Source organism: Castor canadensis, chromosome 5 (genome assembly GCF_047511655.1).
Source record: "Castor canadensis chromosome 5, mCasCan1.hap1v2, whole genome shotgun sequence".
Classification (NCBI taxonomy): Eukaryota; Metazoa; Chordata; class Mammalia; order Rodentia; family Castoridae; genus Castor; species Castor canadensis.
The window spans coordinates 78,942,624-79,064,519 of NC_133390.1; the positions used below are offsets into that span (position 1 = coordinate 78,942,624).

General features: G+C 36.1%; 1 protein-coding gene across 4 annotated transcripts; it reads right to left on the minus strand.

The window, feature by feature from the left end:
• Positions 1-57,964: 57,964 nt before the first annotated feature.
• Ccdc50 (coiled-coil domain containing 50) lies at positions 57,965-121,650 on the minus strand. 4 transcript variants are annotated; one of them, XM_074073520.1, is made up of 13 exons: positions 121,191-121,650; positions 112,750-112,907; positions 93,044-93,106; positions 92,081-92,207; positions 89,240-89,330; positions 81,286-81,403; positions 76,308-76,832; positions 70,954-71,069; positions 70,204-70,248; positions 69,995-70,099; positions 68,298-68,377; positions 63,999-64,105; positions 57,965-62,539 (listed from the first exon to the last, which is right to left on the minus strand). In XM_074073520.1, exons 2-13 carry the CDS (start codon positions 112,751-112,753, stop codon positions 62,520-62,522), a joined length of 1,401 nt encoding a protein of 466 aa, XP_073929621.1. In that variant the 5' UTR covers positions 112,754-112,907; positions 121,191-121,650; the 3' UTR covers positions 57,965-62,519. The 4 variants fall into 4 exon arrangements, with proteins under 4 accessions (XP_073929621.1, XP_073929622.1, XP_020029634.1 ...); XM_074073521.1 differs by lacking the exon at positions 112,750-112,907 and adding an exon at positions 120,300-120,433; XM_020174045.2 differs by lacking the exon at positions 112,750-112,907.
• Between the last annotated feature and the right edge of the window lie 246 nt (positions 121,651-121,896).

Sequence of the window (121,896 nt, forward strand, 5' to 3'; positions counted from 1 at the left end):
AAGAAAGCTAGTAGTATTGACTCAAATTTGATGAGAGGAGCAATATACAAACTATAATAGATATTTTGTAGAGAGTTAAGTAACCATAAGAGTGCAGCTCTTAAAATATTTATATCCTGGTAACTACTCTAAACATGATACACATCTATAAAGGTAATTATAAGAAAAGTAATGTCAACTGCCTTAAATATCAGAACCACAAATAAATACAGAAAATAAAGAAGACCTTAAAAACATGCAAAAGCTGAAAACATAATGTAAATTTATTTCAGAACAAATATATCTGCAATGCCAATAAATGGAAATGAGCCTAGTTCAGTTGTTTAGAAAAAAAGATACCACACGGAAGCACCATGCAGAATGTGAGCACTTTCATATAAATAGTCACTGCTAAAGAAGGTGATCCATAAAAGCTTAGCATAAAGAATGGGAAAGGGAATATTAAGCAGATACAGGACTGGACAGCATGGTTCATGATCCAAATACCAGGCTATGATGGAGATGATGAATATGACATGACATCAGAGTCCAAACCACTATGAATGAATATCCATATGCCATATATATTATACTTGCTTTCAGATGAGGCAGGAGTAGACCAAAACACACTAAAAGTGGAAGATTTTATTTCTTTCAACCCAAGAGAGATCAATATTGGAAATGTAAACGACATAGTCAAAACAGTATTGGATTGATATATCTTAAATTTTATGACTTGAAAATAAAAAATAAATTTTGACCTAAATGTATTGGGTTATAGTCAAAGAAACTGGTAAGGCAAATAGAAAACCTCCACAAATCCCCAAAGTTGGAATAATATAGTACACATTTTCAAATGTTAATATAATAATTCTAGACAATAACAAGAAGTGAACAAAATAATTTTTTTTTAAAAATCTATTTTAAAAACACATCATTATTATTAAATAGGGTTCACTATAGAAATGCAAGGTTGCTTGCTTCTCAAATTATAACATGTTAATAGATCTAAGGTGAAACATAATTTGATGATATCCAGTTGCATATTTGGACAAGTTTAACATCTGTTCATTAAAAAAAGACTAAATAAAAATGACTTCATGGATTCTAATATAATGTAAATACATACATAAATGATAATTATAAGGATATATATTTCACAATAAAACATATGCTTTAAAGAGATACACTAAAGGAATTTGCACCAAACTCAGGATAAAACAAACATTCCAAATAGAGCCATTTTTGCTTAACATGCTAGTGACATAAAGAAGAAAAATTAAATATGTCTAAAAAACAGGAAATGAAGGTATAGATGATACTTGTGAATGATTTTTTTTATTATATTTCTTTAAAACAGCAGCAACTAACTAAAAATACAGTATAGTAAGATAATTCCATAATATAGTAGGCTACCATATCATATCAGAAATCAAAAATCAAAAGAATCCATGTATATAGAAAATGCTGGAGGAAAAATGGAAAAAATACATTTGTAATAACTTAATAAAAACTTAGTAAATTTTTATACCTTAAATAAGAAAACTTTTTGAAATTTTTCTTAAGATCTATTCATGATACAGGGGGGTGGGATTCATTGTGACAATTTCAAATAGACTTACATTGCACATTGGTTAGACTACCCCCACCACCCCCCGGCCCCCTCCCCACCCCACTTAAAGCAATTGCAAGAGGTTTAATTGTTCTATTATATATGTATATATATATATATGAAGTCCATCAACCATATTCATCTCTCTCCTTCATTCACCCTCCCCCTCTCACAAGTGCCCCCCCACACACACTGTACCAATTTTAACAGTCCTGTCTTCCATTATTACTTCTTAAGTCAATGTTCAAAGGGGTTTCTTAGTATATTTCCACTGTGAAGATACTCTACATTGGTCAGTTCAACCCTTTCCATTGATCTCCATACTCCTTCCCCCACCCACCATTATTCAACAGATTTCGGTACTTATTGTTTTATCCTATACCTACACAGATGTCATGCATTCCCATAGTGTTAACACTATCATTCTTTTACCGTTCCTCCTCCCCCAAGTTCCATAGAGTATTCCACTATTACGTACATGTTCTACATGTTTGTATATGATCAGGTTTTCTTTTGTGTATATGTTTATCTTTTGAATCTATATTCTACATATGAGAGAAAACATGTGATCTTTGTCATCCTGAACTGGCTTAATTCGCTTAACATGATGTCTTCCACTTGCATCCATTTACCTTCAAATCACATGATTTCATTCTTCCTTAAGGCTGAATAAAACTCCATTCCATGTATACACACACACACACATACATATATATATGATACATATATATATATATATATATCACATTTTCTCAATTCATTCATCAGTTCTAGGGCATCTTGGTTGTTTCCATAGATTGGCAATGTGAACAGTGCTACAATAAACATCTGTGTGCAAATGTCTCTATTGTATCCAGGCTTGCATTCTTTTGAGTATATGCCCAAGAGTGGTATCACTGGATACAGTGACAGTTCTATTTTTAGTTTACTAAGGAATCTCCATACTGATTGCACTAATTTTCATTCCCACTAACACTGAATAAGAGTTCCTGTTTTACCTCTTCCTCACCAGCATTTGTTATTATTTTGCTCTTGAGGATGACCATTCTAACTGGGATAAGATGAAATCTTAGTGTCATTTTGACTTGCATTTCTTTTATAGCCAGGGAAGTTGAACACTTCTTTGTGCTTTTATTCACCATTTATACCTCTTCCTTTGAAAATTCCCTATTCAATTCATGTGCCCATTTCTTCCTTGGGATATTGATTCTTTGGAGGTTGAGTTTTGTGAGCTCCCTGTAGATTCTGGATACTGTTTTGTTTGTTTGTTTGTTTGGTGCAGAGGCTTTTTAGTTTAATGCAGTCCCATTTGTTCATTCTTTCTTAGTTGCTGAGCCATTGGAGACATATTGAGGAAGTTGTTTCCTATGTCTATATGCTCCAGTGTATTTCCTACTACTTCTTGTAGTTGTTTCAAAGACCTTTTATTGAGGTCTTTGATCCACTTTGAGTTAATATTGGTACAGAGTGAAAGACAGGGATCTAGTTTCAGTCTTTTCCATACAGTTTTCCCAGTTAAAATTCATATGGAAATACAAAGACTTCAAATAGCCAATGCAATTCTGAGCAAAAGGTCCAATGTTGGAGCTATCACAATTTCTGACTTCAAACTTTACTACAGAGCCATAACAATAAAAACAGCACGGTACTGGCACAAAAACAGACATGAAGACTAATGGAATAGAATGAAGACCCAAACATAAACTCACACAGATACAGCCAAGTGATTTCAGCAAAGAAGCCCAAAGCACATAATGAAAAAAACTTTAAAACACTGCTCAAGCTCTCAAAATAGTACTAAATAGATTAAGACATTTCTTTTTCCTTGGATATAATGAATCAACATCAAAAGTTTGTCAATTCCCAGTAAACTTATTTATATTGTAAGATGAGGCTTAAAAAATAACTAACAAGTTTTTGTCATTTGTGTTTTTGCAATGATGATATCCTATTTTTGTTGTTTGTTTGAGTGTTAGAACCAGGAAGTTAATTTTAAAGTTCACAAATAAGACTAACCAAGCAAGAATAGGCAGTAAAAGGTCTTTAAAAAGAAAACCAATGAAGTGTGTCTGTAGTGACAGATATTCAAACATAGTACAGTATATAGCTTCTATATTTAAATGGGCTTGACACTGGTGCATGAACAGAAAGACAGACCAGTGGTACTGGATAGAAAGTCAAGAAATGAGGTCAAATATATCCAGAAAACTTTTATCTGATGAAGATATTTCAAATCTATGGAAAAGTGACAAGATTATAATAAAAGGTTCTGGTGCTATTGATTGGCTACCAGAAAAGAATGCAGGATATACATTCAGACTTTTTTCAGGGAAAATTCTAAATAGATTAAAGATTGAAAGGCATACATTTAAATGTAACCATAAATGAATCAGAAGTAAGCACAGGAGAACGATATTATTACCCTGAAGTGGGAAAGGTGTTTCTATGACTCTAGTAGAGAGGCCATAATTTTGTGACTGATTAATACACATATATAAAATTACAGGCTTCCACGTAGGGGTTAAAAAATCATAAACAAAGTTGAGATGCAAAAAAATATACATTCACACACAAGCAAATTTTTTCAATGAAGATTCAGATAGGACTAATTCCCCAAGCATAATAGAAACTATTAGAACTAATAAGAAAAGACCCAAAAACAGAGGCAATAAAAAAGGAAAACGGTCACGAATAGGAATACTATTAGATTTTATGAAATACTAATAGATTTTAATTAATCAATTAAATATATTTTAAATATCTTAAAAAATGCTGGAACCCCAATGCTCTTGCCTCAGCTTCTGGAGTGCTGGAGTCAAAGAGGCACACCACGATGCTCAGCTTTTTTTTGTTTTTGCAATTTTAAACAGATTTGCGAACTAATTCACACACCACACAACCCAATGACTATGAATTCAATGGTTTTAAGAATATTTACAGAGAACAACCATCATCATAGTTAATCTGGGAATATTTTCATCAACTTGAAAAGCAGCCCTGTATCCTTTTAGTTATCATTCCCTAATCCCCTATCCCTACCAATAATCTGTTTTCTGACTGTATAGATTTAGCTATTATGAATTTTCATGTGAGTGGAATTGCATAGTATGTAATGTGACCATAAAATATTGGTGACTGACTTCTTTCACTAAGCACAATCTTTTCAAAGTTCATCACTATTTGAAGCATGCTATCAACACATCAGTGTTTTGGCAAATAATATTCTGTTGTATGGATATTCCACACTTTGCTTATCCATTTGTGCACTGATGGATACTGGACTGTGTCCATCTTTTGTCTGCTGTATACAATAGTATGTTATAAATACTCATGTTTTTTGTTTTCATTTCTCTTGGTTACATATGTGGAAATGGAACACTGAATCATACAATAGTACTGTTTTCCAAAGTGCCTGCACAATTTTGATTTCTCCATTTCAGTGTATATATGTTTTTCAATTGCTCAACATCCATGTCAATGCCGGTTATTGGGTAATTTTGATTCTAGACAGAATAGTGGTTGTGAAGCAGTATTTTATTGTGGCTCTAGGTTTCACTTCCTTGATGATTAATGTGGCTGGGATTCCATCATGTGCTAAAAAAAAATACATATTTGTATATCGTTGGATAAACATGTATTTAGATCCTTTGCTCATCTTCAATTAGGTTACTTATCTTTTCATTCTTGAGTGGTAAGCATTTTATATATATATTAGATTTATTGTTTGCAAATATTTTATCCCATCATGTATATTACCTTTTCACTTTATTGATGGTGTCCTTTGAAGCACAAAAGTTTTTAATTTTGATAAAATCCAATTAATCTTTTTTGCTTATTGCTAATGTTTTTGGAGTCATGTCAAAGGCCAGGAAGATTTACTCATATTTTTATAATATGTTTATAGTTTTAACTTTTATATTTAGGTTTTTACTCTCTTTTGGTTAATTTTTATATGATGTAAGATAGGGGGTTCAAACTCATTCTTTTGCATGTGAAAATCTACTTGTCTTGACATTTATTAAAAAGACTGCTCATTCCCCTGTTATATGGTCTTGACACCAACATTAAAAATCAGTTCACTCCCGAGTATGGAGTATTCCAGGACTCTAATCTATTCTGTTAATATATATGTCTGTCCTGGCAAGGATAATCAAGGTAGTGAGGTACTAGTGCCAGGATAGACATATCAATATTCTATCCTGAAAATTATCCAAACTCTTTTATTAGTTCTAATAGTTATTCAAAGGATTCTCTAAGGTTTCCTGTACACAAGATCATTTAATCTGCTAATATGTAATTTTACTTCAGTTTTAATATGGATACTTGTTTGTCTTTTTTGTCTTAACTAATTGCCCTGGCTGGAGCTTCCAGTATACCACTAACTGGACACGCTAAGATTTTACGGCATTGTGATGGTCCTGATTTTAGGGGAAAAGCATATAATATGTTGCCATTAAATATGATCATGTTAACTGATGATTTTGGGGGATAACTTTTGTTATCTATTCATAGATTATTGAATTTTTTTATCACAAAAGGATGTTTATCAAGCACTTTTTCTGTGTTTATTGAGGTGATTAGGTAGTTCTGTTTTTTATTCTATTGATGTGAATTATATTAATTGATTTGCAGATGTTAAACTAGACTTGCACTCATGAGATAAATATTGTTTGATTATAATATGTAATTCTTTTAAATTTACTGTATTCACTTTGCTTATATTTTTGTAGAATTTTTATTAAATTTATTTTGGTGATATACAAACAACAATACATGTAATTTTAATGGGGCAAAATGTGGTGTTTCAATACGTATACACACTGTGTAATGTTTAAATCAGGTTGACCATAACTATGTTCTCAAGTATTTACCATTTCCTCATCAAAATCCTTTCTGCTAGCTTTTGAGATATACAGCACATTATCATTATCTACAATCATCCTTCCATACAATAGCACCCCAGAATTTCTTGCTTCTCTCTAACCATAACTTAATACCCATGGATCAAGCTCTCCCCAGATCTCCTTCCTCTCAGCTATTCAGCATCCAGCAACGACCATTCTACTCTCAATGTAGTTTAAAAGGTCTTTTTGTCTTGCTAGATTCCATCTATGAGTAAGATCCTGAGGTGCTTGTCTTTCTGTGCCCAACTTATTTTATTTAACATAATAATGATCTCTAGTTCCCGCCATGTGGCTGCAAATGACAGGATTACACTATATTTATGGCTTAATTGCATCCCGTGGTGTATATGTAACACATTTTTCCATCAGTCAATTAACCCTTAAGTAGTGTGAATTTCTTGACCATTGTGAATAGTGCTGAAGTGAGCATGGCAAAGCAGTTATCTCTCTGATACGCTGATCTCATTTTCTTTGGTTGTAATTCCCAGTAGTGCAATTGCTGGGTCATGTGGTAGCACTATTGCTAATTTTGGAGGAACTTCTGTTCTACTTTTCTGTAATGTCTATACTAATTTACATTCCAACCCACAATGTACAAAGGTTTCCTTTCCCCACATCCTCACCAGCCCTTGTTAATCTGTAGTCATTTTGGCAATAGGCATTCTTACTCTGGTGAAGTAGGGTCTCATAATGGTTTTGATTTGCATTTCCCTGATGATTAGTGAGCATTTTTTCATGTACCTCTTGACCATTTGTAAATTTCCTTTTAAAAGACATTCAGTTCAAGTCTATTTGCTTTTTTTTTTACTATGCAGTCAAGCTAGTTTTGGACTTGTGATGCACCCAGGCTGGCATCAAATTTAATATCCTCCTGTCTCAGCCTCCTGATTTTTGGTATTACAGGCATGCACTACCACACCTGGCCTATTACCCATTTTTAAGTGAAATTATTTTTTTGCTATTGAGTTCCATATATATTGAGTTACTTATGTATTCCTGATATCAATCCCTTGACAGATATATGGTTTGTAAATATTTTGTCCCATTCTATAAGTTTTTCTTCACTCTGCTGATTGTTTCCTTTGCTGTAGCAAAGTGTTTTAGTTTGATGTGATTATATATATCTATTTTTGCTTTTGTGGTTTTCTCCAAAAAATATTTTATCAGTTACAATGATCTGAAGCAGTCTCCCCATGTTTTCTTCTAATAGTTTCATAGTTTCAAGTTGCTAATCTAGTTCAAAGTTCAATCTTGTAACTGGTAAGAGATTGGTATCTACTTTCGTTCTTCCATATGTGACTATCCAGTTTCCTCAGAACTATGCATGGCCTTGATGGCCACCTCCAAATCACTCCTAATGAGGACATGAAAGCTCTATGTGCCAAGAGCACTTCATTAAAAGACCACAAAACAGATGCCAAATGTTCATATTATGCAGTATTTTCTTCTTACAGTCACTTTGTTTTTCTTCTTTTAGCCCTTAGAAATAACTTTCTATGCTTCTGCGTACCTTGGTAATAACACAAGCACTCTAATTTCATTTATATCCTCAATAACTTTGCAAAGTAGTCTTTGCTGTAGATATAATGAGTGTCATATCTAGGTTATTGATTACTAAATCAGAGATTAAAATCTAGAGAGAACAAGACTTTACTGAGGTATGTTTAAATATTTCCTACAGATACTTAATAACTCATTTGTAACTACTTCTCACAATGTATGAAATAAATAGCATTTGTCTCTGCCTAAACCCTCTTTGTGGGTCTCCCCACCACCCACTCTCAATACAAGTTTCAAAGATCACTTGTCAACCTTACCAGCTATGGATTTGGATATATGACCAGATGTGGTAGAACAGAACTTCCCATCCTCCTAACCACAGTGATTACATCAGCAATTGGCCCATACCTCAGGTTGAACCAATTTGAATGCATGGAACATTGCAGCCACTATTTTTCTGTTGTGGCTGCTAACCTGAAAGAATACAAGTCCAGAGCTTCAACTAGTCAGCTTTGCTACCATATCAAGAGAATCTGAATGGGAAACCAACACAGAGAATTCAATCCAGGAGAAAGACTTCCGAACACAGTATTTAAACACTTGAATCCAGGTACTCTCAAAATTTCCACACTTGAACTTCCTGGTTCCATCAAAAAAAAAATAATCATGTTCCCTTTTCAGTGGTTGCTTAAGCTATATTTAGGCATTTATGTCTTACAGCTTAAAGAATCCTAGCAGAAAATTTTTATTCTTTATTACAAAATCTTGATACATTGTCTTAGCTCTAATGCCCCCAATATATGATATACTGTGTATTCTGTCCAGTACAATCTCCATAAAAATAGAAAGACTATATTAAGGAGGCAGATATCCAACATGGAATATTTCCTACTTAATCTCAGATTTTCTAGAACATTTAGAATTTTTTCAGCAGAACAGTACTCTAAAGAGAAAGAATACTAAGTAATAACAATCTTTTTACTCCTTCTTATAGTTATAAAGCACTATGCTAGTGCTAGCTTTGCCTTCCTATACCCCTGACAAGCTTTTTAGGTGGACAATATGTATAGTTTCATACTGAAAATGAACAAGCAAAATTCCAAAACCCATAATTTACCCAAAATCACAGAGCTAAGGAAGGGAGAAGGAATTAACACAAGCATCCCAACTTATTCCTTATTTCCATTATGGCAAGTTGATTTTGATCAGGATAAACAAAATCTGGCAGTTAAATTGAAACTTTAAATTGTAACTTTTAATTTTTCTTGGGTTTTGGAAATTATATGAATTCCCTCTTACATTTGCAACCCAATGTCTTTCTATTCTTTCCTTCTACAATTGAAGTCCACAAAAACCTGTGCTCACATAATAGAGACATTGATTTTGCTCATCAATTTAAAAGACATAATTTTCAAAAAAATATTATTTATGAAGGTTGTACAAGAAAGCATACCTTTTGATCATTAAAAGAAAGTTAACAATCCCTCCAGACCTGCCCAGGAACTGCTTTGAGATACTTAATAATGTGACTCAGAAAAAATCTGCATTGTTGATATTCTTGTAAATCCTGTGAAATTGTAGGTGGATAAAGAAGAGGTAAGTAATCAAGAAGATTAAGAGGCTGGGTGTGGTGGTTCACACCTACAATTCCAGTTAGGCAGAAAGCAGAGGTAGGAAGATCTCAGTCCAAAGCTGACTCCAGGCAAAAACATAAGACTCTCTCTGCAAAATAAACTAGAGCAAAAGGCCTGGAGTAGGGGAATATGACACAAGTGGCAGATTGCTTACCTAGCAAGCAAAAGGCCCTGAGTTCAAACGCCAGTACTACTTAAAAAAAAAAAAGATAAGGAATAAGGCAGAGCCCTATACACACAGGAAAGACAAGAGGGATGATAAAATGGATTAGGACACAAGGTGCATTTTAGAATTGAACACAAGGATTCAGAATTGAAACCACAAAATCCCATCCATTTTAGGGAATTAAGGAGTCTGCTTTGCTCATTAGATGGCCCAAAATATATCTGTGGTAGACATAGATTCAGGGTTTGAAGGTGTGAGACCAAGAACAAAATCCAGACCTCACTATTGCCTCCCATGGGGACTTCACTACATGTGCACTACCTGCTGGATGCCCCAACCTTTGACATTGCTGTCCCCAAATCCAAATATTTAAAATGCCTCCAGACTTGCCTGAAAATGACTTCCATGGGGATGAGCACTTCTTCACATAGCTTTCTTGTGAATCAAAATTTTATAAGGATACTTCTGTTGGGAGTGTCTAGGTCACATGCCTCTATCTCTGAAACAAGGAATATGGTAAGACAGCCTCCTGGATTCTGTATTGAGAAGAGGACATACAATAAAATTAAGGGAAGTCCCTCGAGTGTAGGAAGTATGTTAAAAAACTATGGACATTTTCTATGTTTACACATTGCTACAAGATATAAAGAGAAATACAAAGAGATATGAAGGCTTTTATTAGGAAATATTAGAGTTTTTTTTAAAAAAATACAAAATATTATTTTGATGGAAGAGGCAGCAAAGAGATTTGGAGGTAATGACTTTTGAGAAAAGCTCTATTTTAAACAGAGATTAGGCAGAAATTATATACTCCAAGTTTCCCATTATCTTATTCCCTTTACAACAGGCTCACAACATCCTCTACCTCTCTCTCTATCCCTTGGGTAGTTCAGATAAACTAATTGGCCATTTCAGATCATTTTAGAAGCTCTCAAGGTTGATTTTTGGTTTTGTTTGGTTGGCTGGTTTGGGGGTTTGAAATTTTGGATATTTTGTTTGTTTGTTTTAGGGGCTTAGGGACCAAAACCAGGGCCTTGCAGAAACTAGGTAAGCACACTACCACTAAGCTGCATACCCTGAAGGTAGTTTTATATAGACAATGATACTAAAATGTTAGATTGCCCCATCCTGGACTCAAACATCACACTCATATGGATGTCAAACACAAAACTAAATCCAAATACACTGATAAAAATTAAATGCATTTTAAACTCCCCCAATTTAAGATAAACCTAATAATAAGGCAAGTAAAGTCAGTTCATGTTTGCCTTTTTGAAAGGAGTGGTTTTACAATAGCCCTGAGTTGTCATAAACCTGGTTCTAAAGAAATATTACAATATGACAAGCAGAGTATAAGAGAAGGACCAAGGAATGAAAAGGAAAGTCAGCATTCATGATAAGGATGTCCTCCAAGGAGATATGTGTCATAGAACACTGTCCCTGACTGGCATTCTCACCCTCCAGCCTGTGCCTCCCATAGAAATGACAGATTTCCTCATGTACTTCCAACACAGTGGAAGTACACGTGCACATTAAACATTTTCTATTTAGGTTGAAAAGACACCATAAGAAAATAGTCCACATTCCTACTTTTTGAGTGTCAAACATACATCATTTATATGATTTTATATTTTATGAAATTCATTCAGTTAAAAACATGATATTATGGTTTATAATGGAATATTATGTAGTAATTGCAATTAGTCTGTGGAGAAATGCAGGATACTATTTTTAGTATGATTATCAGTTAAATTTGGGGGTACATGAAAAAATCTGGAAGGATATGCCAAATTTTAATAGTGGTTGTTTTTCAGTATTTGGATTTGGTTTTAGTTTGTTATTTACTTATAATTCTCCAGTATTTTACAGCTTCTTGGATATTGCAAATCATCTTTACCAAATAACACAGATTTTGTTTGGTATGTCAAAATCACAATTATTAGAAGATAATGTAAAAATATGTGATAATTTAAATATCACAAATATATAAAATATAAAGAAAACCATTTTCTAAGTAACAATTTTTATTTAACCAGATAGGAAGTTGAACTTTCTAAACTAAATTTCTTTTTATTGAAAAAGAAATAGCAAGAATAATTACTAGTGACCTTTTTCCCAACATGAAAATTCACAATAGTCAGAAACTTAACATTAGAATTCATGTGTGATATATTTGATACATTATAAAAAACCTCTGTAAATGCTATAATATGTCCCCACTCAGCACAACAATAATAATAAAAAAAAGAAACAACATTACTTACTGAAACAGTCACTAAACTGCTCTATTTTTTTCTTTTTGGTAAAACTGGAGTTTGAACTTATACCTTTGTGCTGCTGTGCTTCCAACCCTTTTTCTTCTGGTTATTTTTGAGCTAGAGTATCACTTTATACCCAGACAGCCTGGACTGCAATCCTCCTATGACAGGTACATGCACCCTCACCCAACTTTATACTGTTCTATTTTGGAGGCTCTTTATCTACCTATTGTCAGTTGGTCTGCTTTTCTGTGAAGTATTGTAGTTTTGATCACTATTCCCTAATGCAAGCAATGTTTTCTCTTGCCCTTACTCCTCCTCACTGGTAGAAAAGTAAGTGGAAAAAAGCAGACATTTTGGTATCATGAAGCTTTCATTTTAATTCAGAGTCAATTATATGCTAATGTTCATGATGCAATCGTATACTGTATGAGAACTTCAATTTCCTCATCCGTAAAGTGGGCATGGAAATAGTAAGTACCTAATTAAGTTGCTGGAATTAAATTAGTTAAGACATGTGAAAGTAGTTTTCAAATTGTAAAGCAATGTGCCATTGATTTTATTCTTTCAATTATAAAGTTGTTCCTTTAATCAGCTATGGCTTTAAAAACCAGATAAACTAAGTATAATTAACAGCAAAAATAAAACATGTAAAACGAGCCTTCGTTGTTGCCAGGGATCTGAACTGAACCAAAAATAGAAAGTTTCCACTATTCAAGGACACTAGTATTTCCACACTTTTAACATATCTAAAATTGGGATGTGTCTTAAATTAATAGTGTTTTATAATTGCCGTGGCCTGGAGACAGAGGTAATATTGTTAATGCTCTCTCATGTGTGAATATCAGCAGCACTATCCTCAAAACTTGCAAAATGGATAGTTAAAACTTAGAAGAAAATTTTGAAGTAAAGAGTAAAGCACACTGAAAAAAACCACTCCAACATCAATTCTCCTAGTGGTCCAGAGGATGTTGTTGAGAGAAATGGCAAGGATATGGATTGCTGTGAGTCCAATCATGATCAGAAGAGTCAGACTGACAGGGAGGAGCTTCCAGAAAATTTACAAATGGATAAAAAATGTTTAAAACTGTCAATAATGACTCTAAAAGTCCTGCCAATAAATGTAAAATAAGATGAAAACTGATATGAAAGCATTATTAATTTTATTGGCAGTATTTGTCTCCCTTAGTTATATAAACAGTGATGATCATTTTATAATCAGTCAGGTCTTACATATAATGAAATAGGGTAAATGTCCACTCTTCCTTATGTGGAGGGGGTTGGGGAGATTTTCTTTACCTTGTTACCTGAATACTTCAGCAGCCATTCTCTCAGGATTAAGGTCATTCTCTTACAAAGTGGCAGTATCACTGTCACATCTCAGAAGATAAACAATACTTCCATAATGACATCCAATATCCACTCCAGAACCAATTTCTCCAATTTTTAAAAAGCCTTTTACATTTTAACAAGCATCCAATTGTTTCATGCATTGCATTTGATGAAAATTGTCACTATTAGAGCTGTGTACTGCATACTTAGTAATACAAATTTATATTCTCCCATCCAAGTTCTAACCAGGCCCGACCCTGCTTAGCTTCTGAGATCAGATGAGATCAGGCACATTCAGGGTAGTATGGCCATAGACCAAATTTATTTTCTATTACCCCACCCCCTTCAAGACACTGGTATTCATTTTGTTTCACCTGTTTTTATCTTATGAAATTCATTTAAGGTAAAGAATATTTAGTTGTCTTATCAAAGAAACTCTGCCAATCTGAGCTCTATTACTTTTTTTTTTTTTGCTGTTTCCTAATATTTCAGAGGAAAGAATAAATGAAAGACCATTTCCACATTTACCTTTTGGTTGTAACAAGGCTAGGTTACTGTTAGTGCACTGACTAGGGCTGTGCACATGTGTAGTAGAGGTCCTAGGTGTCTCAAAAGAGATCCCTTTTGAAGGTTCAGTGAGCTGTTCTCTAAGTGTTTGGGGTTTGCCTAATTTTGAGTAACCTCCTTATCTTGATAAAATAGTTATATCTTCCTGTTGTCACTTTGAAAACAGCTCCCTCCAAATTTCCTTTACAGGGGAATTGATACTTGGAAAGAACAGCATCTCACAATGAATAAAAATATTCCTTTCAACAAAGAACTCGCTGTTCCATTATTGTATAAAATTGCTCAGTGCTGGTGTCAAAAAATGTATAGATTTAAGCAGAGTGAATGGACTAAAAAACAAAATAAATTAAATGTTCCAAATAGCAGACAGTGAACACTGCATTTTCTTATGCTTTTCATTTATGTTGATAGGAAAATGGACATTAAGAGATGCTCTATCTCATACCCAATATGCAGTACAACAGACAAGATCAAAATTGCTTATTTTGGTTGAATAATTTTCTATCAAGTGGCCCAGAATATTTAATAGAAAATTTTTGACAATCCTAGCTAAAAGTGGGTTATATATTTCTATTTTAAGTTGTTGTTCAGAATACATATCTTTTTCGCTACTAGCTTTCAATAGGGCTTTCTATAAGTGTGACATGTATGGAATAGAATTTCATATGAAATTTTTTATTGCTTATAAAAATTGTTCCTTTACCAAAAAATTAAGTGTGTGAGGTGATTGACTTTTTAATTAACATGATTTAATCATTCCACATTGTAAATATGTTTCAAAGCATTACACTTCACCCCATTAAATGTACAATTATTATTCTTCTGTTAAAAAAACTAAGCTAGCCCATAGATGTGCAATCATTGGTTTATCATCATACTTCTATTAGATTATTATACAAATTTACTTATGCTAACTAGCTTCACAATGAATTAGACTTAATTTCCACTCAATTGATATGTTATTAAATAAATAGACAAACTCTAGGAATAAACATTCCTTTTTCTTCTGTTTCTATTATACTCCCAAAATGGTACAAAGTAATCCAAATATGTGATCTTAATATATTTCTAGATTTTTCTTCTAAGAGTTATTGTCACTACCTAACCATTAAGGATACCAACTATGCAAGACAGATTAAGGTCATTTTTATTTTTTAAGACTTCTTATTGTAGAATTTTAAATGCCAAAATATGGCTATGTGATTAATATGCTTTAAAAGTTTGCATTTAACAAATTATCTTTAAGCTGTAGAATATTCAAACATCGTATAAGTTACCTATTTTGGAAAATATATATATTTTTTGAGCACAACATTATGAGAGACCTTGGACTCTCAAATCACTTTTCAACTTCCAATCTATTATCAGCCCTGTCAATATCGCATTCTTTTCACTAAATGCAAAGCTATGATGGTGAATCTTGGCTGTGAATTTGAGTAAATTGAAAGACACCTTTTAGGTGTCTAACTAACTGTGTTAGAATCTCACTCCACACAAGTTTTGGTAGGACAAATAATTTTACATTTTAAGCATGCCATTTCAATTTCATAGAGACCATTGGAAATTGTGAGTGAATAAACTGGAGTTTGAAGATTCTCAGAAATACTGACTTTTCATCATTTTTTAATTCAGAAGGAAATTTCTCTTCTTTAACAAAAGATAATCACTCCATTTTCTGATTTTACCCTGCCACTTGCCATCAATAATCATGGCTATACTTCAACTTGCTCTTATCATCTCCCTCCACTCTCATAAGGAAGTTTAGTATCAAGTCTAAACATAATCCTTCAACTATGCTCTAAATCTTACTTTCTTCTTTAGAAACTTCATATTATTCTCTTTCATTACTTCTAACAGCTCCTTCTATTGCTGTTTCTCTTCACATGTAAGGAGACACAAATCTCCTACTATTTTTTTAATGCTCCAATTTTCAGGATCTTTTAGCCATTGCCTAATTTCCTGGATTTCCTATGTAACTAAATTCTCTATAGGTAACCTACCACTTTTTCCTTCCCATTCTGCCCTTTCCCCACTACTATATGATTTTTAGTCCTATTTCTCCATGACAAATTTTCTCACAAAGGGGTAAGCAGTTACTCTATTATTTCTGATAAAATAAACACATATCAGCCCTCATCTTGCTTTATTTTCTATAATACAGAGAAGACTGGTCCAAATTTTCTTGAAATCATCTCTTGAAAGGTTTTTACAATATAGTTTGTGGCCACTTAACTTCCTTTGGGGATGTGATTTCTTTCAGCTATAGCTCTAAAAATTGTGTTTCTCAGAATCCCACTCTTGTCCTTCTTTCCTCTCACTGTATTTGATCTCTCTAGGTGACATCATTCACTCTTATGATTCCAGTTAAGATAATGCTGATAAATTACACATCTATTTTTTAATGTCATTATCTCTCTCTCTCTCTCTCTCTCACTCACTCGCTCTCCCCCACTTAGGTTTGAATTCAAAGAATATTAAAAGGCTTCAAAGAATATTAAAAAATAACAGCTCAATCTCTTCATATTATAGAGAGGAAATTGAGACTCAGGAATAAAACAGCATGCATAAAATTGTATAGCTTATAAATAAAAAAATCAAAATATGTTGGAACTTTGACAATCAAATGTATCACATTCCTATATTGAAAATGATAAGCTTAATTTGCAACTTTATGGCTGCCAGTGTCTTTTTTATAATTTTAAAGCCTCATTAGGGCTTTAAGACAAAAATTGAAAGAGTAGTAATTCTATGTGATACTCACTTAGGCCATGGGTACAACAGGGGTGGCTTTGCACATCATCTGCTTTCAGCATTCAGTTCCTGCAAGTGGAATTCCAGTGAAAGAAGCTTATGTGCCATTAAATGGTCAGGGCCCTTAATAAGGTAGAAGCATAAAGTTAGTTAATGCCAACTATGGCCTAACTATTCTGAGGAAAACTAAAATATGTGGTCATGAGAAAAAGTACCCAGAAAATCAAAGATTTTTCCAATCCTACCATTATTGGGCTCCTTATCCCTCCCAGTAACCTAGTAATGCCACATCTGATGTACAGAGTCTGAACTAAATGATGTTGAGAAGATGACACAGATGTGTCTGTAATAAAATTATTTCCTCTTCTACTACATTATGGTTCTTTTCACTATGCCAATTCAGTGAATATGATGCTAACTGATTTCAGTTTCTATTATTTAAAAAGTGAGATAATATACAATGAGCAAAAATAAGACAAGTTAGGTAAATTTTCCTAACCCAGGCCTTCAATAATTGCCCTTATTTTTTTCTCTGAAATGTCTTTGCATATTCAAAAAAAATTTGCTCACATTTATATATTACCTTACATTCTAAGGATTCTTGTTCATCATAAGAATAAAAATAACTTCTACTATTTCATTAATGCAATGTATAGTTTTCATATACTTTTATATATGTATATATATATATATATATATATCTCATATGACCTCTACAATAATATAAGTATTTTTTATTGCAGCAGGCTAATGGGTGTTACATTAAAGTGGTCTACATACATATTAGCTGGTAAATCCTGAAACTGATCCCAGGTCATTGGACACCAAAGCTAATAGTGTTCTTACCACTACTTAGTTCTACAATATTGTGAAAGATATAACATTAGAAAGGAGCAATAAATTTGTCTCCCACAATTTATTTGAAGTAATATCAATTTAGGTTTTCAATTATACTCACTTTATGAAGCTATACTTCCATGCTAAGCAAAGAGTAGCCAAATTTTGATATTCTAAAAAAATTAGAAACCATCATTGGTAAAGGAAAAAATAAGCTGAAAAGATGAAAAAAGAAAAGGGAGGAAGGAAAGAGAGAATAAAACAGAAAAAAGGAGAAAAAAGAGGGACACAGAGAGGAAGGGAGACAGGGGAAAAACAAGAAAAAGAAAATATAGTTAATTAAATATCTAAAATATTGTATCTTTTAAAATCTTTAGTTCCTCTTATCAAATCCTGTGCAAAAATCTTCACATATAAATATGTACCATTTTCTGGGGCAAAGAGTATAAGGTTTTCTTCCACAGTAGTCCATTATAGATCTTTAAAGAAGTATATCACCTAACGTAAGTAATTATTTATGTAGGAGACATAATACATAAATATTATGTATAGACAGTAAATAAGCAAATTATTCTAGGAGTAAAGAAGAAGCATCTAATTAACTCTAACAGAAACTAGGACAGGGTTGTGGAATTCATGAATTTGAACTGAGTCTTGACAGAGAGTTTGAATTTTAATAGGAAGGGAAAAAGAAGAAAGGGCATTTGGCTTTGGGAGAAGTAGCTTTATTAAAAACAGTAACAGCAGAGTCTCTGAGTTATGAAGGATCACCTGGGTTCCCCCTTTTTTTACACAGGAGAAAATTAAACCCCCAGCATAGTTTCCAACTCAGTGCTTTCACCTACTTCTTATATTGAAAGGATATATCACCATCATATTCCATTATACACAGCCTTCAATAACTGCTTGTTAAACTAATCTCTGTGTACTTTCTGTTTTACTGTCATAAACTATTCAGTAATAAATACTTTATAATAAAATATTTTCCTCCGATTGCATAGCAGAGCATACTTTGAAGAATATTATACAGAAAAAAGATAATGTGTATCTTTTGGTTAGTGTGGATTCTAATTATAACTTTTTTTAATAAGCTGAGTGAGCTTCCCAATCTTGTTCATTTTCATTTCTCTTCATGTGCCTTTTATTCACTCATAGCACTGAATTTTTTCCAATTCATATAACTCAAGAAAACTAGATTAAGGAAGTCACATGTATAAGAGTAGATCTCTTTTTTTCTTCTTCATTACTGTCTCAATCTAACACTAATATCTCTAAGGAAAGAACTGACTATTGTGTGGAAATAACGCTAAAATCCTGAAGTTCATTAATTTGGTAAGGTCTAAAATCTTCTAAAACTTCTATTATTATATGTTTTCAGATTATTTTTATGTAGAGGAAAATAATTTACTACATGTTTTGCTCCTTTTTAAATTGGTTATTATATTTAGTTTCTGTCCTAGATTTTTAGATAGTCTACAATTACATTTTATGTAGAATGTCATTAAGTTCTAAAATAAGCACAGAGGGTGAAATCCCATATTTCAAATTACCAAATGTTAACATAAAATATTCTCTACCAAAGATACAGATAGACAATAACTCATAAATTATAAACAAAAACACATAGTTTCGATTAAAGTGCCATTTGATGAAACTTCCTAGTATATTTAATAAGAGACCTGTAAGGATGGTAATATATAAATAGAGGAAAAAATATAGTAAAAAATCGCTAACTTTGTATTAAAATTATTATGACCATGAAAACAAATTATCATTTTACTCTGTGATTTGGGGCTCAAAGCATGAATTATATTTCCAAGACTCCCTTGCCAGATGACTAATTGTGAAATTTCGCCCATAGGCAGCATTATGGGGTAATATTGGAAAGTAGGAAAACAGGGGAAAGACTCCCTGCCTTCACCCCTTCCTCTAGTTACTCTGGCAGTGGTACTTAACCAAGCCTGCAGCTTCTATCTGTGTTCCCCCAAACCAGACATATTAGGTGCCTTATTACCACTTCTTCCTCTCTATCCTAGGCTGTTCTGTTATTTTAGCACATCAGTGTTCAATTTTTCATCTAATAAACATCTGTGTAACAATATCCCAAAGCAAATCTACTCTATTTTAAATAATTTAACGTTTTAAATAGTTTAATGAGGTGTCCATTTTCTCATAATGATTCCGACTGATATTACAAAGATTTTCCAAATGAATACCAATCTACATATGCTTTACCATCTCCTCTAATGACCATAAATCACTATGGTCATTGGGTATGATGAGAAGATTCAGAAAAAGTGAATAACAGTGTCCTGTCCTTGGAGCTAGAAAATAGTAGAGTCACAAATATGTGCTGAAATCATTGAGCAAATGATATATTCTCAGAAGTTACCCAAACCAAAACAAAATTCCCTAGGCACCAATCACTCAGAAAAAGAGGAAGTGAAAGGAAAGCAAAAATATAAAAGAGCTTTCCACTAAAAAACTAGGTCAAAAGAGTGGGGTGGGGCATGAGGAGGTGAAGAACAATTTTATCTTCTTCACTTTTAAAGCTTCAACACTATTTCATGCTTTTCAGCTTCAAAAATTGCTTTGTTCATAAAAGTTTTATGGGTAATTTAGGTATTTTCTGCAAAAAATGACAGAATATATAATGAGTTTCTGAGTTCAGAGGTTTTCTCCATTAACAACCAATTTCTGATTCTTCTCAAAAAGACATCTCAGAAATTTTGTTCCCTTTAGCTGTTTACACTCTCATTTAGTACACAATTAAATGAACACAGAGCACCATAATGTTAATGTACCCTTGGGGATAAAAAGGATGATATTTCAAATGTTAAATATTTTAACTTCAGAAAACAGTGTGATGCTTAATTTTTTTTTTTAGAATGAAGGAAATAAGTAGAACTAATAAGCCACCCAGTAGGTTTTACTTGAGGCATAATTTTATGACTTCACCAAACTGTGGGTAAGTGAATCATAACAGAATTGTTCTAAGGATTCTAATGAGCACAGTTCCATTGAAACCCCACTGAATGTTACCAGCACAAGTAACACAACCAAGCAGAAGTAGTCAAGGAACAAGTTCTCTGGAATAGATGCATACATAGCCCACAGAAGTTAGAAACAACTTGAGATTTCCTAATCATCTATAAGAATTCAGGCAGACCAATTAGTTATTTATAATCATATATCTACAGACTACCCACGAAAAATCATTCGGCCCATACTGATGTTATTTTTTTTTAAATACAGTAAAAGAATCTCATATATTTGGAAGAATGCATATATCTTTTTTACATCTGTTATCTAATATGATCCACACAGCATTTCTGTGATTTAACAGATAAAAAAAAATGCTCATAGAGGTGGGGGGGGTCTTAGATAGGATGACACATCAAACAGATATTGGACAGGAAGTCAGGACTAAGTAGTCAGAGTCATCAGAAAGCTCAGATATGTGATCATTCATCTTCTCAAGCAGAAAAGGCACATTTAGGGATTAGGTTTCAATTTTTCAAATAAAAAATAGGTTTTACTAAAGACATGTTTCAGAGATATAGAATCAGATTCAAGCAACATTGTGTCACATGTTCACAGAGAAATAAAACCAAATTATTGACTTACATACTTACCAAAAGCATTAAAGTCTTTTTTTCTAAGAAGATAGCCCAGAGAGTGAAATCTGTAATGTAATATGACCTAGAACTATCCTTGAATTATTTATATATTATATTGTCTGCAGCAATTTAAAAGGCATTGGTGGCACACTACTACAAACTAAAAAGCACTATGAACTTTTAAAGCATAAATATAATAAATGAGCATTTCTAAGATCTCAGCAAAATCTAGGTCACTAGCTCTCAAAATATATTTCCTTGACCAAAATGTTGCTGTCTTAGTCCATTCATGTTTCTATAACAAAATACTACAAACCAAGTGGTTTATTTCTCACAGTTCAGGAAACCAGAAAGTCTAAGATTAAGGTGCAAGCAAATTTCATGCCTGGTGATGATCTCCTGTTTGTTCCTAGATGGCTTCTCATTATGATGGAAGGAAGGTCTTTGGATCCTCCATTATAAGGACAATACTCCCATTCACAAGGGCTCTACCTTCATGACCTCATCAACTTAAAAATACTAAAACATCAAGGGTGAGAGGTGTGGCTCAAGCAGTAGAGTGCCTGCCCTGCAAATTCAAACCCCAGTACCACCAATCTATTACATCAGGCATTAGGCTTTCGCATATGAATTTGGGGAACTCAAACTCAATCTATACCAATCAGACTCATTTGAGAACTTGTTAGAAAAGCAAATTCTTGGGTGTATTGAATCATAAACTCTGGAAAACTCCAAATTATTCTGGTGCATGCTAAAGTTTCAGAACCACTTTAAGAGGGAAGAATTCAACTTAAGGTCAAACTTGGATTTTGTAAATAGACTCAACCACTTACTATCTAATCCTGGGTTAGTGTTTAACTTATTATAGCCAAAATTTCTTCTCCACCAAATGAGTATTGTTAATACATCCTCTTTGCATTATTTTAGAATTTGACATAATTAGACTAGCCAATGCTCTCATGCTGAAAACTCAACTCAGATGTACTTTAATGAGAAAACAGAATCAAACAACCATTCCACAAGGAAGTTACTACTAAAATAAAATTTCATGAACACCTGATTCACCTTTAGCAATGCCTGCATCATAAAAGTTTAAAAAAAAAAACAGATTGCAAAAAGACTCCACATGGAGAAGACCGTTCTGAAAGAATGCTGATCATGGTTTATGCATTGAAGCAGAACTCAGGCTTCATCCATATTGCATTACTGCTTTGGAGAGTGAATGTACAAGATTTCAGGCCATAAATAATTTACTTAAACACCCATATTTAAGTAAAACCTTTTACTTTAAATAAGCCAAAACCTCTGAAAATTTGCCAAAGACAAATGCCTACAAAAAAATTTGTTCTTTAATGAATTCCCAGGCCAACAATAAACTTGCAATGGCATTCCAAGACAAATGTCATCCTCCAAACTCGTGATTTTCTCAAGCTCTTCCCACTGAGCCTGGAATACCTTCAAACCTACCCTTGTGCCTTTCCAATGGCTTCTACAACAGATCTAATACAGCTAGTGTGTAGCTTCAGAAATCTCACTTTCCAGAACTTCATGTACGTAATTCCAGCTAGTATCCTTGACCACCTCAGAGTTGGGTTTAACTGCCTCATCTTACCACAGTGGAAGGACAGGACAGAGATTCTTGTCTTGGTGGTCAAAGTTCCAGACCTGATAGTTCCCAGGAGGTCCAATAGCTGAGAAAAGGACTTTCTGCCTTGTCTAAGAAAACTCCAGTATGTTTCCCAATTGTAAACAACACCCCCTTCACTTGAATCACCCAAACCTTAAGATAATTCCTGGTATCAAGAGGATCTAGGGGTATTCAATCTCTCTGTGGTGACCTCAAAGTCTGCAGAATCTGTTCATCTGTGTAGCAGTTCAACAGGCTATTTCTGAAAGGCTCCTTTGTCCAGCAATTCCAGATTATTTGTGAATTCTGATGGAGGCCATAATTGTTTCTGGGACTCACAGTAGATATGAGAACACCAACAATTATCGTATATCTTTTTGTTAAGGTCAGGTTATCTTGAAACCCTGTGAAGTCCCTCCACTATCTCATAGGTGTGTGTACCTTAAGGACCAGTGAAGATGAGCAGTTTGCTTGTGAGATGACTTATTGTGCCTTATTTACCATCCAAAAATATTTTACCTCATCATCTCATGGGAACCCCCAACCAAGGGAGATCATGACCCCAAAGACCATTAGAATATAAAATAAAGATACCAAACTTCCACACACACACAGACACACACATCACTAACATCTCTTCTGGAGGAAGTAGGGGCTGGCAGCTGGTTTCTCTGTTTAGAGTAAAAGTCAGCAGTCATTAGACAGCATACCTATTGAGTTTACTGATGACTATGAAGATATCAAAGTTGCCGAAGAATCTACAAATCAGTCCTGGTGAGGGGTTGATTCTGTCAAGAACTGGACCTAAACCTGCAATTACACATGGTGTTCTGACCATATCCAGAAGGTCTCAATTTTGTGATCTCTAGAAACTTATCCTACTAATAAATTCTATAGTACAGAGAAAAAAAGATCTGTGTATACCAGTTTAGATTACTGAAATATGGGAAGCTTTTTAGGTAGACTTAAATCAGATTCTTGGGGAATGTTGACTTTATATAAAGAAACATGATATAACTGAATATCTATCTCAGTCTTGGGATCATGGTATGTTAGTGTTTTTTGCTTTTGTTTTTTACTATGAAAACAAAAACAACAACAACTAAACAAATCCAAGAATCCAGGGCTAATTGCATGGGGAAGTCAGCTCGGAAAGACTCCTTTCTCCCTGCAATGGGACATTCATAGAAGTTACTCCTCAAGATGCATGAAAGGAGTATTTGTGTCCTTCCAAATTTATGTGCTGAAATCTTCACTCCAGTGTGATATATTAAAAGGTGGGGCCTCTGAAAGTAATTAGGTCATGAGGATAGAGATAAGTGGAAGCATAAACGGAATCAGTGCCCTTACAAGAGGGGCACCAGCGAGCTCTCTCATCCTCTTTGTGCCATGCAAGAATATAATAAGTTAGCTTTATGAAACCCAAAGAGGGCCTTCACCAGAACTTGGCAATGCCAGCACCTTGATCTTGGACTTCCCCTTCCAGAACTGTGGAAGAGAAATAAATTTCTGTCATTTGCAAGCCACACTTTCTATGATATTTTATTATAGCAGCCCAAAGTTATTAAGAAATCACAGAAACTCCCTCACAGTACAGAGGGCCTTCATTTAGTAAGGCCCAGATGTATTCCAGGGACCTGAGAATCTTCAAAGTCATACTGTTGTCCTGTAGGTTATTGCCTTTGGGTCAGACTTGCAAGAGCAAACACTGTTACTTCCTTAATAGAGGGCCTGGAGAGCAACTAGTTTTTTTCTTACTGTTTTATGAAGCTAAGAACTGATATATCTTTACCACAACAATTCAAAAGAAAATATAATAGTTATAAAGCTGTTTCTTCCTTCTCAACTTTCTCTAGAGAAATCTGATATTCATTCATATTATATATAGACATACATGTCAATGTATATATATATATATATATATATTCACACACATATATATGACTCATAGGATTTTTTGGTTTTTATGTAAATTATGTTGTATAACACACATACTCAAATGTTCTCAGGTTTATTTGTTTTTATTCACTCTTAAAATCAGTGGTTTAGTAATCATTTGGAGGCACATCTTTCCCACCTTCTCTTTCTCCACACTCACTTTTAGTTAATAACTTTGTTTCCTCTTCATTTAGAAGTAATCATAAAGGAACTTTGACAATCCTTCTGCCAGCACCTATGTCCATTCTGTCCTATGGCTGCCAGGATGTTACATTCAAAGGGTTTTCTTCCAGTATAACAGGGTCACTTATTTTCAGTCTTGCTTCTTGTTCCTCCTCATATCTTCAAACTCTTAACTTTGGCATTCTTGAGGGTTTATTCTTGGACCTCCTTCTCCTCTATAGACAGTAACATTCTGGTACTCTCATGCAGTTTTGTAGCTTTAATGCCATAACTATATTGATCTTAGGATCAGATGTCTTTCCTAAACTTAACAACCTGGTGTGTTAGTTGCCCACTTCAAGTCTTCCACTTGGAGATCTAATAGGTCTCTCAAACTCACCATGTCTGATTTCTACTCCCTTCCTTCCCCAGTTGTTGTTTTCATCATAGCAGCGTTATAATAAGTTTTATAATGTGATATGCAAATACTCCTTTATTGTTTTATTGCTAGTTGTCAAAATATTCTTCCCATTCTAATGAATAATGGGATCAGTGCTCACATTAGGTTTACAAAAATGTAATTTTGAGCAAGTCACTTTCCCTCTCTAGAACTCATTTGGAAAATTAGATCAACAGTTCTCAATGTGTTCCAGGGCAGTTTAAGAACTTACATTATAGTGTAAGTGAACTCCCACTCTAGTTTTCCATTGCCTCTTTAGTGTTCTTGGAGACTTCTATTCCATTAGTTGAACTTAAGCTCAGTTGTGCTTTTGTAGGATATCCATCACATTTCATCAAGAATCTCACATACATAGGGGTGTGTGTGTGTTTGTGTGGGTGTGTATTGTGGGGTCCAGATTTGTGGTCATGAAGCCTGCCATACATGTAGACACATGAGTCCTCATTTGTATGACTCTCAAGTAGTTTATCTATAAAATAATGTTGTTAAACTAGGCTTCACCCTTTACTGTATTCCCTAGAACAGTGGCACAGGCTTCATGAGGTAGACAATTAGAAATGCATAACCAAGGCCCTCACTCCAGACTTGCCTTTTCAACTATACCCTGGGTGATTCATTTGCCCACTCTTGCTTCAGACATACCAAAACAGGCAATGTTCTTTCATATTCCTCCATTTCTGCCATTATAGGAGAAGTTATCGTAGTCCTGGTTTTCTTAATTTTCCTTTGTGACAGACTGATTTAAATCTGGGATCAGAATTCTAGTTGGTTTTGTTTTTTTTTTTTTAAGACTTCCCTATAAAGTTAATCAAAGGAAGAGAGAAAGGCAGGGAACAGATTTTCTTTTCATTTTCCTGGTCCATGGTAAATAAATGTCTTTGTTTTTCTACATCAAAGCTTCTCCTCTTGATCCAACAATACTCAGGCTTCTTTGAGCTATTTTTTCAACTAGGCTTGATTTTTGGTCTTCTGTGCTCATCTCCGCATTGTCCAAGTTTAACAAGAAATCCTGCTAGGTCAGTCAGCAACTCTTACAAATATGTGATCAAATTCTTCACAGGAATATCTGATTAAATTTCTAATTTCCCAAAGAATGATATCTTGTTATCCTAACCTGAATCCTATCAACTTAGTTTTGCCAGAATTTCCTTTATCCTTGATATTTCCTCTTAGTAATTTTTCTATCCATTTCACACTGCTATTTGGCTACAAACTCTCAATTTTCCTTGTTATATTTAGTGTCAACCTCAATCTCTCCCCTGTCTTCTTTACCATTTCTAAAAAGTTTCAGAATAATTTTCCTTTAACATAATTATGATTGCTTTCTACCTGGTCTTTTTGCCTCAATTCTTTTCTCTCTTCAGTTTTATTCTGCAAGTTTTGATCTTCTGCTCAAAAGTTCTAACTAACTCTTGTTCTACTGCTCCTATAGGGCAGCATCAACCTGTGCAGCTGTACTTTATTCATTTTACAAGCAGGGTTTCCTTCTAAGACTTTATCTGAAAATGGGCTCCTTGATTTAAAAAGCAGAAAAAGCAAACTAGAATTGGCTTTAGCATTTTGGTATTTCAGTCTAAGTTAGAAAGTGAAAGGTAATTTACATAAGAAGAAATATAAATAACCAATAAGCATATGAAAAAGGTTACTCTCTAGTAATCAGGAAGATGTATCTTAGAACAAGATGGTATTTTTGCAGTTCTAAGGATTAAACCCAGGGCCTAGCACATGCTATACATGTACTCTTCCTCTTGAGCCACATCCCAGCTTTTCTGTTTCTATTTTATTTCTAAGATAGGGCCTCCCTAACTTAGCCATGGCTGGACTGGAACTCATGAGCCTACTGCCTTTGCCTCCTGAGTATCTGAGATTACAAGCATGTACCACCACACCTGAATGAAAACGGTATGTTTAAGCTAGCATGTTGACAAGGATTGAAAACAATGTCCAGGGTTATGCAAGGTAAATGTGTCTTCCAGTGTAGGAACATACAATATTATCTCCACTCTATTTATCAAAATCCTTTTTAACATGAATAATCTTTAGTAATCATATTTTCAGGAGTTTTTCTTAAGAAAATATTTAAGAATGTGCATGGTTATTTAGCTAGAGGGATAGACAGCAAAGCATTGTCTTAGTAGCAGAGAGGGGAAAAAAAACCTTGAAAGGATATGAATATCTGGTAAATGTCAATGAGGTTCAGTTGTTTATGACAAAGAACACTTAGGTGGAAAAGCATTCACAATATATCAATTTTAAATGATGCGTTCCAAAATAATATGAATCCCATTTTAGAAAATATTTAAATATGTCTGTGTGTGTGTATGATATTTTGCTCTGGAATTATAATGTGTTTTCCCCTTCTTCTATTTCTTTATCCTCCAACTTATCTTCAACATTGATAATTTTTAACTTTAAAAAAATGAACGTTAAAAAGTACTGTTAACTTTCAAAAAGTTTGATCATTCTTCCAAGGCTGGTGATAGAAGAGAGGGTATAACAGTCAAGTAAAAGTTCAGCTTGTCTTTTTCAATTCTCTATTTTTCAGTATTTTTAGATTTAAACTCTTAATTATCTACTCACATTTTGATGCTTAGTGACTATCCTACTGTGCCCCAACCACAATTATTTGGGAGACTGGTTATTAAAGAAATATACAACTACTTTTCCTCTTAATTAGGAGTATATAGGGCATTTGGATTTTTAGATTTTTCTCTGTGCATGGGGTTTGAACTCAGTGTCTTGTGCTTGCTACTAATTTGCTCTACAAATTGAGCCACACCCCCACACATTTTTGCTTTAGTTTGTTTTTCAGACAGGGTTTAGCACTTCTGCCTGGGTCTTCCTTGGATGGTAATCCTCCTAACTTCCTCTCCAGAGTAGCTGGAATCACAGCCAAACCATACATGGCTTATTTTTAAGATAAGGTCTTAGTAACTATTTTTTCCAGGCTAGTCTCAAATCATAATCCTTCTATCTTTGCCTCCCAAGGAGCTGGGATTACCGATGGTACCACCATGCCCGTCCCTGACTTCTGCTCTTTTGTGTACTTTTTAATATCTTCACCAGTGGGCTGAAAGAAAATGCATATATATTTATATAAACCAGTTAGACTGCTCATTTCTAGCAGTTATCATGAAAAGTCAAGTGTTAAATTAGGTAAGAATTATTGATTAAAGTTTGAAAAAGGAGAGAGAGAGAGAGATCCAAGATGGTGCCTGGGACACAGCTGCAGACCCCATGAGCTCCATGAACCAGGGATTTTGCTGAGACACTGGAGACACCCTTGGCTGAGGTAAAGCATAGGGAGAGCTGAAACATCAGCACTCTGAACCCCTAGTTCGTGGAAGGCTTCTCAATGCCAGGATTTACTAAAAGAACAGCCAGCGCTGCACACCAAGCCCCTCCCCATAGGCCCAGGGAGCCGTGGGATCTCTGATCCTGCCGCCTGCTCCTCAGCCCAGCCAGGGCAATGCTCCATAGGTCCCATGATCTCTGCTCAGCTGGGCCCATACCCCTAAGGCCTGCCAAGCCAGCAATCCACAGACATTCACAATCTCCGCCAGGCTGTGCTCCTCAGACCTGCACAGGCCCACACAATCTCCACTCCTCCAGGTTGCTCCCCTAAGGCCTGCCAAGCTGGCAATCCACAGGCATGCACCATCTCTACTGAGCTGCACCCCTCAGGCCTCCCAGGCTGGTGTTCCACAGACCCCCACAATCTCCACTTTGCTGGGCTGTTCCCCTCAGGCCTGCACAGGCCTGCATGATCTCTGCTGGGCCAGCAATCCACAGGCATACACAATCTCTGCCAGGACCGTGCGCTTAAGGTCTGCTAAGCCAGCAATCCACAGGCATGCATGTCTCTGCTGGGCTGTGCCCCTCAGGCCTGCCAGGCCAGTGATCCACAGGCACACACAATCCCCACTCCGCTGGCTTATGCCCTTCAAGCATGCCAGGCCCACATTCCAAAGGCCCAGTAGATCTCCTCAACTACAGGCCTCCACCCACAGGCACGTGGGACTCCACCCACCTGCCACCCAACACAAGAGGGCTCCAAACCTGCCTAGGAGACAGACAGGTCTAGATGCTAAAGGAGTAACAACAGAACTACTAAGACTGAAATTCCACTTTTCCTGAACTGATGATTTTTTTTTAATTATTATTTTTGTTTGTTTGTTTGTTTGCCTTCCTTTAAAGGTTTGGCTGTCTAGTTTGCTCTTTGATCATCCACCATCTCTCCCTGCTGTTTTCCTTGGTACTCTCTTATTATATATATATTTTTTTTCCTTCTATTTCTCTTTCTTTCTCTATATTCTCCTTCTTCCTTGGTTATGTTAGTTTCACTATTGTAACTCAGCTAACACCAAATTACACATAGTCCAGGGAAAGAAATGGTACCAAGTAGAAATATGGGAAGACAAAAAAGGGATGGAAACGATTCTCCCCCCAAAAATAAATTAGAACAGGATTCAGAGGGAAATGAAGAAAACAGACACCCAGATCCAGACTCCAACAAGACAAAGATAAACTATGCCAAAGGACTCAAGGAAGCCCACAAGAACTCCCAGAAAGAAGAAATTCTGCAAGTAATCACTGAGAATTTCATGGAGATGTTACTAGACATGCTCAACTGAAATGTAGAAGAGGTACTCAAAAAATTCCAAGAGGACAAAAACAAAGAATATGAGAAAATACACACAAAAAAATTGAAATCATAGGAGCCCTAAATAAAAAACAAAATGAAACAGAAAATACCAAAAATAGAGAGATAAATGAATTAAGGACAAAAATTGACAACATTAAAGAGGAAGTGACCCATGATATGGAAAACCTCAGAAAAAAGAATGAAACAGAAATACCAAACAAAATGGAAGGCCATTCCAGCAGAATAAACCAAACAGAAGACAGAACCTCAGAACTTGAACATGAAATGGTAATTAAAGGAAAAATCCAAAGAACTATTAGTCAAACAACTCAAGACCTGTGAAAGGAATATGCAAGAACTCACTGACTCCATTAAAAGACCAAACCTGATAAATGGATGGAAATGGAGAACATCATTCATGTCAGCCAGGCTCAGAAGAACAAAAATCATACATTCTCCCTCATATGTGGACTTTAGATCTAGGGCAAATGCAGCACTGTGTGGACTTGGATCACAAGAAAAGGGGAGAGCACATATGGGAGATATAGGAATAGGTAGAAAATCCAAAATATGAAAGTGTATGATGTCCCCACTCCAGAGGAACTAATACAGAAACTTTAAAATGACAGGTTATCATGAACAGGGGATCAGGAACCAAGGTAAAGATCAGTTAGAGTTGAATCAACATGGGTTGTAACACATGGGTACACGAAAGCAATAGTAGGAATTTTTCTGTATAGCTATCTTTAACTCAACTAGCAAAAACGCTCTGCCTTTCTTATTATGCATATGTCCTTTCTTCAACAAAATCAGTGACAAGGGCAGAACGGGACCTGCCTGAAACTGAGGAGGGGAGGGGGGGAAGAATGGGGAGGGGGGCAGGATGGAGAAATGACCCAAACAATGTATACACATGTGAATAAATGAACAAAAAATAAAAATAAATAAAATTTTAAAAAGAAGGTAATTATGAGAGAGCCCTACAATAAAAGGCTTTGGAAAGGCTCTAACAGAAGGAGATTTCTTCTCTTCTGAGAGGTAACTGTGGAAGGAAGAGGAGGAGGAGGAGAAAAAAGTATATAAATAAAAATAAAAGACCAAACCTGAGAATCATGGGCAATGAAGAAGGAGAAGAGGTACAAGCAAAAGGAATGTGTAATATATTCAACAAAATAATGACAGAAAATTTCACAAATCTAGAGAAAACTATGCCCATCCAGATTCAGGAAACCTCCAGAAGACCAAACAGACTTGACCAAAATAGAACTACCCAACAACATATTATCATTAAAACAACAAGGACAGAGACTAGAGAAAGAATATTGAAGGCTGTAAGAGAGAAAAAACAAATAACATACAAAGGTAAACCCATCAAAATCACAGCAGATTTATCCATGGAAATCGTCAAAGCAAGAAGAGCATGGAGTGAGGTCTTCTGAGCACTAAATTAAAATAACTTCAACCCTAGAATACTTTACCCAGCAAAACTATCATTCAAAATGGATGGAGCAATAAAAGTCTTCCATGATAAGCAGAAACTAAAACAATATGTGACCACAAAGTCACCACTACAAAAGATTCTCCAAGAAATTCTGCACACAGAAAATGAAAGCAAACAAAACCATGAAAAGGCAGGCAATACCAAACTACAAAGAAGAAAAGGCAAGAAAGTAAAGAGTAACATTGATTCAGCTACACACAATCAAACCCCTAATAAACAAAGACAACTACATGACAGGGATCACCACATACCTATCATACTAACACTAAATATTAATGGAATTAATTCCCTCATCTAAAGACACTGACTGGCAAACTGGATTAAAAAGGAAGATCTAACAATCTGCTGCCTACAGGAGACCTACCTCATTGACAGAAACAAGCACTGGCTGAGAGTGAAAGGCTGGAAGAAGATCTACCAAGCCAATGGCTCCCATAAACAGTGTTAGAAATACTTACCTTGGATAAAGTAGACTTCAAATTTACTTTGATCAAGTGAGGTAGAAGGACACTCTATACTAATAAAAGGAGAAATACACCAAAAGGAAGTAATAATTAAAAACCTATATGCACCCAATGTCAATGCACCCAGTTTCATCAAACATACTCTGAAGGACCTAAAAACATATATAAACTCTAGCACAGTGATAGTGGGAGAAATTAATACCACCTTATAATAGGTAGGTCATCCAAACAAAAAAATCAATAAAAAATTTCTAGAACTAAATCACATCACAGACCACATGGACCTAGCTGACAACTACAGAATATTTCACCCAACTGCTGCACAATATGCACTCTTCTCAGCAGCTCATGGAACCTTCTGCAAAAATTGATCACATCTTAGGGCATAAAGCAAGCCTCAGCAAATATAAGAAAAAATAAATAATCCCATATCTGACCACAATGCATTAAAACTAGAAATCAACAACAAAAACAGCAGTAAAAAACATGCAAATAATTGGAAGCTGAACAACACATTGCTTAATGATCAATGGGTCATTGATGAAATAAAAGAGGAAAATAAAAGGATCCTGGAAGTTAATGAAAATGAAAACATGACCTCCTAGAACCTATGGGACACAGCAAAGGCTGTCCTAAGAGGAAAGTTTATAGCCATGAGTGCATATGTTAAAAGGTCAGAAAGATCTCAAATCAATGATCTAATACTATAACTCAAACTCCTAGAAAAACAAGAAAAAGCAAAACCCAAAACAAGCAGAAGAAGAGAAATAATTAAAATAAGGGCTGAAATCAACAAAATAGAAACAAAAAACCATACAAAGATTTAATGAAACAAAAAGAAGTTGGTTCTCTGAAAAAATAAATAAGATTGACAGATCCCTGGCAAACCTGATTAAAATGAGGAAAGAAAAAACTCAAATCAGTAAAATCAGAAATGCAAAAGGGGCGATAACAACAAACACCACGGAAATCCAGGAAAACATCAGAGACTACTTTGAAAGCCTACACTCTAAAAAATTTGAAAATTTTGAAGAAATGGATAGATTTGTAGATAATTATGACCATTGAAAACTGAACCACTTGAATAGATCTGTAACACAAAATGAAATTGAAGCAGCAATTAAGAGTCTCCCAAAAAAGAAAAGTCCAGGACCTGATGGATTGACTGCTGAATTCTATCAGATGTTTAAAGAACTAATATCAAACCTCCTTAAACTGTTCCATGAAATAGAAAGGGAAAGAACACTGCCTAACTCATTCTATGAAGCCAACATTACTCTCATCACAAATCTAGACAAAAACACCTCCAAAAAAGAGAACTATAGGCCAACTTCCTTAATGAATATTAATGCTAAAATCCTCAATAAAATAATGGCAAACCGAATCTACAACACGTCAAAAAGATTATACACCACGACCAAGTTGGCTTCATCCCAGAGATGCAAGGGTGGTTTAACATATGCAAATCCATAAATGTAATACAGCACATTAATAGAAGCAAAGACAAAAACCACTTCATCATCTCAATAGGTACAGAAAAAGCCTTTGACAAGATCCAACACCACTTCATGACAAAAGCTCTAAGAAAACTAGGAACAGAAGGAATGTACCTCATCATTGTAAAGGCTATATGTGACAAACCCACAGCCAACACCATAATTAATGGTGAAAAATTGAAGCCATTTACCCTAAAATCAGGAATTAGACACTCCTTTTCAACATAGTACTGGAATTTCTAGCCAGAGCAACTAGGCAAGAAGAAGAAATAAAAGGAATACAAATAGGTAAAGAAACTGTCAAAACATCCCCTTTGCAGATGACATGATCCTATACCTTAAAGACCCAAAAGCTCTACCCAAAAACTCTTAGGCACCATAAACGGGTATAGCAAGGTGGCAGGATACAAAATCAACTTTAAAAAATCATTAGCTTTTCTATACACCAACAATGAACAAACTGAGAAGGAATCCATGGAAACAATTCCATTTACAACAGCCTCAAAAAAAAATCAAATACCTAGGTGTAAACCTAACAAAAGATATGAATGACCTCTACAAGGAGATTACAAACTCCTGAAGAAAGAGATGGAGGAAGACTACAGAAGATGGAAAGATCTCCCGTGCTCATGTATCGGTAGAATCAACATAGTAAAAATGGCTATATTACCTAAAGCAATCTACATGTTTAATGCAATTCCCCTCAAAATCCCAATGACTTTCATCACAGAGATTGAAAAATCTTCCTTAAAGTTCATTTAGAAACACAAGAGACCATGAATAACCAAGGCAATACTCAGCAAAAAGAGCAATGCTGGCAGTATCACAATACCTGACTTCAAACTATGTTACAAAGCAATAGCAATAAGAACAGCATGGTATTGGCACAAAAACAGACATGAAGACCAGTAGAACAGAATAGAGAACCCGGATATGAATCCACACAACTATACTCAGCTTACTTTTGACAAAGGCACCAAAAATATACAATGGAGAAAAGACAGTCTCTTTAACAAATGCTGCTGGGAAAAGTGGTTATACATCTGCAAGAAACTAAAACTAGATCTGTGTTTATCACCCTGTACTAGTATCAACTCAAAATGGATCAAGGACCTTCATATCAGACATGAAACTCTGAAGTTAGTACAGGAAGGAGTAGGAAACACTCTGGAACTAATAGGTATAGGCAAGGACTTCCTCAACAGAACCCCTACAGCCCAGCAACTAAGAGAAAGAATGGACAAATGGGATTCATAAAATTTAAAAGTTTCTACACAACAAAAGAAATAGTCTCTAAACTAAAGAGACCATCTACAGAGTGGGAGAAAATATTTGCTAGCTATACATCAGACTAACGACTGATAACCAGAATATACAGGGAACTTAAGAAACTAAACTCTTCCAAAATCAATGAACTAATTAAGAAATGGGTAACTGAACTAAATAGAACTTTCTCAAAAGAAGAAATTCAAATGGCCAAAAAACACATGAAAAACTGCTCACCATCTCTAGCCATAAAGGAAATGCAAATCAAAACCACACTAAGATTTCACCTCACACCTGTTAGAATAGCCATCATCAAAAACATCAGTAACAACAGGTGTTGGCAAGGATGTGGGGAAAAAGGAACACTCCTACACTGCTGGTAGGAATGGAAGCTGGTGCAGTCACTCTGGAAAAACATGTGGAGGGTTCTTAAAAATCTAAACATAGATCTGCCATATGATCCAGGAATCCCACTCCTGGGGATATACCCAAAGGAATGTGACACAGGTTACTCCAAAGGCACCTGCACACCCATGTTTCTTGCAGCACTATTCACAGTAGCCAAGTTATGCAAACAACCAAGATGCCCCACTTCTGATGAATGGATCAAGAATATGTGGTATTTATACACAATGGAATTTTACTCAGTCATGAAGAGAAGTGAAATCTTATCATTTGCAGGTAAATGGATGGAACTGGAGAAGATCATTCTGAGTGAGATGGATCAGACTCAGAAGACCAAAAATCATATGTTCTCCCTCATATGAGGTCTTTATATCTAGGGCAAATACAGCAATGTTATAGGACTTGGGTTACATGACAAGGGGAGAACATACATGGAAGGTATGAGGTTAGATAGAAATCCAAAACATGAAAGCATTTGACATCCTCACTCCAGAGGAATTAATACAGAAACCTTAAAGCAACAGAGGTCAATACGAGAAGGGGATCATGAACCAGTGTAAAGATCAGTTAGAGATGAATCAACCTGGGTTGTAACATATTTGTACATGAAAGCAATGCTAAGAATCTCTCTGTATATCTGCCCTTATCTCAACTAGCAAAAATGCTATGTCTTTCTTATGATTGCTTATTTCTGCTCTTCAATGGAACTGGAGAAAAGCACAAAACAGGTTCTGCCTGGAAGTGAGGTGGAAGGAGAGGGTGGAGGCGGGGGACAGGGTAGAGAAATGACTCAAACAATGTATGCACATGTGACTAAATGAACAATAAAAAGTAAATTAAAAAAATAAAGTTTGAAAAAGAGTTTTATTTTTCAATTTTTTTCTGTCAAAAAACAACTAAGCAAAAAACAAATATAAAAAAAAGCCATTGACCTGTTGATATCAGTAAGGTTAAAATAGGCATTAACTTTTTGCAAATTAATATGTAAAATAAATTCCTTACTTGTAGTCTTAATTTTCAAGCAAGGTAGAATAAAACAAAGAATTTGCAAGTATAATATTTTATTGCTTTTTCCATTTTAACAAACAATACATTCATTTGCATAAATTAAGAAAAATAGATAAGCAAAAGGAAAAATATGTTAAAATCATCCACATGTACCACTGTCAAGAGATAACTGTAACATGTATATGCTTACTGTTCCAGTCTATTTTCTACTCTAAAATAGGTATGTGCACATAGTTTACATCACTTGCATCATAGGATGCCTATTATTTCATAAGCTTTATTCCAATGAAAAATAAGTCATTCAAGTACCATATGTTCTCTCATAGGTGAAAGCTAAAAAATGTGAACCTGCAAGTAGAATAGTATATCAGAGATTGGGAAGGATGTGGGGGTGTAGGTAGAAGGTAGAAGAAAGTGGTTGGATTTGATCAGTGTACGCTACATGTGTGTTTGGAATTATCACACAGAGCCTCATTAGTATGTACCATTAGTGTATGCTATAAAAACATCATGAAGATATTTCGCATATTACTGTCTTCTAATGAAAATGGAATGACAGCAGTATGACCCACATGATAATTGGATGAAATTTACATGATTTTCCAAGTCTTATTTTGAAAATCAAACTCACAGAATAGTGGTAGAAATAGTACAAAAAATTCTAAAATTCTTTCATGAATTCATCAAATGTTACCATTTTGTGGCATGTATTTATCATTCTCGTGCATGCTTTCTGTCTTAACCCCTTTTGTGTTGTTAAAATAGCCAAACTGAAACTGGGCAATTTGTAATGAACAGATGTGGGGCTTTAGGGTTTTTTTCCTCACAGTTCTGGAGACTGAAAAGTTTAAAATTGAGGCATTATCATCTGGCAAAGAACTTCCTCCTACATTATCACATGGTCGAAGGAGGAAGAGACAAAATCAGGATGGCCTTTAGCATCGTATTAATTGCACCTGTATTCATGTGTTTTCTGTTGCTATAACAGAATACCTAAGACAGTAATTTATAAAGGAAAGAAGTTTATTCTGCTTACAGTTCTGGATACTAGAAAGTCCAACCTCAAGCCTGTCTTTGGAGAACATTTTGCCCTCAGCACTGTAATATTTTAGCCTTTGATGGGTATGGCAGATCTCCTGTCTTTAAAGTCATTCTAAAATTGTCTTCGTGATAGCACCTGCCTTCCTCCTGTTCATACTATCTCTTCTGTAAAAGACTGTGTAGCCAAAATCTTGTTTATCTCTCCTAAACATGCTTGTTCATTCTTTACATAGCCTAGCTGGAAATTTTCTAAATCTTTATGGTCTGCTTCACTTTACATTATAAATTCTATCTTTAAATCACTTCTCTCTTCTTATATTTTACCATATACAATTATGAGAAGTCATGCTGCACCCCAAATGCTTTGCTTAGATATTTCTTCCACCAGATGTCCTTGTTTATTGATCTTAAGTTCTGCTTTCCATAAATTCCCAGGACATGGACACATCTCAGCAGAATCCTTTACCACTTTACAAGAAGAGAGGTTTATCCATGAATTTCCAATACCTTATTCATAATTTTCCATTTGAGATTTCATCAGAATCTTCTTTACTGTCCATATGGCCATGACCACTTAAGAATTCCAAGAAGATTCAGTCTTTCCCACTTCTATTCTCTTCTTCTGAGCTTTCATCAGAATCACCCCTGCTGGGTGCCTGTGGCTCATGCCTGTAATTCTTGCTACTCAGGAGGCAAAGATCAGGAGGATCACAGTTCTAAGCCAGCCCAGGCAAATAGTTCATGAGACCCTATCACAAAAAAAAATTCATCACAAAAAAAGGGCTGGTGGAGTGGCTCAAGGTGTAGACACTGAGTTCAAATCCAAGTACCTAAAAGAAAAAAAAGAGAGACACCCTAAGTGCTCTGCTCATAGAACACAGGCTTTATCCCACTTTTATTTCAAAACTCTTCCAGCCTGTACTCATTTCCCACTTCCAAAGCTGCTTGCATTTTCTTAAGAATTTGTTATAGCAACAATCCCTCTCCTCTACTACCAATTTCTGTCTTAGTCCATTTTGTGCTCCTATACCTGAAATTTATAATAAATAGACATTTATTTTTGCACAGTTCTGGAGACTGGGAAGTTCAGTATCAAAGCACAGGCATTTGATGAGAGTCCTGTTCCTGCATAATCTTTTGGTAGAATGTAAAGCAGCAAAGAGGAAAAGCAAGGTCAAATTCATCCTTTAATGACAACACTAGTTCCATCCATAAGAGTGAAGGTCTCATGGCTCAATCACTTCCCAAACATAGTCCCACCCCCAACACTACTAATGGTAGACAAATTTCAACGTGCATTTTTCAGGGGACAAATATTCAATCCAATCACTCTCTCTCCCTCACACACACACACACACACACACACACACATATACACATACACATGTTTTTTATCTATATCTTTATCCATATAAGTGTATATTACACTTTTTCTAAATAATTTAAGAATAAACTTCAGACAGGATGATGTACCTTTCTATAAACATTGAAGAGAATTTTCTAAAAAAATGTTCATTTACATTAATACAATTAGTAAAACTAGGAAATTAACATTGATTTGATATTTCTTGTCATAGATGGACTCTTTTCATATTTCTACCACTGTCCTATTAATGTCTTCTATAAACCAGGAGTGTTCTTTTCTTATCCAGGACCAAATCAAGAATCATACAATGCATTGGTGAATTAGGTAAGAGCCAAATCCTGGTGGACATAAAGATATTGGTCTGTTAAGAAGTTTTCACTTACTTTTTAAGAATGGAAGACACTGGAGCTTTTAAGCAGGAGGTAAGAGTCTCATATTTAATTCTGTCTTGTTTTTTAAAATCATATTAATCTTTGCACTGCAGAAAAAGTTTTGGAAGAAAAAAGGCTCTTAGTGAATTTATGGAGTAGTGAAAATCAAGAAGTACATACCATATGGATGGAGAGGAAGGGAAAATAAGAGATGAATCAAAATACCAAGCAAGGGTAATCCCTGTCCCTCTGTTCAGCAGTGGGAATAAAATAGTTTTAAGTTTGTGATGTCAGACAATCTTTTACTACTGGGAAAATTCACTTACATGAAAAGGGACAAGAAATTTTTCTGCTTCCAACTTATGTTTGCACAGGAGGTTTTAAAAATAAGACTACAATGAGTTGCATATTTCTCAGAGGAAGAGATTAGTTCTGTTTCATATCTTTCCATTCCATTTCTATAATTTTTTATACTATTATAATCCCTATCATTGTGCATCAGATTAATACAGTATTTGAGTGTCAACCCAAAAAGGCTCACTGTAGCCAGTACTTGGCATCATTTTTAGTTTTGTATGTTGATTTCAGGTGATGATTTGTCAACTAGTCACCTGTTCATTTATCTATAGTCCTAAACTTTTGCCATACAACAAACTAAATTACAGAATAATCAATAGCTTTAGGAGTAAAAATGAAAATGTATGTATAATGTATTATTTTATAATCCTGTAAAGTCTAAAGAATCCATCCTAATGAAATACATCTATGAGTTAGACTTAAAAGCCTCATTTGAGTGCATATAGCACTTCAGTTTGCATATGAGACTTCTGAAAGCTGAGTTAAAATTCAAATCCTGACTCTGTGGGTCCTAGACAGGATCTGACATTCTGATTTTAACATGCTTCCTGGGGCATTCATGATGCTAATTCCAGACCACACTGAAAAACAAGAACAAAGAAATCTCTGATTGGTTGTTATTGGGTAACAGATTTTGACAGCAGGTGAAGAGTACAACAGTGGAAATCAAGAACAAGGAATCCAAGATCTGTCATTGCCATTAGTGAGCTGAGTGACATGCAGTGGTCTCAGTTTCTTCAATGTGTCCTTCTGCAATAGAATAGTGAATTGGTTTTCTAGGATATAGGGTATGTTTTGAGTAAGCATTTAGGGAAATTCCAGTCTTAATGAATAAATATGGTATAGTTGGTTTAATTGCAGTAAATGTACTTATTTTAAAATGTTCAATATTTTCCCACTGAGAATGCATCCAAAACAGTCACCATCTGGTTATAAAGAAAATGGAAATCTAAATTACCCCTATGAGAAAGTGACCTCTTCTCTCTATAAAGTCACAGGCTGAATGAAATAGCCAAAGAACCATGAATCAAGGTGGTTAAACATTCCTCGTCATATGTAGAAATGAATAATCTATTTTTCTGCCTCAGGCATGACTTTTAGCAAAATATAGTCTTTTTGAATTTGGAATGAAGCAGTTGTTCATTTCATTTCAACATCTGGCTCTCAACTGATAGGAGGCAAAGAAACACCACGTGTAGTCTCCTGTGTTCAAGTTGGTAGCAGAGTTCCCCAAGAAATAAATGGAATTCAGTTAGAACATGTCAAACTCAAAATTAAGCACTTTATACAAAATATTATTTCTTAATAATCAAACCAGAAAGGTTGAACTTTTAGAAAGAGAAGAGAGAGAAAAGAGAGAGAAGTCATGGGGAAGCAGAAAGTGATGCCATTTAACTTGATGGAGTCATCCTGAGCATTCAAGGGTCACCTTTAGCCAACTGCCTAAGATCTGCTGCTTTTGATCACTTTCTCTGGCAGATGTGATGTGATTCTTTCTGCCAGCTCACTCCTTTGAGTCTGCTAACTTGGTGCACATCTCTCTCATCTCACTAGCAGGGCTGCCTCTGGGTGAAAGAACTTACTCCTGCCAAAGGCAGTCTCCCCTAGGAAGGGCAGGCCCCTGACAGCTCCTGACAGCCTGGACTCCCACAGCAGATGCAGCTCTCCCTTCTGTCCCAGTGTCAGATTCAAAAGCCTGACCAGCTTCCGTCAGCAGAAGCTCCCTCTTAATTGCTGTAAATCAAAAGTGCTGAGCATGCCAATTAAAATACAGTAGAAAAGGACAGAGCAAAAGAGGAAAGAGCTGTCACTTACCAAGATCACCCATTTCCTGCTGGGTTGGTGGCTTTCTGTATGCCTCAAGGCACTATGTGATTAACGGGCTGGTCTTTCCCTGCAAACATCAGGAACACAGTGACAAATTTTAGTGTCTCTCCTATGTACTCCTACTCTAACTGGCTTTCCTCTTTCCTATAATTTGTTCTTTTCTTTAGCAAAAGGATTTGTCTACTTCATACTTCCCAGAGCTACTTCATATTTCCAAGAGAAAAACCCCTCCAAGTGCACACACTGCACACACTGCACACACACACCAGAGCATGTAAACATATTTCCTTTCATTCACGCATAGCTTTGTTCTTTCCTATTCCATTCCATTCACATGGCTAAAAATCTTAATTTTTAGAGCTGGAAAATAGGGTTTGACTAAAGTCTAACGTGAGGAAATTGAGGCCACAAAAAATTAATGACACAAAGAGCTATTCAGAAGTGTAAATTGAAACCCCAGTCTCTTTTTGAGGTATACTTCTATTTCACAGTTACATTTCAATGGTAACCATATTTTCAAGTACCTGACATAGGACCTAGAGAGTTATCACATGTTCTAGTTAAAAACCAACCCCACTCTGCCACATTGGCCCTGCCACTCCATGCTTCCTCCTCTGTAGAATAGGAATTTGTAGCAATCATACCTCATGGAGTAGTTGTGAGCATTCAGACTATTAAGATTTGAGTTAAAATTTGTTAAATATTTCTTAAGTACAAATTAATATTCATGGGAAATAAAGCATCAATAGTTCACTCAACTTATTTAACACATCTACCAAATAAGTTAGAGACCAGTGATCTCTAAAATTGGAGGATCTTATGGCATTTTTTCTTCCATTTGGCAAATCAACAGATTGTCAAATTTCATTTTTCTATGTAAGGAGATAAAAATACTTTCCATTTACTAACACAGAGATCTTATCAACTCAAGAATAATTAATTTTAAAGTACTAGAATGACATAATTTGAAAACTAAAAATAATACTTCCCCTCAAAAAATGAATAATTCTTTTGCTCCAGAGTTGTCACAGGCCAGAGTCAGCACAAGCACTGTAGTTTGTGAACCCTTTGTCACCATCTTATCCCCTCCAGCAACAAAGCATGTTATCAGAGGCTGCATTATCTCTCTTTTCTCCTACCTTCCCACATATGCCAGAGAGAGGCCAGGGTCAGTAGCTTTAAATGAACAAGCATTTTTCCTAAGCCAGTGTTCATCAAATCTGCACATAAATCCAATTTGTCAGAATCAGGATCCAAGAAAATTCATCAAATGTGAACCATAAACAAATCTAACACAATTAACCTAAGAAAAGGATAAGCCCTGTCCCTTATTGCAAAACTTGACTGAACTTCTGGGAAGTCAGTAATAGTGTATGAGAAAATAGATTGAAAGCTGAATAGAAAGTCAATGTGGGTTGTAAACGCATGAACTATGTCCAAGCTTACAATAGTGATGGCCCTACCAGTTTTGTGGAACCCAGGCCATGCCTGGAGATAGAGTTCCAACAGGGACAGACATAGCCTAAAACAGGTTAAAGGAGAAAATCAAAAGTGTGTAGCCCTGAGCTGTAGCACAAAAGGATACCAATGACCTGAAGGTCAGAGAAGTAGAACATCAGGGTAGACCCAGTCACAGTCTTCAAATGTCTGAAGAGCTGTCATGTAGAAGAGAAAATAGAACTGCCAGAGGACATAAGAAGGACAAATGATTGGAGATAAAGAAAACGGAGTTTTGCTGCAGAGAGAAAAAGACTCTTAAATCTTTCAGCTATGCCCACTCCAATCTCCTCTTCTCCCAAAAAAGAAGAGTGGTTTTTTTGAGCAGCAGTGAACTCACTACATATTGAAAGAAACACTGGATAAAGTTTCCTTAGTAAGGGATACCCACATTAAGGAGTTAGGCCAGAAAATTTATCAATGAGAAGGAAGCTGGTGCTATAGGTCTCGCTAGGAGCTAGAGATCCCATAGTCCCATGTGGTCTTGGTCATCATCTAGCTACTCTCTCAGTCTTGCTTTGCCCACATTGAAGCTGCTGTATATAATGAACTAAGTACATCCTTCCAGGATGAATATGCTCTAACTTCTATAAATAAACATATCTAGTTTTTTCCTACCTTTGATTATGGTAACAATTATTTGTTGAATATTTTCTTTGAAAATGGCACTGTAAATTTTTGAAATAGGTTATATTATTAACCTATATTCCATATAGGAAAACTAAGTTTCAGAGTTTACATGTAATTTGCCCAACTCCTAATTTTAAGCCAAATCTGTGGGATGCTATAAACCACCTGGTGTGTGACCTGACATTAGTTAAAATTCACTGTCTTGAAAGTATTCTCATCTTGCTCTAATAACTCTGTTTTACTGTTAAGACTAACAGTAAAATTTCTAAGCCTAGAAATTTATACAAATCATCCCCAGAATTATGCTGGAGATCAGCATCCTAGAATTGTTATCATCTTCAAATCTGTTTTCCTTATTATCAGTACAAACCTCCACAACAATGCCTCTTTCCATGTTCTAGAATCAATGCCTATGAAACTGGCACATGTCTTTGACACCTCAACTGTAGTCCAGTTTCTTTGCACTCTTCTTCAGTTATTTACTCTTTGGGCCCAAAGTCTATTCCACATCTAAAATATCTTCTTCTGACCATAACATTTTATCATTTAGAGTAACTCCCTTGTTTCATGATACCTGCACACTGATCTTATTGTAATGTCTCAGGGAACTTCTTCTATTCTCCAAAAATGTTCCTTCCCTATCCCTCGATCTCTTCCCAAGATCTCATGGTATTTCACCTTAATCTCCCTCTCTCCCTTCTTTCCTCCCTTTCCTCCTTCCTTTCTCTACAACTCCCTGCCACACACACCCATCTTAACCTCAAGAATGGATTATTTTCATCCATTTTTAACTTCTGTGTCTACATATCAGTTGCTGATGTAGCTGCTGAAAACCTATGAGCCATGAAGACTGATGCCACTATAAATGCATAGAATCCAGTCATAGCTTCTCCCCATCCACAATGCTCAATAATTCCTAGTCAGTGCCTTACATCATTCCCATCGTCATTTTTTTAAACTGTCACCATTCTCCAGCAGCTTCTCAATCCTGCTATCCTACTTTAGAATATAACTTGAGTTCTTATGTCACCTTCTTCAAACTTCCAACTTTACCCCCTCAGTCTCAGCACAGGAAATTCATCTACTTTGCCAAAGATTTATATGCATCTCTCCCCCTCTTCTTCTGCCTTCAAATTGCATACAAACTATCCTATGATATGTTATATAAGGTCAGACCAAACTTTGTATGCATACACATGTGTGCCTATGTTATACATGTATGAAATATATTACTGTATATATCTGGATTCTCTTTATCAAGAATTTTTTCTATTGATAATGCATTTTCTCCACATGTACTCCAAACTCTTTTTTCTCTTGTTGGTCATTCCCATTGTCATTTAAACATACTTGGCCCCCTCAAGCCCAAATTCTCCTCAGTATAACTACAATTAACTATATTTAATTAAATCCTATGTACAGAACAGAGCCTGGGACACAATTTGGTAAAATATTCATTGTGTAAATCAATCAATGTGATGCATTAATTGACTTAAATTCTACATATCAATATTCTTAAATTTTCTGTCACGAACAACTGATACTTTTGTAGATAAAGTATCGCTTTTATAAAAGTATGTTTTTCTAACTCATCCAGCCAGTCAGTCCAGTTGATTGGCTCTGAATGATTCAAAGTTAATGCTGGCTTGCCAGCTCTGAGTGCCCTCTGCTGGTAAAACTAGGGAACAACATACAAAGAAAGTTTACTGTCTGGCTGAAGGTTACAAATAATCCTTTTGGTCAAGTTTGGTGGTGAACACCTGTAATCCTAGCACTCATCAGGGTGAGGTAGTAGGGATTGCAAGTTTGAGTCAATTCTAGGGCTATGTAGCAAGTTCAAAGCTGGCCAAGGCAATATAACAAGCTCCTGTCTCAAAACAAAACAACTGTGCATTTATCAATCATTTTTCAGTTTATGAAATGCTGTGCTGAATGCTACAACATTAGCTAACAGGTTTAAATTTTTCACTCCCTAATTTTGTTCAATATGGTGTAGATAACATGCCTGAGCTGCCATTAGGCAGTAGCCACTAGGCCCATGTGACTCCTGAGCACTTCAGAAATACCTAGTTCCAACTAACAAGGCTGTGTATGTGAAATGCACACCACATTTTAAGAGTCATGCAGAGAAGATAAGATATGCCATGCGCTCCTAATAACCATCTAATTAATAATTTTATATTCATTACATGTTGAAAAATCTTGGATGGATTGTGTTAAATATTAATATTATGCCTTCATTTTCTGCCTTTTTACATATGGTTACCAGAAATTTTTAAATTACATATATTTGTATTTTTGCTTAAGGTTGTTATATTCTACATTGACAACTATGAATAAATGTCAACGAAAATGGCTAAAAAACCAAATCCTATGTATATTGAGGGCATAAAGATACTAGGAAATTGGGCTGGGGGAATGGCTCAAGTGGTAAGATGCCTGCCTAGCAAGTGTAAGGCCCTGAGCTGTTCAAACCCTAGTACCAACCACCCCCCCAACAAAAAAGTTACAAGACACTATGAAAATAAAGATGAGAGAAATTGATTCTGGAGAGTCCTTGATGTGGTAAGTACCAAGAATCACCACCTCCCTATCCTCAGAAAGGGGAGTGGGAAGTGTCCATGTGTCTCTTCAAACCTATTGAGTGGGGGCCCAGTGGGACCAATAAGAGAGCTAGCCAAGAGGCCAGCCCAATGGTCTGTAGAGGCAAAAGAGGGCTATGATTAGGGGAGTAACTGCACTTCTAGGCTTTGACAGGGTAAAGAATGTCTATTCTTCAGGTCACAGTGTGGACTGCCTATGTTACAGCCAGGTGTGTGATTTAAGAATGACTCAAACAGGACTGCCTAGAGGGATTATAAGAGAGTAGATAGAAATTGGACATGGACTAATGAATGCTGAGGAGTGCAAAAGATTCCAGCAATTCAAGATAAAAGATTTTCAGTGATAGGGTGGCAGGTAGAGGAGACAATGCCATGTGACCCTCAGAGACTTGCAAATCTGTCAGCTCTCCTCCAGCCCCTGCCTTAGCAAAAATTGCAAAGAAGAGAACTTTTTTACAAATCTCTGAGCCTGAGGTACATGGCACTCATTTTAAATGTTCATTTCTGCAAACCTAACCTGTAAACAAAACGATAGGTTTTGCAGGAGGCTTCCCCTGATCCTTTTGTTACTCTCTTGCCATTCCTCAGATCTTGAGACTTTGCTGAAGACTTTGTGTATGTGCATCCTAAGAATGTCCAAGTTGGAGAGAAGTCTTCGTTTCTTTCCATCCATAGATTTATTCAAGATAGAAACTTCTCCACTGAGTTCCCATCATGTGCCAGACACTATGTTTAGACAATAGAGATAAGACGCAGTTCTAGCCAAGGTTCCGTTTGGTAATAAATCACATCTCCCAGTACACTCTTCTCTACTCTGAGAAAATTCTATTAGATTTTGTTTATCTCTACTCACAGACTTACAAAGGAACTAGAGGGGTTGGAGAAAGTGAGTTCAGAAAGTTTGGAGCACAGAATGGTGTATAACTTGCTACCTCCTGAACAATCCAGTCCAAACAGCTTTCACTGTAAGAAAAGTTCACTTGTCTATGCCGTCAAAAGCTTCCTAGTGAGATTAAGTTTTTATCTGTACAGAAGGTTCCTCTTCTTCTCTGCTAATACTTTTTTCCGATAATACTTTTTGTTTAATTAAAGATTGCTTTTTCTGATATTTGTCACAGCTTTTTTTTTTTTTTTTTGGTTAGTTTCCCATGGAACTTTTTTTTTGTCCTTGACTTTCAATATTTTAAGTATTTCTTACAAAGCAGCCTATAGTTGGGAGTTTATGAGTCTGACAATCTTGTGTCTTTCAATTGGAACATTTAGTCCACACACATTTAAGATAATAACCAAAAAATCTGGTTTTGAACCTACTGGCTTGCTCTTTGCTCCACCTTTCTACTTTCCTCTCAGATTGATCATTTATCACTCTCCACATCCCTCACTATTTACTTGGTAGTGCAGGACAGTTCTCTGGATGACCTTGGACTGACCCCATTCTCCCTCTCTTCACATTTGTAGTAGAGAAAGATGAATGTGCTGATAATGCAACATCCAGAGACAGGGAGGAACTGGAAGGAAAATTCTGAGCTCTGTTCCTGTCTTGTCTGGGAAACAAGACATTGTCAATGTTTTAACCCAGAGAGTCCCATTTCTGTGGGGAATAAAACCCAGAGTGGCTGCTTTCCGTGGTCTTTAGCTGCAGTGCTTGTGGGGCATGAGCAGGTGAGAGACTTCATCTACCTGGCAGCTTTCCTGAGCCCTGAAGGCTTTCGATGCCCCTTGGTGCCTAACCATACTGTAAGTAGTAAATCTGCTTTGCTAACTTGTGCCTTATGTGTGTTCTGTCTTGTGAGAATAAGTTGGTCGCCAGTGCACAGTGAACCTACGGCACAGGTAACTTTATGTCCTTTCATATTCTTTTGTACTTATAGTGGTAATTATGGGAAATATTCATATCAGAGTCCAATAGTATTTTTAGCTGTAACTTTCAAGATATTGTGGAAATTTTCCCTTGTTATCCAAAATGTGTTCTTACATAGACAGCATAAACATTACCCAGAAGCTTTTTAGGAATGCAAAACTCTGTAGGCCCTCAGACTTTCTGATCAGAATCAATGATTCAACAAGATTTCCAGATGCTTATTATTTGAAGAAGTTTGAAAAGTACTACCTTGGAACAGGTTATCTCCATTTATTCTTTCATAATATATACCATTTTGATGTGTTTTAATTTTTACCTATTAAGCAAATATAATTACTTTTAAAGTCAGTATTCATTTGTATTTACCAACAAATATATACCTTTCATTTGTATTTATTCTTTTATATAATTTCTGATCTTTTTATACAAGGAAGAATTTTCCTATTGCCTAAAAAACACATAAGCATATTTACTGTGGTTTTGCATTGAGTTTTTATTTGAAAAATTATTTCCCTGTCATTTAAAAAACTTTATTGTGGGCATTTTCACATAAGTTATAAGAGAAAATAGTATTTAAAAACTGCACTCATCCAACCTCCATTTTTAGATATGGTTGATCTCGTCTACAACTCATTCACTCCATACCTACTGACTGACATACCTGCTCATCTATCTGTATTTTAGTGTGCATCTCTGAAGTACCAGGACTCATTTGTCCTTAGGTTATAATATAACCCTGATATCATTATTATACCTAAAAGAATGACACAAATCCTGAATAACATGAAATATCAAAAGTGTTCACATTTCTCTAGTCATCTTACAGATTTTTGTTTTCAGTTTGCAATTCATGCATGTCTCCCTCTTACCCCCTTTTCCTTATAAGTATGTTTCATTCTGAAGGACTTTTGTCATTTGTTGAGTGTTCCATAATCTGCATTTTACAGTTTGTAATATGTTGCTATTTAAAATGTTTTACTGTATCCTGTACTTTCTATAAATTAGTGGATAAATCTTGAAACTCAGTGACTTTGTTTCAAGTGTAGTAACTTCCATTTGGAGGCACAGAATATTTAATTTCCCTTCTTTTTACATAAACTTTTTTGTGAATAACATCCTAATCTCTCATCACTTTTTATTTAGCTATTAGGTAAATCTATCTATCAAGGGAACTTAGCCCTCATCAACTATTCATTACTCTGAGGTACTTATCTTTTTAAAAAGACTTAGTAAACGTTCAATTATTTACTTCACTTACCAGTTTTCAAACTAATGAGTTGGTTCATATTATCTACTGTAGGCAGTCAGTAAAGATTATTTTGAAGGGATAAAGATCATTATAAAGTCACAGATTTAAACACATTTAGTGTGTTTCTATCCATTGCATTTATCTTCTCTATCAATGTACAAAATGTCCCATCTTTGGCTGGTAGAAACACTTTGATCTGTGGACAGTTTGACATAACCCTAGTTTTGCAGGTACACTTACACATTTATATCCCACAAGTAAAATGAATCATTTCTCTATGAAATGGGTGGAGAATATTATTTCAAGATTGCACTGTAACAATAAAGGATGTGCATTATCACTGGCTTATTCATTATTTTGGGGCCTTTTCAGCGGATACAGATGGCTGAAAATGCTAAAATTATATTTTTACACATGGAAGAGACTGAGAGAAGGGAATGGGGAAGAGAAATGCATAGTTACATAGGTACACTTATTTCAGATAGGTTCATTCTACATGATTGAGCACCAACTGGATGCAATTAAGTATGCTTCATTTTACTGTGACTATTGAAGTTTGCTATGTATAAAATTTTGTTTCGTAATTATTTAGAGTAAGTACCCATTTGACATAAAATCTATCTAGCTTTTGTATCTCCTACATATATATATTCTGTCTATAGCTAACTCAAAATTTTTATAATTCTATTTTTCTTATAATAAGCAAATACAATATGCTTACATAGCTTCCTACCCTCCTTTTTCAGATACATGGTGATAAACTTTCATGTTTTCTCCACTTTGCCTTTTTGTTTAAAAGTATACCTTGTGGATCACTCCATGATTGACATACTCCTCATTCATTTTGACAGCTAAATAGTGTTCTGTAGGGTATTGATTCCTAGTTTTTCCATGAAAACATTAATCTGCAAAATTAGTCAGTTTCCTCTTAAGGAAATCAACAAGAGTGACATCAGCAAAGTAGGCACCCAACCTCCTATTTTCACAAAGAAATACATGAAAAAGAAGGAGGAGGAGGAAGGAAGGAAGGAAGAAGAAAGAAGGAGAAGGAAGAGAGAAGAGAAAGAGGAGGAGGACGAGAAGGAAGTCAGAAAATCATAAGTGAATATGAAATTTGAGAAAAGATTGGTTTTATTTTTTCCTTTATTGTTGTGCTGGTTGAGGGTACACTGTGGCATTTACAAAAGTTCTTACAATGTGTCAAATATATTATACTTGAATTCCCCCCTCCATCGCTCTCCTTTACCCCTTCTCCTCATTCCTGGTAGGAAAGCTTTCTGGCATTTACTTGCTCTTGTTCCATCCTCTCCCTATCTCAGAAGCAATCTTGAAGACAGCATTCCAGTGTGGGACCCTGATTTTTGAGTTAGCATAGCAGACCTTATTAGCAAATTATTGTGTAGGTATGTTCTAACCTGAGGCTATCTAAAGAAGTAATACAAGGTCTTCTTTGTTCATTTAACTTGAAACTCACTAAACCAGACAAATGGTGGGCATTACTTGAAAACATTAAAAGGTGGACAAACAGTGCACTCATCTAAGGCAAAAGATTAAATCTGAGACATATAACAGATACACTAAGGCTGGGGAGAGTGGTTCCTTGGGAAATTAGAGCAATTAAAAACATCTCTATTTATAGGGGGACTCAAAAAGCCTGCACACGCACATGGCAAGAAGCAGAGACAGAGAAAGGACTCACAACAACACACACGCTCTTATGAAACCTGTAAGATAGGCAATAGTCCAAACCACAAAAACCTCAACAAATTGAAAAGTGCAAATCATGTGGTTAATCATGTGGTTACAGTTTATTCTCTAACCACAACAGACCCAAACTACAACTCAATTAAGAGTTGTAATTAAGAGTTAAAAGACCAAAAATTGTATGTTCTCCCTCATATGTGGACATTAGATCAAGGGCAAACACAACAAGGGGATTGGACTATGAGCACATGATAAAAGCGAGAGCACACAAGGGAGGGGTGAGGATAGGTAAGACACCTAAAAAACTAGCTAGCATTTGTTGCCCTTAACGCAGAGAAACTAAAGCAGATACCTTAAAAGCAACTGAGGCCAATAGGACAAGGGGACCAGGAACTAGAGAAAAGGTTAGATCAAAAAGAATTTACCTAGAAGGTAACACCCACGCACAGGAAATCAATGTGAGTCAATGCCCTGTATAGCTATCCTTATCTCAACCAGCAAAAACCCTTGTTCCTTCCTATTACTGCTTATACTCTCTCTACAACAAAATTAGAAATAAGGGCAAAATAGTTTCTGCTGGGTATTGAGGAGGGGGGCGGAGTGGGTGGTAAGGGAGGGGGTGGGGGCAGGGGGGAGAAATGAACCAAGCCTTGTATGCACATATGAATAATAAAAGAAAGATGAAAAAAAAAAAAGAGAGAAATGTATCAAGAAACTCTCCAAACACTTGGAAACTAAATACAACACTCATAAATAATCCCTGGGTCTGAGAGCAAGTCTCAAGGGAGATTTTAAAAATAAATTGAGCTGAATGAAAATGAAAAGATGACATATCAAAGCTTGTGGGATACATCTAAAGCAGTGGGAATAGGGAAAGTTACATTGCTAAATGTTTGTAATGGAAAATTGGAGAAAGATCTTTGACCAAAAAAATCTAAGTTTCCTCCCCAAGAATCTAGAAAGGTACAAAATAAACTCAAACCAAGAGGAAAAATCAACAGATTGAAAACAGAAAAGTAAAGAAGTAGTTAAAGCAAAAAGCTGTTTCTCTAAAAGAGTCAACAAAATTAGGAGGCCTTAACATGAATAACCAGAGGGAAAGTCAGAGAGAGAGGGGAGAGAAAGAGTACACAACTTACCAATATTAAAAATGAAACAGCAGATATCACTACAAACCCTAAACCTTGCAGATATCAAAGAGATAAAAGAATACAACCAATTGTCGATTACACATGTAAATTTGATCTCTCAGATTAAATGATCCAATTCCTTCAAAAACACAAACTTAATATGAAATTCATAATTTGCATAACCCTATAACAATTCAAGACATTGAATTTGTAATTTTAAAAACTCTTTAAAAAGAAAATCTCCAGGCATAGATGGTTTCAATGGAGAGTTCTAACAAAAAAAAAAAAATACCAATTCTACACAATCTTATCCAGAAAATAGATCAGAAAGAGTAATTCTCTATTTTATGAAGGTAACATTTGCCTAATACCAAATTTAGTAAAAGATAATATAAAGAAAGGAAAAACTGCAGACAAATTTCTCTCACAAAAAAATGCAAAAATCAATATACTAACAAAGAGATTTCAATAATACATGAAAAGTACTGAACATTTTGACAAAGTGAGGTTTATGCCAGGGATGTAAGGCTGGCTTCAGTTTTAAAAATCAATCATTGTAACCCACTATATTAACAAGATACAGAAAAATTATGCGATCATATCAATCACAGAAAAGAATCATCTGATAAAATTCAACACACACTTATGATAAAAGCTCTCAGAACACAACAGAGGGAAAGCGTAAAAAAAGTTAAAAGTCACAGTTAATTGCAAAAATGAATGCCTCTTAAAATTGAGAACAAAGTAAGGATGTCCACACACCCCTTTTAGTCAACATACTGCTAGAAGCTCTATCTAATGAGATAAGAATTAGAAATAAAGGGTATGCAGAAAAGGAAGTCAGAAAGTATCCATATTTAAAGATGACATGATTGCTTAAACATAAAATCGCAGTAATGAACATTACAGAAATCTAGAATAAATTTGTTCAGAAAGGTCACATGATGTAAGAGCTCAGAGAAAGTCATAGATAGAAAATAAACAGACAAAAATCAGTTTACATCTATATACTAGCAATTAGGGCTGTAGAAGCAATGACTAGTGAATACAAATAAAAATAATACTATGTATAATCACATAAAAATGGACCAAATCTAACAAAAAATACAAAGGCCATACCACCCTGAACGCGCCCGATCTCGTCTAACAAAAAGTACAGGCCACATATATATGCTGAAAACTGTAAGATGCTGACAAAAGAAATCAGTGAAGATCTAGATGAATGCAGACACGCACTGCAATCATGGATTGGAGGATGCAGTGTAGGAAAGATGTCAACTCTCTCCAAATTGTTCCTTAACATCCCTGAAAGATGTCATATAGATACATACAAGATTATCCTTAAATCTACATGTTAAGGCAAAGGAACTAGAATAGTTAGAACAATTTTAAAACAAACAAAATGGAAAGTGTCTACTCAATTTCAAGAGGTGGTTGTAAAGCTCAAGCAATAGAGTGCCTGCCTAGCAAGCATGAGAAGCCCTGAGTTCAAACTCCAGTACTGTGAAAAAAAAAAAAAAAAGAACCCAGGCTTATCTGAAATGCTTGGATCAGCAGCAGTTCAAAGTTTGGAATATTCCATATACAAAATGGACTACCTTGGGGATGGACCTAAGTTGAAACAAGATCTATTTATGATGTGTATGCACCTTATACACATACCTGAATGCAATTTTGTACAACATTTTAAAATAAGTTTTTGCATGAAAAAACTTCATGATGTGGAATATTCCTTTCATGGCTTCATGTTGGAACTCAAAAACTTTTGGATTTTCCCAGCCACTTGGAAAGTAGAGCTAGGAGGACTGAAGTTTAAGGCTAACCCAGGCAAAAAAAGTTATCGACACCCGATTTCTAAGAACCAATTAAGCATGGTGCATGCCTATAATCCTCACTACACGAGAAGCTGGGATAGAATAATTGCAGTCTGAGGCTGGCCTGGGCACAAAGCATGAGACACTGTCTGGAAAATAAAATTATAAGGCTGTGAGTGTGTCTCAAAGTGGTAGAATGCTTGCCTAGCAAGTAAAAGAAAGTTGGATTTTGGAGCATTTCAAATTACAGATGTTTTGGATTGTGGATGCTTAAAAGGGAACAGAATAAGATCAACAGTGCAGAGTAGAGTATTCAGAAAAGATCCACACAAAATACACACAAATGATTCCCAAAAAGGGTACAAAAGCAATTCAATGAAGCACAAAAAATGGCAGGAGCAACTGAAAATCCAGGCAGAAAAATAAACCTGACCCAAACCTTACACGTCATATAAGAAAACTAACCAAAAATGTATTGACTTAAGTAACACTACAAAACTTTTTGAAAAAAATACAGAAGAAAAATCTTCATGTTCTAGGGCTATGTAGAGTTCTTAGGACACTAAAACCATGATTCATGAAAGGAAAAACTGAAATGTGCCGATTGGTGCTGTTCTCTCCAGACTAGAGAAATCCACTGTCATTTATACACACCCTTAAAGTCAATCACAAATTCACCAGCACATGCACACCCTCACTCCTGTGTCCTCAGTTCTGTGTCTGAGAAGCCCCGAGGCCGAGGCAGGAGTTTGGCAGGTCAGTAAGGAAGGTTTTGATGAGGACAGTCAGGCAGAGAGAACCGTCAGTTACGAGTGGCAGGTGTAACTAAGAACACACCATGATTAACAAAACTAAATGGCTAAAGAATTTGTAAGAAAAATGAGTGTTTTGAGAAATTGGCTCAAAAGATACACTATTGGATCAAGTTTACAAGAACATTCAAAAACCAGTTGATAATGAACACTCAGATTTGAATCTTAGGAATAAAATAGAAGGGTAGACCTCAGAGGAATGCATATAAGTTAACAATCTGCTGAGTGTGGAGCAAGAAGTGGCAGAACAGCAGTCAGAAATACAGGATCAGATTGAGGTTTTGAGTTGCATGCCTAGGAAGTGTTTGTGACTTTCCAGACCCAAAGCAATGCATGACCCTACTCTCTTCCTGGAATCATCAAGGAAACCAGCAGCTCTTGATGGGTAAGAGAACAGAGGCACAGAGGATAAACGATGGCCCCCAGGTCCTCAGGCATATTCACAGCAAAGCATGGACAAGAACCATCTCTCCTTAGTGCTGTTGATCTCTGCAGCAAACTAATTTTGTTGTAACCTTTAGTTGGTTTGCTCCTTAAATCAAGATACCCAAATACCATGGGGCAAGAAGTGGTCTTTCTTTCCCTTGAAATGGAAATGAAATTGTCTTGAAATCCCAACCCTAGGAGTTTCTGTAGTCCACTGCCTTCTTAAGGATTTCTCCAAGTTTCTAAGCTATGAGATGTAGATAGCTGCTTTTGTTTCCAGCGTGCTACCTCTCCACACCACATGGCCATAGCCCATCACTCAAACTCAGTCACATTCCACAAAGCCATGTTATATTGGGCATTTCCTATCACTAGATGCGTCAACCTTTTTATTGGCAAGTTCCTCTGATGAGTTAGAGACCAAAGGTTGATCAACACATCAACTTTGTTCAACTGTCATTCATCCCTGGTATTCCTAGGATCTGATAGTGACTGCAGAGATCTTTTAGGTGTCCTGTTTTATTTACCAGAGAAGAAGCTGAAGGCCAGAAGATTTGCTCCAGGGAAACGAAAGTCAATTTAGTAGTAATCAAAAACAGGTTTTTTTTTTTTTTTTTGGAGGTTCTAGAGTTTGAACTTAGGGTCTTGTGTGCTCTACCACTTGAGCCAAGTCCCCAACCCTTTTTGCTTTAGTTGTTATCCACAGAGGGTCTCACACATTTTATCTCTGCCCGCCTTGGACTGTGATCCTCCTACCTATGCTTCCCACATAGCTGGGTGACAGGCATGTCACCACGCCAATGTTGCTGGGTTTTTTTGGGGGGGGAGCGGGGTTGCAGTACTGCAGAACTTGAGTCATGCTGCCCTCCCCAGCTCAGTCCTTAACTTGATTTTTAGGTAACATCTCACTAACATTTTTGCCTAGACTGGCACTGAACCACAATCCTAGTATCTCAGCCCCCAAGTAGCTGGGATTACAGATGTGAGCCACCATACCCGGCTCTACTGGGGCTAAAATTCTGCAGGGTCAGTTTCTACATTATGCCTATCCCATCTAGACTAGTGAATTAAAGCAACAAGCCTTATAAAGGAAAGATTAAGTAAATGGTAGTTACTAATACCAATATTCTCAAAATCCACCTGTCTACAAGGCATCAGTATAGTGCAAACTGTAGTGTACTCATGCAGACTTTAGTTGTTAAAGTGCAAACATCCACTTACTTGTTATTTTTTCTCCCAAATACATTAATGATGCCACCAACAGCACCCACGAAATATGGCTTCTATTTTGATTTATACTTGGGAGTATTTGTTAAGATTTTCACTCTACTATGCACCAGTTTCATGTTACAGATGTTCATAGAAAATAGGTGGACATGGAACAAGATAATTTTCCCACTATGAAACAAGAGTGTATTAGGGTTGTTCAGTAAAGAACAAAAAGGCAAATAATACTCCTGTAACTTCCCAAGTCCCTGAGCACAGTAAAGAAAACAAAATACAGATCACTGACTTAACAAATGGATGAGTTTATTAAGAAAAGGACAAGACAGGTGTTTACCCCAGTCAAACCATTCAGGAAAACAAAGCACACAGACTTTACTTTTACAATACTTTGGCTTAAAAATTATTCATAACATCAATGTCAAACCTGATGCTTGAAGAAACAAATATAACGTGTAAAATACAAACCATGAAAACACAAGCTTGCATAGATGAATGATGCAGATGCACAAGTGGCATTTAAGGAAGGCTTGAGCACTGGACAGTGCCTTAATGATGTTGACCTCCGCAGCCTCCCGAGACACACAGAAGTAACCAGCACCATGTTTCTCATCCTCTTCAATGAGGTTCTGAGCAAGAACAACTTGTGCAGTATGACGGTGCATTAAAATAGATTGCTTCCATCAGCCTAATTCAGATAGTTACATACATATCCACCAGTAGCCACCACCAATCACCTTTAAGGCATACACAAAGTGTCCCTCACAGTTTCACTTAATCTCTAGATAGGCATGTGGTTTGAGGTGGCCTGTTTTCTGTCCTCACACAAGCAACTATATTCCATCAAGGATCTGTTTAGCTCCATGAAATAGCTATATCAAAACTGCTTTTCTGTTGGGGGTTTGGCTATAAATTGATGAGCACGTGGGATATCATCTCATCTGTTTTATAAACATATCCACATTCCAAATATCAAAGGACACTTACCAAAGAATCTGGGTAAGTGGCTGGGCAGTGTATAGTCTCTCTCTCAAAAGATCACTTTTCCAAATTATAAGACAAATGACAGTATCACCTCAAGTTTCCTAAGTAACTGATTTATATGAGCAAACTCTTATACTTTTAATTTAGCACATTTTCAAAATATATGCTGTGCTGGGACAGACTCTTCTGAGGAGAAACCCCACATTACTGAGAATTCTCATCTTGAAACATCATTTTTATATGCTCTTAACTTACAGTATTTCATGAAATACTGGGTTGCCTATAAGAGGCAAGTGAAAAGTACAGCTATTTCTGACATAGGGCATTTGGCTTTCAGTTTATAGCAAGAGCTAAAGTAATAGCCTGTGGGCGATTCCGGAAACTAATCAGAACTATAAACATTCTGACACCAAAAATCCTCTCACCCACTTTAATAGCTAGAAACTATTTTAGCAATTATGATTATGAATTATGGAAATTCAGTGCAACAAAATGTGCCCTAAGTATCTAATGTGTCACAGTATATCTCAAGTTTCTTTTCTTCACTGTTCTCAATCCTTTCTCTTTCATGAAAGAAATGTTACTCAAACTCCGTCAATTCTTCTATTCTTTGTATTTTAACTTACCAATGAATGATAGGGCGCTAACTTACACAATTAATTCTGCCCTAATCTGAAATGCTGAAATCAGCAGTGCTGGCTCCCTCTGTTAAGAAAGTTACTAAAAAAAAAAAAGATAAGAAACGTTTTCTAGTTTGCTGAGAATATGCAAAAGAATATTAAATCTATTAGGAACATGTTATTAGGCAGTGTTCAGATATGTTTAAGGAAAAGAAAATGGCTTTTAGAGCCAGATATAAATCAACATGATTACTTGCATGATTGTGTTAGTTTGAGGCACTAAAAAGAACCTTTAAAAATCATTCTGGAATCTTCATTACTATAGCAAAAGTTTTCTTAGTTTATTTTCTCCTAAAAGTAATAAACAGAATGTTCTTCACATTTGAAAATTTCCATTTCAAGCAAATGAATATTGTCTGGTTTCTTTTTTTTTCTGTTAGTGGTAAATAATCATTTCAATACACAAAAATATTGTTGATATTCTTACAAACCAAAAATCTGAATGTCTTCACTGCACAACAGAATCTTTAGAAGTATTTCCTACACAGATACCATTAAAAAAAAAAAGGTCATTAAACTCTTAATTATTCAGAAACTTATCCCTGATATAAAGGATCTGGCCAGGAAATACACTTTTTCTACCAGTCTTTTTGGTCAAGCCTCTGCTATTCAGGGATCTGAGATGATGTATCTGTCAGTGTCACAGGTCAGCCACAACACAGTGAGAGGGAAGGTCAAAATTTAAGGAACAGGATACTCGGGGATCATCTGTGAATTTTACATCACTAGGTGTTGACTGTCATTCACATACAGCGATAGACTGACCTCAGACGGAATCAAATTAATTTAAGGCAAAACTGCTCATGGACCTTGCTGGCATAAAGTGGAGGGCTCATCAGAAGAGTGGCTCTGTACTATTGGCATTTTCCCAGTCTCCTTTAGCCTGCTTGAGTTCTCTAGAATTAGGCTTGAGTTGTTAGATGCCAGGATCAACACCAGCCTCTGGTTCTTCCCTTGAATAGTTTTACATATCACCATGGATGGAAGATTCCTCCACCAAGAATTTGCATAGCACTGTGCCCCAAGCAACATTAACAGGATAGTCTCTAGTTTGCTTCTCTCTGCCCATATAAGACATTATAGGCTAAGAAGAGATAAGTGTTCTTTCAACAGTAAGATAAGCAAATATGGCTTTAAAACTCAGGTACCAGCAGAGATGAGAAAATGGGACCATTTTCTAGAGCCATTTCTCTGACTATATAATGGACTTAGTACATAGCTTAAAAATCTTTTTCTTTTTTCTGAAATCACATTTTGATTCTTTGATTGTTTGTAAAAGGCTGTATCAGAATATAGCACAGTACGTACAGTGAAATCTACCTGAACAGTGCTCCCTTCTAACACTAATGCTCCCTCCCCAAAGGGAAAAGCTACTTTTACTTCAACCTCTATTTTATTCTCAGTAATTCTAGTTGTTTTCTCAGGATTCTCATTTCTTTATTAGGCTGAAGATGTTAGCCAATCATCAGAGTTATCTTGTAAGAAAATCATCATTGATAACAAATCTTGGCATTTCCAAAGTGGTTTTTATACAAAAGCAACATTCATTAAAAATCAAGGCCCAAAAATATTAACCACTTATGTGGCAAACTTAATTCACCATGTTATAGTAAGGTAATTCCAATTTGGCACAAGACAATTTTACAGAAGATATGACATTGCTAAAGAAAAATAATTATCAGCAAAAAGCTGTTTTTATTCTGACTTGTTTTAACTGTGAAGAGAAAAAGGAGAACTGTCAATAATGAATTTTTTCACCTAGTTCAGCTTCCAGCTAAAGTGAAGAAGAGAGATATGGGTTGGGTTTGGAATTTTCTAGAGAGTTCAGTGGGACATAAGGCCCAAGGTCACATATTTTGAAATATGGTAACCTAGATCCAAGTGGCCACCGCCATTCTAAAAAGGTTTTCCCATAAGAATAACTATTATCATTTCTCTAGGACAAAAAAAAAAAAAAACCCACAGGTTTTTTTTTTTGATGTTGTTTAGATTTGGTTTTTGTTTTGATTTTGTAATACATTGGAATGCTGCAGATTGCTGTAAAGTCACCTGAGAAACAGTACTTCAATGGTATATTAAATCACTTTCAAAAAAAGGTCAATGTTCTTTTTGATGGTATGAATCAATGTTCACTCTCTCAAGAAAACAATTATACCTAACAGTAGCTTGTATAGTAGAATCATTTTTTTTTTCAAGTCAGAACATTTGACTCTCATCTGACCTCTCCTCTAGGCAATGGTTTATAGAACATTAGGTAGGAGAGAGAGTGTACATGTCAAACAGTTTTAAGATAAAGCTCCTTACATTTGGTGCTCATTCAGCAACACTGGTGTTAGAGGGGCCTGGCCTCCAGAGAAGAGCAATTCAGAAACAGAAAGAATTATCAAGGCCATAGGTAATTAGTTTATACCACAACATACAGCATAATACATTGTGGGCCTAAAAATTAAATTTCATGTGTTCCAGCAGAAGTAGGAAAAAAATAAATGTTTCCACGTTTATATAAAAATGACAGAGAAGAAAACAGTAACAGTGGCAGTTCATTACAACACAACTGTGCCCATCATTTCAAAGATGATTACTACATTGTTTGCACGAGAAAGAATAGATTTCTATTTCATTATCCATAGGTAAATAATTACTGAAACTCTTACAAAAATGTTTGCTTTACAAAAAATAAAATAAAATAAAGTATTTTAAAATTCTAATTTGTTAAAAACCTAAAAAAATTTAACAGATCTTCAATACTGATGCTGAATTGGCTGTCACAAGGGCAATGCTACCTTTTGGTGGTTCACCAAGACAGCTGAAATACTAGCATTCTGGTTATGGTAAGTGGTCTGACTTTGGTTTTTTTTGTTTTTTTGTTTTTTTTGTCTGAAGTATGTCCAGTCCAGTTAACATTTTACAATAATAAATATGACTGAATGAAATACATGGGAAGCAAAAGAAATGTACAGTTTTAAAAAGGAAAACTGATCATTTTATGATATAGAAAAATAAACATTTATAAAGTAAAAATATTGCAAATGATGTTGTCCATTTCCTATCAAGTAAAAATGCAACTGTACTTTTTCTTTAAAGTTACCATAAAACAAAAAAATTAAAAACATGAAGTAAAATCACAGGGCAGATAAAGAAAAATATAGCATTACTCTTAAGTTCACCAAGGCTACACTTTAGATATTCAAATCACTATGTGGAATTTGACTTAAGGCTACTATTTCCATTTTGCTTTCCTTTCCCAAATGAAGATTTTTCCATATTCATTTCATCACAACTCTTCAAAGCCCTGTTTTTTTCTTCTTCCTCTATTTTCCCAAAATGACCACACCCCTTTCTTTCCAAATTACCATTTGTTGAAAACTTAATTCTCAGGTGCCTTTTACTTAAGTTCCTATTACATAAAACTTTCTGAAACCAAAGAGCTTTCTCAAAACAAGAGATACAAAACCATTCTGAGAATCTGTTTGAAATAGCTTCCCTGAATACTGCCCAACTTTAAGACTATCTGCAAAGATAAGGCAAATAGAAGGCAGTTCCCAGTAAAGGCAAAAATGATTAACAACTTACTTTCTAGATACCTATGTATTTCTTAAATAAACAGCATATTGAAATGTCAAGAATGCTAGTTCATAGAGTGATAAACAATAGCAAGCCAAGCTGAAGGAATGTATTACATGTACTTTGATTGCCATTTATGTTAACTAAGTAGCATAGGCAAATAAACATTTTATGAGTGAACAGCTACACAAAGCCTCTGAATTTTTTGAAGGAGGGACTTAAAGTTTGTGTAAAAAGAAATACAATGCCCACTAATAAGTATGTAGAAGCAAATACTCAGAGAAAGAGTATTTGTATAAAATTCAACTTGCATTTTGAATTAATCTAATCATGGACAGTTACACAAAACATAATTGAGAGCTTGCCAACAAATACTACTGTCTTTTAAGCAAGACAGAACCTTCACTCTACAGCCAGAGACTGACAGTATCATCTCATAGAAATGATCTTCCAATTCCATTTTCCTTAGCTCTACAAATAAATGTAAAGGTTCTTAGTTTTAGCTGATTTTATACAGACCTGAGTTAAAACTTTAAAGAATTAAGTTCGGCCAATAAATACTAATAAGTGGCCAATTGCCTGGAGTTTTCTAAAAGCCTTGCTATTGAGCAAAGATGAGCACAGTGTTAAATAATGATTTCTAGGTTGATTTTCCCAGGAGGGCTTATAAGATATGCAAGACCTCTACTAAGTCTATGTGTTCAGAATAACATTTTAACTGCTCCAAGTGTTCCTTTTGTTTTTTTAAATATTTTATGGTTGTGACTTTTTTATTTTCCTGAAGAAAATCAAAAGCAAATGCTTGTCCTTCCAAACATCATACACTAATGCACCAAAAAGTCATTTCTTATATTCTTTTATTCTGTATTGCTTCCAAATGTTATGTTTTACTTTGATTATTCATCTTCATGCAATTCTAACTGCTAACTAAAGCCTAGTTCCTAGATACCAATACTCTATACCTCATAAAATAACATTTTTTTGGAGATCTTAGATATTATATCCCAGGAAGTGTATGTAGCCTGAGGTGGCCAATATTCAGAAGCTACATTTTTTTATACTGCCCAAGTGATCGGGAATAGCCAAAACATGTGAAATGAACTGAAATTATTTATAGTCAGAAAACACTAGAGAATAAATCCCAGAAATGCAAACATAGGAAAACAAAACAAATGTGCGATGCTTTCTGTATCATTCAGTAATATTTGCTACAGCAAGTCCATTTTCAAGGCAGATTCCTAGGTTTTTTAATGCTTGTAATGGAAACCTGGGAGAGGAGAAAAAAAAAGAAAAACAATTAGGGAAAAATCTCTGAATCTAAAGTTTTTCCCTGACCAAGCAAAATAATTTATCTTTGCTTCTATTTCTAGTGGTTCCTCCTTGTGTCTGACTATAAAATATTTATATACATCAATATTATGCATCAAATGTATGACACTGAGAAATTGTCCCCTCCCAAAATGATGCATGCATCATTGTGATGAGAGGGTTATTTTGATGAAGATATTTATAATGACTAACAAATTCCACTTTTAAATTATGTCTTTTGTCTTATTCTGGACACTGACTGAATGTCAGAATGGGAAATAGAAGCTTTTAAAAAACTCAAATGTCCGATAATTCTTTCCCAGAGACTCTGATTTAACTAGGAATAAATGTCAGTGCCCAATGATATTTTTTAACGACAGCAAAAAAAGTTATTTAAATCAATTTGTGAAAAACCACCATTAGCTATGGAATATGGTAATCAAACTATCATCTAAGAAATTCTCAAAAATATAACAAAGTCAATCAGTAAGAACTTATGTTTTAAGTTTATATTTATTTATGTTTATAAACTTATTTCTGTTTATAAAATCTACTGCAATCCTCAAACTTCTTTCATATATTTTATTTTACATGATCTTGACAGCTCTGGATTAAATATTTAGACTAGTACTATTTTGCAGATGAGAAAATTAAAATAAAAAACTACATTTTTATGTAATTTTACAACTCTCACAAAGGTACACATAAATGAATGATATTCTTGGAAAGTATTTACCCAACTATTCCTTCCATTTTCAAAAATTAGTCCAATTTAGACATCCGTATTATTTCCTCACTTTCTTTATGCCATATTTCTTCTGCACAAAAGTTTTATGTGGTATGTACATGTGCATATTTTAAATCTAATCCATGCAGTCACGGGCAGATGGAAAACAAGTGCCAAAAAAGGTCAAGTACATTTTAATCAAAACACTTGGAGCTGAACTGTTTCAGTTTTCAAGGTTTTTCAGATTTTAGAATATCTGTATAGACAACAGTTGAGCATCCCAATCCAAAAATCTGAAATCTGAAATGATCCAAAAAATCTGAAACATTTTGAGCAGTAAGTTAGCATTCAAGTGTTTCAGATTTTAGATTTTCTGACTACAAATGCTCAACTTGTACAGAAAAAACAGTCCAACAGATCTAAATGGGAGTCATAATCATCTGGTGAGAGTCCTAAGCTTTCTCTGGAGGAGAATGCAAATACATAAAAATCTTTCATTCAATTTAGGGTGCTTTGTTTTTCATTTTTTGTCTTTTGTGACTTTTAATAAAGAAAGAGCAATATAGTGATCTGAGAGGAAGATAACTTATTTTTCTGCTTCAGTAATCAGAAGACAGTATTTGACTTTCTATCATAACATGAGGCTTTTATAAATAAAGAGCTGAAACTTGGCCACACATATTCTTCTTACCTTTATGAGAGGACTCTGATTTTGAGAAATGACGTGTGGAACTATGCTGGTTTGTAAAATGAGTGTGATCCAGATCCTCAGCTTCTATCATGGAAGGTGGTGGTGGCCTAAAGGAAAGTCAGAATTAAAAGAGTTATCTAAAGGAATGGTTACTTCAATTCTACCTCTGACAGGATTACATAGTAAAAATATTTTCTGTAGAAATGAAAAGCCAAAATGCTTTAGAATTCTCTTTAGTTCCTGGGCAGTTACATGACTTTGAAGAAATTATTTTCTGCTATTGTTCCTTATTTGCTTGTTTCTGTTTGGTTTTTTATAGTACTGGGGTTTGAACTCAGGACCTCAGGCTTGCTAGGCAGATACTCTACTGCTTGAGACATGCCCCTAGCCCTTGTTCTTGTATTTTGATGCTATAATTCAATCAAAACAAACATTTTCTCAGCACTTCATACGCCTCCAACATTGTGCGAGAGAAAGAATGATTAGTGAAGTATGACTACATTTTTAAAAAGAAATTTACTTTGTTTTGGTAGAAATGAAAAAGGAAGAGGAAGAAATGAAAGAAGAAAAGAAATTTATGAAGGTAAGGAAAAAAAGAAATGAAAGGAGTCAGGAAGGATGAGATATATCTGTGAGGATAGAGGGAAGGAGGAAATTGAGAAAATTTCACAGGCAAAGTTCCTTTATCCACTAGGTGGCAAAGTAGGTCTCAAGCATTTGCAGCTTTCTATGTAATACAATGGCAACTTTTAAAGCTAGGAAATTTCCATTACTTTCAGGTTTTATTATTTTAACTACTTAAATAAAGATTTCTGTAAATATTTGTTATAGATAAAGATGACCAAAACCTCTCATTCTTTGTTTTGTTTTCCAAAGATGTACTCTGTTTTTGCACTAAGGCATAGAACCAGGAGAGGTTAATATTTTTTAAATATATAACCATACTGTAGGATGTTTTGTTTGAATATAAGGCATAAGTTTTTTGAGTTTTTTTTTAAAGTTAAAGTCAGCTTGGTACAATGGGCTCTGTAATATAAAAATCAACCCAAGTATGTTCAAATTTCTTGCCCTATCTCCAGCTATTGCTGTCACTAGGTTTTCTTCCAGGTTTTTGTTGACATAGAAGAGTTCAACAAGGGATGTAAACTTGTGCACACAGTGAGGACTGCATTTGCTATGAGTTCTACATAGATAATCTCAATGAGTTCTCAGTGCAAGTCTGTATGGTAGCTAGCATGCACATATTTTAGAGACAGGTTAGATGAGATGTTAAATGATTGGTTCAAGTCCATACAGTTGTCAAGTATAGAACCACAGCTTGAGTCAAAACCAGTACTCTGTACCACTACAGAGCTACATAGGTGGGTGTTTTTAGCAGCAGCAGCAGCAATAGCAGTGGCTATGTCTGCACACAAGAATATATGTGTATGTAAATATATGTATGTAACTATATTTTCACATGCATACATTCATATGTATCTAAGTCTTAAACTTTCAAATACCACTTGAAAATTTATTTCATAAGATATCCATACTTTTATATTTTCATTCCTGTACTACAACCATATAATTAACGTGACCATAGTGCCTCTCATTTAAAAATTTTAGAAAATAAATGAGTAACGTTTTTCATTCATTGTTTGTAACATTTCTAACACCTTAAAAAAGTACCGTACCATAAGACCGGGTAGAAAAAACTGAGAAAAAGCAATCTGACTCCAGGAGTTGGCTTCACAAACTTGGTTTAAAAAGTGACTCAGGCCCAAAAGAGGGCTGGTAATCTTCGTTGGCAATCTATTCTTTACTTTTTCATTAACCTCACTAGGTGACCCAGACATCAGAAAGACAAAAGTATGGATGCCAACAGTCCTCTGTGGTCTGCATGGAAGTATAAACAAATCACTCTAAAAACCAGACAGTCCTCAGTTCTCTTAGTGAGCTATTCTACTCAGTTGGGTTACAGAGGACAAATCCTGACTTCCTGCTCCCACGGCTGCTTCCAAGTTATTTAGTTGCAAAGGAGATGGTTGTTGAACAGTTAAGAGTATAGCTAAAATTGGAGAATTCTTTTTTTGGTTTTTTGTTGTTGTCATTTTTTTTTGTCATTGTTTTTTGGTGGTACTGGGGGTTGAACACAGAGCTTTACTGCTAGGCAGGCACTCTACCACTTAAGTCTCACCTCAACCCCTTTTTGCTTATAGTTACTTTTCAGATAGGATCTCCTGTTTTTGCCCATATAGGCCTGGATCACCATCCTATTTATGGCTCCCACGTAACTGAAACTCAGGCACACAACACAACACCCAGCTTTATTGCTGGAGATGGGGTCTTGCTAACTTCTCCCCTCGCCAGGCTGGCCTCTAATGGTGATCTTCTCAATCACAGCCCTCAGTCTCCCAAATAAGTACAAGCTTGCACCATCATAACCAGTTAGCTAAAATACTTTGGATCTTGGGTTATAACTTTTTCCAATTACAAAGAGTTAGAATTAATTCAGATTACTAAATGGTAATCTATTTCTTTAGACAGAAAAGTCTTGTAATGGAAAAGTAATTGGAATTTAGACAATGGATGTTACAAGCTCTACATGAGGATTTTCTTCTTTCTACATCTATTGCTCCTGCTGCAATACTACTACATCACTCTTACTGCATCATAACTGCAGAAGTCCATGCCTGTCAGTCCTTGAAGCTAACTCTTTCTGTACAAGTAGCTAACTAAACTTTCCCACCATGATTAAATGTAAAGAAGGAAATCCCAAATTCTCACCAGAAAACTGCAATTACATTTTAGTTGATCAAGGTATTTCTGTATCCAAGACTGATTTAAGTTCTACTAGCCAATGTCACTTTTTGCTAATTTTATAACAGCCACTTTTAATACAGGATCATTTGATTCATTCTTTCAATATTCTCAAAATTTACAGAGTACCTATTTACATTCTGGAAATTTACTTTCAACTTTAAAAAGCCTTCTTAAGTAGCCATCCACTTTGCTCTATCACATCTGCTGTCAAAGTTATCAGCGTTCTAAAGAAGCCAAGGACATTGAAGACTGCAAAATAACCCTAAAAATTATTGGAATTCACTTGATTAAGAAAAGATTAATAATCAGTCATATTTACCTACTGGGAACAGATTAGCTGCTATTATTTCATTTGGATTTGGTGGGGATGCATAAAACTATGTAATCCTAGTATGTGCTTAAAAATGTTTGGTATGTACTTAGCCAGAAGTTGCAAGATAAAAGACTGTATATAATTAGACAGACTATGCTACTATTGTCCTTAGAGCAAAACAACCCTGGTAAAATTTGCTGAAGTATATTTACCTTTTAAAAGCACAAGAGTTTAAAAATAGAGGATGGCTTTTTAAGAGACACTAAATATACTCACTTAAAAGGAAGCAAGTCTAGCAGTTGTAGCATGGGCAATAAGTGACAATGACAGTGTATGTTTTTCAGTATAATAAAACTTTATGTTTAATAATTTTAATAAATATTAATAATCAGAACCAAAAACCAAGATTTTAATAATTCAGAGTTTTCAGAATAATAGATTCAGTGTTACTTTTCTTTTTCATTTAAATTAATTTTTAATGGATACATGGAAACGTAACAATTGTCTATAGTAACAAGGTAACATGATGTTTTGGTGTATGTATATGGTACATAATATTTACATCAGATTAAACATATTTATCTCAAGTATTTATCATTTCTTTATATGGTGAAAGCTCACAATATACTTCCTTCTGGCCACCTTGCCCCATTCCTCCTTCTCGCCTACTCCGCCTAGCCATCTTTCTGTATTTAATATTTTCTCTTCATAGTTCACCCACATATTCTTCTGAAAGGAAATAAAAAGCAATAAACAAAGAGTTTGCTTCCCCAGACTTAAGTGCTGACAACCAGAGGTGTAAAGACAACAGTTACTCCTTAAACTATGACTCAAGACTGTCTGTGAGAAGTCAGGAAGTACACAACTACTTGTTCTAGTGGGATGCAGTGTCTACAATGACTCAAATAATTGTCTAGAACCTTGAGACTCAGATGCAGAGAAAAGAATTGCCTCCTCCCTCCCAAAAAAGAAGCACATCCTTCCTTGTACATCCCAGATTCTGTAAAAAGTCACCTGACTTATGCAACTCAATTTAAGACAGTTTAAAAATAACCCTGTCGCACATAATACCACCTCAAAATTGAAGATCCTCTCCAGAGAACAGTCTTCTCAGGGAACTGACATATCCTTATTCACCTTGAAGTCAACTTCCTCATTCTCCTTTTCAGGTATCATCTTACCTTGCTGGCCTGTCATTCTTACAACGGTGAGCTTCATCACTCTCCTTTGACTTTGAGTGTATTGATTTAGTTGCTTTTGACTATGGACAGAAAAACAAACACGCAAATTCACACACACACAAGAAAGATCAGAAATTATGTATCCGTATGTCAAGCTTTCCTTTAGGAATTTTAGGTTACATTTAGTTAAGCAACATAACGTATTTTTATGTGCAACCACTTAGGTTAAAAAATTATAAGCATAAGGGTATGATGAAGGCTATGAGTACACCCAGATGAAGTCACTACACACACAATGAACATGCTTCCCCACAGAGGTATGCTTGGCTACAGATCATTAACGTAACAGCAGCGCAACTGGTAAGAACTGAGGATACAGAGTCAATGCAATCTAGTTTTGGGCTTTCACAGTTTCTTCTGTACATCCGACTTAGGACTCGCGCTTTTCCAGCCAAGCTATTAAGTCCCATGCGAGTCAACTTTTCCAGAAAAGGAACTGTGCTAGCATCAGTTATAGAGCCTAGAAATCATAGGAGTCATAATTCTTGCTAGAAATGTGGCCATCGTCCTATTTATAATCCATAAAATACCTATCCTTTCCTATTGACAAAGAATATGAGTAACTATGGTTTCTTCTATGAAGTAGAAGCATCTGGGAGTCCTTAATTGCAAAGAATTATTAAAAAAAAAAACTTAATTTCTAAAAGGCCAAGGGGGGGGCTAAGTAAATATAATTAATATGGAAATAATACTTCCATTTCTTTTTAAGACTGACACTTTATAACTAAGGAAGAGGAAACAGTAGAGCAATACCATTACCAGGTCGTCTTCTGTCTCATTACCATTACGGAGACTGTGAGTTGGGATCAGAGACCCAAGAAAGAATTGAGAGAACAGTAGTAAAGATCATGTAAAAAAGAATGTGTATCATGACACTATATGAATCTTCTTCATCTGCTCTTCTTCCCCCAACTTGGCCTTATATTTGTTAGCTGTCTAAAACTTGTCTTCCTCTCTACATTATTTGGCATTACTCAGGAAAAGATACTTTTGTATTTCATATAGGTCCAGAGTGATATACTGCAAAGTCACTGATGAGTAGTCTATTAAATTAAACTTGGAACCACTATATACAAAAATCAAATAACTTTACAGCAGAATGAATTGCAGTCACTGCCTATTTTATCAACTATTTCTGATTAATGAGGGGAAAGATACCAGTCCAGGCTCATACTGTGACATTAAGCATTAATTACTACTGTCAGTCTTCCATAGGTCAGGTTATATCAAAGGGAAGAGAAACAGGTACATGGTAGGGATGAAGGATAGTGCAAGCACAAAGAGCATGTTGACAGAGAACAAGCAGGACAGTGTGAACATTTTGAAAGCACAGAAAAATACTTCATTCTTCTGCAATGGGAGCACATAAAAAGTAAGAACAGTGAGGATTAGAAGCACCTGCATCTCATTGGTCTTATATTGAAGACAATGAGCTCTTTAATCTTAGCAGAAACTTCTTATATAGTTATTTCCCAGAACTCTGATTTTTCACAGTGAAACAACTTTTACACATTAGATTCACATAGATAATACAGATAATTTATATATCCTAAATATATTTGCAGACCTTATCCTAAAATCAGAGTCCCCTTTTCATTTCTAATTAAACAAATAAACAAATGAAAAACACATACTACCTTCCACTCAGGGTCATGCTTCCTTTTGTCCAGAGATGACTTCTCTCGCTCTTTGGCTTTTTTATACGCTTTCTTTTCTTCTGCCATTAGAAGTCGAGCAATCTCCTAAATAATATCCAGTCAATATAATTAACTACAGAGTTATGGGTGGAAAATTACTGGGATATTTCAAAATAATGTAGGGCAAACTCATTAACTCATTAACTTACCTCATCCTGGGCTACTTGAGCTGCTCTCATGTCCACCTGGGTAGCCTGTGGTATACAAAACACATACCAAAAAGAGTAATTTCATTGGAATCCACACTTTCCACTTTCAAAATCTTATATAAAATAAGCTGGCATTTGAAGTTAGTTGTGATTAACATCTCTGAAGTTGCTCATCAGCTGGTATACTTTTATTGTCAGAGAAGGGACTGTTTTCATTAAATTCTACATCAAGTTCTTAGGGAATTACCAGAACTTAACAATGCTGGGAGGCTGCTGCTAATGCTCACTCAGGAATTAACTACCCCTATCTACTTAGGGTAGTTTCCAACACACTCAGTGGACAGTACAGAACCCTATGTACATGGCATTTTTCCTACACATACATACCTATGATAAAGTTTAACTTACAAATCATAAACAGTAAGATTTAAAATAACAAAAGAGAACACGTATAACAAAATACTATAACAAAAGATACTAACTGCTTATTTTTAGATTTTTCCATCAAATATTTTGAATTACATTTGACCATGGTATTGAAACCACAGACAGTGAACTGTGAGTAAGGGGTAACTACTGTACTCCATTCCCACTGTCTTGATTTTTCTACCCATCAAAAAAGATACCAGTTTCTCAACTGAGAGAGGACTACAATTTTATAGGCCCTATAAAATTCATTATGTAATTGAGATGTGATTCAATTCACAAAAAACCTGATTCACCTGAACTTTTGCCTTAAAATGTGCTCACCAAAAGTTCTTCTTCTTGCAGTTTTCTGGCAATTTCAGCATCATACCATTCCTGATCCCTGTGGGTCACTCGTGATGGAGTAGACACAGGTTCTTTCATCGTTCTTGGCTTCATCCCTAGAAAAAAAACTCAATGAGGTTGTTTTCTAAAAAGAAGAAAAATTTAAATAAAGAAGTTTTCCTTTGATGTCTAACACTGACAATACTCCTCCATGCCAGAATGAAATACATTTTTCCCTAGGCATGGGATGCATATAATCCATACATTTGAACAAAGTTACCCACCAAAATCTGCCTGGTAAAAACCCCTCTTGCATAATTTTTCAACAGCAGAAAATCATGCAAAAAACTGCAAGTGAGGCTTTCACAAAACAAAAAATGGAAATAAATCACTGAAAAAAAGAATTTAGAGAAATGCTTATAGAATCAGTTTTTAAAAGACTAAGCTGACAAGACTGGAGGAAAAGAGAGGCTTCCTCCTAGTTCCTGTAGCCTGCATATCTTACTGCAGAGGAGACAGGTACAGCATCACCTGCAAGTGATGTGGAAATACCTGCTAGCCATACAGTGGCTTCTGCTCTAAACAAATCCACTTGCTTTAGAATTTTCCCATAGCATTGATCTGTCCATTAAACTGTCATTGCTAGCCATGAATCAGTGCTCATGCCTGTAAATCTAGCTACTCAAGAGGCACAGACCAGGAGGATGGTGGTTTGAAGCCAGCAGGACAAATAGTTCAAGAGACCCTATCTAAAAAATACCCAACACAGTACAGGGCTGGCTGAGTGGCTCAAGTGGTAGAGCACCTGCCTAGCAAGCATGAGGCCTAGAGTTCAAACACTAGTACTGACAAAAATAAAAATAAATACATAATATCATTGCTAAGTTTTAGAGAAGACATAGCAATAAAGGAATTATCAGAGAGCACAATGACCTAAGAATTTTATTCCTCTAGGGAGAAAGGGAGAACTGGTGGGAAACTTTGGCTTTTTACTTCAATGCTTCAAAATTATGGGATTTCCCTGTTTACCCTTTTATGTTAGAATTACTCAACAGCATGAATATATTATACTCAGAAATAAGAAAAACATTGAATAAATGAACAGTGTCAGCCATCTGGAGGATAGCAGCTTTCAGTAAGTGGACATTGAAATAGAAAGTTTATTCCTGATTACCTATTTCTTTATACCAGTGGTGCTAACAACTGCCACATAGTAGAATTACTTGAGAGTGCTTTAAAAATATTTTCCCCAAATCCCAAAGATTCTAATTTGATTAGTGTGGGTGAGCCATGGCCTTGGGTAAGCCTTTCCAATTGCTTCTTATTTGCAAGTAGCACTGGTACCACAGTTTATTATAGTATGCCCAGCCATTAAAATGACTGTACATTAAAACTATTATTAAAATGTCCCACCACACTTGATTCGTTTGCTGTACACACATACACACACACACAAACACACAAGAAAATTACATGAGAATTTAAGTTACCTTGTGAAGCCTATCTTTTAGCATTTCAACCTAGCAATGTGGTAAATTCAAAGGCTACAGACTCATATTGCTCCTCCTACCTTTACCATAAGAACGGCAAGGAAACCTAGCTTTCTTAGCTTCAAGACTTATTAGGATCTGATTACACAAATCACTTCAAATCATCTGCAGAGCTACTAAATCTTATGTGCTGGGCAATGTAGTTTTACCCTAGATTTCTGACTGGTTTGGAACAGCAAGAGAACACCATATATCAATAGAATACACATATCCCTGAGTTATGATAGCTCAGTCATACAATCTAGAAAGGCAGATTTCAGGAAAAACAATTGAAATTAAATAAGGAACTTAGCATTGGGCAAGGTCAGTAGATATACATGCTATTATACCATACTACCATCTACAGAAAAAGATATTTCAATGAGCAGCACAAAACCTCACTAAGGATGACAGAATATGCCTACCTCTCCATCTTTGCTATCTAGTGAAATGAAAGAGTAGGATGTGCTCAGATTTTAACTTACTAAACTTTCTTATACTCTACACAACAGAATTAACCAAGAAAATGCTTTGTTTTAATTTCTATCAAACACATACCATTTTATTTCTATTAAAGGTGTAGTCAAATGAACATCCTTAATTAGCCTGAAAGGGTGATAAGACTGAAATCACTAATTGGGCACCAGTGGCTCAAGACTATAATCCTATCTATTTGGGAGGCTAAGATTTGGAAGTATCACGTTTCAAAGCCAGCCAGGGCAAAAAAGCTCCTGAGATCCCATCTCAACCAACAGCTGGGCACGGTGACACATTCCTGTCACCCCAAGGTTATAAGAAGCTGAGATCAGAAGGATCACAGTTCTAGGCCAGCCCAAGCAAAAACAAGTTCACAAGACCCCATGTCAACTGGAAAAAAAAACTGGGTGTGGTAGCAAGTGGGAGGCTGAAGTTGGGAGAATCACTGTTCCAAGACAGCCTTGGAAAAAATTTGTAAGACCCTCATCTCAACAGGTTAAAAAAAAAAAAAAAGCTAGGCATGGCGCCTTTTCTCCTAGCTATCCCAACTATGGAGGGAAGCCTAAAAAAGGAGAACTGGAGTCTAGACTGGCCAAGGCAAAAACTGAGACCCTATCTCCAAAATAATCTGAGTCAAAACGTCTAGACATGGCTCCGGTGGTAGAGTACCTACCTAACAAGCACCAAACCCTGAGTTCAAGTCCAGTACCATCAAAAATAAAGGCTATAACCATTAACAATTAAAAAGAGAATGACAATTTCATAAATAAAAGTTAGAATCTGAGGTAATATTATCTCAGGTTCAAATATTTAGAGAGGGACGCAACTTAAATCCTTGCTATATCACTGGAATTTGTAATACTCACTAAGTACAAAATCTCAGAGCCCGGGATACTGAATTTCTGGGCTGGCAAGAATGCCTAATCATTGTAGTGTCGTCTGTACCTGAGGTGGTGGGAGTTCTTGTAAGTCCATGCAAAGAACCACAGACAGTGCAGTAGAAAAGCTATCATTACACAGAGATGTTTTAAAAATTGCTTAAAGCATAGTGAATTAAAAGAATGAACAGAATAACTGGTGTCATCTTGGCAGCCTAAACAGAATCTGAAAACTACTTTCAATCAGGTGAGCCGTATTTCCATCAATTCCATATATATGTATAAACTCCTCAATCTAATTATTCTTTGTCTTTTCTGTTCATCATCCTCCAGTATGAGAACACAAGAACCTCCCCAAATGAATGCACATTCTTTTTTGGATAAAGTCTGACAAAATAAGATAAATTGTTAAAAGTACTAGTGTTCAAGATAAATTTATTCCAAGCATGAAATAAAATTAAACGATGACTGACAGATTACCTGGTATCATGCAAGAATGTCTGAATGAAGCCATCTGACATGCAGGGAACGACATACTATATTTGGCCAACAATACATAGGAGAAAATACATATTTAATGGTCCTGAGAGGTTAGAAGTTAACTTGCAAAAAACCAGTAAGCTATTATAGACATATTGTCCAACAGAGAAGTTTCTCTCAAAGGTCAGGTATGGCTTCATTATCTCACAGAAAGTTAATTAACCATTTATCAATTTTATTCTACATTGCTTTTTCAACTGATTCTATAAATGCTCTTGGAATTAGCTTTGCCATCCTAACAGTTTCTTCATTCTTAAGTTAAATAAAACTTCGACTTGTGCTAACAACTTTAAGAACTGTTTTCAACAGTAATTACAGATACCAATACACAGTTATCATATTTTAATGTAATCATGACTGACTATTCTACAAGGGTTGCAAAATCAAATGACAACAAGGCCTGGAAAGGTAAAATTTATGCCAAGCTGAGTATATACTGAACAACCACTAATCAATTAACACTGTAGCCATTTTAATGCTTGCCTAGCCACATTATTTTTTAAACCCTTGTGTTAGCAAAATAAACATCTGTCTACAACTCCAGTACTGTAGCCTGTGAGTCAGAGTTTAGTTTCATGCCTTCTAAATCTGTTTAAAACACCATGGAGCATAACTAAAAGTCCTAAAGGCTAACCATCCCTCAGAGCACATTTAAAGTCAATTTCACAGAATCAGAAATGTAACTATCAATTTGATTGCCATTTCTTCCCCCATACGCCCTACCTTTAAAACTAAAGTCTTTCTAAATTTGTATGCAGTGCACTTCCTCATAAACTTACTCCAGAGAGATTACATTATTCTCTTTACTATTCTCACAAAGTTCTTTCTTCATGTCTCCCTGACATGACATATCTAATTTAGAAGTGTCCACTTACATATCCATCTTTTTGGCTTGACTATTAACCTTCTGAAGTTCAGGGCTAAGTGTAAACCCCAAAGCAAGAATATTTGCAATATACACTTCAATATGGCTTACTAAACTGAACTTTAATTTTCTTTACAACCACATCCTTTGGTAAGAGATAAATGGGATGGGAAAAGCAACTGTATCAACCTGAATGTGCAACCTAAAAACCAGTTTCCCAATCACAAGTAGAGAGCAACCGAGCCACAACAGGCTGCTCCCTCATACTCCTTTCCCAATAACCCTTCATCTCTACAAGCATCAATGAGTTAAATGAAACTAGATGATAAATATGCCTATTAGAACATCACTCTAAAAATTGTGTGGTGCTATGAGTGTTACAGCCACATGGAAAAGCCCAGAATCTCAAAACACTGTCTTAAATACTGCCTATGCAATTCCTCATTTTATAAGTGAGAAAGATGAAATCTAGAAAATCAAGTGTTTCTAGCCCTCTTGGCAGGCAAATACAATTAAGTCATTATCACCAGATCTAGTCAGTGGCTCATGCCTTTAATTCTAGCTACTCAAGAAGCTGAGATCGGAAGGATCATGTTTTGAGGCCAGCCCAGGCAAACAGTTCCTCAGGCCCCGTCTCCAAAATAACCATAACCATAGCTCAATGAACTGGAGGCATGACTCAAGTGGTACAACACCTGCTTCCAAAGCAGGAAGCCCTGAGTTCAAACTCGAGTCACTAGAACTTCTGGGTTCACTGAAGTAAAACCAGAAATTCAGGAACTTTGGGCATCAGAATCTCTAATGTATAGTCTAGGCAAACGAAGTAGTGTATCTTGGATGGGCACCTCTACCTAAGCAATCAATGTATTCTCACAGAAGGCAAAAAGTACAAATACTTGCTTCTATAGACTCAAGATCAGATAAATACCTTGTATAGTATTTGGCTCCAGGATTTGTTTCAAGGACACAAGCACAAACCAGAGAGGAAAAATAAAAGATTTGTTTAAGATGCTTATTAATTTACATACATGAGATCAGGACTTCCAACAAGGCTGACCTTATTACCTGTGTCATGGTTGTGGTACACTTCTTCACTCTCTGAGCAGGGAGGAATCCTGGGCCTGTGTCTCCTTTCTCTGTGCTCACCTTTCCCAGGGCCCCTCCCATATACAGGTTCCTTACAGTGAAACCCTGCTTTCTTTGAGGACTTGGGTGAAAGTCGATCTTGGTGTCGGGACTGTTTTCCCCAATTCGGCACTCGATGGATATTGTTAGACTCCCAGTCACCACTTTCAGTGCTCAGAAACACCTCACCATCAACCTTGGGAAGTGGAGGTCTCCGTAGTCTCTCCTGACCAAGCTGCTTCCTTTCATGCTCAGTGGTAATCTGGGGATCATCTCTCACTTTGTCCCAGCTTGAAGATGACAGGGATCTCTCTGATGAACCACATTCTTCCAGCTCTTCCAAGTTCTCCAGTGGGTGTCTTGATTTCTCCTTCCTCTGCTTCAGTGTCTTTCTCTCACTTTGGAGTTTATGAGACCTTGAGTATTCAGAACCCAGTTCCCTGGCCCTCCTTGACCTTGGCTGGTCTGAGTGGACGTAGAGGGATGTAAGAAATAAAAATGCAGATTAACTCAATGAGAAAATGAACTCATGACACAGTGGAAGTCAGGGCTCAAGCTGAACTTGGCTTTTAAATGGAGAAAGCTGCTTTTTCAACTTCATAAACTAAGAAGAGAGGATGAACATTTCCTGGAATGGTTCATGCATACATAAAATTTTCTGGATACATAGCCAAAAAGGTGAAAACTAAAACTAAGTGAAGTAAGTTAAATCTGAAAGAAGAACTTGATCATGATTAGGTAGAGTTAATAGAGTATTTTCATATTTGCCAATAACAAAAATTATAGCCATTAAACATTAAATTCTACTTTATAAAATCAATTTAGAACTAGTTTCAAAAACAAGTAGGGGTTCAGGAGTCTAATAAAATATAAGAAAATTAGCTTTCTGATTTCACAGATTTTCAAATATTCTTATTAGAAGTGCCAAAAAAAATTTTAATCAGAATGTTGCTAGGTTCTACTTTGTTCAGAGGAATGGCTCAGAGATCTTAGGATTCCCCTGCCTTGCCCCTTACGTGGCCAAAGCAAACATTCCCAATCACTTCAGAGAACTGCCCTATATCACAGTCCAGTGTGGAAGAGGATAGAGGAGAATTTTAAGTGAGTAAATGACCCTGTTATCTCTAGATGATTTTCTTCCTAATTTTAGTGGAAACTGGGCAGAGGAAAAACATTTTTAAAAAGAAATGCCATAAGGGAATACATAAAAAGGAGTCACTTCCAAAATATATTTTTAAAAACATGATTATTGTCTTTCTTGTACAGAATAAAGTATGCACTAAATATATGTGTCCCCAAGTTTAATACAAACTTCAAAACAGCACACACATGGGTGCTTTTGTCAGGTACCATTTAGCCATAACCATACTATGAAAACAAAGGAAGCAAATTAACATGCACTTTGCAAGAACATGTTGATTTTAGTATTTTTGAGGACTGGAGATGTGGTTCAAGTGGTAGAGTGCCTGCCTAGAAGGCAGGAAGCCTTGAGTTCAAACTCCAGTACCTCCATAACAAAAAGAAACATTTTCTAAAACTTTTACTACATTTTGGGAATAATAAAAAGAAATTCTAATTCCATGAAAGCTGCTAAGATACTTCCCTGCTGTAATTATCTATTTGCTGAATTTCATTTGAAACAGTTACCACAATTTTGTAAGATGTACGGGGGGAAAATAAGATTATACATTTTCTTAGTTTGTAGGGTTTTTTTATTGTTTGGTTCACTGCTTTAATATCGATAATCTGATGTAAGAAATAGAGCAAAAGGAAGACATGTGCTAAATACAACAATGATGCCACAGCTTCCACTCACAAACCTCAAACTTTGCTTTTACATCTTCATAGGAAAAAGAAATCTGCTTCAAAGATAAGTCTAGACTAAAATCTGTCTTCTAAACAATCTGTAAAAGTATTTATCTCTTTAACTCATTATTAAATTTACTCTTGACATGAAATCAAAATTGAAATAGAAATTAATCTGTGATTTAAAAATAGCATCTGCTTATCTGCTCTTTCATGTAAACTTTTTTAAGTCTATCTTTGTAAGTGAGAAAGCATTCACTGCTACTGTGGTGAATTAATGTCATACTGACCAGCCACTGAGTGATGACCACATTCAGGGGACAATGATTTAGTGTTCATACCAATGTGCCTGCTCAGAGAGGTACATGAATGAAGTCCACCTTTAAGCCCATGACAAACAGAAAGGATTTTGTTTCAACATGAATTTTTGAGGCTATGATTTTTTTTTTAATTCCTCCTAACAGTTAACCAATGGTAGTTCTACTTTAGGAAACTGAATTGAAAGAATTATTGCAGTGCTATCACTACATTTTCAGAGTTAAATAGAAAAATTAGATTTTGTAGTTCACCTACTGTGGCATTGTTAAATCTGGGGGGCTGGGAAGAGTGGTGGGGAATCTGTTTGAATCCTTTCAAACAGAAGTTGAGGATGTTTCTTGAGACCTAGTTATTTGGCAAATATAATTAACTCTTTCATTGTCAATACACATATATACAGGTATACATATAACTGTATTTTATGTGTACGCCTCCATGTTTGTCATTCAAGATCAGATGGTTTTTGTTTACATAAAATATTATTCATACATAGCATTGATATATGCATAAAAATACTTTCAAGTTTACAACTCCTTCATCAAAATTACATTATTTGATTTTTTTCAACATTTACATGAAGGTTGTACTTTTAGAATTCTATTTCCCAGATGAGAAAAAAGACTCAGAAATTATTATAGATAACTTTGCTAAAATTACAATTGTTCTAAGGAATTGACAGAACTTGAACCATAGTCTTACATGACTTAAAAAACTATGGCATTAAAAACAAAATCAAAAGCATGACCATAGCACAGGGTGACTGGCTTTGAAAGAAAAACATGGATTCGCAAATGAGTAATACAAACCATTTCACAACTGATATACATTTGAAATTGCTTTGGGTAATTTTGCATTTACAGAAAATATATAAGCAATCATTTTTAAGATTTATTAAAGTTCATATAAAAGCTGAAAGAAAAACCATTTCTGTAATGATATACTGTAATTATTAAATAACTTAGGCAAAAATCAAGCTATACACAAAGACAGAGATGTACAATTAAAAAATATGCCAGATGTGTTGGGAAAGGACCAATGTGAAGAACATGAGAATGGCTTTGTAAATATGAAAAGTTCCTTATAATGTGGTCTCTGTGGAAATCAACTTGGTCTAACTCAGAAGCATTTAAATGAGGATCATATGTTCAGAAATATTATCTCCAAAATGTTGAGCATCTGTACACACATGCTCAGGTCACCACATGCTATTCCTCAACACTCTCAATCTCTCCAAACAAGCACATGTGTCACTCACCACAAGTTTACAAAGGCAGTCAAAATAAATACAGAATTTCTGTAAACGTTCTGGTGTTCCTGAAAAACCACTAAATTCTTAATATAGTCTCCTGCTCTAGAGATATGAATCAGGATCATAGTACTCTAGTTCAAAACAAACAGACTTGAGACTCAAGTTAGAATAGGTTTTAACACGGGCAGGTTAAAAATTAATATTTTAGTGTACAATATTACTTACCACCTGATGTTTTTATAGACTTGAAAGTTTAAAATAGTTGCTTTTATTTACAGTGAACATGCCTCCAGAGAATTAAAACTTTAAAAAAAGGCTTTATTTCTAAGATTTTAATTGAAGCTGAAGAGTAACTCCTTACCCTCTGTTCCACAGTGTAGCAAAATATGGTAATAACTTTTTTTTCTTTTTAAATGTATTAATATATAACTTCATCAGAAAAACTAGTATCAGAATGATGGTTATCAAGAAAGTGTTGAGCATTTCGCATATGGAGGAAGAAAGCATCAAGCAGTAAGTCATCAACCTGTTTACTACACAGGTGATAGAGCTGAGCTCTAACTATGGTAAATTCACCTTTAAACTGTAATAATACAACCACCTACATATGCATTACTTTCAATCTACTCATTAAAGAAAATGAGTAACTTCTGTAGTGGAATTAGTTGATAACTGATTTGCAAGGCCCTTTGGGACCACAGGTCTTAAAATATTTACTCTCTAGAAGTTTTATCTTTAGGTTTTGTTCACTGGTCATCCTAAACATATGGTATCCAAGCTGAATTTCAATAAACGAACACATGAAACTACAGGAAACATATTTCCTCTGACAAATATCTGGAAAGCACTGGACTATGATTATGGATATTCATTTCCCAACACATTTTTAAGATTAAGAATCACCACCACCGTACCATCACCATCACCAGACTGCAAAAGTGAGCACCAGAAAAGTGAGACTCTAAAAGAGGGACTTCATTACGCTGGAAATTTCTCTACGTGGTAATCAAACAGCAAAGAAAGCATCAAAACCAAAAAGTGAACAGCAAATCTCAAAGTTTAATATTGCTTGCAGTAAGAAGGCTAAACCATTGGACAAATTTGAAAGATAAGAAAATATGGAAAAAAGCTTTGTTACCCAATTAACTGATGCATGCTGTACCTTTTTCATTCATACCACTTTGCCAGTTCAATCAACTACTGTTCAGACTTTCTTGAGAAAGGTTAAGTCCAGAGACTCATATGCCATTTTCCACACCCTGCCTTTTGTGCTTAGAAGGTAATATAGCACTCCAAGTGGATGCAGCACAAAAGAATGCCACCAAGTGGTACAAAGTTTGAATGGTCATAAAAATAGCTGACAGAACTAAGGAAAGATAAACTCATTAAAATCAAATAGAATCCTAACACAATTTAAAATGTACTCAGGGCCTAGTATAAGAGAAATGTCTCCATGTCTGTAAGGTCACTTTATGGACAACAATTAAAGGGGTGTCTTACAGTTAAGTCTAGGGACAAAGTAGGTCATGATGTAGACATTGTTACCTCCATCTTCATAATAGTAATTATCTCCATAAGCATTGGCGCCAGAGAACTCTGGAATGTGTTTCTTTCGCTTTTTCTCTTCCTGCAACTCCTTTTCTTGCAAAAGGCGAGCTATATCCTATGAAGATAAAAGGGTATGGAAATAAATGTTTACAGAGAATGAGCAAAATTGATATAGGGAGTGCCACATTCTGCCCATAGCTTTCCAGACTTTCAAAAGCCATAGATGATTACTCAATGGGGTGGCATGTGATCTAGATGAGTGATACAGGCTTTTTCTTTTTCAATTCAAATTCAAATCCAACTCAGGCATTCAAACCTAGTGCTGCCGAAAGCTGGTCATACAAGAGAATTTTTTAAGTACTTATTTGTGGGCTCTTCTTCCAAGCTGATGATTCAGTGAGTCTGGATAGGGAAGGCTACAGCAATCCATAAAACTTTATGAACTGCACTTATAATTGAACTTTAAACTTTTAAGAAAAATTCTGTGGATGATTCTGATTTCATTTTGCATGAGAGCACCACTGTGTTAACTGAAAAAGAGAAAACTATCTCCCTCATGTCTCCCACCTATCTCTTTCCCAGGCAAGTTTTTAGCAGTTGCTCTGTGTAAAGCATGGTGAGGGAGTGATGAATAACATTCTAGCTCTACTTCCCAAAAGACTACCATCCCTGTATAAAAACAAAGATGTGTACAAATAATCATAATAAAATCTCAGAAAAGGGTTGGGTGTCTATGGAGTACAAAAAGAAGGAAAATTATTTCTGCTTAAAGAAATTAGTACAATACTTTGCAAGGCTTTTAACAACTGAATTTCAATAGGCAAAAGAGAGTGGGGTGGGAGAGGAGGGAGAAAGGGAGAGAGAGAGAACATTAGCAAAGATGTTAAGGTTTTTAAGAGGCATCTATCTATGGAATGGCCAACAGTCTAATTAGAACATAAGATGTGAGGGATAGCTAGAGAACAGTCTATGGCTGGATCACAGGCAGTCCTTATATTCAATCTTAGGAAGTCTGGTGTCTATGATATGGGAGAAGAGGAGTTACTAAAGGTTTTGAGCTACAGAGTGACAGTGCTCTGAATGTGAAGACTGTTTCTACAAAAGCCCCACAAAACAGCATATAAACTTTGGAGCTCATGCAGATTTTCTTGAGCGCAATTCCATACCTCTCATCAGATTAATAAAAGTTCATGCATATGTGACATTAATGCTCATTGGTGCAAATGGTAATAAAATAATAGGTTGAGATAGTTCTTGATAATAAAGACAATAAATGCTTAGATACTAATGATGTACACTTGAAGCAAAAATTACTACTGAAATTTCCTGCAGGTACTCAGGAGATAGAGATAAGAAGACTGAAGTTCAAAAGGTTAGCTAGTGCCTATCTCAAAAACCAAGACACGAATGGTGGGGCATGTCTGTAATCATAGCTACTTAGAAGACAAAGATAAGAGAACAACAGTCCACAGCAGTCCCAGGAGAAAGCCCAATACCCTACTGAAAAACAAGCTTAAGTGACAAACAAGGATAAGGCTATGATTTCAACCCAGTACTGCCAAAAAAAATCTGAATCTTTCCAAGAAAATATAGAGAGATTGCAAAGCAACTTTCAAAACAGAATTTAACAGAGTGAGTAAGAACTTTGTTCAAATGTTTGCAAAAACAAGATAGATGCTAAGGCTAGAAAAAGTAAAAATGACTATTTATATACATAGTCTCTTTTATTATTCATCAACATAGTCTTAAAAATCTAACTATATTAAATAAATGCTTCAATTCAAACTTTAAATATATTATTAAGATATTGCTTTCAACTGAGTTATATACATTATATACATATATTTGATTTATTTTTTGATAATCTATTTTAAAGCTCATGATACTCAATGTCTGACCCTTGAATGAGCACTTGCGAAATGCTGCAAGTAATAATGAGAGGTAATGGATACAAATCCTACTCAATGCAAGTGTACTTTTCATGTATATTACTATTAATTTCTAATACTTTTGGTGGAAAAACTCTCCCTTAACTCTAAAAGTTACGATGGTTCTTTTTACCATTTCAGTTCAAGCCAGAGATGTTTTAAAGGAGACATTAGGAAAAGACTAGGAATGACTAATGTGAATTTCCTTGGGTTTCAATTTTTAATTTATACAGTAAAACATCTTTGTTGTTGTTATTGTTGGCAGTTCTCCAGGATGTAAACTCAGGGCCTCATACTTGTTAGGCAGGTGTTTTAACATTTAAGGCACATTCCTAGCCCTACAATGAAAGATTTGAACTATTCAATCTTAAAAACATTCTTTTTACTCCTTAATGTGTCTTCTTAACAAAGCTGTAGAATCTTAAAAGGTACCAATGACTGTGTCCAATTTACTATCTCTGATGTTTTAAATAGTTCCTTTCAATCAGTTAGGAAGAGAGATGAGGAGAGATAGTTTGTTCTCCGAAAACTATTATTACTTCTTACATAAAATTTCCCAAATTCCTGAACTGTTGACCACGTAAATGAAAAGGAATGTAAATACCTTCCTGTGTTGCCATGTTTCCTAAGCACCCAACACTACATTTTTCCTAAGTAGTGTGCTTCACAATAAACAAAATTTTCCCTAAGGAAAAAAATACCAAAGAAAATTATCAGGTCCAATTGTCAGCAAAATTATTAAACTACATTCCTGGGACCTTATAAGTGCTTTCCTGATACTGAATTCAACCCTAATGAAAACACATCAATAAGCCACTCTTCCAGCAAGAAGAATTAGGAGAAAAACAAGAATCATGCTTTCTTTATAAATGCATTAGCTAGTCAAGAAAGTACTCTTAATTAAGTAGAAAAATAATAACCACAGCATGTCATATACATTAGCACCCAAACGTTTCTGCTTTTCTAAGCTAAGTTCTTTTTTGAGTAAGTGTCTATGTGGGTGAGAAGAAATGGTCTGCTAGGCTTGCAGAAGGGTAAAAATTCAACAGAAAATTATTACATAGGTAAGATTTTCTCAGTTCTCCCCGCTTTCCAAAAATACAGTGTAATGAGGTAGCTAGGTATTTTCAATCTAGAGTGATTTCTTCTGAAACAAGATAAAGCTGGCAACAATTACTAGTACCACATGGATGGAGCTAACCAGCTTGATCACCTCCTTGATATTCAGATTCTCTCCTGCAGAACAGTAGTCTAGAACAGCATTTCCCAGCTCTGTTCTAGAGAGCACAGATCTCAAAAAGTTCTCCAAAAAACTAAAATAAAACCATTCAATAGAAAATATATAATATAACCAACTCTTTAAAATACAAATTATCATACTTTAAAACTAGGATAAAAGAAACCCATTATCTTCATGTAGCCCAGGATTTCCCAAATTTATTTTATGATAGCTCTTTTTTTACATAAAAAATATAAACCTTGTGGAATTAATGTTTTATATAACATAACAGAAAAACAAGTATTCAAGAACTCCTGCCAGATGTGGGTGGCTCACGTCTAAAATCCTAGATTCTTGGAAGGCAGAGATCAGTAGGATCATACCTGGGCAAAAAGTTTGGGAAGCCCCATCTCAAACAATAGCCAGACATGGTAGCATACAACTGTCATCTCAGCAATGACAGAAGAGTAAAATACCAAAGCTGGTCTGGGCAAAAAGTGAGAGCTTTGCAAGTGCCAAGGCCTGAGTTCAAAATAAATAAATAAAACAAAAAAGTCAAATTCAATTTTCTTTAATGCATCAGGCAGATTTTAGGCAGATATTCTTAAGTAACCCTGTCCCATAAAAAGACTTCCTGTAAGTACAGTGACTGGAATGAGAATTTACCATTGTATCTTACCTCCCCCTCTTCTATTATCCAAGCTCACTCAACTCTGGAAAATGTAAAACTAACCATAAGAAAGGGCAAGATAAGGATCTCTAGAATGCTGGAGGAAAGTCATAAAGAAAATATCATGCTGTAGGGATTCTCAGTAGGGAATCAAGATATATGGTCAATATCCCACATGTCCTTAACTATTAAGTGTTAAAAGTAAAATGAAGAGTGTAATACAAGACCTAGCTGAAGGCTCTGAGTTTAAACCCCAATAGAGACCCCCAAAATAAAATAAACCACAAAAGAGTGGGAAGGCTAAAAATGAAATTATCAAATGAGTGTCAAAAAAGAACATAAAGAAAGCTACCCCATTAGATTGCTAAACTACTTCATTAACTAGCATTACCAATAATTATCATGTTATATTAACATCTAACTCAGTAGTGATCTGAAAACAGCTATAATTTCAAAAAGGTGATCCTACAGAACCAGGAAAACCCCTTAACATCAACTCTGGATATAAAGGCATCAACATAACTAGGACAGGGATAGGACAATTTTTCCAATTAGAAGTCTCCTTGCCCTTCTGTTCATAAAGTGCTAAAGCACAGTAAAATTTTAATGACTGAAAGATATTGCTATTTGAGTTAGTCTCTAAATATTACTTATATATTACTTATATAAATATTCTTTCAGAGCATGAAATTCTAATTACCTAGGAGCACTATGGTTCATACTAGATCCGTTTTTAATGTAAACTGGTTACTAAGTTTATCCCTTGAACAGTTTATATTATAGATGGTTTGAGACTGTTGAACCCTGCACCACCATCTTTCATTAGACGTTTGGCCATTCTAATGTTTACTTAAGCAAAAAAGAAAGTTTTTTCCTAAAATAATTCCACATTCACATATATTTGGAACAAGATTTAAACATACAAATATATACACACACACATATACAAATACACACAGCCACAGTTTCACTTAAGAATTAGTTAAACTAAATGCATTCCTTTGACTTATTTTAAAGACACTGACAAATACTTATGCTTGTGGGTAAGAGAAGGATTTCAGTGGAATTAATCTACTTGTATTAACCACAAATTCATATAAAGTACACCCAAAGGCTACAAGTCCCTTCACAGAGCACCTGGAGAGAAACTCAACAACTATAGTGAGAGATTCCAGAAATAAAGGGAGGGATGTGGGGGGGAGGGGAGGGAGAAAGACAAGACAGAAGGGGGAAGAAAAGAAAAAAAGGAAAGGGAGGGGAGATGTCCATAATTATAGTAAAAGAACAACAACAACAAAAAGCTTTTCTCCCTACTTTTCTTCTCCCTGCATAGTAATGTTACTTTCCTTACATTCTATTAACAAGCACAATAAAATGACACCATGACAAAGCTGGAAATGCTCTCTGACCCACACAAAGCTATAACTTCATTATTTTCAAAAACAATGTCCTTTATAAAGAAATCTCTGGCCCAGAGGAAAGGGGCCTTTATCTTTACATCTGGTTGTTTTGGGGGGGTTATAAACTACTCAAGAGAGCTAACCCCAAAAGTCTCTTAAGATTTAGGTGAAAATCTAAAGAGGACTTTTCACAACCTGTATTGCTGAATAACTAATTAACTAAGCAGCTCTACAAGGAAGAGGAGGAGCAAGGAGGGGGTTAAGAAACAAACAAACAAAAGAGAAAGAAAAAGAACTAGGACAGTTGAGGAGTAAAAAACAAGCAATGCCATTTCCAAATACTATCCAGAAAAATAAGTTACTGCTGCCTTATCTCCTCTGCCTTTAAGGCACCCAATTTCAGCCTTCGATGACAAAGTTTATTAAGGCAAATTTTGTATATTTATTAATAACACACTAGTTGAGGCTAGTAAAACATTTTCTATGAGAAAAGAACATCTTGGCATGATATTTTCTTCTAATCTAAGACATGAGTTGAAAGATCAACAAATTTGAATGAAGTTTTTAAGGGCTAATCTCACCTAGTTATTAAACCTCCATAACTCTATTCTTCCACTCCACAGGGGAAGAGGGAACATTTCAGTGAAGGCTCCCAAAATCACACCCCTAAAGACACATTTAAACCTGTTTAGTTTTCCCCTAATTTTGCACATGTAACTCAGTAAAAGAAATCAAGGTTGTTATAAAGGTTAGAATTATGGAAAAATCACCTGGCCAGAAAGTAAAAGGGAAAGAGTCATTATTAATTTTATATGCTCCAGAGGTTTCACTGAAACCTCGCCTTTTAGGGTATGTGTAATCAAAATGACTTGCTTGTTTCAGAACCTGAGGTTTTACATTCTTCAATGAGATGCTAAAATTCACGCAGATAAAAGTTAAAGGGCTAAAATTTACACCCAAGTCAACCCAACTCCAAAGCGCACATGCTTCATATTGTACCACAGTACACCAGTGGTACAACAGACTAGTCACTTCTTTAAAGACTTCTTCATTTAAAAACTGTAGTTAATTACTACGCTGCTTACTTTATGTAGTGTTACAGTGAAATTACTTATTATAATCACTATTTAGATTCTAAATGTCTAACAGTGTTTTGGTATCTCTTTCAATCCTGTTTTTTCCCTGAATAGTAGGGGAAAAAAAAAAATCACAGGACACCAGTAGTATTTATAAGAAGTTAACTCAATCCTCTGTTATTTTTAGGATAGAAGCTTTCTTGTCTATAAAATATAATCACTTCTTTCAGTCTCTAGCTTCACCTCAAAGCAAACATTACCATAGAGAAGCAACATATCCTGCAGTAAAAGAGAAGCCTGCTGCGTTGCCAATAAGAAGTATCAAAAATAATCCTTAATTCTTACTTGCAGTTCTAATTACTACATAATCACAGTTTGTTTCTTGAGCAACTAAATACACTCACAAACAGGTGCCTCTCACGTATCTATCACTGAATAAGATATCTTGGCAGAAAAAGGGCAATTCAGCAGGAATAGCAGTGTATATTGGCTAGTCCACTCATGACCCTGATCATACAAATTGCAGAGGGTAATTGTATATGCCAGTTAGCCCAGTACTGTCCCAGTTTAGGTAATTATCACTAGCACCCCCTTTTATACTCAAAGTACTTCTGGGTATATAACAAAGCATACAATCACTCTACTATTAAAAATGACAACTCATTTTCTTCTCTATTATAAGTCAAGACAGTGGCTAAGAACAGTATAATAGGTATGAAAGAAGGTAGATGCAAAACCAATAAAAACTGAAATGCTGTATGTAGCACTATAGTTAACACAAAAACAAATAATCTCACAAATCAAGCACTGTTGCTAATTTCAATCATTTTCAGCTTCAAAAACAATAAAACCTAAAAATACATAGAGAATCAAACAGAGTAGTTACTTAAGATTATAGAAAAGTAAAACTAACAAGAAAAAGAGTGTGATGATAATGCTAGCTGACGGTACCCCACAAAGACTAATTCCTGACTCTGGTTTGCATTCCACTCAAGATCTGCTCTCTCTAAAGTTGCAAGAATAATCCAGGCACAGAAAACTTTAGTCAGTTAAATAGTGACCTTATTTGGAAATAGGGTCTTTATGGATGTATTTAGTTAAGTTAAGGTCACGCTGGATTAGAGTGCGTTCTCAAACAATGATTAATGTCCATTTAAGAAGATGAGAGGACACAAAGATACACACAGAAGAAGGTCATATGATGATGGAGGCAGAGACTGAAGTGACGCAGTTATAAACCAAGACTGCCAGAAGGCACCAGAGCTAGGAAGAGACAAGGAATGATCCTTCTCAAAAGGAAATACATCCCTGCCAACACCTTCATTTTAAACTTACATTCTCCAGAACTGTGAAAGAACACACTTCTGTCGTTAAAGTCACCAAGTTTGTGATTAAGTTTTTTCAGCAGTCATTCCTACAACATAAATTCACACCTTCTGTCAAATTATCCACTATCATCTCTCAAGACTTTATCAGGAAGGCAACTGATCAAGAGGCAATAAACAGTGGTCCATGGAAAGCAATGCTTGGACAACTGAACTCTAAAAGAGAAAAAACCTGCTACCCATCCAGCAGGCTCTACTGAGCCAGTGAATACAAAGGTGTTTGCTCGAGAGTTGAACACCCATCCTACAGGAGGTGAGTGCATTAAGTTATACCTCATCCTTCTTCTCCTGAATGCGCCGTCTCTCTGCCTCAATAGCCAGCTTCTCCTGAATTTCCTGAGCAATTTCACAGTCTTGTTGTTCACTACAAAAAAAAAGTGAAAATAATATGAATTTTTAAAAATGGGAATAAATCTGCCTAAAAATAACAAACACAATTTATTGTCTAGTAGTCACTGTGAGTCATTACATATTTTTACTCACTTAATCCTCATGATAATGCTACAAAGGGACCGATACTGTCAAACTTTACAGATGAGAAAACCATGGCCCAGAAAACTTTTATCATTTCCCCAAAATCACAAAGATCATGTGTGTTAGAACCAGAACCAGACCCACAGACCTTGCACTGGAGAGCTCCAGCTTCTCTTTCTCTACCATACCACTTCACCCTGCTGGGGTCACTCCACAGGAAAACAAGTATGTTTCCTTGGGATTCTGCTCAGGAGGTACAGACTAGGAGATCAGGATCCTCCAATATCCAAACAGAGTGCACAGAGAAAGTATTCGAGCAAGTTCACTAAAATGTCAATAATTCTATGGTCAACTTGAAGTGGTAATATGCCTGACATCATTTTATAAATGTTTTGATTATCTTTGCATTTATTTTTCAATTTTAACAACAAACACTAAAACACTTATGCTTAAACAAACAAAAAAAGGGGAAAAAAACAGTTTACATTCCTTAGCTTCAGTTCCCAACAGAAGCTTCTCTGGCAGAGGCCAGTTTTCTCAACACTTTGGCCACTAAGAAAACCAAATATAATATTGCTGCCACCCTAGTTTCTTATTATCTTTTTTCTCCTTGCTCTGTTTGATTTTTGCTATTTGTTCACTCAACAAAAAGTTAAATAACACCTACAGTAGGCAAGGCGCTATGCTCAACACTGAGGATGCAAACATAAGTAAATCTACCTCTTGCCCTCTGAGGTCTCGGAGGAGGGAGAAACAGGGAAAGCACTTCGGTAGGAGAAAGATTCTTTAAAATAACACCTTTGGAACAGCAGTTTCCACAGAAAATGGAGTTTGATTCTCCATTTTCCCATAGGTACAGAAGTTTCCTGGTTTTAGGTTTCAAGAAAAATCAGAAGCTTAAAATTCTGGAATGTAATCACTCTGGGGAATCCACCTTTTATACAAAGCTGTTTAGCTAAGAAACATGAACAAAAACATGCTTGGAACTGGCTACCTAAAAAGATGATGGAATTCCAATAGTGATGTATATATTTATATACCTTTGTATATCATATATATAAATCACATAAATATTATGTAAATGTATTTATTTATATTTTTAATGTTTATTTATATGAATAAATACACTCCCTCATTCTTCCCCTGCCAACTGAACTTAAAATATTCACTGAGTCTCAGAATTAATTGCATATTCCATGTTTAATGTCAGTCTTTTTTAATTAAAACGAATTTAGGGATGAGAAGTACTAAAACTTCTTTGAAGGAACTGACACACAATTATTCTATTCCAACAAAACGGAAGGAGTAAAAATTATTCTCACTTGTATGAGGAAATGATCCCCAAGGTAGGTCCAAAGAAGGTCCCAAAATGGTAATATAAAACTCTTTCAATGGTTCTCTATTCTTTAACACAACTTATTTTTTGGTCCAGTTTTTCACTACCTTTCTGGTCTCACTTCCTACTTATGCCCCTGATCACATTCTCCACTCCAGCAATACTCAACTTCTTCCAGCTACCAGGACATACCAAGTCCTTTTACCTCCTGTCTTTATCCATACTAATCCTTCTGGCTAGAATAGTTTTCCCCAATTATAAATTCACAACTAACCATCAAGGTTCAGATTAAACATATCACCTGTCTTCTGAAGCTTTTTTCAGTCTTTTCTCATTTCATAGGCATGAAATTTGTAATCAATTCTCTGTGATTCATGCAAGTATCTCTAGATATATAATTGCCCATGGTGTTTTCCTGAGGCCTTTAAAGTCAATGGCTATATCTTGTTCATACCTCTGGTCTCAACTGTCTTCCATGGTGCCAGGTCAATAAGTGTTTATATAGCAAGTCAGTAAGTGTTTATCTGCAAAATTACAAATAATCAAAAAGACAAACCCTTCCTCAAAGGAAGCAAAAGAGATAGGTTTTCCTGCTTTATTTGAACATGACACTGTAGTAAATTAAGGAGTTTCTTTGTGACCCTTTCTTCCTCAACAACATTGACCATGTGGTTAAACAATGGTAACGGTAGCATTATGGGTTTTGGTTGTAAGAGCCAATGTCAGAGAAGAAATATACCCTGTCAGCTTTAAAACATGGCAAAAGGGTAAAAAGTCATTGTGTAGGAAGGACCTTAGAAATGATCAATTTCATTTACCTATCTATTAAGGGAGAAACTGAGAGAGTTTCGTCAGATGCTGAAGTTGTGAGGAGAACTGAGTATTCAAGTCAGAGCTCTCCTGAAGCTCATCTGTTTCTTGAAAAGTAAGGGACTCAAGGAAAGTAACAGTAACAAACACAGCTAGGAAATAGTAAAGGAACCCAATGTAACTCGTAAATTTTCACTGGATCCCCCTAACAAATGAAGAATGATCATTTTCCTCATCTAAAGGTATGAAAAATAAATTCAAGAAATTAACAAATTGGCACAAAATCATAGAGCTAATAGAGTTCATAGGGTGAGCTCCATGTCCCCAAACCTAATTGTGTTACAAAGAAAAATTCCAAATAAAGGAAATTCATTAGATAGCTACTGCAGAAGTAAAAAGAATCAGAGGGAAAGGATGCGTTGTCCCCCTTCCCCCCCTCTACTTGCTGGCTCCACAGATACTCCTCACATCACTCCTACTGCCCAGATCCTCACAGGTCTTTGTAGCGCTTCTGGAGCTGAGCCTGGGCTTTCAGATCTTCCTCTTGGAGTTGCTTCGCCACCTGGAGGTCATGCTGAACCAAACGGTTCCGCTGAACATTTGATGCCAGATGATGCTCGACTGCAACAGAATGATTGCAGTTACAACACTCCGGTCTGGTGGTGGTGAGCCTCATAATAAATTTAAGACGGGATTTGCCATTAAGGAGAACTTCACATATACCACTCCATTTTGTGCTCCTAAGAACACTAGGTAATAGACAACAGAGGAATTACTATTTCCACTTTTCCACTGAACAAAAATAAAAGGGACCAAAAAGAATAAATAATTTGCTTTGGGTCACAGCAAATAATAGTCGGCTATTCCAGGACTGACTTCTTTACAAATATTCTAAAGTAGGCCCAGTACTCTATTAGTACATGTTGCCATTCTACTTATTAGCTACATCTTTCAATTTTTTGTATATTAACACACAAGTTAATGATTCAGAAATCATGAACTCAAAAACACGTCTACAACTTAGTGTTACTTCCCATCAGAACATTGCATCCACGTTCAGAAAAGCCCATAATGTGATATAGACACCACTGCTCCCTGGAAAAGGCGTTCAGGCCCCTATGCACAGGACAAGAACAATTCTTATGCCAGTGCATACCACATACATTTACAACCATGGCTCCCTCTTACAACAAAGGAGGGGAAAAGTTCAAGCACCTCTTTTCCCCCTAAACACTTAGCATTATTCCAATCCCTGTCAGCCTGTCTTACTTCAAAACACACTTCAAAAATTCATCCTTTTCCTGGGTGCTGTTTGCCTAGACAAATCCTTCAGAATGGAAACACAGTGTAACCTGGTAACAGTTCTCTCCCTACCTCACCCAAGAAACTAGCCTCAAGCTACCACTTTAAAAAAAAAAAAAAATACTGGAGGCCCATGAATAAGAGCCATTACTCACTTTCTTGTTCCTGCAGGCTGTGAGCCAGGGTGTGGTCCTCCAGGACAGCAAAATCTCGGCACACTGCAGAGGATGAGAGGGAGGGAAAGCAGACAGGAAGGATCATTACTAGTGCTTTAACATAAAAAGAAAAGATTTTTGTTTAATTCAAAACAATCAATTCACTAGTCCTCTTCACTCTTCCCCAGAACCAACTGGGATTGTAATACATATATGCAAAGAATCTCCCAGTGTGGCTATCTTTATCTCAAACTAGCAAAAATGTCATGTTTTTCTTTTTATCTTTTATGGATTTTTTTCACAAAATCGGAGAACTGGAGGGTAGAACAGGTTGGGGGGTGGCACCGGTGGGAGGAAGGAGGTGGCTGGGAAAGCGGTAGGAGGATGAATGTGGTGCAAATAATGTATGCACATGTATGTAAATGCAAAAATGACACCTATTGAAACTGTTCCAGGAATCAGGGGAGGCGGGGATGAAGAAGAGCAGTGGAGGGGGTGAATTCAAAATATATTTGATACATTGTAAGAACCTTCATAAATGCCACAACATACCGCCAACCAGCACAACAATAAAGGAAAAAAAAAAAAACAATCAATTCTAATTATTTTGAGATAACCAACTTTATAACTTGCAAAGGAGAAAACAGTATAAAGTCTTCATCCACAAACACCCGCACAGTGTCACACATTAATGGTTAGCTCTGGCTCCTTGCCTGAGGTAAGGATATTATTAATCACAGCATCAGGCCTAAAATTTCAGTCTCCTTCTATAATGGAAGGGTAAGTACTGCTGAGTGAGCGCGGAGTTCTCATAGGGTGAGTAAAGTCAAAAGAAATCTAGCCTATGCCTCAGTCATGTGAGTACAAAGGATTCTCACCCAGGGAGTTATATCTATTTTGGTGTCCTTAAGGAAAAAGACCACCTTTATTAGTCCATTGGGTAGGAGAATCCTACTTTAAGAACAGTCACATTCTTTAATGAATACACCCCCCACCCAACCCCCACACGAGTTACAAGGAGGCTCTAGGTTTCCGTAAACCTATAGCTGCTTCCAAATAATCTACAAACCTAAAGAAAATGGGAATGCTGGAAAAAACCAGGTAGCTGCCCTTAACTTAGCCTCCGTTTGAAGACCCAGGCAAAAGCATTTTCTGGCCTATTTTGTTAGAAGCAAAATGATAAGAGATGGCCTCCTCAAATTGCAATTGCAAGTTCCGGTTCTTATAAAGAAACATATAAACAAAACAAAACATCTCAAAAAGTGCTGATTTGAAGATAAGTAGTTTAGGTGATATGTACCCAATCCAAACATGTGACTACTGATAAATTAAAAAAAAAAAAAAAAAGAAAAAGAAAAATTCCCAAAAGCCTCTAAATGCAATGTATGGGACTCATGAAACTGTTCCATAGGGCTCTTCAGAGATTACAGATTTGTGTGCATCTGAGGACATTTAACTGAAACAGAATAAAGAACACTTCCTTACCATCTCAGCACTTACGCACATTCATGTACACATCCTATAGCCCTACCCCTCACTGAGAGACAATGCAAAGAAAAAAAAAAGTAGTAGATCCTGGGATGGAAAGATTACTTTGAAATGGTTTTATAGTAGAGGAATCATTCTTGCCCAAGAACCATATAAACTGAATATGAGTTGCTTACCTTTCTCAAATGTAACTGGAAAGCCAGCAATTCTAATACAAAGCTCTGTTGTTTTTCATCAGGTGTATTCCCAGATAATTCTAACAAGTTGAGGCCCAGGTCAAGTTACTCTGAATTTCACAGAATGAAGTGCTTTCAAAATGAACTAGTTAGGTCCCTCATTTAACAGGTGAAAAACTCAAGGATCAGAAGGAAGAAAGAACTTATTAAGACCACAGGGCTTAATGACAGGACTGGGGTCAGCAGCTAAGTCAGCAAGACTTCCTTCGCTGACACTGTGACAGCCCTCCTCGGTTCCAGGTAAACCACTGTCAGAAAAGACTAGAGAAAAAATTCTCAATTAACCAACATGTACTCTCTAAAATACTTCCATTAACTGATACTTCATTTTTAAAATGGATAATCCAAAATGAGTATCATCAAATCTTATGTACATGAATGCCATTTTAACATTATTTATTATTTGAATCATCTTTATTACAACAGAAAAGCTTATGCTTATTTGCAGATCAATTTTTTTTAGAATTTACTAATTCTGAGACAAACATTTCCACATACATAGGCTAGAAAATAAAGAGCATTTAACACGTAGGAGAGACTATGATTTACAGAAATCCTTTTTCAGTATTATACATACACATATCACATAAATATGCAGACATGTAAAGAACATGTACTAGCTCATAATGTAAAACATCTATCTTTCACTAAATTTATGTTATTAGGTCAACAAGTAGTTTTTAATATGCTGACTAAAATTACAGAATTATTAGTTTTCCATGTAAAGAATCACATGAATAACTGCAATAAGTTATTTTTATTTTAGGACGTTAAAAACAAAAATATATTGCTTATGGATAGATACACCTGTAGTAAAAAATATATATTTAATATATAACCCACTAACACAAACTGAATTCAAAACAGTGGTTATCTTAGAGATATTAGATAAGAAAAGGGTCATGAGTGCCTTAGCTGTCTGTGCTGTTCTGCTTTAAAAACAAAGACAAGGCAAGTAACTAAGCAAAGTATTAGCATGCATTTACTTTGGATGTTAGGTTCCTTTTCTTCTTCTTTTTTTTGATAATACTGGGAAATCAAACTCAGGAGCTTGCACCAGGTGCTATCTCTTAGCCATGCCCCCAGCCCTCAGTCCAGGTTCTTGGGTTTCTGTATTTCCTGTAATTTTTGTAATGTTCCCTGTATTACATTTTGAATCTGATTAAATATAAATGTTTAAAATCCCCTTCTTTCATTTCGTCAATACCATATATGCTAAACTTAACAAGTACATAGAAACTGCTTTTGCTAAAAAGCCATGACTCCTTACTTAATACTACAAGTTTACTAAAAGCAGGATAAAAGCCTGTGTATCACATCTCCTTCATCTTAAACTTTTGGGTTTTCTGCAAGCAGGCATTTTAATCATGCAAGGACTAGCTATCTAAAAACTGGTGGTACCTAATCTATTTCATCCTCCTTCAAAGCTGATGCCTCAAAGATAACAATAATTAAGGCATTTTCCTGTCAGCTCTTATGATGTTCTCTTCCAGAACCCCCAAAAGGGTACCTGAAAGTCTAGTCATTATCTTAACTGCAGTAACCTTGGAATCCAAGAACCACAGACAGATCCCTCACTCCCCAAGCAGGACTCAGATTGCCCCTCAAGCAATAAGAACTTCTTCCAGCCACCTTGCAGGACCAGAACTGAGATAATGATGACCAGGACTCTTCAATGCATTCCTCTCATACACAACACCCTGCCCCCACCTGAATTTTTCCTCTATTTAAACTTAAAGCTCATGTTAGTACTCCAAAGACTGAAATACTACTCTCCCTCTTCCCCTGGCCACAGTTAATAAATCTTTCTGTGCCCTTTACCACTACTCATCTCTTTAACTGCCGTATCAGGAGCTAGTGACTGGACCTGACATACTGGAATCCCTGGAGTTGGGCCTCTGACCTTGAATCACAAAACCACCAACATGAAGAAATTATTTGGTACATCATAACAGATGTGAGAATTACTGATTGCCTTAATGACTTTTTAATAATTTTTACTATCTAAACAGCTAGAGTAAAGTATATTCAGTTATTGTGAATTGCCCCTGAGTCTTCTCACTACATAATTACTTCATCCCTTGTGGTACCTACAAGGTATGATCAGGGCCTGTGCTAAAGAGGACTATGCGGAAGTACACGTACACATACATGCAGAGAGGGGAGTTGTCCAGCATACTGACTTAAGTATCACTTTGGAAGTTACTAAGAGTTTCAGTGTCTTTTACAATGAAATACTGTTTGCCTGAGCTACAATTTCTTCTGCATCCACTGTACTTCCTTTCAAGAACTTCCTCAGTATTCTCTGAAATCACTAGTCTAATGCAAGCAGGAGAATATTCACAAATCCACTTACCTTTGTAAATCATTAATCAGACTGGAAAGGCAGAAACACAAGATAACCAGACTAAGTTTAGATCTCAGATGGAACTTTGCTCCTTCTCTAACCTATTGTAGGAGGTTGTCAGCAGTATAAACAGTACCTAAAGATCAACAGCATGAACCATCTCACCACCTTTCCCTGCAGGCACATTTAAGATAAAGCATTAGAATCCAGGATTTAATCCTCCAAAACCTCAAACTTTTTCCCTCAGGCCCGTTTTCACTTAAGCTGGTCTTCTTGCTATAAGCCAACTCCAGCTTTGTTAACTACTGCCCTAGCCTGCAGCTAAAAAGAGAGCTTATGACCATAGTTGATTTCTCAATTGTTGGGGTTCTATCCAGACTTAATAGTCCTGGAGCCTCTTCTCTTTGCCTCAGGCATTTCCCCAAAGCTAGGGGGTAAAAGCTAAATCTCTAACACTAAAAACCATGCAAGTAGGTTTCCTTGTTTAGAAGAGCATCAACAGAAAGATGTGCTTTGCCCTTGGACTCAGGCACACAACTGCCTCCCAAATCAGTTGCCAACTCTTCACGGCAGGGACCACGTGGGCAATTTCTGCACCTTCTACAGATGGTTGACATCTACTGCACACAGACCTACTAAACATAGTACACAGCAAGACTTAAGGAAATGAAAACAGTTATGAAAAACTGGTCAATAAAGTCAAAGAACAGTACATGTTCTAAAAAGTAAGAAAGTAATATCATGAACGTTGTCAGAATTAAGCATTGCAGTTATGACACATCTAAGACTTTTAAACTGTGGCAAATGTTTTGTTAAAATATCAAAATTATAAAAACTAGAAACTTCTCATTATCTCTAAGAGAAAAGGTTTTAATTTTTTAATCTTAATATGTACATGCAAGCATACAGTGAATTTACTCACATTAAGCCAAGCAAATCTCAGAACTGAGGAGGGAAGTGACTGCCATAAATACATTCATTCACACATATATTCCTCATCCATTTTCCTTGAAGAAAGAATAATTCTCATTCAGGTGTAGATTATCCCTAAATATACAAATTGTATTGTATGCACTTAAACACTCATCTACTCAATAACATGTGCTGAGCTCATCGCATGTCAGGAAATAGGTCACTCCCAAACCACCATAGAGGTGGAGATGAAAGAAGGGTGAATCAGTGTAACATAATCTGTCATATACTAGATTCTTTGAAGGTGTAAATATTGGAGCCATTATGCCAGTTATGACTTGGAAGAAAAGGTATATGGAGTGGGGTGACTTCAGTAGAGTGTATCCAGTATCCTCAAAGTAGTGAGGATGTGAAATAGATTTCAAAGGAAGACTCAAACTCCTATGGGCAGAAGGGGTAAGCATTTATGGCAGAGGGACCAATTATGAAAAAGGATGCAAAAGACAAAAAATGTATAGGATGCCCTGAAGTTCTGTGTCCTGGAAGCACATAAAGCCCCACAGCGAATCTCAGAAGAGATTAGAAAGGAAGGCCCTATGCATCACACTGAGAAATCAATATCCCATAATTATTCCTGGATTATGTGACATGAACCAAAGAAAATCTGGCATTTACCACCATACTCCACCACAAATCAACCAAAATCTACCTTACATATTATCTTTTCCTCTTCCTGAGTGGTTAATATTATCTTTCTGCCTTTTGTGATGTCAGTATTTTCCTCCAGACAGACCTGCTTGCCAACTTTACCAACTCCAGACAGCCCAGTCCCCAATTCTCACTACAGTAACCATGGAGGTGTTCCATACTGGCAGCTGCAGAACTAATTCTCCTTTTACAGACAACACCCCCGCCTACCTTTCTCCTCGCCCAACAAGTAGTCAGAAAGTAGAAACTAAATTTTGGTACTCTAATAATCAACATAATAGTGGAAAACAGAAAACTGGACATCAACGACTTGTATGTCCCCTAAAATTCCACCCCAATGAAAATAAGTGTAAAGTGCTAAAATAGTATTTCTTAGTCGTTATAACAGTATGATATTACAATCACCTTAACCTTCTAGCAATAAAGGAAGAAGTAAATGACTACATTTTAAATGCATTTCAGATTGTTGCTTTAGAAAGCTCACTAAAAGCAGGTTTCTTTCTTCCTCACTCAGATACAATATTCTTTTTAAAACCTGTTTCAGAGAGGTGACTTAAGATTTAGAAGTGATAAAGTATGCTGGGCACAGTAGTTCACACCTATAAATCCCAGCTACTCTGGAGGCAGAAATCTGGAGGATAATGTTGGGGGGGGGTAGCTGTTAAGTGAGACCCCATCTCAATCAATAAGCCAGGAGTGTTGTTACATACCTGTAACCCCCTATTACACGGGAGGTCACAGGTAGCAAGGTCACAGTCTGGGGCCGGGTTGGGCAAAAATGCAAGACCCTACCTGAGAAATAACTAATTTGGGTGTGGCTCAAATGGTAGAGGGCCCTGAGTTCAAACTCTAGTAACACACACACACACACACACAAACACACACACACAAAATAATAGTAAAAAGAAAAAAGAAATGATAGAGTAAAATAGTCTGAGTGTATGCACACACACATGAACTGCAAGCAGAAATTTTTGTTTATTCTTCTAGTAAATGAGCACACTTCTTAATTTTAGTCAAGAATCAAACACTTAACACTTAACCTGTATTTATATCGGCAATATTAATGAGAAAAAATTTAATGGGGTGAGGGCGAATTTGCTAAACTAATTTTGTTCAAAAGTCTAAAGGTTCTGAATTAAATTAACACCCCTGTCAGCAAAAACAATTTCTTTTACTCCAGTCAAGCCGAATGAGTCAAGTCCAGCCAAATGAGTATACATCATTTAATCCCCTCTTCCCAACCAAACTCTGAAACCTCCTGTCCCAAGGAATGGCTATATGACACTTTCATACATTATCCAAGTAAAGCACACATTCCCAACTCTTTCTCAGTGAACACTATGCAACCTAAGAAAGTGAAAAGGTCATTCTTCTGTCACTCTTTTACCCACACTCCAACTCTTTCTGACAGTACAATTTCTATGAGTCAATCATATCACACTCCCTTCCCCATAAAAAGGACTAGATTAGCAATACACTCATTCACTACTTCAACGAGGTCTGTGTCCCTTTTATGAAAAGGTGTAATTTTATGAATTGTACTGTTTTTATAGAAATGGTATTAGTGGCAGATGGAAGACATACTTGTTCCTTTGTGAGCAGGGATATGTTTGCTTTTGTTTGTTCCATGGACATGAAAACAACATCTATAAACAAGGAAGATATTCCAGACCTATTTAGTCTTCAGAAAGTATGACAGACTGCCACAACTAACATTTAAATAGCACTTTATGGATTACATTGCAGTTCTTTATTCTTCCTAATCACCTAAGAAAAGTTTTATCAAAGTCTTCATTTTAATGATGAAGAAACTAAAACACGAAGAAGCTAAGTAGTTTGAGAGAGATCACTCAACAAACAGATTAGAAATTAAATCTATATTTTCTGGTCCCAAATATTTTTGCTGAGAGGACTGGGAGAAAGGGGTATGTACATCAGAAAAGAATTAAAATAAGACAGATGTGCATCAGATTCTTCGATATGAAGAATGAAATTAAACTGCAGTAAAAATAGCACATGTATTCAAAAAGTGAGTCCTGTGTCCCCAAAATGAAAAGATGGACGTAATTTACTTTGCCTTACTAGCTCCCAGAAATAGACCTCTAGCAATGAGAGCTGGCTCCTCAAAAACAAGACCACAGTCTTTTCTAGATGACCTACAGGAAAGACTATAGTGGCTGCTATGGAAAATTTCAAGAAAAATCTCCCTTTGAGACCTAACAACCTGCCTCCATCTCCTTGGTCCTCCATCTGAGATCAATAAGTTTCCCTCTCTCTGAGAAGACAGGGTATTTAAAACTTTTATACTAATGTTACTAAGAAATATTAATAAAAAATTGACCTTAAAAATAATAATGTATATAAACTCCTGTGCCTTTGTTTCTTGCCCTACAAAAGAAATTTCTTCCTAATCTACCAGAGTCCCTTCTTTTTACTTAAAATTATTGTACCTGGGTAGAAGGGAAATGGGATATAAGGAAACTATGGATTGATTTTATCCTAATGACAAATTCTCTGTATTCTCAGCCCCAGAAAAGTTTATATATTTAAGGGCTAAAATGACATCAACATCACTACCACCAATACCACCACCAAAACCAACCCCCCCCCACCCCACCACCACCACAAGTCTATCAATGGGCAAAGGAGCAAGGAGCTTCTTAGAGATGCTGAACTATAGACTGCAGACACTGTCCTAACTATGGATCCCAACTATGAGCCCCAGACTAGCAAGCATGGCTTTGACCCACTGGCTACTCTCACAACTCAATTTTCCCACTTTCAGGCAGAAGGATGAAGTCAAAAAGAATAACTAAATAATATTTGAGCAATTAACTTACTATGGAACAAAGGAGAATTGAAATCTTTGATCTTTATATTCTAGTACCCCAAAATTTCCATCTCATTAAAATGAACAAAATTGAAGTACCACATCACAGATGGAGGGACTGTCATTTCAGCTAAGCAGATAAATGGCCCAGGTGTCCCATCCACATTTACTTCATTCCTAGAAGTAAAAGTAGCCAATGGCAGGGCTACTTTCCTGACCAAGTCCCCAAATCCCCTGTTATTTCCAATACACCATGTTTCCTTCATCTGTCTGGAAGATAGATGATCCTTCTGAGCAGAGACTCACAATACAATTAATTAATGAGATCTACCTTCCTGTACTTAGGATTCTTAGTACAATTATCCTCCTTGAAAAACTACCCACCAAGTGCACACAGATTTCTGCAACTCCTCTGTGAAAGACAAAAAAGACAAAGACTTTCATTCCACACACTGAAGGATCAAGTAATATTAACCCATATTACAACTACGTCGGGATATTTAAGGTTATTGGTTTGGGTTCCTATTTTCAGTTGTTTGGTTATTGTGCACATGGACAAAGATAATGGGAGGGCTTTACAAGTCTGGAAAAAGCTTAGACACCATATATAGTTGGTAGGAAGGGGGACCTGTTCCATCTGCACCCATCTGCCCCCTCTACTGTCTAGAAAATCATAATCAACTTTTAAAATCCCAATTCAAATGTCACATTTATACTAATCCAAACTTATACTACACACAACCAGAATCAAAGCAACAGACTTCAGCCACAAAGCTGACTTGTCCCTTCCTTCCTTCTAGAGTTGTCAAGAGAATGCAAAATATCTGATGGAACTGCAGCACTAATCGTAACAAATAATTTTACTTATCTGCTAGCCCAGAACACATTCTAAGTCCTGCAAGGCAGGATCTTAGGGTCATTTCGTCCCCAATGTTCATATCATTGCCTGGGACAGTGAATTTCAAATAAATAAATGTGAAAATAATGGCTCCTGAGGAGAAAAGCAACTAGTATGCATTTATAGAGTGAAATATTGAATTGTTTCATCCCAAACTATCCAACATATTGACTCATACACATTACCTGCTCACTCCAAACAAAGCTAAGAAGCTATATGTCTACCAACCTACCTCAAATGATAGTGAATTCCATCACACCAAATTTCAGATGTATCGTAACTGAAGGGCAAATCATGTGAGAGAATCTTAGGATATCTAGAAATGTGGTATTCTCTGGTCATCTGTGGTTCCTTTGAGCCAAAACTAAACATATCATTAAATTTAGGGGAAAAAAACATAATGGCTCTGAAATTTAGAATAATATGCCAAAGATTATACCACTAAAAAGGTGCCTTGCAGGCCAGGCATGGTGGCTCATATCTGTAATTCCAGCTACTCAGGAGGTGGCGATCAGGAGAATCACATTCCAGGCCAGTCTAAAAAAAAAGTTAGCAAGACCCAATCTCAACCAACAAGCCAGGAGTGGTAGTACACACCTATGATCCCAGCTAAAGTGGGAGACTGTTGTTAGGAGGACTGTGGTCGAAAGCCTGTCCTGGGCAAAAATATGATAACCTATCTGAAAAATAAAGCAAAAGAGGGCTGGGGATGCTGTTCAAGTGGCAGAGTACCTACCTAGCAAGTGCAAACCACAGAGCCTACAAAAATAAAAGTGGCAATGCCCAGATTAGAACCCAATATTATTTTTTAAATGTATGTAATTATAGAGAAGTCTGTTAATTTATGCAACAAACATGCTTAGGATTAGATGGCATTTTGAAGCAAAGAATGCAATGTGTGTTGAGGTACGAGCAGGAATTTATAGAATTTAGAACCAGTTTCCTGAGCTACTAATTTGAGAAAACTGCCCTGTCTTCATTAGTCTTCTGCAGTTGCAGATGGTCAAATAGTCTTGAAAATTAGAAAATGTTAATAAGTAGAAGATAAACAGAAAAAAACAAGTTAAGGTTGGAAATGAAAGTAAAAATGAAAAAGGAGGAGAAAGGGAAGGAGAAGAAAAAGAAAAACATCTTGAGAAATCCTGGAAATAAAAAAGACAATTTCAGGGTCAATTAGCCTATGCTACAATACCTTTTTCATTAGAACCTCTACAAGTACCAGAATAGTGTAACTCAGCATCCTCTCCAAAGTTCTTCCAAACAGCTAACCTATTAAAGCCACCATCATGGTGTCACCCACCAGAGAATCCGCAAACAATCTTTAATCCCAAGAAAGTATCTTCAACAATAAAGGTATTAGATGATAGATTAGGTTTCCAGGTTTCCTCAAATATTTCTCATTTCAGTCACTGTCCATAAAAAGGTTCTGACTCATTCATCATTTTCTAAAAAGTATAACACATACTGATTATACACAAGGGTTTTAGTAGTTGTCAAATCTAGCCTTATCTTGTACAAGCAATCATTCTGACTCTTCTTAAATATTTCAGCAACACAGAGCCCACTTCCTTTCAATGCAGCCCTTTTTCAGTAACTATGTGAAATGGACAAAACCTGCCAACACAGAATGGCTATTTGCTGGTCCTAGTTGAAGCCGTGGGGTATCCACATTCTCCAGAGTGTATGTAGGTATTTTGTATAAACCACTGGCACTATGAAGTTTGTTATTTCATATACCTTGTAGGTGACCATCCACATAGCACATCAAATGGTCTAATCACAGGCAGTCTTAGAAGAATTCTCCATGTTATCAGCAGAGTCCAGAGCTACTTGTATGAGCCTTTGTAGCATACTCTGAGTATAGGTGAAATAGCTGACTTGTGAACTTAAACTTAATCTAGAAAAGTATTAGAAAGGATAAATATCAAAATCCAAATAGAATTATATACATACTATAGGATTATAATGCAGCTTATTTTCCTTTTTAAACATTTCTATATTTTCTATTTTATTTTCCATGAAGTGGAACCTTAATGCTTGTGAAAATATTTTATTAAAAAAAGACATGCACATTTTTATTATAATTAAGCATCTGGCCAGTAAAGTCATAAATATTTACTAGAAAATAAAAGTTGTATGGATTGGGTAAGGTGGCTCAAGCTTTGTAATCCTGGCTACTTAGGAGGCAGAGACTGGCAGCATCACAGTTCAAGGCTAGCCAAGGGAAAAAAAGTAAAGTTTGTGAGGCCCCATCTCAACCAATGCCAGTATGGATGCACATGCCTGGTAGCTACATGGGTAAGCACAGATAAGAGGATCAAGGTCTGGACTGGCTTGGTCATAAAGGGAGACCCAATCTCAGAAATAACCAATGCAAAACGAGCTGGCAGCATGGCTCACTGGGCAGCACAGTTCAAGAAGCAGAATGCCTGCCTCACAAGACTAACAGGCCAAGTTCAAGCCCCAGAACCACAGAAAAAAAAACGAAGAAAGAAAAAAAAAAGCTGCAGAAGCAACATTTTATTGATTTAAGACTTCAGAATGAAAATTTTGTTTTTCAATGTAAAAAAATATAATAAATCCAGTGTACCTAAGGCCTTAAACTTGTCTATGATCTTTCCAAGCACCAAAGCAAAATGGAGACATTGTGCCTGTTCTTCACTATAAAGAAGTGTTTATTAGTGCCAAATATGAACTTAAACCAGGAGGCACTTAGTTATATAATGGAAAAGGTAGTAAGCATGAGTTTTAAACATGTGCCTTGACACAAACACATATTTTCAACAAACACACAGGCTAGGCAGAGGAAAAAGCCATTTAAAAAGCAAAGCAACTGATTTAAGTCCAGCATTTCACTTTCATATAACTTACCAAAGTATGTTTCTGAGTTTGCTCCCCCTGCCCCCGTACCCCCCAAATTCAAAGTTAAGTGAAAACCCCAGTCATTTAAACCACTTGTTTGGCAAGTAGATATACTATAGTTAACCACAGACACACCAGATTACAGGCAAGTGGGTTTTGAAAATGCTGAGGTAATATCTCATCAAATCAAAAGTACCACTTTAATGTCGCAGGCCATCTGCATCATTATCAGAAACCACAAGTAACTGGGTGATTTATTGGAAAGAAGACAATGGCTGAGTCAGAAATTTCCATCTGATGGGGTAAATGACTGGGGATGAGAGAAGATGAAGAAGGGAGGAGGGTAGCAGGGTGGAAATAGCAATTTTTTGCTCATACTGGTAGCTCTGTTAGAAAGAGATAAAACTTTCCACAAGGAACTCCAGTTAACATAAATGATTTTTTTTAATTAACACAACTTCACAAGCTTCCTATTGTAGGCATGAACTTTATGAATTAGTGTTATCATGAAACCAAAAAAAATTTTTTTTTTCTGGCAGCAGTGACAAAACTAAAGCTACCCCAGAAGTTTTAACTCAGATCTTGTCTATTCTCAGAAAACACAGATGCAGATATTAACCTCAAACACTCAAGCTGAACTTCCTTTCTTCTCAAGGAACATCTCATAATCTGAAAAAGAGCTCATTTAGTCTAAGTCCACACAAAGGTAGTCTTGAGTCTTTTTATTCCCACTATGTGGTCACTAAGGCTCCCTTCAAAACTGCAAGTGATACATCTTCCACACGGCCCCTAATGCCAAATGGAGCTGGTATTAGAAAAGTTATCCTTAAACTGGACCAACATCTGTATGTTCTATTGGTGCATCATTATTCTAAACTTTAAGGTTATAAATTTTTTTCACACTACACAAAGTCACATTCACATACTTCAATTTCAGTTAATTAAAATAAAATCTTCAAAATGCAGTTTTCCCCAGTTTCACTAACCACATTTCCAGTGCTAACATAGTCACATGAGGTGATGGCTATTATTTGGGACAGTAGAGAATACTGAGTATCTCCACCATCTCATAGTTCTGTTGGATAGCACTTCTCTAGACCAATAATCGCAATGTGACAAAGGACAGTGCTAATTTAGACTACTGGCCTACTCAGTAAAACCATGTTAACTTTCACATGCACGTGTCCACATGTGTATGTGTGCAGCTGCAAGCACACTTTTCTACCATCATTGCGAGGATCTTGAGTTTATTACTGGTCTTATGTTAGCCACCAGTTTATCTTCAGAGTTCCTGTATTCTGAGATTTCTCCTACAGTTCCTTTTCCTCAGCCCTAAAGTTGTGGGAGTTCTGCTAATCTCAGCAGGGTGAAAAGGACAAGAGATACTCTACATTTATCAGGCAACCCGTGCAGATAACCGCAGAGAAAAATTAAACTAATCTCTACCTGGAAAGGAGTTCAATTCTTAAAAAACAACTGCTATTGCTTAAACCACCAAATCTCTAATTCTACAACAAACACCAATGACTTCGGGGTGTAACTAGCAAATGGTTCTCCTAAATTTATTGTTTTCTCAACCTTTTTAAAAGAATAATTATACTTTACATAGGTGATCTACTTCATAATTATTCAGGAATATTTGACGTTACAAAGCAACTAAACTATTCTTACTTTCATAAAAAATGAATGGAAGCACTCGTGCTGTTTTAATTTTTAAATGGATTTGTAAAACTTCATAATCAATCATGTAGAGATGACTATCAAAACTACACTTAGAAAAAGATTAAAGACCCATATGGGTTTTTCTATAGTACCTGCACAGACACTGGTTCCATGAGGACTCTGAATACATATTGCACCAGGAAGTGGCTTTGCTCACTAATTAAATAATCTTGTATCATTTATGCTTGCCCACCTATTAGAAAAATAAAACCATCAATAAGAATGTGAGCAGTGCAGGGAGTTTTTTTTTTTTTTTTTAAGGTACTCACAAATTACTCTGATAGAGACAGTCACATCTTCTATGTAGAAAACAAAAGAGCACTGACAGTCACAGGACAGTCTCAAAAGGGTAAACATTATATAAGCAGCAGCAGTCAGAACTTTTTCAAAGCAATTTTTCTCTAAGAATATCCAGCTAGTAAGAATGTATTTATTCTATTTTGAGTCTGTGTATCCCTAAAGAAACTCCAACCTTCTGCTGTCTCACTATTTGAATGGCACTTTTCTTGGCATTTAAACAGCCCTCAAATGGTTTAGCAGCCAGTTCTCTGTTTGCCTTAGCCTAGAAAGAAAAGCCACCCATCTCCTTAAACCTCTGTAGAATAAACTCAGTGATGCCCATTAAAACCCAAAAAATTACATGTAACCCAACTTAAGTACACGTTTACACTACAAGAAGAAAACCCAGGCTGGTTTATTGGCTTCATATGACAAGAGTTCCCTTAAGTATTAGTTACTGCATGCAAGTTCTACTTTTCCTTGAGTCAGACGTTCACTTTCAAGTACTCTTGTGCAAGTAGACACTTTCTAGCACTTTCTTGTCTACTAGGATTTTAGTAAATTCATTGCAATTTCAAAAAGTCAAAAGCAATAATCAAAATTCCCAAATGACTTAATTACAGATAGCAAGCATGAAGTATGTAGATCACGTGAAGTATTCTTAGACTCTTGCTCCCATAAAACACACTGCAACACTCACAATTCCACTCTGGTAACCATTTGTCAGAACTCCATATACACATATCCAGTAATCTTGGTACATACAAATAAAAAACTAGGAACAGAAACAAATGAGTAAATCTTGAGATTTTTGAAATTCTATTCTGGTATGTTACCATATACTTAATAATTGGTCGTGTTCATGAACTAGAAATGTGTCTGTCTAAAAGACACCTTGAGATTATGGTTTCTTTCCTAGAATCAACTCAGTTTAATATTAATCTAAGGTGGTGTCTCTACAGAAGATCAGGAGACTTCATAGTTATCATGTAAGTAAGCCTGCATTAAAATCAAATTTCCTCATCTAAAATTACCATCTATACAGAATAAGAAAATGACCCCATAGTAAATTCAAAGCAGTGGCTAGTCTGTATGTCAGAGTATATCCATAACATTCCTACACAGAAAACAAGGAATTGAACAGAGGTTTTAAGAAGGGTTCTGTCAACCACTTTGCCACTCTATCTGAATTCATCAGTGGGGTAATTTGTTTTTTCTCTTGAATAAGAAATTTGTATGTACTTAAGTTACATACATAGGAACTTTTTATAGTTCTCCACTCCAACAAAGGCTAGAAAAATCAACTGGTACTACGAGAGGAGAGAAGCAAAAATCACAGAGATAGACTCTGATAAGGAAGCTGAGATCAAAAGCAAACAGAGTGAACAGACTGGCAACATGAATCTGCTCTGAATTTTGTTTAGATTTTAAGGAGTATTTCAGAGAAAAAGAAACATCGACTTTAGAGCTATTCAGAACAGGATACAAATATTGTTTATTATCAGCTAAAAGACTTTGAGCAAATTATTTAATCATTGAGCCTCACGTTTCTTGTAAGGTAAAGATAAACGCGGGGGTATGGGCTGAGGAAAGATTTTTCTGTGGCTGTTAAGTTACAGTTAGATAGGAGTAAGATGTTCTGGTGACCTATTACACAGGTGAGCACTACAGATAACGATTGAGTACTGCATATCTCAAAAATCTAGAAAAAAGAATTTCAACTGTTTTCCCCATAAAGAAGTGAAAAATATTCAAAGAAATACTTACCCTTACTTAAGCATTATGCAATGTACACATGAAAACATTGTATGATACCTCATAAATATGTGCTATTTTTGTAAATAAATTTAAACTAAAAACATAATAAGAAGTGTTGTAAACTGCATGAAGGGCATATAGTTTCTACTACTCTATAATAAATTCAATAAATGAAGATTGTTACTATACTTGGCACCAAAGTTATTAAAGTATTATACTTTTTTCTCTCAAGTATCTCTTGTAATCAGATCCCACTAAGTCAATGATTGCACAGATCGAATCAGTCCAGTGCAGAGTCTATACCGGAATATGAAACCATGGCCTGCTCTTAATAATCTGTAGATGTTTTCTGGCAAAGAATGTTTACTGCATTTCCACAGCTTTTTCTAACGCCTATGTCCAGCAGAGGGATAACATATTTCCAATACATATTATGGGCATGAGTTAAAGGAAAATCAGAATGTCTAGAGTGTTTGATAAACCCCACCAATCCAAACTTTTTTCAGTTGAATGTCCAGAATTTAGCAAGCAAGTTAGAATTCTATGTGAATACAATGTGATTATAGTTTGTGAACTAGAAGAATTATCAAAGCATCCCAATCAAGAATGGTATTGGGGGAGATAAATGAGAATGATGGAGGGGGTGAATCTAACTAAGATACATTGTAAGCACTTTTGAAAATGCCAAAATATAACCTCCCCCCAGTACAACAATACCGTAATAAAAAAGAACGGTACGAGAAATGGAATGAGAAGTTGAAAAGGGTAGCCAGTCAAAATCCAACCAACCTATTAACATGTAGATTAAAACTCTGGCATGACTAACACTAGAGAGATTTTCTTAATTTTTGTACTTTGCAATACTTTAGTAAAAACTTTGTACCAAATCAACATGACATTTTGGCATCTTTACCGTAAGAAATATGGTTATTCCTTGCCTAATTTAAAGAACTATAATGGCTTCATTATAACATATAAAGCTTAAACAAGGTCAAATACAAAGAGCTATGCTCTTAATTCTAGATTCCTGTCAGAATTTTAGTTCTGGTTCTGTCAGCAGCTCTCCAAATGAGCTTTGACAAGCCACTTTTCAAATAAGAGCTTCATGTCCTGACCTATAAGGAAACTGTCTAAATTATCTTGAAGAACCATCCTGCTAAGATACAGGTTTGTGTGAAATATGGTTGACTCAGTATAAGTGATATGCACATGCCTCTTAGACAACGAGCACATCATAAAAAATGTGATCTCTGCAGTCTTTATGAAGCTCATCCATACAGGGTAATTGGCACCCTAACCTTCTTCCCCACCAAATACTGCTTTCATCACTGTTGCTATTGATGTCACTATTTCTACCAAACAAAACGACAAAATTCTGCTTTAATTCATCTGCATAGTAACTTTAACCACCAGTGTATCTTTAACCTTTTGTTCAGTTGGTACCTTATAAAAAGGTCTGCTTTTCCTATTACAAGTGGCAGTTCTCACAGAACCTGCATTATCAGGGTAAAATGAGACCATGTTATCAGTCACTAACTGTCCACTGAATACAAATGCAGACTGTGTCATTTACTAAAAGGTTTCCTGAGGCCAGATGATCAGGGTACAGCCTGGGAAAGCTAACACCTTCCATATTCACGAAGTCTTGAAGATCATCACATTTTTTAAAGTTCATCTCGAATGTGTTCTCTTGCCCTGGATTTCTCTATGGAATACTACTGAACGCGGGCTTCAGTACCCCACACAGTATACCATGGCATGCCCCTGAACAGGAAGTGAAAGGAAACCAGGACAGCCTGTGCCTGTGAATAAGGTGAGCTGTCTACCAAACACCTCTCTGCTTCAGAGGATCCACTTGCCTCACTTGTTTTTAAAGGGGTCAAAATTATTTAGACGATTTAGAAAGCTTATATCTCTCTGGAAGCAGAATTTGATTTTTTGTAGTGCTGCATATTTTTAAAGTGTTAACTTCTCATATACCATATGAAGCTGAACAAGTCCATTCTAAAATAAGTACAACTTATTCATCGCAAAGCAGAAACTCTGGAGTTTCTTTTGCTCAAGCTTTTCTCTCTCCTTTTATTATAAGCCATTCCATGTTTGCAATCTGAATATCATTTTAGTTCCCAAACTAAAACTTTCAAATTCTATACTATTGTCTTCCTGGATAGTCAATTTTTTAAAAAATTCACGTTAGACTCATTTAGTTAACATTTTAGAAAAACATCCTCCCCTTTAAGAAGAAATCAAAAGGAGAAAACAGTGCACGTAAAAATTCTGAAATGAACCCAACACTAAGAAAACAGCTGCATGCACTTGCAAAAGCAATACAACCAACACTGGTAATGGAGGCATTACCAGGGCCTTGCAGAACTAAACTGAACCCTGAAACAGGTGAGAGTATTGCCTCCAATGGAGACTCCATGGCTTTATACCTTTGGAGTTAACCTTAACACCAATCCCTAGAGAAATCTGAGATGACACAATTCATATAACAAAAAATCAATACGATTCATTTCTAATCTCATACTCCCACCCTGCTGAATTCATACAAAGAACAGCTCTTATTCCTGTGTCACTAGGTCATAATGCCCATAAGCTCAAACTGTCAGATATTCTGACCAGTTTTCTGAAGTACCTTCTATGGGTTCTGAACCCTAGGAAATACTGAAAACAGTCAGCTATTAATCTTGTCTTGGGAGACTAACAGACCAATACAGGCAATGAAACCATTGCTTAACATAGTAAAAACTTCTGTGAGGTCATGAGTTACCCAGTAAAGAAGCAAGGCAGACTTACAGAGAACCACTACTAGGCCTAGGGTTTGGGTAGAAACAGGCTATATTTAGATAGGGGAGAAGGAAACTCCAGACAGAGAGTTAGAGTTAAGCCTCACAGGTGCACTGATGTGGAAAAGAGAAATGTTGGAGTACAACTTGAATGCTGTGATGGTACTGAATGCACACCATGGCTTTTTACAAAGTGTTTCCACATCCAGCTCTTCAGTTAACTCCAGACAGTAAACCCGGATATTTGACACAGTAAACATTATTCCCATGAACACATAAAAAAGCCAGAACTTAAAGATACTGAGTGTTTTCTCTGAGTTGTTACAACTAGTAAGTGGTAAGAAGAAATGCAAAATCAGTTCTTACAAATCTAGGCTTAAATTAGTTCTCTTTATATTCCAACTAAGATGTCAAATTGGATAAACCATTTAACAAAATGGTAAGCTAAGGCAAATATTACAAAATAACCACAGGAAGAACTTAATTACTGAAAAGATACTTGCAGAAATGTGTAGAGTAAAAGGAGTAGCTTTCTATACTTGCATTTAAAATGTAAATGAAAAAGACGTTTGTATTACATGCTGCCAAGTAAGTATGAATCAGAAATGTGTGCCTCTCCTGCTTCTCTTCAAATGCATGACTCAATCCAACATGTGTTCCCCACATTTTTAGGCAACACATAAGCAAACTCATAAACTGAGAACAGAAAGAAAGCTTAAAAAAGAAAAACAGCTTTGGTAAACTTTATAATTAAATATGAATACAAGAAACACCAATAATTTCTACTGCATCTACTCAGTAGATTTCATGTTTCATTTAAAAATTTGTTTAAAACAAATTAAGACCCTCAAAACAGTCTATGGGAAACACATACCCATCAAATTTCAAGAACCAATCAACACTTTTCATTTACAAAGCCAGAAAGGGTTTTGTAACAAGGACCTCACTCAGTCACCATATCCAACTTCTTGTAGCATTTCAGCAATGTCCTCTTTAGTTAATGATCTTTCAAGGATTAGTTCTACGGAATTTCTGTAGGGAACAACAAAACAAAAGAAAAGAAACAATTTGTGGGTACAATAAAGCCCAATTTATAAAAAGGAAGACTGACCATAGAAATCAGGAAAACAATAGAAGCAGACATGTCAATTAAGAATCCAGCTATCACTGGATGGGAACATTTTCTAGGCAAAGCCAGAAAGTGTCCACAAATGCAGACATTGAGCGTGACTAGCCCTTTCTTTCTAGAAGAGCTGCTTGCCCAGATGTCAGGGCAAATAAGAGAGCAAATGGGAATTAGGAGGACTTAATTAAGTCCTTTTTTCTATTTCTCCACTTAGATTTCCCCATACTCACAAATGAGTGAAATGTGCCAGCATGGTGAGGTGAGACCCCCATCTTAAGGGGAAATAGCTGGACATGGCATGGCACCTGTAGTCCTAGTGATAGCGGGAAGCATAAAACAAAGAGGATCAAAGCCCAGGCAGGCCTAGGTAAAAAATGAGATCCTATCTCCAAAATAACCACAACAAAAAAAGGGTTGGAGATGTGTTCCTGCCTAACACTCTTGGAACCCTGAGCTCAGACCCCAGTACTGCCAAAAAAAAAAAAAAAAAAAACAGTGAATGTAAATGTAATACTTAAAAAGTAGATCATGGGCTCTTCTGTTGTCAGTAAACAAACAAGCCTTGTTGTTGAAGGGAGGCAGTGAAGAGGGAAAGACTAAGTCATTTGTATTTTTACTACATGTACTTCAAAGTCCTAGAGTAAAATTTATGGAAATTTACTCAGTTTTTATGACTCATTAGAAAAGAAAAAGCCAAAAAAGTCCAGTGGACACTACCCTGATGATGGTCATTGAGGAGCTTTATCAGGACTGAAAACAGTCATCAGACTCAAAGCTTTCAAAGTTTGCCAGTGAATCACTCTAGGTATATGCCTCTGACACAAATTTCTCAGAAGTGACACTTCATTTATGCAAATGCCTAACAGGTTTTGAACACAGGCAATTATTAAGTAATGAGCTAAAAACCACAAACTTTTTAAAAACTGGATCTGTTAGGTCTGAGAATGTAACATAGTGGTAGAGCACTTGTCTAGCATGTGCAAAGCCCCAGACTCAAAACAAAATTAAAAAGCTGTCAGAAGAGTTCAGTCAAGGGCACCATCATATTAAAGCTAGGTTATAATAGTAAGTGTTCATATTGAACGATTTTTAAAAGAAATCTTTTTTTTTCTATGAAGTAACACATAGTAAAATTTTAAGCTTTGGAAGTCAGTCATGAGATCTTTGCCACAACTATTCATCTCTGCCTGTCGCACAAAAGCAGCCATAGTCAACATGTAAATGAATGTATGGCTATGTTCCAATAAAACTTTACTCACAGACTGAAATGCAAGTTTTTCATAACTTTAACATATCATAAACATTCTCTTTTTTAACAATTAAAAACTGCAAAACCCATCAGCTCATCTGCTGTATAAAAACACACTGCAGGCCACTACAAAACCTTATAAAATTGTAGGAAGGGAGCACCCTGGTATTGGGGCAGCTACAGTATTCTCTCAGGTATGTGTTTTCCAAATGCCCATGGCATACACAACGTCATATACGTAAAAACTACAGCCCCCTGAGACCACCTCCAAGAGAGTAAGCTAATGTCAAGTAAGGTCAGGAACAGGTTTTTAATAAAGCTCCCCACAGCAAGATGTAAAAACCACTGACATTATTTGCAAGCTACCTATCTGTTAAGATTTGTATTCAGAGTATGTAAAGAACTCTGTAAGATCAATAAGAAGAAAATAGTCTGAGTATAAAAAAAACAGGCAAAAGTTTGAAACAGACACTACAACTAAGCATAAGAAAAATGGTTAACATCATATTCATTAGGGAAATGCAAATTAAAGCCACAACGAACTGCCAATACTAACCTACTAAATAACTAAAAAGAAAAAAAGACCCAGACAGTATGAAGTCCCAGCAAAGATGGTGCTCATATTTATTGCCAGTGGGAAAATAAAATGGTACAGCCACTCTGAAAATGAGTTTGACAATTTTAACATATACTAGCCAAATGACCTGGAAACCCCAATCAAGGTGCTTATTCAAGAGAAACAAATGTTTATGTACACACACACACACACACACACACCTGTATGTAAATGTTTGAGGCAGCCTTATTTATAACCACCCAAACTGAAGATCCCAATATTCTTCAACCAGTGCATGGATAAACAAAGTGAGGGATAGCCATATAACAGAACACTACTGAGCAATGAAAGGAACAGAATTGATGACACACACATACATTAGGCTAAGAGGAAAAAATCAGACTCAAAACCTATTTATGGTATGCTCCTATTTATATAACACTTTTGATGAGGCAAAACTAAAAAAAAAACAGAAAACAAGTCAATGGCTGGCAGAAGTTGAGAAGTTTATGCTTATAAACTATTACGGTGGTTACAAGACTATGAGTGTGTCAAAACTCAGAACTACATTCTAAGAAGAATTAATTTTATTGTATATAAATTTTTTCTCAATGACCTTGACAGGAAAGGACCAAAGAAAGGAAAAAGAAAGAAAGAACTAATAATATATAAACAAAACTGGTTGTATACTTGGTTTTGGGCTATTGTTTTCACTGTTATGATAGCCTATGGATACCAACTATTCTATGCATACATACTTTTAAATGAAATGGTGGCAAAGGGAGATAGTTCTTATCTGTCCTGTCTGTCTGTTCCTTTTTCTTTTTTGTTTGAGACAGGATCTCAGTATGTAGCCCACACTGGCTTGGAACTTGCTGTGTGGACCAGGCTGGCATCAAACTCTGGATCCTCCTACTTCCACCTCCCAAATGCTAAGATTACAAATGTGCCCCGCCACACCTGGCTTGTGACCTTTTATCCACTTTTATTTTTGGTAGCACTGGGGTTTGAAATCAGGGCTCATGCTTGGTAGGATGGTACTCTACCACTCGAGCCACACCACCGCCAGCCCTTGTCATGTCCTATTGTAAGTAATATCTGAGAACTCTTTTGCACTATTTTCTAAATTTAAACATGCAGAACACTGTGAATTCAATTATATAAATAATCCCCAAAGTCCTTTTGAATAGGAAGAGCAATCATCCTTTGTAGGACTTAACCAAAAATCTAGGATATCCTAGTTTTGTATTTTTGAAACACAGGGCATCTTTAAATGGGTCACCAGCTAAGAATGTTAATCCAACGACACTTCCAGTAGCTACCTCAGAAAGTGTTTTGCCACAGGTAAAATTCACTTATCTTAATAACAATTTTACAAGAAGTGAGAACAGATCATGGTCCATGGTTTTCTTTGAGTTCATTCCCTAAAAATTCGTTTTAGAGTTCAGGTCCTTAAACATTAGCCCATTCTTGAAGGCTGCATATAGCAGACAGGACATGCTTTTTTTGTGTGGGTTTTCGGTAGAAAAAAAACACTAAACCAGAAAAACATGGAAGCAGGAGTGTGACTTCACTCCTGCAAGTCCATCAAAAATTTAAAGCTCAAATAATGCGTAATTAAAAAACAAAACCTAGGATGACTCGAGCATCCACGTGAAACATCACCCCAAAACAGCTCAGAAAATCCTTGAAAAAAAGTCTTGCCATTCATTCATTTTCGTTGTACTATTTAAACCTGATAATATTAAATGAAGACTTCAGAAATTAACCTTATATATCTACAGAATAATTTAAAAGAAAAAGAAGAAAGGGAGGACAAAAAAGGAAAGGCGGGGAAAGAAAGATCGAACTGTTCTAATTCTAGATCCAATGTGCCAATCCCAAGTAATTTCACCTCAGGGACTTAGTACAACTCACTTCCTGTCTCTGACACCCAGATTTTCATCTGGAAAATGGGGAAATTGACCTGGATCAGTAGTTTTCAATGTTTTCCATTCTGGGATTCCTTTTTTAAAAAATATTAACTCTTAGAAGTTGTCTTTTCAATATCTGTCGGTTTTAAATATTTTAAAAGTAACATTTATATACATTTGGGAAAAATACATTTATTCATTCAAGAAGATATTGCATGCTCATGTATAGTAATAAACTGACAGTTTTTTTTCCCTTAGGCAAGAGGCATTTTTGGTACACATATGAATTTAAATTTGGAAGGTTCTTTACAACAACTCCATGTATTCAAACTACAGTGGAGAACATATCTGTGTACCACTGGCATTTTTATTATGGAACTACCTTCACACAACGTGTGACACACAGAGGGTAATGATTACTATTTTTAAAAAACCTGTATCTAAGATTCCATCCAGCTGCCACACTGTCCACCTGAGAAAAAAAATTCTTGTTTTCACTAGAATTCTGTTCTAATAATCACTACATTCAAGGAATAAAAAGCAAGAAATTACTTTTGAATTTTCTATGCTGAAAGTTTCTACATTGGATTAATTCTACTTACAAAACATACATATACAAAATAAACATGAGAAAAATTTACTTTATAAATAAATTTTACTTTATAAATTTACTTTATAAATTTAATCCTGGCATTACCGGTGCAGTTAAAAGGTATCATCTCTGCTCTTTAAGAACTGACACTCTGAGAAGGAACATGAAATAATCATGTTAGTGGTAGGATTTCCAAACCACACATCATGCACTCATTCACATGTTCAAATATTTACTGAGTATTTGCTGGATACATGAAGCCAGAGAAGAGTAAAGCAAGACAAGACACAGCTGGAAGAGATCCAGCAAGGGTCTCATTAAAAACACCAATAAAAACTGCTACCACATTTTGAGAAAAAAAGAACACCCATAATGGATATCTTACAAATCCTACCACCCCGTCAGGTGCCTAGTGTGCAGGTAGTAAGTTTAAGCTCTTGGGGCTAATGGGTTAACTTACACTTAATGTTGCATGTTTCCCCTTTCTGGATTTATGCCATTGATTAACTTACCCCATTATTCCACTCAGCTGCCCTACATCCAAAGAAAATCAGTGCTTTCTAGGTACGTTTTCTTTGATAGACATTTCCAAAACCTGAATTGAAGTTTATCTTTCAACAAAGAGTAAGGATTTACTTGCAAAATACCTGTGCCTCAATCCAAGTGCACTGAGCATAGATGTTCCGGCATCTTGCCCACACACAGAGTTCACCAACTTTGGCAGTGATGAAGCTTTCCACTTGAACAATAAGAACACAAAAAAACAAGATTTGGGCTGGCAGAGTGGCTCAAGTGTTAGAGTGCCTGCCTAGCAAGAGTGAGGCCCTGAGTTCAAACCCCAGTACTGTAATAAGGAAAAAATATATATTTGAGGGAACTGCTGAAGGGAAAGAAAAAGGAAGGCTGATACTGGAAGAAAATGGGAAGGTTGAAATGAAATTGTTAAGTAGCTAAAAGTGGAAAAACTAACACTTAAGTAATTTCAGAGAAATAATAAAATGTAAACGCATTTAGAATGGCTTTGATAGACAAGCTAATACTCTCAAACCAAACTCTGTGACAATCCAAAATCTTGATTAGATGGAGGAAATGGTAAAATTGCAATTATAAATGGGCAATTCAAATTAAGTAATAATAGGGGACTCTAACTCATGTGAGAAGAAAAATGGAAAATCTTGATTGCTGTTTTAAAAAGAAAATTCAGTGAAGAAGCTAACATGGCTAAAAAAAAAAAAAATCTAAGTTTCTCAACTGAAAAAAGTACTCAATTTTAGAAACATGCAGTTTTAGCTCCAAATTCTAACTAAAACACTCAGAATACAGTTGGAATCTGCCTCATCCTTTGCCTAACATTCACACACTGCTTACTGCACTTCAGTTACAGGTCTAACAATTCAAAGAAATAACTGGAAATTATCTCAATCCTTGATGTACAGAGCCACAAAGGCTTATGAAGAAATAAAGCATTATCCTAAATACATTTTAACCAGAAAGAAACCATGGCACGTTGACGTTTAGTTGACTTAATTCAACTGTCTACCTGACTCCTGGTTTAAGAGAGATTTCCCAAGTATAAACACTGCCATAGTTGTTTGTGTTTTTAAAAAGGCCTTTCAAATGATGAATATCTTTGACCTCCTTAAAAACTAAAAAGGCAAGCACTAGATTTTAATCTAGTAAAGATTTTCAAATAATCCTTGACCCTGATGTCAGCTGCTACCCATGACCTCTTTAGAGATGTTCACAACAAAGGTCAAAGTGCCCCAACCCCTCCTAAAGAAAAGGCAGCTGGATGAGGAACACATTCACTCCATCCTTCTTCTCAATCTCCACTGGAATCTACCCATGATGCCATATGTAACTATATATAAGCATAACAAAGATGCAAATTAAATAGAAGTGTAGGAAACAGATTTAAAAAAAAAAAATCAAAAATCTGCACCAGAATTTTAAGCAAATTACTACTAAACTTCCTCAAACTTGGAGTTTCACTATTACAGCAGTCTCAGTGTTTGTGCATGTTTTCCCCCATCATGTACCAGCTTTATTTCCTTTTATTAGCATAAAGACACTGAACCATAATTAAAAACTTTTATTAGAGAAAGATACAAATTAAGAGACCTGAATACTTCCCAGATCCAAAACTTCACCATTAGGACATTCCTAATATAGAACATCATTTTCTTTGATGATCTTGAAACCAAATAAAGTCAGATGCTTACAAAAACAGTGATCTCAACTATTTCTGATCTCCTTCAAAACCAGCAATACTCAATTTTAACTTAAAGACATATGAAAGAATCACACTAAATGTCCTTATCCCTTAATCAGATTATGTAAAATGAGTTGCCAAATATCATTTATGCAAAATGAAAGACAATCTGAATGTATGGGAATGGAAAAACATTGCTTTTTCAGACGGAACATTTTTTTCCAGGTTACTGACATGGATAGAGAGCTGGGGTAAAATCACAGCACCTGTGTATATAACAGGTTTTGTTTGAACTCCAATTTTCATTCTACTCATCTCCCACCCCCAAGATAGCACCACAAAAGGATCGCTTTTCCTTTAGCGACACAACCAACACACACACAAACTCATATCCAAAAGCAAGGGATAACCAGACAACCTCTGGACCGAGACTCCCAAAGCAAACTATTGATCTGCCTTTCCTATCACTCAGGCCTGGTACTTAGTGAAAACTGTAAACACATGAATAGCAGGCTGAGAACAGAAATGTGGAAAAATGCTAAAGCTAAAATCTTGGCTCTGAGGGTGTTCATAACTCCAGGAACAGTAGAAAAGACCCAACCCCATTAAAAATTCTACATAAAATCAAGGAGATTTTATGTAGACTAGTCACTAGTCTCCTGGTGTTTGGAACTCTAAGAAAGAAAGCAGCCAATGAATTTGGCTTGGGATGTCTTCTTTGGCTTGAGCAAGACCATCCGACGAATCATTCAGTTCCAAGAAAGCAAAATTCCTACTTTCAATTCCACATTCTCAAGACAGTTCAGGACACTGTACTCAGGTGAGACAAATCACATTCACAGCAAAGACAGCTTTATGGAGCCTCTGGAACTTCTGGTCTGGAACTAGTACTCTGTAACTTGGGGGCTTCCTAGGACCAAAGAACACCCAAAGAAAACCTAAAGGTTAGCGTGATCCAGCATGCAACACAATAAATTTAAAAAAAAAAAAAAACTGCTAAGTGCTGGGGCATCTGCTGAAGGCGAGGGACGTTTCAAAGGACTACTGGCAGTCAGCTAAGCCAGGACGATCTTACTTTGCATTTTCCTGTTCATCAGTATGGAGAGCCATTAACAAAATCATCGGGCCCTTGCTCACTGGTTTTTATAAGAAAATGCTTCTAGCGGTTTCCCATCCGCCCACTCAAGACAAGGCCAAGCCTAAACTTTCAAACCTTAAGGAAGGTAGGAAAGTCAGTCAGCCAGCCAGCCAGACGCAGGGCTAGGAAGAGTATGGAGAGGGAGGGAACGAATCATGTTTCAAAACAAAGGCTCCACAAGGAACTGCATGTCAACCCCTCCCCACTCTCCAGCGTTCAAGCCTGCGAGGCTGGGCCTTGCTTTTTAAAAACAACAAAAAGTCACAATTATCCAGCTCTGGGTCGTTCGCTACATTTGTACAACCACTTGCTGAGAGTGGTGCGCTTCTTCCCCATCTCCTCCCATAGGAAAAACCAGGTTTAAAGGCTGTCTAGCCCAAGATCCCACAGTGGAGCCTCAATCCAGGTCGCTCCGGGTTCAGGCCCGGCCAGCACAAGCCGGGCGCGGGCTGGGGGGTCCCGGGTGCCAACCCCGCGCCCCGCGCCGGGCTGGAAGGAGGAGGGCGGCGCGCCCCCGCTAGGACCCTACCTTCTTTCACTCCCGGCAGCTTGGACTGGTCGATACTGATTTCAGCCATGTTGGGCCGGGGTCCTGCCTGCCCGCCTGCCGCTCGCCGCCCTCCCTCCCTGCCGCCGCCGCCGCCTCCGCCTCCGCCGTGGGCCGGGAGCGCAGTAACACGAGCGCCCGGCGCTGCGCAAAGTCAAACGAGCTGAGCGCGCGGGCCCAAGCGGGGCGAGGACGGGCGACAAAGGCGGCGGGAGACCTGCCCCGCCAAGGCCACCTGCTCCGCGACCCCGGCCCGGATTACTAGCAAATAGCCGGATTCCGGAAATGGACCCGGGCGGTCCGGTACGGAGGGAGAGAGGAGACAGAAAGGAAGCAGGCGAGCGAGCTGGCGGGCCGGGCTGGCGGGGGAGGGGAGCTGCAGGTCCGGAGCCGCAATCGCAAGTAGCTGGCAGCCCACAGCCCTCCCCGCCGCCGCCTTCCCCCCCCCCGCCCCGCGCCCCGCGCCCCTTTGTGCGCCCTGGGCGCGCCCCAGGCTAGGGCCCGCCGCGTGCCCGCCCCCGCTGCGTCTTTAGGTGGAGCTCTGTCCTGAAGGCCTAAACCTAAAGGCCACATGGGTCACCTGACCCATAATCATTGCTGTCAGTTGTGTTGTGGGCTCTGGTTCTGGGATTAGAATTTCCACAGGGTGCCTCACCACTCACTATGTCTCAGGTAGGCTTTTTTTTTT

What these genes read in the sequence shown, in the direction of transcription:
- Ccdc50 (XM_020174045.2), bottom strand. Translation starts at nt 121,239, where the DNA reads ATGGCTGAAATCAGTATCGACCAGTCCAAGCTGCCGGGAGTGAAAGAA. An exon ending in TTACTATTATGAAGATGGAG is followed by an intron (nt 76,833 to 81,285) that starts GTAACAATGTCT and finishes ACGTCCACTCAG; the next exon opens with ACCAGCCAAGGTCAAGGAGG. An exon ending in TGCAAGAAGAAGAACTTTTG is followed by an intron (nt 70,249 to 70,953) that starts GTGAGCACATTT and finishes TGTATACCACAG; the next exon opens with GCTACCCAGGTGGACATGAG.